This window comes from Sorghum bicolor, chromosome 8 (assembly GCF_000003195.3).
Source record: "Sorghum bicolor cultivar BTx623 chromosome 8, Sorghum_bicolor_NCBIv3, whole genome shotgun sequence".
In the NCBI taxonomy this organism is placed as follows: Eukaryota; Viridiplantae; Streptophyta; class Magnoliopsida; order Poales; family Poaceae; genus Sorghum; species Sorghum bicolor.
In genome coordinates this window covers 1,895,441-2,037,925 of record NC_012877.2, presented here as the reverse complement: position 1 = coordinate 2,037,925, position 142,485 = coordinate 1,895,441, and the positions used below count along the sequence as shown (strand labels likewise).

At 42.4% G+C, this 142,485-nt stretch overlaps 10 protein-coding genes and 1 pseudogene across 16 annotated transcripts; 6 read left to right on the top strand and 5 right to left on the bottom strand.

Annotated features, from left to right (window-relative positions):
- Nucleotides 35,747-37,477, bottom strand: LOC8071461 (annotated as a pseudogene).
- On the bottom strand, nt 41,810-46,912 carry LOC8071459 (putative pentatricopeptide repeat-containing protein At2g02150). 3 transcript variants are annotated; one of them, XM_021445750.1, is made up of 5 exons: nt 44,740-46,912; nt 44,514-44,587; nt 42,903-43,122; nt 42,306-42,380; nt 41,813-41,946 (listed from the first exon to the last, which is right to left on the bottom strand). In XM_021445750.1, exon 1 carries the CDS (start codon nt 46,860-46,862, stop codon nt 44,757-44,759), a length of 2,106 nt encoding a protein of 701 aa, XP_021301425.1. In that variant the 5' UTR covers nt 46,863-46,912; the 3' UTR covers nt 41,813-41,946; nt 42,306-42,380; nt 42,903-43,122; nt 44,514-44,587; nt 44,740-44,756. The 3 variants fall into 3 exon arrangements, with proteins under 3 accessions (XP_021301424.1, XP_002441764.2, XP_021301425.1); XM_021445749.1 differs by lacking the exon at nt 42,306-42,380 and having other exon boundaries at nt 41,810-41,946; nt 42,903-43,325; XM_002441719.2 differs by lacking the exon at nt 42,306-42,380 and having other exon boundaries at nt 41,810-41,946.
- Nucleotides 51,657-53,868, top strand: LOC8071458 (calcium uniporter protein 6, mitochondrial). The gene is made up of 2 exons (XM_021445752.1): nt 51,657-52,196; nt 53,177-53,868. Exons 1-2 carry the CDS (start codon nt 51,777-51,779, stop codon nt 53,630-53,632), a joined length of 876 nt encoding a protein of 291 aa, XP_021301427.1. The 5' UTR covers nt 51,657-51,776; the 3' UTR covers nt 53,633-53,868.
- LOC8071457 (probable galacturonosyltransferase 7) lies at nt 53,962-59,443 on the bottom strand. 2 transcript variants are annotated; one of them, XM_002441718.2, is made up of 9 exons: nt 58,950-59,443; nt 58,797-58,840; nt 58,577-58,651; nt 57,489-57,642; nt 57,360-57,412; nt 56,471-56,766; nt 55,838-56,195; nt 55,204-55,755; nt 53,962-55,043 (listed from the first exon to the last, which is right to left on the bottom strand). In XM_002441718.2, exons 1-9 carry the CDS (start codon nt 59,101-59,103, stop codon nt 54,765-54,767), a joined length of 1,965 nt encoding a protein of 654 aa, XP_002441763.1. In that variant the 5' UTR covers nt 59,104-59,443; the 3' UTR covers nt 53,962-54,764. The 2 variants fall into 2 exon arrangements, with proteins under 2 accessions (XP_002441763.1, XP_021301426.1); XM_021445751.1 differs by having other exon boundaries at nt 58,797-58,837.
- Nucleotides 64,625-68,200, bottom strand: LOC8067146 (pentatricopeptide repeat-containing protein At4g18975, chloroplastic). The gene is made up of 9 exons (XM_002441717.2): nt 67,852-68,200; nt 67,458-67,479; nt 67,252-67,365; nt 66,808-66,918; nt 65,996-66,139; nt 65,703-65,915; nt 65,384-65,588; nt 65,060-65,163; nt 64,625-64,962 (listed from the first exon to the last, which is right to left on the bottom strand). The coding sequence occupies exons 1-8, from the start codon at nt 67,938-67,940 to the stop codon at nt 65,066-65,068; spliced, it is 996 nt and encodes a 331-aa protein (XP_002441762.2). The 5' UTR covers nt 67,941-68,200; the 3' UTR covers nt 64,625-64,962; nt 65,060-65,065.
- Nucleotides 69,088-73,028, top strand: LOC8071456 (wall-associated receptor kinase 4). Of its 3 annotated transcripts, none has more exons than XM_021446571.1 (3): nt 69,088-69,299; nt 69,418-69,538; nt 70,695-73,028. In XM_021446571.1, the coding sequence occupies exons 2-3, from the start codon at nt 69,504-69,506 to the stop codon at nt 72,751-72,753; spliced, it is 2,094 nt and encodes a 697-aa protein (XP_021302246.1). In that variant the 5' UTR covers nt 69,088-69,299; nt 69,418-69,503; the 3' UTR covers nt 72,754-73,028. The 3 variants fall into 3 exon arrangements, with proteins under 3 accessions (XP_021302246.1, XP_002442737.1, XP_021302247.1); XM_021446572.1 differs by having other exon boundaries at nt 69,287-69,299; nt 69,418-69,528; XM_002442692.2 differs by lacking the exon at nt 69,418-69,538 and having other exon boundaries at nt 69,089-69,299.
- LOC8067145 (zinc finger CCCH domain-containing protein 23) lies at nt 77,468-82,031 on the bottom strand. 2 transcript variants are annotated; one of them, XM_021466269.1, is made up of 9 exons: nt 80,940-82,031; nt 80,633-80,824; nt 80,263-80,448; nt 80,025-80,125; nt 79,654-79,902; nt 79,340-79,562; nt 78,495-78,689; nt 78,281-78,353; nt 77,468-78,186 (listed from the first exon to the last, which is right to left on the bottom strand). In XM_021466269.1, exons 1-8 carry the CDS (start codon nt 81,953-81,955, stop codon nt 78,320-78,322), a joined length of 2,196 nt encoding a protein of 731 aa, XP_021321944.1. In that variant the 5' UTR covers nt 81,956-82,031; the 3' UTR covers nt 77,468-78,186; nt 78,281-78,319. The 2 variants fall into 2 exon arrangements, with proteins under 2 accessions (XP_021321944.1, XP_002441761.2); XM_002441716.2 differs by having other exon boundaries at nt 79,340-79,559.
- LOC8067144 (probable apyrase 3) lies at nt 101,675-105,189 on the top strand. The gene is made up of 9 exons (XM_002442691.2): nt 101,675-102,143; nt 102,364-102,492; nt 102,693-102,749; nt 102,882-102,974; nt 103,081-103,286; nt 103,867-103,958; nt 104,111-104,325; nt 104,461-104,650; nt 104,759-105,189. The coding sequence occupies exons 1-9, from the start codon at nt 101,850-101,852 to the stop codon at nt 104,887-104,889; spliced, it is 1,407 nt and encodes a 468-aa protein (XP_002442736.1). The 5' UTR covers nt 101,675-101,849; the 3' UTR covers nt 104,890-105,189.
- LOC8067143 (probable tocopherol O-methyltransferase, chloroplastic) lies at nt 107,314-109,379 on the top strand. Its single transcript, XM_002442690.2, has 6 exons — nt 107,314-107,628; nt 107,731-107,897; nt 107,998-108,102; nt 108,303-108,506; nt 108,712-108,814; nt 108,940-109,379. Exons 1-6 carry the CDS (start codon nt 107,382-107,384, stop codon nt 109,047-109,049), a joined length of 936 nt encoding a protein of 311 aa, XP_002442735.1. The 5' UTR covers nt 107,314-107,381; the 3' UTR covers nt 109,050-109,379.
- Nucleotides 113,508-116,642, top strand: LOC8067142 (probable apyrase 3). The gene is made up of 9 exons (XM_021446321.1): nt 113,508-113,888; nt 114,339-114,467; nt 114,636-114,692; nt 114,784-114,876; nt 115,010-115,215; nt 115,476-115,567; nt 115,681-115,895; nt 115,974-116,157; nt 116,287-116,642. Exons 1-9 carry the CDS (start codon nt 113,610-113,612, stop codon nt 116,415-116,417), a joined length of 1,386 nt encoding a protein of 461 aa, XP_021301996.1. The 5' UTR covers nt 113,508-113,609; the 3' UTR covers nt 116,418-116,642.
- LOC8067141 (NAC transcription factor 25) lies at nt 128,397-130,564 on the top strand. Its single transcript, XM_002442688.2, has 3 exons — nt 128,397-128,778; nt 128,925-129,241; nt 129,387-130,564. Exons 1-3 carry the CDS (start codon nt 128,580-128,582, stop codon nt 130,158-130,160), a joined length of 1,290 nt encoding a protein of 429 aa, XP_002442733.1. The 5' UTR covers nt 128,397-128,579; the 3' UTR covers nt 130,161-130,564.

Below are 142,485 nucleotides of genomic sequence, written 5' to 3'. Positions count from 1 at the left end.
AGCGGCGCTGGATTTTGAACCGGAGTTGCTTCTGGGCCGTATCAAGTTAACATAATGTTGGTTGGAGAACCTGACTTTACAGAGCAGCAAGCAACACATCTTGATGCTGCAACCCCTCGGGTCGATGACGGATCTTCTGATGACCAACCTCAGACCGACCTGGGACGGAGTCAGCCAGCAGCAGCCCAGAGCTTCCTCAGCCACTTCAAGAAGCCACTGCCTAAACCGATACTCGCAACGCCGCTACTCCGGGTGACCAGGCAATCAAGGACGAGGGACGACTCCGAGGTAGTTCCAAAACGGAGCGCCAGGCTTGCCGCCAAAAGCGGCTACAGGGAACCAAAGCCAGAAGCGCAAGCAAGGAGGGTCATGATGAGGCGACTTGGCTATGACACGCACACGAACAAGCCTGATGAAGCCTCCTTTGATGAATTCCAAGAGCTCTTCGTGCTCCTCCTGAGCCCGTCGAAGCGGGAGGCCATGGACCTACTCTTCCCGCAGCGACGAAGCATGGCGATCAACACCGTGGATGCTTAGGCCTCTGGCTTCGTTTTTGGTAGCTTTTGCTCTGTTTTATCATGTTGCCAACTAATGTAATCTTCTGGAACGTACGTGGACTAAATATGAGAGCCCGTCGTTCGGTCGTCCGCGAGCTTCTTCTAAGGGAGCGAGCAGCTGTAATTGGCATGGTTGAGACTAAGATCGCTGATCTGTCTCCTGCCAGGACATGTGAACTAATGCCAGCCATGTTTGACTATGTGTTGTTGCCGTCCGCTGGGGCATCAGGGGGTATTCTTGTCGCTTGGGACACCGGGGCCTGGTCCTCGGCCAACCAATCCACGGGACAGTTCACGGCCTCCGTGCGCCTCGAGCCGGTGGACACGGCTTTGGTGCCTTGGTCGCTCACCGTTGTCTACGGTCCGGTCGACGATTCTCGGAAACACGATTTCCTCCTGGAACTGAGGACCGTCCGGGATGCTGCCCTGGAGCCCCTCCTGATATGTGGTGATTTTAACATGATTTACCAAGCTCGGGACAAAAGCAACAATCGTCTAAACCTTCGAGCTATGCGTGACTTCCGTCGCGCCCTCGACGCTATGCAAGTGGATGAGCTGGTTCTCCATGGTCGCTTATACACCTGGAGCAATGAGAGGAGATAGCCCACGCTCGAACGGATCGACCGAGCTTTCACGACGACATCGTGGCTTGAGGCGTTCCCCTGCCATCACCTACGCTCGCTCTCCTCCCAGTGCTCTGATCACGCGCCTCTGCTACTCAATCTGCATCATAGCTCTTGGGCCAAGCCCAGGTTCCGCTTTGAAGGCTTCTGGGCGCGGCTAACTGGGTTCCAAGAGATAGTCGCGCAAGCCTGGGCTGTGCCGGTTGGGGGGGTTGATGCTTGCAGGGCCCTAGACATCAAATTCAGGCTAACCGCTAAAGCCCTCAAGAACTGGAGCCGGGAGCACATTGGGAGTGTAAGACTGCAACTCTTTATGGCAAAAGAGCTCATCGCTCAGTTGGACGTTGTGCAGGAGCGCCGTCTCCTGTCCGATGATGAATGCTCAATGCGGCGAGACCTAAAGCGCAGGTGCCTGGGCCTGGCGTCAATGGCACGCACAATTGCGCGTCACAGATCGTGTATTCGATTTCTGGAAGAAGGGGACGCCAACACAAAAAATTTTTCATCTCCAGGCATGTCACAGAGCAAGGAAAAATTACATTGCGGCTGTGCAACACAATGGGGTTTGGTTCTCTGATGATGAAGCAAAGTCCGACCTCATTTTTGACTATTACAACAACATTCTGGGCACACCCTTTCTCCGTGAACATACGCTCAACCTAGACGATCTGTTACCCAATCTGGACCTTTCGGGGTTGGATGCCTGCTTCACTGAGGATGAAATCTGGGCAACTATTAAAGACCTCCCCTCTGACCGTGCTCCGGGGCCCGATGGCTTCACTAGATTATTCTACAAGGTCGCATGGGAAACGATCAAGGTGGATATAATTCATGCATTCAATGCATTATGGTTGCTTGATGCTAGAAGCTTTTATCTTCTCAATGATGCTCTCATGGTCCTCATCCGTAAAACAAACTCTTCGGCCGGTCTCAAGGACTATAGGCCAATCAGCCTGATGCATAGCTTCAGTAAGTTGTTTGCCAAATGCTTAGCACGGAGACTGGCGCCGAAGCTGGAACTCATGGTTGCAGTTAACCAGAGTGCATTCATCAAGAACAGATCCATACATGACAATTTCAGAAGTGTGCAGCTGGCATGTCGGTGGCTAAACGCAAAGCATTTCCCATCGGTTCTAATCAAAGTCGACATTGCAAAGGCCTTCGACTCGGTCGCCTGGCCTTTCCTCTTGGAAGTTCTGCAACACATCGGGTTCCCCAGGAGATGGACAGATTGGATATCAATGCTCTTGTCAACAGCAAGCACGAAGGTACTTGTCAACGGAAGACCTAGAAGAAGGATTGCACATGCTAGAGGGCTCAGGCAAGGGGATCCTATCTCCCCGATGCTGTTTGTTATTGTAATGGAAGCCCTCAACTCTCTTCTACGTGAGGCTGATCGTCAAAGGATCCTCGCCCCACTGCCCGGGAATTCAATTATGCATCGCGCTTCTCTTTATGCCGATGACCTAGTCGTGTTGGTATCGCCGTCAGCTGAGGACCTCACAACTTTACAACACATCCTCACTCTCTTCGCTGGAGCTTCAGGCTTAGTCACCAACGTAGACAAATGTGCAGCCACCCCAATCCGTTGCTCTGAGGATGAGATTGCCCAACTCATGCAGGTCTTCCCATGCGTCCTGGCACCCTTCCCCTGCAAGTACCTGGGCGTCCCGCTTTCGCTAGGGAGGCTGCGGCGCGCTGACGAACAGGCACTGATTGATAGTGTCGCGGCAAGAATTCCGACATGGAAGTCCGGGCTCCTCACGAATGCCGGAAGGGCTCTGCTCACCAAAGTGACCCTGTCAGCCATTCCTGTGCATATAAGCATCACATGCTGCCTCTCCAGCTGGGCCATTTCACAGATAGATAAGCGACGCCGTGTGTTTCTTTGGTCCGGCAATGACACAGTTTCCGGTGGAAAATGTCGCCTTGTCTGGGAGACGGTATGTAGACCAACTTCCCTCGGAGGGCTAGGAATCCTGGACCTGCGCTACTTCGGTTACGCCCTACGGCTCCGATGGGAATGGTTGCGCCGAGCTGAGCCGCAACGCTGCTGGGTCAACTTACCTGCGCGCCTGGAGAAATCGGTCTCGGCAATGGCTGCTGTGAGCATGGTCGTGCGCCTTGGGGATGGTGGAACTGGCACCTTATTTGGTCTGACAGCTGGCTACCAGATGGACCCTTGTGCCGCCAAGCTCCACTCTTGTTCCGAGCAATCTCCAGGACCGGTCGTAAAAGATCCATTAAGGAGGCACTGACGCAGAACGTTGGGTACATGACATTAAGGGAGCTCTAACAACACAGGTTCTATGTCAATATTTGCAGGTCTGGGAGATGTTGCGAGGGGTCACTCTTGACCCCCTACAATCTGATCGTTTCGTTTGGAGATGGTCTGCGGATGGCACATACTCGGCGTCATCGGCTTACAGGGCGTTCTTCGTTGGTTCCTCTGCCCTGTTGGGCGCCCGGGAGCTCTGGAAGGCGCGGGCTCCGCCGCGCATTCAATTCTTCGCATGGCTGGCGCTGCACAACAGACTCTGGACAGCCGATCGTCGAAGGAGACATGGCTTGCAAACGTCCGATACCTGCACCCTTTGCGACCAAGCACCTGAGACTGCGCAGCATCTTCTGCTTGGCTGTGTTACCACTAGGTCGCTTTGGGCAGCAATGCTTCACCCTCTGGGATTGCAGTCTTGCATTCCAGAACTTAGTGAGTCCGTGGCTGCCTGGTGGCTGCGACAGCACGCTGGGTTGGACAGCTCTGCCAGGCCTATGTTCGACTCTATTTTTCTGTTATTGTCCTGGATCGTTTGGAAGGAAAGAAACGAGATCACCTTCGGCAGAGGACTACCCAGAAGCACCACACAGCTATTCATGGCTGTGGCGGTTGAGGCGGAGGATTGGGTCTCGGCAGGCTACCAAACCTTGGCGGTGCCATCGGCTCTCTGGTCGCTGCAAAATGCTGTTTTGTAACGCTTCTTTGTTCCCCAATAGCGTAGGTTTGCTTGCCTGCCTGTCTTGGCTTCTCGCCGCTGCAGCAGGTCTCTTGTAACACTTGGTTACTCCACTTCTTAATGAAATACGGGCTAATCACCCGATCTAGAAAAAAAGTGAGTGAGTGAGTGGGTAGCGTGTATATGGTGTGTGTTGGTGCGTAAGTTCAGATACTACAACTTGTACTAGAAGGTTGAGGCAATCAAAAAAAATTACACATGAAGGCTCCCATTTTTTTATGAAAAATGCATATCACTCCCTTGTTTTAAGGTTGGTAACTATCGGCCCATTCAGTTCCTAACTTATTTTGTTAGCTAAATTTTATTTTTAGGTTGATCGCTTTGATGGAACGGCTCTTTCTTTTAATTTAGAGGTTCTTTTCACCGAATTGATCAAGGAGAGGCTCAAATTTGAAGGTTTCACATTTTTCAACTTATTTCTACCCACTTATTTAATTCCTACCTTGTTGAATAGGTGGCCATCACTGCCGGCCCATGAAACAAACATCAAACATGCGGTGATGGTGGTGGGGTGAGGTTGCCAGGTTGGGGGGCGAGGGAGAGGGGTGAACTATTAGCTTATTCTGAATGAAATTTAATTTTGGCACGATTGGTTAAAATTGATTTAATGGTTGGTTTCAAACAAGTAAGGAGAAAAGCAACAAATAAGTTAATTTCGAAGAAAGCTCCAAAAGAAAGTTGTACTCATTTGTTATCCACGCACGCGCACCTTTGGGCCCACATCTAGCAATCCATATAAGCAAAAAAATGTTGAAGAAAAATCTCATAATTTTTAAACTAAGTATCTAGGAATCCTTTTTGATGATATCTTCAAAACATGACTGCATTTAGATATATTTGGATAATTTTCTGTGCAGGATATTTTTCCTTGATGCAGAACAATTTTATTATTAAATCGAAACAAATTGTTCCAGGGTAACAAAAAGACATAATATTCAAAAGTTCCTTCAAAACAAGGGTCAAGTGTGGTATTACTTTGAAAATATCAATAAAAATTCTAATGGTGCAATTGAAAATTAATTTGAATATCTTATTTGAAAACTATATATACATATATATTGCTTTTAATCACGGTGAGATTTATATACTTTTAGGCCATGTTCAGTTGCTACGGGATGATCTACTAGATAGATTTCTAGCCGGATTGCTTTGTTTAATTTGAATAACTATCATCAGCACAAACGCTTTTCTAGGCTCACTCCGAACAACCGAACATGCCCTTAGGCCTTTTAGACCAAAAAAATACATGAAAACAAAGGGCGGGGCAGCGGAAGCCGGAAGCCATAGATTTTGCAGCGGATAATACTTGCAGCAGCCAGAAGAAGAAAAACAGTGGTGGGTGGGACCGGGGCCGTATCCGAGAAGAACACGTCAAAAGCTTGGGGGATTCCGAGTCTGATCGGTGGGCAGGCAGCACGCGGTCCCTATAAATCCCAACCCTGTCCGCGCGCGGCGAGACACATACACATTGCTACGCACGCGGCTGCAGCGGTGATCTGATCCGATGGCCGCCGGCCGGCCGCTTCTGGTGGTGCACGACGAGGAGGAGGGCCACCTCGTGTACGACCTGCTGGTTGACGAGGAGGAGATGGTGGTGGCGGCGGCCTGCTCCCCGCGGCCCGTCGCGCGCTTCCCCTCGCAGTCCGGCTGCCCCGCCTTCGCCGCTTCGGGCGGCGCCGTCCTGGGCGCCTTCTACGACTTCTGGAGCGACACCGTGTTCCACGACACGGTGATGCAGGTCGGCGGCTACGGTTTCTGGGAGCGGCAGGCGAGCCCGCGGCGGATGCGCGACGCCGACGGCCGCCTCGTCCAGTGGTGGCCCAAGGGCCGCCGCTTCAGCACGCCACGCTCCGTCGGCACCTACAGGGACGCTCCCGCCATGCTCCCCCTGTCGTCGGTGCCGCCGGGACCGGGAGGCGCCGGTGCCGTCGTCGTCAGGATGGACACCATCCTCTTCGACGGCATCTACGTCTTCGAGAAGCTCCGGCTACTCCCCGTCCCCGGCGGGTGCGGCAGCAGCTGGCACGCCGTCCCGCTCCCGAAGCCTCCCGTGGGGCGGCTGGCCGAGAACGAGCTCGCGTTCGTCACGGCGTACTGCGCGGTGGGCACGCGCGTGTGGATCTCCGTCGCCGGCAAGGGCACATTCTCCCTGGACGCCGCCGCCGACGACGAGCACAGCGCGACGTGGCGGACGGAGGGGACGTGGCAGCTGCCATTCCAGGGCCGCGGGCTCCACGTCCCGGAGCTCGGCTCGTCGGTCATCATCGGCCTCACCGCCGCCGACGACGAGGGCAGAGGCGGCTTCCTGTGCGCGTGCGACGTCAGGACCGGGGCGGTGCAGCACGTGTGGCTGGAGACGTTCCCTCGGCCATGGGAGGAGTGCGTCATCAGCAGCAGCGGCGGCCGAGTCTCGAGGCCTCGGGACATGCACAGCCTGGCGTACCTGGGCGACGGCAGGTTCTGCATCTGCAGGCCGATGAGCACCATGAAGCCGACCATGTACGGGCCCCCCATGACCTACGATGCCTGCTGCTTCTTGGTGGTGGAGCTCAAGCGCTTGTCGTCGTCGTCGTCGTCTCGTCTGGAGCTTGTCAAGCGTGGGAAGATGACCTACATGTGGCCGCCGCGAGGCCGGCAATCCCCCTACATGGGCTTTATCCACACTGCCACCTGATGATCGTTTTGTATATTTTGTCATGCACCTACTTGCATTGTATATGTATACACATGATCCGCCCGGGGTTGAGACAAAAGGAAATACAAATATGTGTCTTTTACAATTTGATATGATGCTGCTGCTCTATCAGAGGGTCATCAGGAGAAGCGAGCCGGTTGTTCTTCCCTAGGGGAAGGGACCTTACAGTAGAGATAACTCCTCTTGTGTGATTCACAAAATTAACATATCTATATGCATATGCCCTTGCTGTTTGGTGTCACAGCTTGGGTAATTAAGCCCATTCCCCTAAAGCTGCTACCCACTTAGGGTTTGTTTGATAGAGATCCACGTACACCAACTCCAGATTCATCAAAAGCAGATTTTGATCCAACTTTTGTAGCCAAATGCTTTTGGATCCAGTAGCTCTACCGTGGACCAAAATGGTGGATCTGCCCATAGATTGATCAAATTGGTGGAGCACCAAATCCAAGTTTGGAGTTGGAAGAAATTGCCCACCACTGCCACTCGCTACACAAAAATAATGATTTGTTTGCCTCTTTTTTTCGAAAGACCCGGCCTTAGCCGACTTTGATTAAATAAGAGGGTGGGCAGAAACTTCAAGTTTACAAGCGCGAGTTGCGCTCCCCAGCACAGCCTAGGATGTCTGGGTGTTTTTACAAAACTAACTCGCTAGAGTTGTGCACAACAAAAAGCGGCTTCAGAGCCACGCAACCCGCTAGTGACACCATTGTTGCGCCATGTCTTGTATTTCCATGAAAACCACTTGTACTAATGTTTGGCGATCTCTGAAGATGATAGCGTTTCACCAATTCCAGATAGTCCACAAGGTTAGAATCAGCAAGGTGTGTCCTTTCTTCTCGCCATCCCCTAGTGCTTGGCTGAATGACTCTTCCAAGTCAAGGTCAATTCTCCAGCCTCTCGGATCAAGGCTGCCACAGGAACTCCAGGAGGCTGCGAGCTGCCATACTGATCGGCGAAGGGTCACTCAAAGAAAAGATGGTGCGCCGTCTCTAAGTTCCTTACACAAAGAGCACAGAAATAATTGTTTTCTCATCCGCGTGCCTGCAAGCGTGCAGCTGTCCACAACCTATTTTGCAGTAGCAGCCAAGTGAAGAACTTGCATTTCGGTGGCGCCCAGGCCTTCCAAATCAAAACCCGGCTGTTGGACAGAATTTGGCCTGCAAACTGGATAGCATATGTCGATCGCGCCGAGTATTCTCCTGAGCTCTCAAGCGTCCAGGTAATAGTGTCCTCACTGGTATCCTCCAGGTTAAGGCCGACCATCTCGATTGCTATCCACAACCTAAAAAACTCATTTAGGAGATCATGGTTTAAATTGTGGGCAATGTCTCTAATCCAGTTGCTATTCAAGACTGCATCTCTTACAGTTCTATTTTTTCGCCTATTGTGCTAGTACAACATGGGGCACAGGCTTGCTGGAGGTCTTCCTTCAATCCAACTTGAGTGCCAAAAGGAGGCTTTGAGTCTGTTCCTTACTGTGACCACTGTAGCCGCGTTGAAAAGGGCTAAGTCCGCTGCATCAATTGGCAGTTCAGTGTCGTTCCATGGGCGTTCAGGGTTGGACTATTGGAACCAAAGCCATCTGACCCGCAACGCTCGACTGAAAGCCTGTAGTTCAATGATTCCCAGACCCCCATACTCTATTGGTTTGGCCACCGTAGTCCATGCCACTTTGCATACCACAAAAAGATGAGTGTGAGCCATTCCCTTCATCGATTACTGAATCCCCTATGCTCCAGCAGCTCTAGCAAGTATTCCCAAGAGACAGTGTCGAAGGCTTTGGAAATGTCTAGTTTGAAAAGGAGGGCTGGTATTTTCTTTCTGTGGTATGCTTGGGCAAGGTTCCTCACAAGCACGAAGTTGTCTTGAATGCAGCGCTTTTTGATGAAGGCACTCTACGCAGTAGAGATTAGTTGATTCATCAGGGGCCGCAGACGAAGGGCCAAAGTTTTTGTGATGAGCTTCCCGAATGAGTGTATCAAGCTGATTGGTCTATAGTCCTTTGGCTGTTCAGCCATATCCAATTTTGGGATGAGAATTATATTAGCACCGTTCATCTTGTGGAGGGGTCCGGCTCTGAGATCATGGAAGGAGTTCATAGCAGCCAGCACGTCAAATTTGATTATGTCCCAACACTTCTTATAAAACAGGCCAGAGAACCCATCTGGTCCTGGCGCCTTTTCAGCCGGCATCTCATCCACAGTATGCTTGAGTTCCTCTAGCGTGAAAGGTCGATCAAGGTCCTGACTATCGATCCTGCTCAGGTTCAAGCTGTCCCAGTTAATCGTATGACTCCTGCTGGATGTTTTGCCCAGAACACAGAGGAAATACTTGTGTAGTATGCTTGCCTTGTCATCATGCTTCCAGATCAGTTCACCCACCTCATTTTTCAGGTAGGTGATCAAATTGTGTCTGCGGCGCCCCTTGGCTCGCTGGTGGAAAAATTTTGTACAGGCATCGCCTTCCCTGATTTGTATCAATCTTGAACATTGCCTTCGTCTTGATCTTTCTATCGTAGCCCAGCCTAGCAGGTGGAGCTTCAGTTGCTTATGCAGGGCAGATTCAGCGTCAGAGAGGGGTCTAGTCTCCTGAGCAATGTCCAGTTTCCTAATCACTTCATTCGCCATCTCCATCTGTAGTCGTGCCTGACTGAAAAGCGATTTACTCCAACTCCTTAGCGCTAGTGCTGTGCTCTGTAGGCGGTTGTGGAGGATCATGAGCGGATTGCTGCCTCGAGCAGGCACCAACCAAGCACTCTACACAGTCTGTAAGAAGTCCGGCACCCGTGTCCAAAAACTTTCGAATTTAAAGGTTGCTCTTCTATAGGGTTGCTGTTGGTTACAGAGGAACAGTGGGCAATGATCAGAAAGCGAACTGCTTAGCGCCATCAGACCCGTATCTGGGAGGATGTTGTCCCATACATGATTACAAAAAACTTTGTCAAGTTTCACAAGTGTTGGGTTCCTTCTTCCATTGCTCCACGTAAACCTTCTGTTCTAGAGCTTGATTTCCATCAACTCGCTCGCATCTAACACCTATCTAAATCTTCTCATTAGTCCTCTATTAATGCTGTTGTTATTCTTGTCCTGAGCTTCACAAATTAGATTGAAATCGCCCAGGCAGAGCCATGGCGTGTTCCCTCCTGGCCGAGTATTTATCAGTTCATCCAAAAATCAGATTTGTCAACGCTATTTGTCGGACCATAAACAGTGGTGAGCATAAATTGACTATTGGTGAGCTTCAAGGTAACTAGCATCGAGAGACATAACTTCCCTTTGAGTACTGGACCTCCAAGAACGTAATCCTGGTGGCAGGCAATCAGTATACCTCCTCGCGTTTCTTCGGCAGGCAGATAGTCGAAACAACAATTGAAGTCCTGCCCCATAGACTCCATTGCATGTTCCATCGATGGAATCCAGCTTAGTCTCATGTTAACATATAATATATATGGTCTCTCCTTTTGTACAATTAGCTTAACTGCTTCCCTTCTCGCTGCACTGTTAAGCCCACGCACATTCCAGTTCAACATCTTTGAATCATTTTCAGTCATTGGAAAGGTAGATCACAACAATAGGGGACAGGAGCTGGCCAGCAACCTTGAAATTCTATTAGGAAACAACAGAACAAAGTACACCTGCCCACAGACTGCAGCTCGATGGCTTCCACCTACAACAAAACCACTCTGGCTGCACAGCAGCCCAGCTTGCACAAGCCCATCACTCACTGACGGAGCCACCCTAGGGGCGTGGTGGGGCGGCCGCCCCAGCTACTGGCGGTGCCACTCTAGACCCCCAGACCCATTCTTGCTTACCCTCGGTTGTCGAGTCCCTATGCAGGCCATCATCCAAGCGTCTACGACCGCGAGCCTGCAAGGCTGCGATATGGCAATGAGCAGCGAGTCGACGCCTGTGCCAAGTTTTGGTTGAGTCCAGCAAGCAGCATCGGCCCATTGAAGGCACGTGCCGCACTGCCGTGTTGGCCGTTGGCCATCAACGTCTCGGTGACTCAGCCGTTCAGAGCTCCGCGTCTCACCCAAGACTAATGCCAGGTTCAGCCGTTCAGGTATTGCTCATCAGCCTATTTGATTATCGTCCTCCCGAAAGACCAAACTCAAATATAAAAATGAAATATTACTGGGCAAACCGCCAAGGACATACTCCCTCCGTCCCACTTAAAATGTCATTTTTGACTTTCAAATTTCCTATTGGACTGCTTGTCTTATTTAATTTTGTTATACAAATAGTAAAATAAATAAATCATTGTTAAAGATTTTTATTGACAAAACAAGTCATAGCAAAATAAATAATATATATAATTTTTTAATAAAATAAACGGTTAAATAAAAAGTCTGAAAATTAAAAACGACATTTTCAATGGGATGGAGGCAGAATATAAAGAGAAAGGAATCAAAGAATGGAGGCTTGATTTAAATAGGCTTGACCCATAATTTACTCAAATCCTAGGACCAATATTAACCCGGAGTTGTGATTTGTGAGCGGCGATAGAATTCGCCCCACCTATATTTTTTTTCTGGCTCCGTCATTGCCATCACTGACATCACAGCAAACAGCTAACCCTAACTTAACCGATTGCAAATCGGCTGGTGCTGACACTTGGACTAACATTTGACACGAGCAAACACTACCAAGGAAAAAGAAGCAGAAACACAAGCAGTGACAGCACTAGGCCTCCATCTCCACCGCATCAGCCTCCTGGACAATTGCCTCCAGGACCTTGATCATCTTCTTGCTGCCCAGACGGGTGGCCTTCCTGATGGCCTCCACTGCCTTCGCTTCTTTCTCTCTTGTTGCGAGCGCAACGTCCCTTCCTAGCCATGGCCCCTTTGTGGCCGTGCTCTCCAGGTCCTCTCTGCGGCCACACACCTCCCCAGCCATGACCCCTCCCGGTCGTGCCCCTCCTCGCCACAATAGCCATGCATGGCCCCTCCACAGTCGCGCCCCTTCCCCACCTTGGCAACCGTGGCTAGCCCTGGTCTTGCCCCTCCCGCAGCCCGCGAGCGCCCATGCCCCTCTCACCATCGTGTACCGGCACCCGCCTTGACGCCGAGCTCTAGCTATTGTTGCTATTGTATGTAACTAAATTCTGTAGACGGCTCGCCCAACAGTCCCGCCTCTGGTTTTTTTTCTCCTTCTTTTAGTGTCTTTAATACTTCTTTCCCGTCATAACAAGCAAGGTGATAGGCACAGATGATACCAACCTAGTGCCCAGGTGGACACTAAGCCAAGCTGATTTTTTAGAAATGTGAAGCGTGTTTGTTAAATATTTAGTCATTTTACGGCATGCTTTAATCCAGAAACAAGACATCACATACATCTTGATGCATATTAACATCAGTAGTCCGTTAATTGCATATGCTGATCTGCTACCAAACCATATAGCAGATCCTAACCACATATTCACAGCACACTCAAGACTGCGGAGTGAAGCTCGGTTTCAATGCTACGGAGAGTAGTATAGCCATACTCAGAAACTGCTGGAAAGGAGCCCTCGGTCTAGGTGAAGGCTCTGCATGTGCATCCTTACACCTTCTTCTTTAGAGCAACTATAAGAGTCCATCCAAATGTAGATGTCATTTTTCATGATTTAGCCATTTTGTAAAATAGCTTTCAGAAGGAAAGGACGGTCTTGGGCTTGTGATTTTGAGGTGCAAACCATATATTAAATTGAGGAGACCATGTGCGGATGACAAGTCACAGTAAAATAAAATCCTCTGTGCGCGGGAAGAGCGACAACACACAGATAGCGAGCACGAGTGGCTGGCTTTATGTAGCGAGCGAAAAGTTAGAAATAGACAACTTGTTATTCTAGAACACCAGATAGAAGAGCTGTTGGATCCATGTTTCTTTCAAAAATATTCTAAATTGGACTTTATAATACAAAACTACTCAAGCGCTTGTCGTCTTCTTCGTCTCGTCTTGAGCTTGTCAAACGTGGGAAGATGACATACATGTGGCCGCCGCGAGGCCGGCAATCCCCCTACATCGGCTTTATCCAGCCTGCCACCTGATGATCGATTATATTGTTGCATTTATTTTAGGCTAGGCCTAATTTAAATTTAATAAATTAAATAAACTCTATAATATATAATTATGGATAATATAAGTTATATCGGATTAGAATTCCAAGAGCCCTTGACGCCGTCGCCGCTGGACGGGCCGAGCGTGGCGTGGCGTGGGCATGGCGAGGCGAGGGGAGCCATGCAGGCAGGCATGCGGTGTAGTGGTGTGGTGTGTTAAGTTTTAGCACTCACTAATTACAGGAGTTTCAACTCCATGTTAAACTCATCAATTGTAGTCTCTTCGGCTGCTATCCCTTACTCTCCTCCCTCTCCTGCCGCAAGGCTATAAAGAGGACATGAGCCTTTGGTCTTGGACACACATAACACACAACTTAGAACACAATCCTGCTGCAAAGAAGGAATCTCCATCTCGTAACTCCACGCGCACGGAGGAGCGAGAGGGCAGGTGCCTCTAAAGCTCTTGCCGTTCGAGACTTTGCACGAGGGATCGGTAATTAGGTTTTTAGGGAGCGTCTATGCGACTACCCAATCCACCGCCGTTGTTCGTCTTCCTCAAGCTGGTTCGGGCGGATTTCTTCTTCTCGGTGGGAGGATCGTCTTCATCCTCTACATCATGGAAATTGGTCAAGGATCGGGATTATCGGAGCGTATGGGAGGGTATGATCTGTTCATCTTCCTGCTGTGATTCGTCTTCTTATCTATATTGTTGCGCATACTATTCTGGATATGTTTCTTATGTTCTACCATGTCTTTTCTGTTTTTATCTTATATATGTTTCTGTTGTAAGATCTATGTCATATCTGCTTGTTTTGCTAGTTAAGTTAAAACATTTCATATGCTGCTGTCTCTATGTTCTAGTAGTGGTTCAGTCACGTCGTTTGATATACTGTTTCTCATATGTTTGTTTCAATAGTTCTGTTTCGTTGTTTAACACGCAGTCTCTTGTTTATTGCTATTTTAAGATATATGTCTTGCCTTGTTATTATATTTCATATATTATGCTTTTATATTTTTAATAATCACATGTTCTACATGTTCATGGATCACATGTTCTATATTCTTATGAACATGTTTAATATCATGATTTCTATGGTTAATTATATTATATATGTCATCATCATAATATTGATTTATGAAATTAAAATGATATGAAAATTGCCTAAATATCTAACAATCCAAAAACCTAATTATAGGCATTTTTCTGTCAGAGGTTTTGCTGTCGTGTTGAAACCTGATCCTTTTGATGGTAAAAACTTCTTGATCTGGAAAGCTAAGATGGAATTATGCCTAAATGCTATGTCATGTTATCATGCCGTTGAGGGCAAGCCTGCCAACTTATCTCCTGAGGATGAGGCTAAGTTTAAGGGTGATGACATCCTCTTTCGAGGTGCAGTGATTAGCGCACTTGACATAAAGTTCTAGAAAAGCTATATCATCCTCCCTATAGGGAAAGAACTGTGGGATGCATTTGTTGAAAAGTTTGGAGTTACTGATGCTGGCAGCGAGCTGTATTTCATGGAACAGTTGTATGACTACAAGATGGTTGAGAACCGATTTGTAGTGGAACAGGCTCATGAGTTTCAGTCACTAGCTAAGGAACTTGATCTTTTTCTTTGTCCTTTGCCTGAAAAGTTTGTGGCTGGCAGTATAATCGCCAAGGTACCACCCTTTTGGAAGGACTTTGCCACCTCTATGTCTTTCTTTCATCCATGCATAAAGCTGTTGATGAAACTGTTTTGTCAAACAATTTTTTTTAAAAAAAAGTAACTTTATTAGTGAAGCTGAGCTATGCCAAAGTTTTACCTCATCCATGTGAGCACACAAACCTAAAAGGTCAATGTGATGCACAAACCTAAAAAGTCACCGTGAGGCCTAAGTCCATGACTTTCTTCCATGATTCCATCGCTCCTTGCCCTTGGCATGGGCGGATTTAGGGTATTCCCCTGTATTTTTTGGAATACCCAACTATTTTGGTATATTTTTATGTAAATATATATATATATATACTTATATATATAAATGTATAATGCTATAATATATAGTATTTTTGCACTTTTGAACTCAAAACATGTAAAAAACTGGCATTTCAATTAGAAATCTATATTCTAGAAAGCTTAAAGTTGCTGACTTGTAGTACAATTAGGGCCTTGTTTAGTTCCGAAAATTTTTGAGAAATAGACACGGTAGCATTTTTGTTTGTATTTGACAAATATTGTCCAATCATAGACTAACTAGGCTCAAAAGATTCGTCTCGTCAATTTCGACCAAACTGTGCAATTAGTTTTTATTTTCGTCTATATTTAATACTCCATGCATGCGTCTAAAGATTCGATGTGACGGGAAATGTGAAAATTTTTGCAAAATTTTGTGGGAAGTAAACAAGGCCTAGCTATATTTTAAGTCTATGGATTCGACTTTATGAAAGTGGGAATACCCAAGTTTCAAATTCTGGCTCCGCCACTGGCCCTTGGGCTCTCGGGTCTAGAACAGATATAAATAGAATAAAGTATTGTCTTTTTTTTTGAGTTCGAATAAAGTATTGTCAATAAGACCTGAGCTCACATAGTGTGGTCGGGATGAAACCCCTGAGGCCGTTCACCGTTAGAGCAGTGGCAGAAATTTTTACCTCTTTGCTTATTTTCTTCCACCTGCTCGGAATGTGGCTGGAGTGGGCCACGTGGGCCGCGAGCGAGTGGGCACTGAGGTGGGCCGCGAGTGTACTGTTAGAGTAGTGGCAGAAATTTGACATCTTTACATGACGTTTCATTTTGTCATAGACAGTCAAAAACACGTTATGGTACGATCGAGGAATCTGTTATGTATCTCGCGTCATATATTTGCTAGATCAGTTAGAGTCATTACAGATTAGCAAGTTTTTCCGTCATGGAATCATTGGCTAGAACCAAAGCAATAGGCTATAGTGATGAATTGAATCGTCATAAAATTGGTACACGTCATCACTAGCCTTCTATGGCCCATTATTCAGGAGGCCCATTTATTTTTCAGATTTTTGACCCATGTGTTCTGAAGTTTTTTATTTAGTTACGCCCAAATTACTGGGCTAGCCCAAGTGCAAAGAAGAATAGTCCATTAAAATTTAAATTTAATGGACAAATTTAAATTTAAATTCTCACACGGATTAATTTTTTTGTCAAAGCATTGAAATTCGAAATTAAATTGACCACATTCAAATCATCAAAAATCGTCATTGATACATCATAGATCATCACATATATCACAAATTAGCTATAGAGAGAGAGGGAAGTCCACTGTTATAACATAACACAGTACAAGCTCCCTAAGATCACTTGATGTAAGATTCTTCACCAGTTCAACAACATTTATCTTGTCCTCCATTTCAATCGAGCAGTGGTAAATTTAGAGAAAATTTTGAATCTGAGATGAAATTCAGCTCTGATTGATGAACCCATAAGCCTTTGTTTTGAGAATGGACAGGGAATGCAACTGCCATGCGAATGAATCACTACTATGCTCAGGATTTGTAGGGGCAGGCCAGCCGTCCCTACCAAACCGTTGCAACAAGTGGTTGGTTTATAGGGGGCGTTGACCAGCCGCGGGTGGCAAGTGGTTGGTTTATAGGGGCCGTTGACCAGCCGCGGGTGGCTTGTAACACGAGCCACCCCTATAATTGTCATTTGTATGGGCGGTTAAATCTAAAACAGCTCTTACAAGCCGTTTTCCCTCAAAAAATTAAATTTGAAAATTCAAATCTGATCTGAACACATATACATATGTAATTCACAAGCACATTATATCAACAGCTAATTCATAAGATATATACACAAAAACATTGTATCCAATCAAATTACAAGTCCAATTCACACTAACAAACATGTATAATTCATTATTATATTCACATAATTCACAAGTCCGCCTGTTCCATAAGTCTGATAACATTACCAATGTCACATTATACGAGCTCCGAAAGCCACCGCACAATGCGTTCGGACTGCCATCCACGACCAACTCCGTGACAACGAGCTCCACTGTGCCCCATGTACCTAGAGGCCAAGTTCCGTAACCTTGTCCACGGCGACATGGACATCACCCAATACACCGGCAAGCTCGCTCTCACCAACACTCTTCGCAACGTCGGGCAGCACATGTCTTCCAACCCTGGTAATCTCTCTTCTCCTCAACCTCTCCTCAATTCCGCCCTGATCACTGACGGCAACGGGGCCACCTTGCCTGTCACGCATCATGCTTCCCCCACAATTGCCACTGCTCAGTCACCACTTCACCTCAACAATGTTCTTGTGTTTCCATCTTTAGTTAAAAATCTCATTTTAGTTCGCACCTTAACTCAAGACAACAATGTTAGTGTTGAATTTAACCCTTTCATTTTTTTTTCAATTAAGGACCTTCACACCCACACGGTGCTCCTCCAATGTAACAGCACTAGCGAGCTGTACCCTCTGGCCACCTTGTCGCCAGAGGCCCTCGTCGCCACCATGCCCACTGTCGAGCTCTGTGGCATCAATGGTTGGGCCATCTGGGGCATCACACATTTTGGCAGACACTACCAAGTCTCGAGTTCACCTCCAGTAAGCAGTCCTCTTCTTGTGAAGCCTGTCAGCTCAGCAAGCGTGTTCGCCTGGCGTTTTCTTCGTCTAGTTCAGTTAGCTATATGTTCCATTCCAAATTGTGAACGCTAATGTTTGGACTTCTCCGGTGCCTAGTTTCTCATGGTTTAAGTACTATCTTGTATTGATCAATGATCTTACTCACTATGTCTGGAAGTTTCCTTTACGTGCCAAATCTGATGTTTTACAATGCTATTAGCGTTTCATGCCTATGTTCATACCCATTTTGAAATTCCCCTCATTGCTCTCAGTGACGAAGCTAGGTTCATGGTTGTGGATGCACATGCACCCATAAAATTTTGAAGACCTATTACAATCAAATTTTTCATCATTGTTACACCTTAAAATTTTATATCTACTAGAGAACTAGACCACCCTCTAATTTGATCTAGCTTCGTCACCGATTTGCTCTCCAGTCCAACAATGGGAAACAATTTGATAATAACGCTCTACGCCGGCATCTTGAGTGTCATCGTGTCGCGCTCCGCCTCTCCTATCCTTACACCTCTTCTCTGAATGGGGAGGCTGAGTGCATCATCCAAACGCTGAATGACTGCGTCCGCAATCTCCTGCTCCACGCTGGCATGCCCAGCAACCTTATATAAAAAATTACCAAAATAAAAGTTGTAGATCTCGAAAAGTTATGAAACTTTGTAGTTAATAATATTTCATTTGAAATCATCTTTTCATCGAAAGCTATGTTCGAATTTGTCAAATTTGAAATTCAAATTTTGTAAATAACCTCAGATAGAGAAACTACCAATATAAAAGTTGTAGATCTTGAAAAGTTATAAAACTTTATAGTTAATAACTTTTTATTTGAAATTGTTTATGACCTCAATCAATCAATATATGCTCGGTTTAGAATAATATGTGGGGAACCAAACTCTAATATAGACACAAATGAGTGATGGATGGAGTGATAGAGGAGCCTACGCGTGAGGGAGAGGTCACGTGTTTGAATCCTGCCAGCCACGTAGCACGTGATTTTATGTGAAAAAATATGTAACTTGCCAGTGGGCCTCCCCTGAATTATTATTTTTTCTTTTAAAACTCGATTTCCACTGGCTGCCTATAAAAATTCTTGATAATTAATAAATTGTTTAAAACCATATTAGTAATCACAACATAATTTATATATATTGTTACTTTAGATATATTTATGTATTTTAACTAAAATATTTGATATGTCTATAGTGATAGTATAACCATAACTGCAAATATAATTCCTTGATAGTAAAATTCAATCGTCTTGAAAAGTGTGCAAGACCACTAATGGTCATATTTTTCTAGGCCTTTAAGAATACTTTAGAGTAAAAAATCTATCATTATAAGTTTTAAGTATATATTAAAATTCTCTTAAGGTTAGCGTTGCTACCCCTGTCTGAGATCTCACTTCAAGCTCCATGACTTAAGAGATATGGTGCATGTTTTAAATAATGGCTAAAGCTATTTAGTACTTAAGACCATACTTCATGAACTAAAATTCATTTTTTAAGAAGTGCAAAATGAGAGTTAATGAAATATACAATAAGTACAAGAGTTTCAGCTTAACTTGAGGAGAGAAAAAACTGTATCAGTCGATAAGAATAAAATTTGAAACATTAAAATTTACATTCATGACTTCAAAAGCTACATGATGCAATAAGAGCCACCATGATTAATGGTAAGGTTTTAAAGTAACTACATATTATACATATATATAAGAGTGCATGTAAAAATGAATATATATGAATAAAAAATATATTGCTTAGTTTCTTGAAAAAATAGTAATTAATAAGTTTACGATAACTAGATATAGACTATAAAGTATCTACTATATTTGTTATGTTAGAAAATAAACAAAGAGAAAAATATATAATTTAATATGAATAATTCTTTATTAGTCAGATGTACTCTCTTCATTCTAAATTATAAGATATTTTGAGTTCTCTAAATACATAACTTTTGCAGTTTTGCTATACATGCAGATGTATTGTTCAGATATATAGTAAAAATAACATATCTAGAAAAGTCAAAATGTCTTATAATTTAGAATGAATGGATTATTAAATAGTATCTAATACTTATGTCTTTTTTAATTTAAAGCTCTAGCCTGTGCGAGAGCACGAGTTGATGGACTTGTTATACTAAGGCCTTGTTTAGTTCTCAAAAAGTTTTCCAAAAATTTTTAGATTCCCTGTCACATCGAATCTTGTGGTGTATACATGGAGCGTTAAATATAGATAAAAATAATAACTAATTGCACAGTTTGCCTGTAATTTATGTGACAAATCTTTTGAGTATAGTTAGTCCATGATTGGATAATATTTGTCAAATACAAACTAAACTGCTATAATGTGCATTTTGTAAATTTTTTTTGAACTAAACAAGGCCCACGAGAAGAAATTTACTTTTTTTTCCCAGGATGTGTTTGAGGCATTCACCGTTTCGCTTTGGTACCACGTAACCACAAGACCAGTGCAAACAGTGCAAGTAGCTTGTTTTTTTTCATTACAAATTTTGTGTCCTTATTACATTTTTTTTTTGAGAGGATTGTGTCCTTATTACATGCTCAAACAGCCAAGTGCGCCACATGTATGAGCCCAACCCTTAGGCCATAGCCCATATTGGTCTTTTGGACCAGCCCATTACCAGGCTATTCGAAGCCCCAACATCCCGCTTATAAAATACAGAAGACAGAGCCGATGCCTGATCCCTCCCGCCTGATCAACTCTGACGAACAAACAAGAAGGGCGAGGCGGACGGCTGTCGGCGAGCATCGTCCAAGAAGCTCAGGCCGGCAGGCAAGAAGAAGCTGAGCCTGGCGCGGAGGACTCCCAAGGGCATCGGCGGCGCCAGCACCGATCCCTATTCTGTATGTTGTCGTTGGTTCTTCTTCTTCGTACTCTTCCCTCTTTTCTTGGATAGCCATAGCCAGAGTCCTTTCTTGGCTCGCCGGAGCCCTTTCTTATGTCGCCGGAGTTTTCGCGGGCTGTGCGTTGTCGTGGCTGTGCGTTGCCGTGGGTTACTCTTCTTCCCTTTCCGTGGGTTCTTCTTGTTCATCTTCTTCCCTCTTTTCTTGGAGTCCTTTCTTGGCTCGCCGGAGCATGTCTCGCCGGAATTTTTGCCGGAGTCCTTTGTTGTCTCGCCGGAGTTTTCGCGGGCTGTGCGTTGTCGTGGCTGTGTGTTGCCGTGGCTTACTCTTCTTCCCTTTCCGTGGGTTCTTCTTGTTCATCTTCTTCCCTCTTTTCTTGGAGTCCTTTCTTGGCTCGCCGGAGCATGTCTCGCCGGAATTTTTGCCGGAGTCCTTTGTTGTCTCGCCGGAGTTTTCGCGGGCTGTGCGTTGTCGTGGCTGTGTGTTGCCGTGGCTTACTCTTCTTCCCTTTCCGTGGGTTCTTCTTGTTCATCTTCTTCCCTCTTTTCTTGGAGTCCTTTCTTGGCTCGCCGGGATTTTTTGCTGGAATCCTTTGTTGTCTCGCCGGAGTCCGAGGAGACTATTCCAATACCCTTTATTTCGATCCTTGTCTTTCGCGATGGATCCTGTAGCTGTTTCTGAACCACAGTTGCTGCTGCTGGCTCTGTTCTTGATTTTCTTGATTTCTGCAATGCAGAGCTTTCCCGCCGGTGAGGCAGTGGCGGGCGGCCGCCGTGCGCACTCCAGGTAAGCCCAGGCTTGGTTTCTTTCGATTCGCTGGTGTTTTTTCCGTGTACAGGGCAGAGGCTCGGGTGGGATCAGCGCCGGCAGCGGACAAGGGCGGCGACTAGGATCGCGGCGGCGGCGGAAGGAACGGCGGGCGACTCGGCTCCGGTGGCGTCAGGAGCACAAGGGCACGGCGACTAGGATCGCGGCGGCGGCGGAAGGAACGGCGGGCGACTCGGCTCCGGTGGCGTCAGGAGCACAAGGGCGCGGCGACTAGGATCGCGGCGGCGGCGGAAGGAACGGCGGGCGACTCGGCTCCGGCGGAGGCAACAGAGGAGCACGAAGCTGCTATCGAACAAGCGTGGAGGACCGGGATGAACCTCAATCTGGTCGAGCTGCCCACCTACTGCAGCATGATTGTGGTGGTGGAGCACCTGGTCGTCCCAGGAAGACGAAGACGAGGAGCAGGAGCACTGCAGATTGGCCCCCCTCCAACGGAGGCCGTGCTGTCCCTGGCTGCGCAGAGGACAATTCACAACATGTTGGAAGCAGCCGACGGAGTGTTCAGTTCGTGGTCAGCATTCACCGCTATGAACGCAGGCAGGCAGCGCTTCTCTCTCTCTTTTTCTGTCTCTTGTTTGTATGTGTGATGTTGAGAGCTTAGCAATTTGAAAGCATCGATCGGTCATGTGCAATGCAATGCAATGCAGGGACCTTCCTGGCAGAACAGGGCACTGGAATGGTGGTGGTCAGCGCCCAGGGGTACAAGGAAACTGTGCGGTTCTACGATCTGCATCAATGGGCGGCCCAGATGGACCTCAACATTCGCTGGATGGCTTCCTGCATCCGACGCTGGATGTTCCGAGACCAGCAGCCAGTGCCCGTGATTGAGGTGGAGCAGGGGCTGCTGTATATGATGGAAAATGAAGGGTTCCGGATGTGGGATGCCATCAGATACCATTCCTCTCTTGTACCACTGGTGAACAGAGCTGACCTCCTTCTAAGGTTTCACGACCATCTCGTCAACGTGGTGGTGTGTACCAACCTCAACGGCTACTGGGCGGTCCTGGGCATGTTGCAAGTCAGCGTTCAGTGGCATGCCGCCGTCAACAATAACATGTAAGTTATTAGTCTCCGGCCGGTTTCAGTTTCTCCACTAATTGTAAAGGCAATGCAGTGATTGATAATAACTGACTGACTGACACTGATTCTTGTGCATCTGATTTCCCATCCCCTCCCGCAGCTACTTGGCGGCCTTCTACCACTCCAGCTACTACAACATCATCGACCAGACGCCCCAAGTTCAGGGCTTCCACTTGCTGCGGTACCACCGGAACCCGTCAACGCACGGGCTGGAACAGTCAGTCCCACCGGGCTGCGCCGACGCCAGCACGGTGCCACCGGCGCCTCTGCCAGCCGCCGCTATGCCCCGAGGCTTCGTGCCGCGGCTGGCCGCGCAGCAGGGGGACACTCCGGTGCAGCCGAGCTTTGTGCGTTGGCAAATCAGTCTGATGTACTATGCTGAATGGCCGATGTTCATGCACAACCTTCAACGAGGTATGCATATGATAGGTGAGCTGAGATGCCTAGGCATCCAGTTTCTCTTCGTTTATCCGAGGCGATAGGAAAAACTGTGTGTGTGTGTGTCACCAATGGGTGGCCATGAAGCCGCGCTATGATCTTGGGCTTCTCACATTAGTTTGTAGGGGCTTGTAAATCAGCCTATGTGCTGTAACATTTGCGTTTTCTACTCTTTGATTATAACTCGCTGTGAGGGTGGATGGGCGGTCAACAAAACTGAAAACCAAATTCCCCTTTATTAGTAGTACTAGTAGTAACTGCTAATTACATCGGTGATTTGATACATGTGCAATTGTTGGTTGTTTTGCAAGTTACAACTGATGATGAGGGTGCGTACCAGTTTGAGTCAGAGTCAGTTAGAGGCGGCCAGCTTTTGTTATTTTCCCCTTTTCGCCTGCTCTGCAAAGAATCCCCCATGCTCAGTTTGTCGTCAGCGTTTTCTTTTGTGGTGCTACTGTCCTAGTACGCTAGTAGTAGTAGCGGCACTAGTAGTGCCTGCTGGAAGCATAAGTTCGTTGATGCATCATCCTCCATATACATACATCCAGCGTTCCTCTGCCTCGCCTTTCCCCCTCTTCAAATCCACCCCTGCATTCCACCAGAGCAGCCACTCCACTCTAGAGACAGAGAGAGGTCTTTCAGGAACCCCTTGGTGGCACATTTTTGAACACAGCAAGAAAGCGATTACATCTTTAGATGAACTGATGTTGGAAATGTTTTGCCTTGCTACTAGTATTTGCTGACACCTCTCCAGATGGATTATGAATCCTATGCCTCGGAATTTGTGTCAAAGATGGGAAATCAGGCAAAAACACTGTGCCATTGTAACCTTTCTTTTCCAGAGGAAACAAGGATTTCATCTGTTCATTGCAAAAATTTCTAGTCTGAGTTGTGCTGTCTCAGTATGTGCACTGTCCAACGAAAAGCATAACTGATATAGCTTCTAATCCGAATAATGATTTGGATCGCCCCATTGCTACTCCTTACATTACTAGTGTTCAACACGTTTATTTAGCATTGCCATTTATCAAGAAACTTGACGTCTGACAAGAAACTGAAAATGTGGCTGTTCATGCTGTACAGCACAGCCATCAAGTAGTTGTTCGGGGGTGTTGTCGGCAAGTTGCCACCATGCTGATGTTTGTTTGACGGCATGGAACTATGATTTCATCGATATTTAGCTAATTCCTCGTCTGACTAATGTTGTCAATTGCGGCACAACATCGTCTGACAAAAGAAAATGAACTTGACTCATGCAGTCAATCTGGAGATGAAGAGCAGCAGACAGGACAGCGAAGGAGAAGGTCCACCGCCGCTGCGCCCAAAGCCTGTTCGATGGTTTGACGCAGCGACGGCGCGGCTCCCAGGCGGCGCGGCAGGCGACCGGCAACGTCGCACTCCCCTCACCTCCCTCCCCGCGCCCCCACCTCGCCGCTCGGGTTGCTGGGAACCGCGCGGGCGGCTGGGCGTTGCGTGGGCTCGCTGCGGTCCGCCCAAGGCGGCCGGTGACTGGCGGCTGGGCCTCCGATGCCGCCGCGGCCCCGACGCCCTCCTTTGGCCAGCGGCGTCGGCGATCGTCCTCCCCTGGCCGGCGGCTCCCCCACCATCCACTTCGGCGGCAGCAGCAGTGACCTCCTAGACGTGGCTGACCGTTTGAAGTTGGTTCTTGTTGGTGGAAAGACATCCCTAGGCTTAGCATCCTGTTTTGTGGAATTAATTGCACACTGCACAATTGAGGATGGTTCCACTGTTCTTTTCTAGGACAATATTTGGATGGATCATATTCTATCAGAACAATACCCAAGGCTGCTTTTGTTTGCAAAGAACACTAGAGCTTCAATCCAAAGATATGTTGCAGGTAGATGAATTGGAAAATCAATTCACCTCCCTCTATCACAAGATGCATTTGAAGAATTGGAAGCTCTACAACAGCAGTTGACACCCTTGCAACCTGCACAGTGAGAGGATGACGTCTGGAACTATGTGTGGGGAAATGGATCCTACTCCTCTAAGCGAATCTATAAATTAGCCTTTAGTAATGCTGAATCTCATTTGGTCTTTAGATGGATCTGGAAGGCTAGTTGCATTCCTAGAATAAAGTACTTCTCATGGCTCATCTTGGTTGATCGTCTAAACACCAAAGATATGCTCCAAAGGCGTCACTGCAACGTACAAGACGATGATCGCTATGTTCTCTGTCCTTTGGGTGTAACAGAGGATCTATAGCACCTCTTCTTCTCCTGCAACTTTGCACGTCAATGCTGGCAGACACTACAAATTCAGTGGGATGAGCAAATTGGACTCTTCTAGCGCCTTGCCCAAGCACAAGCGGACTCCAATCTGCCCTTCTTCATGAAGCTGGTACTAATTGTGTCCTAGGAAATTTGGAGGATCAGGAATGATAAAATTTTCCGTGGCAACTTTATTACATGGTTAGCATATTTTAAATTCTAATGTAATCTTCAGTCTATTAGGCTCAAAGGTGACCTGAGGTCATCCTTTTGTGCGTGGCTAGATGCCTTCAGTTAATCCTCTTTTTAAGAACTCTCTTTTCATTCTAAATTTATAAAATTTTGGTAGTGTGGGGATCTTCCCCACAGTCTTTCCAGTCGAAAAAAGATGGTGAAGAAGAACCTGTTGAGCCGGAGCACGCCGCAGCTAAAAGCAGTGTGATGAGATGGATATCATAGACACGCGCAGCAGCAATACGAGAAGAATGTAGGATGCACACACATCTTTGCCCTGATTCCATGATAGAGTTACTGTAGCAACAACCTTCGATCTCCCTAGACGTGGCAGACAGAGGGGACGTGGCAGGCAGCTGCAGTTCCAGGGCCGCAGGCTCCACATCCGAAGCTCAGCTCGGTCATCAGCCTCACCGCCGACGACAGAGGCTTCCTTGTGCGCGTGCGACGTCAGGCCCGGGCCACCCGCCTGTACCCATTACTAGATGGGCTCACTGATGTTGATGCCCTTGCCCCAAACAACTACCAATTTGTAGCTTAAACTATCGGTGAAGGGGGATTTTTAGTTTTTCCACAGCTAGTTGAAGAATTGAAGATGATTAATCGGCGGAACCGCTGGATTCAAAAGAGTTTAGCTATAAAAGTTGGTTCAAAATCTATCTTTGATGAATCTAAATTTGGTGGAGCTCTGTCAAGTGGCCCCTAAGTGGTTAGTAGCTCGGGAATGGGCTGAATTACCCAAGCTAGTGACACCAAACAGCAAGGGCATACGAAGAGATATGTTAATTTTGTGAGTCACAAGAGGAGTAGCAGCAGCATCATATGAAATTGTAAAAGACACAGGTTGGTTTTTCTTTAATTTGTATTTCCTTTTGTCTCAACCCCGGGCGGATCATGTGTATACATATACAATGCAAGTAGGTGCATGATCGAGAAAGTATAAAACGATCATCAGGTGGCAGTGTGGATAAAGCCCATGTAGGGGGATTGCCGGCCTCGCGGCGGCCACATGTAGGTCATCTTCCCACGCTTGACAAGCTCCAGACGAGACGACGACGACGACGACAAGCGCTTGAGCTCCACCACCAAGAAGCAGCAGGCATCGTAGGTCATGGGGGGCCCGTACATGGTCGGCTTCATGGTGCTCATCGGCCTGCAGATGCAGAACCTGCCGTCGCCCAGGTACGCCAGGCTGTGCATGTCCCGAGGCCTCGAGACTCGGCCGCCGCTGCTGCTGATGACGCACTCCTCCCATGGCCGAGGGAACGTCTCCAGCCACACGTGCCGCACCGCCCCGGTCCTGACGTCGCACGCGCACAGGAAGCCGCCTCTGCCCTCGTCGTCGGCGGCGGTGAGGCCGATGATGACCGACGAGCCGAGCTCCGGGACGTGGAGCCCGCGGCCCTGGAATGGCAGCTGCCACGTCCCCTCCGTCCGCCACGTCGCGCTGTGCTCGTCGTCGGCGGCGGCGTCCAGGGAGAATGTGCCCTTGCCGGCGACGGAGATCCACACGCGCGTGCCCACCGCGCAGTACGCCGTGACGAACGCGAGCTCGTTCTCGGCCAGCCGCCCCACGGGAGGCTTCGGGAGCGGGACGGCGTGCCAGCTGCTGCCGCACCCGCCGGGGACGGGGAGTAGCCGGAGCTTCTCGAAGACGTAGATGCCGTCGAAGAGGATGGTGTCCATCCTGACGACGACGGCACCGGCGCCTCCCGGTCCCGGCGGCACCGACGACAGGGGGAGCATGGCGGGAGCGTCCCTGTAGGTGCCGACGGAGCGTGGCGTGCTGAAGCGGCGGCCCTTGGGCCACCACTGGACGAGGCGGCCGTCGGCGTCGCGCATCCGCCGCGGGCTCGCCTGCCGCTCCCAGAAACCGTAGCCGCCGACCTGCATCACCGTGTCGTGGAACACGGTGTCGCTCCAGAAGTCGTAGAAGGCGCCCAGGACGGCGCCGCCCGAAGCGGCGAAGGCGGGGCAGCCGGACTGCGAGGGGAAGCGCGCGACGGGCCGCGGGGAGCAGGCCGCCGCCACCACCATCTCCTCCTCGTCAACCAGCAGGTCGTACACGAGGTGGCCCTCCTCCTCGTCGTGCACCACCAGAAGCGGCCGGCCGGCGGCCATCGGATCAGATCACCGCTGCAGCCGCGTGCGTAGCAATGTGTATGTGTCTCGCCGCGCGCGGACAGGGTTGGGATTTATAGGGACCGCGTGCTGCCTGCCCACCGATCAGACTCGGAATCCCCCAAGCTTTTGACGTGTTCTTCTCGGATACGGCCCCGGTCCCACCCACCACTGTTTTTCTTCTTCTGGCTGCTGCAAGTATTATCCGCTGCAAAATCTATGGCTTCCGGCTTCCGCTGCCCCGCCCTTTGTTTTCATGTATTTTTTGGCCTAAAAAAAGCCTTAAAGTATATAAATCTCACCGTATGATTAAAAGCAACGTATACATATACATATACATATACATATACATATACATTTCAAATAAGATGTCAAACGAAAATTCGATTGGCCCATTAGATTTTTCGAGATCTTCAAAATAATACCACACTTGACCATGTTTGCAAGAAACTTTAATGAATACTATTTTTTAATTGTTAGGATATTTTTTTTGTGAAACATAGCATTTGCTGAGCGTCAAATGCTTTGTCGAGTACTAAATATCGAACACTCGGCAAACTTGAGCACTCAACAAAGACCAACTTTGCCCGACCCTTGGCAAAGATGGCGGTCACCCAGTCTTTGCCGAGTGCTCATCGCTGGACACTCGACAAAGTTTTTTTTTCTTTTATTTTTAAATAATTTTTTTGTCGAGTGCCCCTTTCCTAGTACTCGGGAAAGACACTCTTTGCCGAGTGTCAAGCTCGGCATTCGGCAAAGTTTTTCAAAAAAAAAATTGTCTTTGTCGAGTGCCCCCTAGTGCAGACACTCGGCAAAGAATTTCAAAAAAAAATTCTTTGCTGAGTGCCTCACAGGTAAGCACTCGGCAAAGAATTTTTTTACAAAAAATCTTTGCTGAGTGCCCATAAGGTTGGCATTCGGCAAAGCAATCTTAACGTCATGGGTGTCGTAATGGTGTCTTTTCTTTACCGAGTGTCGTGACAGTAGAGTGCCTGACAAATGGTTTGCCAAATATATCCAAATGTACACTCGACAGTAGAGTTTCAATTTAATACTAGTAATAAAAATTGTTTCGCCTCCGGGAAAAAATGTGCTGCATAGAAAATTATCCGAATATATCCAAATGTGGGAGTGTTTTGAAAGATCTCGTCATAAGTGTTATAATAGTGCGATCAAAAATTGATTTAGACACTTAGTTTAAAAATTATGTGATTTTTCTTCAATATATTATTTTGTTTATGGGAGTCCTAGATGTGGGCCCAAGGGTGGGTGAGTGGATAAGGGCACTCCTAATACAAAAATCATTATAGTTTTTATGAACATCAATTGTACTGTTGATGTGACAAATTTAGTTATAAAAGAGAGAGCAAAAATCATAGAAACTAGGGCTAAGTTAGAAACCATATCTACACGAAGACTAAGACATGAAGAAATGTGATTGGTAGAGAATGAAGAGACAATGTATATGATTGGATAAAGAAATTATTCTATAGAAACTCTATTGTGACCGTGATTTCTATATATAGTGTAAATAAAAATTAATAGGTATAGAAACTATACGTATTTTTTATTTTTTATTTTTTTTTGCATTGGGACTGCTCTAACAAATGAGTACAACTTTCACCGTATGTAGGAGGCTTGTATCGGGTGAATTAGATCTAGATCGAGCAAGTAGAAGCTATTATGGCCGTTACTGTACTAATCACTTTGCTCTAGTGTGTTTCAACCCTGGAACTGAATAGTCTGGTTGATGAAGAAGGGGATCAGGATGTGAGAAAAGAGGGAGATATGGGATCAGTAGAGGAAGATTTCATGGATAACATTTTTAATCTGAGTAAAGACTCTGATATGTCTAATGAAGACCAAGGGTGGCAGCTGTCTCGCCCTAAAAAAAGGAACAAGACCAAAAAAAGACAGGTTATTGGGGCGACTCGAATGAGCTCAAGATTGGCAAGAGATGGTGTGCCAATAGTTACCAAGGCAATTAATAGAGCGCAGGAAAGGGACAATATCTCAGGTATTATCTCTCAAAATCCTTTTGCTGTTTTTAATTCTATTTCTTCTGGAACCATTCATTCTGTTATGTTAGATCTAGACATTGAGTGCCATGATATAGTGGAGCAAGTAGGGGCGTTTAGAGCGGAAGAATTAGCTCGAGCAGCGATTGCCGAGGCCCAATATAAAATTTACTTGGAAAAACAGAAGGATAAAACCGCTCCTCAAACTAATGATGAGTTACAAGATTTATCTTTGGGGGTGATAGCAAATATTAATAGATTAGGGAATACTAGTTCCTCGATGGGTGATGAGGATTGCAGTATGCTGGAACTTGGGATAGAGGGGTCTGGGGGTCAAGGTACATCATGAAGATCATGTTTTGGAATGTGAGGGGGTTGGGAAAGGCTTATAGAAGGTCCTTGGTGAAAAATCATCTGATTCAAGAGGAGTTGGATGTTGTTGCTGTGCAAGAAACTATTAAGTCAGAGTTTGTGGATTGGGAGTTGAAAGAAATGTCTGGTAATAAAGATTTTGTTTGGACTTGGATCCCTGCCAAGGGACACTCAGGGGGCTTATTGACAGGTGTGAAAGGGGAGACTTTTGAAGTTGAGGAGTCAGTGCTTGAAGAGTTCTACATAGCTATCTTGGTAAGACACAGATCTACTAATGTTAGGTACTGGATTGTGAATGTTTATGGCCCTGCTCAACATGAATATTCCTTTGACTTTATCCAGGAAATTTCTACTTTTTGCAGTAGGGAAACTTTACCTATTTTAATGGGAGGTGACTTTAATTTGATTAGGAGCAATAGAGACAGAAACCAAGGTCAGGGGGATCAGAGGTTGATGGATCTTTTCAATGAGTTTATTGGTAAATTTCATTTGAGGGAGATCTTCACTAGTGGTTCTCGTTTTACCTGGTCCAACAAACAGAAAAACCCGGTAATGGTCAAATTGGACAGAATTCTTGCTTCAGAAGAGTGGGAATCTAAGTTTCCTACCTGTTTTTCTTGGACAAAAGCTAGGATTGGTTCAGACCACTGTCCAATTATACTGAATTCTAGGGAGAATGGTCAGTTTCGACCGAGATACTTCTTTTTTGAGGATATGTGGTTTCAGGGAGAATCTTTCTATCAGATGCTTCAAGAGAAGTGGAATCTCTTCAAAAACAATTATAGGGAGACAACTTATTCAATGGATGTCTGGCATGGCTGCTTGCAGAATTTGAGAAAATACTTAAGAGGCTGGAATCTTAAGTTGATGGGGGATCAAAGAAACATTAAAGCGAACTTGTCAAAAAGGATTCAGGATTTAGACACCATAGCAGAGACAAGACTACTTTCTGTCTTAGAATGGGAAGAAAGAATTGAGTTAGAGGATAAACTGGAAAAGATCATGATTAATGATGATATATACTGGAGACAGCGAGTGGGGACTAAATGGGTGCTTCAGGGAGATACTAATTCTCATTTTTATCATCAGTTTGCTAATGGGAGAAGAAGGAAAAACACAATTGCTGTTCTAAACTCTGATGATGGGGAGATAAGAGGTCAACAGGAGATTACTGCTCATATTGTGGACTTTTACAAGAGGCTTTTTGGACCTAGCAATGTGGGTACTTTGGTTTTGGGAGAAAATTTTTGGCCTGATTGTTATAAGTTGTCTGAGAATATGAAGAGAGATTTAGTGAAACAGTTTGAATATGAGGAAGTTAAGCAGGTGATTATGAGCTTCAAAGAGAACTCAGCTCCTGGACCAAATGGTTTTGGACCAGGTTTCTTTAAAAAGAGTTGGGACATATATGGTCAAGATTTATACTCTATGTTCCAAGATTTTCATAAGGGGGTTCTGGATATTAAAAGGTTAAATTTTGGGGTGATTACTCTTGTTCCTAAACTTAAAGAAGCAAATACCATAAAGCAGTACAGACCTATATGTCTTTTGAATGTGGATTATAAATGCTTTACTAAGCTGTTAACTAACAGACTAGTGCCAGTGGCTCAGAACATCATTGGTGAGAATCAAACTGGTTTTGTCAAAGGAAGGAACATTCTGGATGGGGTTCTAGTACTCCATGAAGTTCTACATGAACTTAGGACTTCTAGAAAACAGGGTTTGGTGTTAAAGATAGATTTTGAAAAAGCCTACGATAGGGTAAATTGGAATTTTCTGGAACAAGTTATGAAAGGGAGAGGTTTTCCAGATCAGTGGATTGCTTGGACTATGAGTACTGTAAAAGGGGGTAAAGTTTGTATTAATGTAAATGGGGAGAGAAGTAATTTCTTTAGTACCCATAGAGGTTTGAGACAGGGGGATCCCCTTTCCCCCTTGCTCTTTAACCTGGTTGCTTATGCTTTGGGGGTCATGTTACATAAAGCAAATAGCAAAGGCCACATTAAAGGGATTTTGGATGATCTGATTCCAGGGGGCATAACACATATTCAATATGCTGATGATACGGTTATTATGATTGATGGTTCTGATAGATCTATTATCAACCTGAAACTGGTTCTGTATTGCTTTGAGTGGCTCACTGGTCTCAAGATTAACTTTCATAAAAGTGAAGTCTTTGTGTTTGGGGTCGAACAAAGGGAGAGAGAAAAGAAAGCTAACATGCTAAATTGTGTCTTGGGAGATTTACCACTTAAATACTTGGGTATTCCTATCAGTGATAAACATCTATATATGAGGGCCTTTTATCCTATTCCTGAGAAGATGATAAGGAGATTAGATCCCTGGAGAGGCAAGCATTTAACTTCAGGGGGGAGACAAATTCTGACTAATACTTGTCTTTCTAGCATTCCTCTTTATTGTATGGGGTTTTATTGGCTGCATGATGGTATTCATAAGAAAATGGATAGTATTAGAGCAATTTTTCTTTGGCAAGGAACTGAGCAGAAATTCAAATACCATATGGCCAAATGGGAAATGGTGAGTAGACCTAAGGATCTGGGGGGCTTGGGTATTATTAACACTAGACTCATGAATGATTGTCTACTAGTTAAATGGATTTGGAAGATCTTCCAGGAACCTGATACTCTCTGGTTCAGAATCTTAAAAGCTAAATACTTGGATGGGTGTTCTTTTTTTTCTTCGAAGATTAAAGGGAGCTCCCAGTTTTGGCAAGGGTTGCATAAAATCAAAAATGTTTTTAAATGGGGGGCTGCTTTCAAAGTGGGAAATGGAGAGAATTGTAGGTTTTGGGAGGATTGTTGGCTTCTGAATGTACCTTTAAAGATTGCTTATGATGATTTGTATAAGATGGCTAGGGAGCCATATGTTTCGGTAGCAGATTGTTTTGATGGGGGAGATTGGTTTGTAGACTTTAAGAGACCGTTATCTGTGAGCGAGTTTGGAAACTGGAATATTCTCTTGAACCATCTACAAACTACTATTTTAAACGATTCCAGGGATTCTGTAAAATGGGAATTAGACCAAAAAGGTCTGTTTAATACCAAATCGCTCTACAGATTTCTTTCTAATGGTGGCTTCCCTAATCGGATGGCTGGTTACATCTGGAAATGCAAAGTTCCCTTGAAAATTAAGTTCTTTTTGTGGCAGATGTTTAGCAACAAGCTCCCAGTGGGAGGGAGTCTGATTAAACGAGGTTGGAAAGGCAGTGGAAGATGTATCTTGAGTGATGAGTTAGAGACTGTCGATCATATTTTCTTCCACTGTTTTTTAGCTCGCCTGTGCTGGAACTTTCTTTGGGAGATCTTTAACTGGAACTTCATGCCGAAATCGCTGAAGTCATTATCTGAGACTTGGCTATGGGGGAAAGGGCCTTTGCCGAAGAGGTTAATCATGTTCATATTTGCAGGTTTCTCGTGGGCTCTGTGGACTACCAGGAACAAGATGGCAATTGAACACAAGTTCCCAAAGTCGCCTTCTGATATTATGTATCTTGCCTTATCATATCTGCAGAAGTGGGCTGTGCTGTTGAAGGAGGAAGACCGGGAGCGCATGGAAGCAGTCCGTAGGGTGATTATGGACTGGATGAAGATGTTCAAGCCTAATGCAATTCCCATTTCAGATGTTATGGAAATCTAGTGTCCTCTAGTTGGATTAGGCTTGTTATCTTGGTTGTTCTTTCTTGTGGAACCTGTTACCAGGCGTGTATCGTTCTGTTTTGCTTTCTAAAAAGCAGAGGGCAAACCTCTTTTCAAAAAAAAAACTTTGCTCTAGTGTTTGTGACTTTGTAGAAGAATTTTTATAGGCTTTTCAACCCTCTCCTTCTAGCCATCTAGATACTATCAGAGGGAGGACGGAGAGGGTACTTGTTGTAGTTGTCGGGGGATGAAGAAGGCCAGAGGCGAGCGACGCGTGTCAGAGGGGGAGGTATTTGCAGGAGATGAGGGAATGAGCACTACTCCCTCCGTCCCAAAATAAGTGTCGTTTTCGCTTCCCGAGAAATAACTTTAACTAAATATATAGTAAAAAAATATTAATATTTATAATACATAATTAATATCATTGGAAAGATCTTTAAGTCTAGTTTTTTAACAAATTTATTTAGAGATATAAATATTGCACGTATTTCCTACAAATCGAGTCAAACTTATGGCACGAAAACCTAAAACGACACTCTTTTTAGGACGGAGGGAGTACTATACAAAACATTTTTGCAACATCATCTTCACCATCAGTTTTCTAGAAACCATTAGCTCATAAACGGAACCAGGGTTGAAAATATATGCCGTTCTTCATGCTACGAACCAGAAGTGAAACATTTCACCGGTGGTTCCATTATGATTTGGCACTACTTAGCATTCGGAGCTATATTATCCTTGGTCCTCTCTCTCTCTGTTACTCTGGTGCCAGGAGAGATCGATCGGTCTTTAGTGTTTAGGAGTTTATAGGCTTTGGGCGTTGCTGAAAAATGTGCAGATCTCCAGGTGGGACTAGGGGCTCGGGTGGGCTCTCGAACCGGTCTACTACAAAACAAAGAAAAAGTCAATATTACCTCACTCAACTTTCATAAAAATCTATTTTTCCTTTCTAAACTTTAAAATCGGGCAAAACACCCCCTCAACCTTTGAAACCGTTCATCTTACCTCCCTGGCTCCATTATAAGCAGTTTTAAAGACGATTTTGTCTTTTACTTCTTATTTATTTTAACTGGATCTTTGAAAAAATCATAGTAAATCACATAAAAATCATAAAATAGAAAATGCAATTTTGTTGGACTCCATGTGAGTAGATTAATTTATACAGTGAATATATAATATGGTATACTTTAGTATAAAGTTTTTGTTCTAGTTTAGATCCATGCTTTTCGATGATTTACTATAATTTTTCAAAGATTCAACCAAAATAAATAAAAAATAAAAATATAAAATTGCCTTCAAAACTACTCATAATAGGGCCAGGGAGATAAGATGAATGTTTTAAGAATTAAGGGAGGTGTTTTGTCCAGTTTTAGATCTTAAGGAGGAAAAGCGGATTTTTACAAAAGTTGAGGTAATGTGGACTTTTTCCACAAAACAAAGCAACTGCTATTCTTACTTTTTTCTGCCTTAATAGCCCATGAAAAAAAATCTTTGGCCTACGAGGTCCAGCTCCATCGGGCTGAGCCGTAACTTGTGTTCTTTGTTACTTCTATTGTGTCATCTAGTTTATCCCTAATTTATGCTTAGAGCCTTCAATTTTTTAGTTCTCCTCTTGTCTCGTTTCTTCATACACAGGACAGACCAATTAAGAGGAAAAGTGGGATTTCTTGTTGGGTTCCCCCTACAACTGATGTTCTAAAGATTAATTTTGACGGAGCCTTTTTAAAGGCTGAGAAGAAAGGTGCTTGGGGTTTTATTGTGAGGGATCACACAGGTGCTTCAGTGGTGGCTGGAGCAGGTAGAATCAATGTGGTACATGATGCATTGAGTGCTGAGTCCCAGGCTTGTCTTGCTGCCTTGTATGTAGCAATAGATCATGGTTTGTCCCAGATCATCTTGGAGACTGATTCGACAACTCTTGTTGATGCTCTACAATCCCGCTCTTATGATTTTTCAGCTTGTGGTGTGTTGTTTAGAGAAGCAAAGTTTCTGATGTCTATGAATTTTATTCGAGCTGATGTTGTTCATGTGCCACGCTCTAGCAATAGGTGTGCACATGAGCTTGCTCGAATTGGGTTGAATTGGGACCCGGATCGGTCGCATGTTTGGATTGATCCCCTCCAAGAGTTTGTACAAGAACTGGTGTCTCATGATGTAAATGATTCTCTCCAGATATAATAAAGTGCAGACTTTTCAAAAAAAAAAAGATCCACCGTTGATTAATTGAAGACAAAGATTACACACGTAAGAAACTTGATATATCGTATCCAGTTCCTCACTGAACAACTAAAAATGTCATGTACAATAATAGCTGTTTATTACTTCTCATCTGTTTTCAACGAGACTGGACTGAAATTAACGGCACATCCAGTTTTTCAGCACAGAGAGCCCTCCTTGCATGGTAGAACCCCTACCGAGGCAGTGATCGCTGCCACAGAAGAGGACGGCTTGGCAAACCCCGGGGCCTTAACTTCAGGTCCAGGAGTACCAGATGAAGTGAAGAATGCGCCGTTGAGCATCGTATCATCTTCAGATATCCAGGTCCACTTACTCCACTCACTGTCTGGTGCTCCCTCGCGCTTGGTCACCTGAAGAAATTTTCACAGTTCACAGTAACTTGCTTTCTAAAAATTGTGCTGTAACATACTGTACTCATTTTGACAGAAAACAGGGTTTCTTTTTTGTTGAATTTATAGTTACTAGAGTAGCTGAATAATTAATGAATTCTTCAGGAAAGATCATGGACAGATCGAATCGAAACACAGCTTTGCAAGAAAACAAAAATAACAGAAGTTACTGGAGGGGACAGAAAATAAAGCACAAACCTCTTTGGCCTTGTCAGCAAGGAATCGATTGCCATGGCTCAGAATTGTTGGCGAAGCACTGCCCACCAATGGCATATATTTCCCAGTTTATGTAGTCGTTTTTGATGACGTGAAACAGTCCAAACCGGCACCTATATATATATATATATATATATATATATATATATATCAAGTTCAGTACATACAATCATTTCTTCATGATCAAATTACTTAAACAAAATAAAATGCATGGCTTCTTGATCATGCATGCATATATGCACCTTGGCATTCTCTGGATAAGACCTGGTCCGAAGCGGTTGAACGCAACAGTGACCTTCATGTTCTTGTCATCAGTGAAATCGTCGCTGTGTCCAAGCAGCATCGTCTTGTTATGGTTCCTGAGAACGTTGTTGGACAGGGTCACGTTCGTGGAGCCGTCTGTGACGTCGATGAGGCCGTCGGCGCAGGCCTCGAGCGTGCAGTGATCGACCCACACGTCGGTGGAGCTGAACACGGTGATGCCGTCACCCTGCGACTCCGACGACGACGATGTCGCCTGTGCAGGCCTACAGTCGCGTATGGTGAGCCCATGGATGATGACGTTGCTCACGTTGCGCAGCACGAAGCAGGCGCCGCCGTCGCCGACCACCACGCCGGCGCCGCGGCCGTCGACGGTCTTGTCGGAGGCGACGACCAGGTCCTGCTTCGGCCTGATGGTCATGTCGCGCGCGAACGTGATCCACAGCGGCTCCTGCTGGATGACGCCGTAGCGGAGCGTGCCCGGCGCCGGGCTCGCCGCGTCGGCGTCGTCGCTGGGGTCGGTCACCACGTAGGACTTGCCGTTCTTGCCGCCGGTGGAGCCGCGGCCGAAGCCGACCGCGCAGTCCGCCAGGCGCTGCCGGTTGTCGGACCAGCTGGGGTCGCAGCGCCAGCAGTCGTCCACCGGATTGCCGCTGCTGCATTCGCCTACCATCCGTCGCCGGTGCAGCGACGGCATGTTCACGCTGCTTCTGTATTGTCAAGGGGACACGATCAAAGGATTAAGGCTCATTATATTCTGTATTTTGATCGTGTTAAAATTTAAGCAAAAGAATGAAAGATAAAAAGAATTAGTAAGTACGCAACAAACAAAAATGTCAGAATGAATGTGTGCAGCATTGCTTGAATCTGATTTAGTTACCTGACTACATCTTGCACGACCTGTTCAGGGTCTTGCGCAGATGTCGTCACGGCGTCGATTTGCAATGGAGAAGCAATGGGTAGGTGCAAAAAGGATGTGAAACATAACATAAGAAAGGCCATTGTTGTTGATGGCACAATATAAGAAGTCCTCGAGTTGAAGACATGAATTCCAGTAGTTGTTCATCTGTGAACTTTATATAGATAGATAGTGAAAAAGAAGGCCACCATCAGTTTTTTTTTCTTTTTTGTTCATAACTAACTGGGACAGAATGTATTTATTAAGGGTATAACTATTTACTTGAATTACCTGATTCACTTTTAATTAAGGTTTCTATATCGAAGAACTATTAATACATGGCATTTCTTATAGTGAAACTGTACTAAACTGTTGCCAATTTGGTTGTAAGAAATGTCAATCTCAATAATACTGACCAGACAGTAGATAGATATTAAGCAAGAGAACAACTAGGCTTGAGATCCTGCCATAATTCCAAAGATGGCTTGTCTTGCCACCAAAAAAGGTATGGCATAATGTAAGAATTATTTGATACAAATATTAACGGCTAATATTTTAAAAATTAGAAAAGAATGATGTGAAATGGGTATCTTGACTGTGGACCGACAAAATTTTTGAGTTCCACGTACAGGTCCATTCAATCCAAAAGCTTAAACTGATAGAAAGAGGATAAACAATTCACTTATACTTCAACGCTCCCACTCATGTGAAAGCTTCTTTAAGCCTTAGAAACGAAATAGGAGCGAGCAATGATTATTTTATTTAATTATGATGGTCAAGATTTGAATTCAAGACCTCTGGCTCCGATACATCATTGAATAACAATAAGCTTTTGATCGGAGGTGATTACATATACATCACAGGAGTCACAGAGTAGGCAACAAACAAAAGATTTGATACTAGCAAAATACACAGGGACAGCACACCGTGCCGGACAGGGAATAGTGCCTAACTAACAGAACCATACTCTTTCAATAATAATAGCATATCATCTTATGACCTATTTATATCAGTCCAACTACAATATCCATAAACTATTTACAGTTTATATGATAAAAATGAAAGTGGCTCGCTCGAATCCTGACTCCGCAGTCAATGGAGCAACAATCCACTGTGGCTCCACTGCGCGAATAGAAAATTCTGTTCTATGCTTAACGCTGAGTTACTACTAATATTCATGAATTGTTTTGGTAATTTGAATAATAGATTCAAATACTCAGGGTTATTTATTTATATTCAAATACTCAGGGTTATTTAGATTCAAATACTCTGACTAATTAGAAAAGTGTATATAGAAGTATTTTTTGGATTCTTTTATATATAATATAATTTAGGTTCAGGAATCTCATTTGTAACAATAGTGGAGGTGCTTAATTTAGATACTTAGTTAGGGAGATACTTTATATTATTTTCCATAATGACATATGTGAGTAGTTTAGAGGTTAATTTTGGTTATTTATTTTATTTGGAAATAAAATACTTTCATAAAGCATAACTTATTATTCTGAAAACAACAAATACTTTTACATAGTACTTGTCATCAACTCATGATCCTACGTGAGCAAGAAATTACAAGGATACAAGTATTCAAAGTCTATGGATAAATTTAAGACCCACATAATTGATTAATTACTTACCTTGGCTTCCCCTCTTAAACCTTTGATTAGTTTAAGAAATATTCTAGTACTTATTTCTCTTATAAAATTGGTAGCCCATGCATCACCACAGTTGACGGATTAGTAAATGGGTAATTTAGATGTATATATTTTTGGGCTATATTATGGTATATATATAAGTGGGTAATTTAGAAGCAAAAAGATCTTTGCCTTTTCTATGAACATTTCTAGGTTTTCTCTAGTTCTTTAGCATGCCTTGCTGAAATTTGTGAGAAGACGATAGGATGAGTCAAAGCTAATACAATGCGCAGACATTCGTGATTAGAGAAGCACTCTCTATAACATCACTGTTAGTACCCCTCTCTGGGTGGGCCCACCATTCCTGTTACATACTGTCACAGTCTGGCTTTATATATAGAGATCGACACGCTGAGGCAAATCGAGCAGGTTCAGTGACTAACATCAACCGCAATCTTGCTTGGACGTCGGAGGCTTTCATTGGTCAAAGCAAATTTTGGAGTAGGGCTAATTACTTCCTAGTCCGTTCATTTGTAAATGTGCAACGTTTTGGACAACAAAAACTATCTCCTATATGCAAATTTTACTACTACCTAATGTATTTATTAAGACGATAACTAATAAAGCTTATAAAATAAAACTGCTAAGAAATGCCATTTAGCAGAGACAATCATTTGTTATGTCGCCAATGGGCTATCAACATCTAACAGTAACAAATGCAAGCCTTGCTGCTAATAATTACAAGCATCATTTGCTGTTTCCTGTACTGTACATGCTGTGCCGCACTCAACATTGGACTCCCTCAGTATTGCTCTTGCACAGTGAGCAAAAAGAATAGCACCAAAGATTTTATACCAAAAATGAGCAGCAAGTAACTGCATTTTTGCAGTGCCAAGCTGCATATGGAAAAAATCATCAAACCGTAATGAACAGTGTGAAATAATCTATATTACGTCTTGGTAAAAAAAATCATAACTTCGGACATTGTTATGGCTACTTTTGTCAGTTTGTGCAGAAAGCATTTCAACCTTCTCCTTTTGGTATTTGAGCACTGCCTCAACTGGGGTGTGTTTGAGTCATCATAGAAACTGCAGGCCAGGAGCAATTCTGTTTATTTTCACGACAACCTCATCATTTAAGCAAAACCCATGAAATCTGTGGTTCAAATGCCCAAACATGAGTGTTTGGTGCATTTCATGTCCTATTAATTAGTGAATATTGCATTCGGTCATGAACTTCTCTCCATTAGTCATGTACCTCCGCCAGTAGCTCTTATAAGTAATCAAGCAGCCCCAAGTCAAGCCAAGGTACACCATTATGCTGCAGAGTAGCAGCCTTTTCTATATTGACATAACTGATTCCACAATCATGTCCAAGGCCTGATTGAACCCATGAATCTTCCAAAGGATATACTAGAACTTGAAAGGCAAGTAAACTTGCAACCAGTGCTTGTGTTCGCTGTGATTTCAGGCTGTTCTTTCTCAACTGCAAAGAAACGAAGTTAATAGATCACATGGCAGCTGCCTTTTAGACATAAGACAAGGAAATTATAGCAAAAGCATAGGACTAGAGGATACTACATGGAAACCAAAGATTTTCATGAGACAGCAATTGACAATTCAATGTGAATGGTGAGTTCAACTGACCTTTTGGAGCGATTAATCATACAAACTCGTGATGCCGGTGTCCCTCCATTTATCCAATTCAATGACATTCAGGCCAGACAACCACACACATGAATTAGCATTGACATTATGGTCTGCTATGGTTTTTTTTTTTTTTTTGACAACATGTCTGCTATGGTTTCAACTGCCCTAATCTCACTTCACCAGAACTGGACAGCACCGATCACTTTACTACCCATATCAAGGTTCAACAAAGATAACAAATCTTTCTGCACAATCAAATCATCGTCCAGAACAACTACTCTGTTCAAGGTAGGAAGGTCAGGCAAGAGGAAACTTGAATGGCTGAAAATACATATGAACTCAGTTTTCATCTGCCTCTGGGAAGGTTCAGAAAGATGAAGAATTGTGACATGAAATTCCTCTGCAGGCCATAATTGTTGCATCTCAAGGGAATCTACATCCTTAGAGAGCTTCTGATTGTCCTCAATGTAAGTTACACGAACAGTTGCCTCCAAGTATGAATATTCTACTGCCAATCTCATGTTCAAGCAATGGTGAGTTTTCGGTGTAGTCTGGACCCCAACTCTGCCTTGTATGGAAATAAGCTTCATCTTCGGTTATATCAAGTAGCTACGAGCTGCCTAAGTTTCCATTCAACATTCGGGAATCCTACTTCACAAGACTCAGCTCGCTCAATTGTGTGCTCCATCTTTTCCAGCTTCTCCGCAAAACTGAAAAGTGTAACCATTCATTGCCACCAGAAATATTTTGAGAATAGAATTAAAAAAAAAAAAGACATTGCAGTGCATTATTTTATCACAATTAAGTCACAAGCATCATAATTGTGTATACTCATCCTTTATTGCTTGAAGAATGCAGACACAAAACTAAGACAAGAAACAAAGCCATGTTAATGGATTGCACTAGCCACATGTAATTCATTTATTTAGTGCAAAAGGTTATATGAAAAACAAAGAAGAAACACATATGATTTTAAAGCTAAGACGAGACTAACAATGGTGGAAGATCAGCATCTGTGATGGTGTCACTCAGCATGCGTTCAAGTTCTTGGATGTTTTGCTTCAGTTCACATGTAACTCTTTCCTGTTGCTTCAATTTTGCAACACTAGGATAATGAGCTATTGCCATAAAAAGTTGATCTTTAAGCCTCTTGACAATGGCATCCTTCAGTACTTCCCTATGTTCAGTACACCAGAGGCAGTAACTTCCATATTTATGATCACAGGACTTGGTATTCTCCTCATGCACTGCCTCTTGACCATGGTTCTCTTTCCCATTGACAGCAGGATCCTGCACATACAAATTAAGTTTCCTATGATAGAAAACCAAAAAGAACTGAAGATGACACTGTTCTGAAAGCACAGATCCTCTCAAGAGCACAGGAGACATATCCTGCACCAACTTCGAAAAATGTGTGGCAAAACTTGAACTAATTAAGACTGGCCTTCACAACAAGAGGTTTTCTAAATAACTAAACTAACAATGAATACATATACATACATCGTTATGTCTAACTGATAAGGGCCTGTTTGGAACGCAAGAATTTCAAAGGTGTTCATTTTCACATGAAAAATGCAGGAATAGGGAAAAATCCCCACGTTCCAAACAGGGCAAATATTGTAAAACATTATATGCAACAATAATTTTACCACTAAGGAATACTTTATCAATACGTCCTTAAATGTCTGAGTGGTACTATGACCTCCTTGTACATCTCCCAGGACCTAAAAAGCTCAGAGTCAATACACAATTGTTCACTAACTTCTTTACCATGGAATCATAGGTAAATCTTATAGAAGGTGAAAAAAAAACATGCAGTATGTTTAAGGTTTGCATTGCACCACAACATGCATTATTACCTGATTTAAAGTATTTATTTACTACTTGGAAAGAAAACTATCTTGCTAGCAGATGTGAATGTGCGAAATGTAGCCTATCAACTCTATTTGTAAAATCTCACTGGAAGTTCAACCCATAGAAGCAACGCACAAGATTATTACTGATGCCAAACTGACGGACACAAATGTTCCTATCATCACATTTGTGTTTACTACATTCATGAAAATTATTGACAGCCAAGCCCCAGTGATTAAATGGTCACGTCAATAGAAGCGCAACAAACTGAGCTCGCCATTTTGGGCACCACAAGCCCTTGAGGCTACTCGACTAATTTTTCAAATATGAAAAATGAAGTCCTGCAGACTGCCGAATCCTAAAATGTAGGAAAAATAAGAGGTTGCATTTACCTTTGATCTCCAGGACATGTCCTTCAATTGATACCTTTTGGGAGTACGAGGTCCTGAAACATGACTGAAGCTTACATTTACTTTTGAAGGTGTCATTGTTTAGTCCAATAAAAGAGAAAGCACCCTTAAGCTTTGCTTTTGATTTCATAGATCCTTATTTCACTTTGATCTATCTCTCAGCCGAAATCCCATTAGATCCAGACACCTTGTTGGAAACATCCTGTATACACAGTCAGAAAAGAGAGGAGGTTAGTCAATATTGAAAAGAAACCATAAGAAATTTCAGTACATCAGGCTCCTGATCATGGTTTTAGCCTTTTAGGTGAGCCAGGTAACGTCAATGTGACAAAGTGATCCGTCTAGCTAGATAGTTGTGCACAGTTTGCAGACTTGAGCAAAGTTTCATCACCAGCATTGGCCACACTGCACCAAAACCAATTGATCTATTTTGATATCACTACTTAATACTGAAACAATATATTGTGTGAAACACTGTTAACTCAGAGGATATGTAAAGAGTATCTGGTGTCCACTCTTTAGTTCAACTATGGATTGACACAAAGGTGGCTACAGAAAATAGATAACAAGGCAAACCAAATTGTCTCAAAAAAAAAAGAGAAGGTACAGCAACATGGTTATTAAGGCGGTAAGGCGAGGCGTGGCAACGGACTACCGCCTTACTTTAGGTGACTAAAGCGTGAGGCGAGGCAACGCCTTAAGAATTTAAGAAAAAATTAAAGCATCAGCTTAGAGCATTAGTTGATAAAGAAAAAAGAAAAGGAAAAAAGGAAAAGAAAGGAGTAACAAATGGACTGGCCCAGCCCACCAGGCAGCCCATGTGCCCCTCCATCTTCCTGGCGTGGTGGCTCCCCTCTCTCTCTCTCTCGTTCCCAAATCTCCCGAGTCCTGACTCGCTCAAGTGTCGTCGAGCAGGCCAGCAACAGAATCGACGAGAAGACGGCGGAATCGCATCAAAATCGACGAGTGGACGGCAGAATCAAGGGGGCGTCAGCTGCGTATAAGGCGACAAGGTGCTGCCTTACCCCTGAGGTGAGCCTGGAGCGCCCCGACGCCTAAGCGACGCCTTAAAAACACTGACAGCAAGAGGGCATCTTGTCAGCAACAGCAATTTTGTGTACATTTCATCAGAGGAATGGCATGTCAACTTGTCAAGGCATGATGAAAGAAACAATTTTGGGTTGCCACCTACTCCAAGAATAGCAAACTGAGGCATGGCAGTCAAGGCATGATGAGAAACAATTTTGGGTTGCCACCTCCGCCCACTCCAAGAATAGTGACTTGAGAATGGAGACGGAAGCGGTAGGTTGTTAAGTGTCACAGCACACACACAGCAGCAGACGTCCGCACAACACACGCTCACGCGAGGTGCACAAACGCACTAAATCAGCAGAGGCTACAGGCTAGTAGCTTAATTTTTCTCCGAAAGCTGCCACCAAGAAAGGATTCAACTTGATTGCTGTCTTTCTCTGACATACTGTATAGAACACAAACAAAAATAATCCATACTGCCGCAAAATTACGGTTTCTGCCAGGACTAGCTAGAGCATGGAATGTCAACACATAAGCAGTGTAGCAGGCAGGGATTGTAACCTTGAGCAGCTTGTGTTCATGGCACTCCCATTCTCCAGATGTTGCTTGCCATGCGCCCCAAGGACGGACAGCTCCTAGTAAGCAAAGCAACCCCAAGCACAGGGCAGGATTCAGGATTGTAATCCAAGAGTATATGTAATTAATTACTTGCAATAAATTTCTGCACGGGGAGAGTGCCGAAATGTTGATACTATATCAAAAGAAAAGAAAAACTGACTCTTTATACCTTGTACAACCACAAGATCAGGTTTCACAACCAGAACCAGAAGCAGTATCATCTTCTGTGCAAGAGCTTAAAACACTTTCCATTTCATTCTGAAGACTTGACGCTTCCTCCATGTTTCCCAATTTCTGGTATTTTCTTATCAGACAGTTGTAAACTGTCTTATCAGGTGTAATGCCAGTCCCAATCATTTCTGAAAGAACCCCTCTAGCTTCTTGCATCATATTCATATTACAGAAGCCCGAGATAAAACAAGTGTAGCAATAAAGATCAAGTTGCAAACCACTTTCGATCATCTTGGTCTTGAGTGCAAAGGCATCCTGGAGATTTGCCTGCTTCATGTACCCATCAATAAGAGATGTGTACACAACTTTGTCAAGAGACATACCCTTGTCAATCATTTCATTCATCAAGTGCATAGCCTTATTCAAGGAACCGATCTTGCAAAAACCATCAATTAAGGCAGTGTAAGCTTGTACATTTGGATCCAAGCCTAACTCTCTCATTTTATTAAAATGGGAGATGGCCTCAGAGATTGATCCTGCTTTGCACAATCCATCAATTAATGCACAATAGGTAACAACATTAGGTTGGAACCCAGAATCCAGAATCTTGTGGAGTAAGGCAACGGCCTCTGATTCTTTTCCTGCTTTAAATAAGGCATCCATTATTGTCGTATAAATGACAGTATTAGGTCTCAAACCACAGCCAGCCATTTTATGTAACAGACTCTTAGCTTCATCCACCTTTTGATCTTTACAGAGACCCCAAATGAGAGTGCCATAGAGAGAGACATCCAGTTCCATTCCTTTATTCTTCATCTGATTCAACAAATCCAGAGCCCTCTCACTGTTGTTATTCATGAAGTGCCCATGGATCAGTGTAGTGTAGAGCAACTCGTTGGCTTTAACACCACCTCTCTCCATCAGACTCAAAACATTATCTGCTTCAGCAACCTTACCCTCTTTGCAAAGGCCATCGACCATAACAGTGTACGTCACCACATTTGGCACCAACCCCTGATGCACCATTTCATCAAGCAATACAATGGCGTCATCTAGCCTCCCTGCCTTGCAAGTGCCATCGACCAATGAAGTATAAGTGAACTCATTTGGCATCATCCCCCTGACCCTCATCTGTGCAAACAGCTTCATTGCCTCCTGGACCAACCCTTCTTTGCAAAATGCATCAACAAAAGTGCTGAATGTAACCACATTTGCCACCACTCCCTGCCTCTTCATCTCCCCAAAGTAGCTGTACGCCTTCTCCATCCTCCCGAATTTGGAAAAGCAATTGATCAATGCATTGTACGTCACAACATCAGCTGCACATCCAGACTTCCTCATCTCTGACACCAACTGCTCCACCTCCTCCAGGTCCCCGCACTTGCCGTACCCATCAATCAAAGAATTGTAAGTGACCACGTCCGGCGAGCAGCCCATCGCCTTCATCCTCACGAACAGTGCTCTCGCTTCCACAAGCTCTCCCTCCTTGCACAGAAAATCAATCACGATATTGAACGTGAACACGTTGGGCACGGGCAGCAGGTCGAAGAGCCGCCTGACGAGCCCGCCCTGGCGGTTGCGGGCGAGGCGCAGGAGAATGTGATTGCAGGTACGGGTGTTCGGTGGCACCCGCAGCTGCCGCACGCGGGCAAGGGCGCGGACGGCGTCGTCGAGGAGGCCGTGGTCGGCGAGCAGGGAGAGGAGGGTGTCGACGACGGACGGCAGCGCGCTGCGGCGGGGCCCCAGCGCGAGGGCCGCGCGGTGGAGGAGGTCGACGAGGGAGGCGGCGAGGTGGGGCCGGTGGCCAGCACCAAGCAGGCGGGAGAGGAGGCGGCGGGAGTGCGCGAAGAGGCGGGCGCGGGCGGCGAGGTGGGCGGCGAGGCAGACGTGGGCGGAGGAGGGGAGCGGGTGGGAGAGGAGGTGGTCAGGGGCGACGGCGTGGAGGGAGCGGAGGACGCGTAGGCGGTCGGAAATGGGAGTGGCGGCGGCGGCGGAGGCGACGGTAGGGGCGGTGGAGAGGGCGGCGGCGGAGGCGGCGATGGAGAGGCGCAGGAAGGTAGGGTTCCGGCGAGCGCAGAGGCGGAGGAGGAGGTGGCGGCGGCGTAGGGGGAGGGATAGCATCGTTTGACCGCCTCCCTCCGGCGGCGGCGAGGGGGAGGGAATCAAGCCATGGAGAGTGTAGGGTTTTGAGTTGAGGGGTTTTGTTTCCCCATTTTTTAAAAAATGAAAAAAAAAAAAGAAAATACATTTAAGGTGTGTTCACTACAAAATACCAACTAATTTGGAATAATGAAGCCAAATAACCAAAATTTTCATGATTCTATTTAGCTTCATCCAAAATATAAAACTTATTGCGCTCATTATGGCCTCTTGAGGCTCTTTTGGGTTTTTTTTTACCTTTTAATGCCAAAATCCAAAATAGAGAATGATAATCATTTTGTCAAAAATTTTACATGGTGTTTAGTTTCATTATGCAAAATGATGAATCAAAACCCATGGGATAGAAGTGGAATTAAACACCCCCTAATGTGTATTTTTTGAAAGAAAATTACATTTGGTCTGTCTTAGATCTAAGGAACAAAATGTTAATGCTGATACTACTATAAAATACTAATACTAATTGTGTTTTTTACAATTAAAGTATTAATTGTGTTAACTTATCTATTTTGAAACGTATAGAGGCTTGTTTGTCGTAGCTCCAACTACAATTAATACACGATTTAGAGTTTATGTGATATAAAAGAAAGTGACTATCCTGATCCTGCATTCACTGGAGCAACAATACCGCGTGGCTCCGCTACACGAATAGAGACGCATAATCTTTCATAATTTAGATTCAAATTTAGGAGCATTATTTATTATACATAAGTTAGTTCTTTCAAAGACAAAAGTGTATATAGAAGTATTTTTTATTCTTTTATAATGACTAGCAAAAGTGCTCGTACATTGCAACGGGATTATTGTTGATTTCTAACTTTGTCCGTCTCATTGATTACATTTAGCAGTGGTGGCCTTGACCTTATCGTACGGTAGGTAGAGACAACCATCCCTGAATGTAGATACTTTCTTCCTTAAGAATCATATCCTAATCTAAATATATTCCTCTTCTCTAAGTACTCTAAATAAGAATCCAAGTATAAAATGATAAGATATAAATGTAAAAGAGTTGAGGAACCTCTTGTATTTGGATCTGAAAAGAGTAGATAAACATGCCTTGTATTTGGATTGAAAGCACTTGTGGTTAGTTAGTTAAAATAAAAGACAAATTATTGGGCACAAGAAGATACTACGATCGTGAGCCATGATAATAGACCTATATATACTTGTTTTTTTTTCAAAAGACAAGATAACCATTAATTAAGTTCTTAATAATATATGATGTATCTGAAGTATTTCTAGCTATTAGTCTATGTAATATATGTATGCGCCGCCACTTCGCCACCACATATAAATATCTATTTAAATAAAATATTAAAAAATGATATATGTATACTTTTATAAAAGTATTTTTTAAGATAAATCTATTCATATAATTTTTACATTTACAAACTCAACAATTTAAAAGTTATTGACGATTTTATATTCTCAAACCAAATCTTGTCCAAAACGACTTCTAAATCCTATACAGAGAGAGTAGTGCTTTGAAATTCTAGAATACATTTTAAAAAATACAATAGATCGAGAATTTTTAAATTTAGGTGGATACTTAAGAAACCTAACCAGTGCATCTACGATGAGTTCGCATCGGGCCTTGTTTTTGTTAACAGAGATATGTATTTGTTGTTAAAAATATTGTTGGAGGCGTTGATTCCAATGCGATTATGACTGAGATCCGCGTGGTATATATACAGGACTAAAAAAACATGCTAGGATAAAAAAAAGGTCTGGCTGCGCGAATGAAAGAGGAAAACCGAAAACGCAAGGCGACCCGGCCCACCCAACGCAGAAAGACGGCCCGAACCGAGGAGGACTTGCTGCGGCGCTGCCAATCCCACTCCAATCTCAAGTGAATTGGCCAAAACCGAGTCAATTTATAATTATAGGTTGGATGAAAATCTAAGGTGGACTGAATTTTTGCCTCTTTATCATTAGGTATAGATATAGAATATGTTAGGTAATAATTTAGGTTTAGGAATCTTATTTGTAATAATAATGGAGGTAGTGGACTCAGGAGATATTTCATTTTATTTTTCATAATGACATACATGAGTAGTTGGATGAAGATTAGGGGTTACTTTTGGTTATTTATTTTATTCAACAATAAAGTACTTCCATAAAAGATCACTTGTTCTTTTGAAAATAATATATATACTTTTACATGTTACTTGTCATCATTCATCAAAGCACAAAATTGCAAAGGACACTTTTTTTTTTGCGAAAGAAGGACACAAATATTCAAAGTCTATGGATAAATTTGAGACCCGCATAACTAATTAAACTACCTATATTGGTTTCCCTCTTAATTCATCCATGTACTTTTCCTAATACTTGTCTCTTATTACAAAATTGGTAGCCCATGCATCACCACGGTTGGCAGATTAGCAAATGCGTAATTTAGATGTATATTTATTTTAATTGTGGTATATATATAAGTGGGATTTTTTTAAGCAAGATGTTTGCCTTTTCTATGGACACTTCTAGGATTTCTCTAATTTTATAGCGAGCCATATTGAACTTAGTGTGAAGACAATCGGATTAGTTAAAGCAAATACAATGGGTTTAGAGTAACTCCAACAGATATCGTATCCATATTATCTAGGCTACTTTTAGTTTTCTAAAGTAAAAGTTAAAGTCTAACATGTGTGCTATCTAGTTTGCTAAAATAGCAAATTTGCTATCCCTAAACTTTCGCTTACCATAGATAACACGCCGTCCTCACTAGCAATCCCATACAAAAATTGTTGTGGAACTCTACGCTTTGGATGAATTTTTTATTTTACACAATGGCTAAATCTTATAGTTTATAATATAATTTTACCTAGCCTCTTGGAGATGCTCTTATATTCAAGAAAGAAGCATTTTCCATAACCTATTCGCTTAAACTTATCTGCCAAATATGTAAGCCATATAATAATATTTTCTCTAACAATAAATCAGCGAACAATACTTTTAGTCATGATTTTTTTAACCAAGCGAATAGGATGACGCAATCTAGGCTTGGACGTTGGAGGCTTTCATTGGTCAAAGCAAATTTTGGAGTAGGGCTAATTACTTCTCCGTTCATTTGTAAATATATACAACGTTTTAGACATAAAAAGCGATCTCCTTTATGCAAATTTTGCCACTACCTGTTCTATGACGACGGTAACTAATAAAATAAACCATATTATATAAAATATAAAATTGTTAGCAAGGCCAATGCGATGCACCGCAAGAAGTCGAGCATGTTTTGCTTAGCTAATAAGTCATAAAAATACTGTTCGTTGATTTTTTATAAGAAAAAAACACTGTTAAAAGGTTGACGAACAGATTACTTATAGCTATGTCAAGCAAGCAGACCACACACCTTTCACCCAATCAACACAGCACAAATGGTGCTAACAACTTCGTGCTGTTGAAATAAAATTCGTTAAAAAAAAGAGTCAAACCATCATCTGGTGTTCAACTCGGAAACCAGAGCACGCATGAAATCAAACAGAGTTGCAATGGCCTTGTTTAGTTCCCAGAAAATTTTGCAAAATTTTTCACATTCTTCGTCACATCGAATCTTTAGACGCATGCATGGAGTATTAAATATAGACGAAAATAAAAACTAATTGCACAGTTTGGTCGAAATTGACGAGACGAATCTTTTGAGCCTAGTTAGTCCATAATTGGACAATATTTGTCAAATACAAATGAAAGTGCTACAGTGTCGATTTCCCAAAAATTTTCGGAACTAAACAAGGCCTTAGTTCACCCTGAAACCAAAAAGTTTTCAAGACTCTCCGTCACATCGAATCTTGTAGCATATGCATGAAACATTAAATATAGACGAAAACAAAAACTAGTTACACAGTTTAGCTGTAAATTACGAGACGAATCTTTTGATCCTAGTTAGTCTATGATTGGATAATATTTGTCACAAACAAACGAAAGTGCTACAGTACCGAAAGCTTTTTACTTTTGGGAACTAAACAAGGCCAAAGTGTGCAGCCTCAGCCTCACGTGGCCCTTGCAAGTTACAACAATGTGTGCCCATTGCCCAAAGCATCTCTCATTGACAACATCAAATAGCTCCACATAAGGCCTTGTTTAGTCCCAGAAAATTTTACAAAAAAAAGTTAAATTGTTGCCACATCAAATTTTACGACGTATGCATGAAGCATTAAATATCAATAAAAATAATAACTAATTACACAGTTTGCCTGTAATTTGTGAGACAAATCTTTTGAACCTAGTTAGTCTATGATTGAACAATATTTGTCGAATACAAACGAAAGCGCTATAGTGTCTATTTTGCAAAACTTTTTGTTTACTTTCAGTTTTTTTTTTTTTGCAAAATGAGTAATGTAGCACTTTCGTTTGTATTTGACAAATATTGTCCAACTAGGCTCAAAAGATTCGTCTCACAAATTATAGATGAACTGTGTAACTATTTTTATTTTTGTCTATATTTAATGCCTCATGCATGTGTAAAGATTCGATGTGACCAGGAATGTGGAAATTTTTTGAGAACCCTTGTTTAGTTCGTAAAAATTTTGGTTTTTGGCTACTGTAGCACTTCGTTTTTATTTGACAACATTGTCCAATCACGGAGTAACTAGGCTCAAAAGATTTATCTCACAAATTATAGGTAAACTGTGCAATTAGTTTTTATTTTCGTCTATATTTAATGCTCAATACATACGACCAAAGATTTAACGTGATTAGAAATCTTGAAAAATTTTGTGAACTAAAACAAGGTCTAAACAAGCCCCTGGCTTCGTACTTGAGCAAAACCCAGTCACACGACAGCAGGAAGAAACTATTTGCTAGAGTAGAAGTAACTGCTAAGCAAAGCAAGGCCTCACCGGCTCACCGCCATCCCACTGCCGCCGGTCCTCCTCCACCACCATGTCCATATGGCGCGCAGCCGCCTCCCGCCTCCTCCTCACCCGCCGCTGGCCTTCCCCGTCCCCGTCCCCGTCCACTCCCTCCGCCGCCACCGCCACTGCCGCTCTCCTCCTCCACGCGCGCCGCTTCTCCCCGCCGCCGCCGCCGCCTCTGCCGCGGCCGGCGCAGGCGGAGCCCGAGCCGGCGGAGGTGACGCCGGCCGAGGCGCGGCGCCTGGTGCGCCTCGTCGGCGTCGAGGCGCTGAAGCGGCGCCTGCGGGACGGCCGGGACGAGGTGGTCGGGTACGGCCAGCTCCTCGACGCCTGCGTCGAGGCCGGCGCCGCGCGCACGCACGCCGAGGCCGAGGAGCTCGCGCGGGCCTTGGACCACGCCGGCGTCGTCCTGCTCTTCCGCGACAAGGCCTACCTCCACCCCGAGAAGGTCGCATTTCTTGAGCGTTACATCACTTTTGGTTCGTATCGAAATTCGAAACTGCTTTGCTGCTCTCGTAACGGCTTATTCCGGATTCCGATTCGGGTGAACCCTTTTTGCTATCCTGTTTCAAATTGGGTCTACATCCTTGCTAATCAGTTAAAAATCTGAACTCATTTCATAGAAATCCCTCTTTCATGAAAAGAAACCCCATCAAATTTCCAGAGTAATGCCCTGTTTCAGTCCTCCTATATTATTGGAGACTAACTGGCTGGCAAAAATCCTCATTTTTTTAAAGTTCTGTTCATGACATGAAATGGGATTTTAGCATCAGTTACCAGATGGCTCAGGAAAGTAGTAACATTGGGAATAGTCAAGGGGTCGTAAGTCAAGATGCACTTATGGAATCCTCAGTAACGTAAGGATGCAGTTAGGAATCCTCAGTAACGTGAGGGTGCAGTTAGCTGAAAAGCATCAAGATGTACATGGAATTGGAGCCATGTACAGATTCACATTACTGCTAGATCACATATTCTTTGATTTGGTAACCTCCGGTCCTCCACAACTACTGTCTGTTCTTTACCTACCCTTGTCGGAACATAGTATGCGCTAAATTTTTTCTTTCCACCAAAGCATGTAAGCATCCACCTGGAATTAAGGTACTAATTTATTCTTTGACGCGTGGGCAGCACATTGACAAAGGCTAAAATATTTATTATCTGAAAAAGATTGCCTCATCAGGATGATATTTTTTCTTTCCCGTTGCTTTCAGCTGTTGCCTGTAGGAAGGTCTCGATTTCACTATTATTGACAGCGAAAATAATGAATATCTACTAGATATTCATTATGAACCACCCCCATTATGAATATCTAGCCAATCTGCTTACAGTCAAAGGTTTTTCTTACGTTACGTGCAAGACGAGCAAAAGGAGCCATGATGTAATCTCTCTGACTGAATCTTACATTGACTCATTATTGACCGCTTTCAGGTGGTGGACTTGGTTAGAAGGGCTGTGCCACTTGCGCTAGCACCCGAGAATGACCCAAGAAAAGAAGAGTTCGAGCAGCTCCAGGCAAAGAAGGAAGAGATCGACAAGCTGGTGCACAAGCAAGTGCGGCGCATCCTGTGGTCTGGCTTAGGGTTCTTCATGTGCCAAGTCGGGCTCTTCTTCCGCCTCACGTTCTGGGAGTTCTCGTGGGACGTGATGGAGCCGATCGCCTTCTTCACCACCGCGTCTGGCCTGCTCGTCGGCTACGCCTATTTCCTCATCACCTCAAGAGATCCGACGTATCAGGACTTCATGGAGAGGCTGTTCTTGTCAAGGCAGAAGAAGCTTTGTGCAGCGAAGAAGTTTGATATGGAGAGGTACCTGGAGTTGCAGAAGCACTGTAGGTGTCCCCTGGAAGGCCATCGCCCTCATGGTCCTAAGCTTCATGACTTGTAACACCGCAGGAGCTAAACTTTCTCATCTGTTACCTGCTGCATTACAGTGCACCCTCTAGGTTGCAGGATACTAGGATAGCCACTACTTATTTACATGCCCTGCAGTTGAGACTATCGTTCCAGGCAGAAATGTGATCCTGACAGACACGGATCATATAGGAGTTACCTTTTGGCTGCATATCAAAAGGCGAACTGAATGTTCGAACCTTGCTAATATAACCTATGTGTGTTTTGACAGATTGTTTTGAGGACCCTGACATGCTGAACTATGCCGGAATATGTTCCATGCATAGCCTCAATACTAGATGACCATGTGCCAAACTATGCAAGTATCAAAGAACACAGTTCCTTCTTTTTTTCATTTGCTGTGCTTGGTCGCAGGACCGACATCCAAATTATGCTAGAAACCTATCTGAATTCCCATTCCTTCTGGGATTTGCACTACAAAAACATCCTATACTTTTCCTAAAAAGAAACAAAAAGATCCTATAAAGCCAAAGAATGACATTGAGCAGAACAAATAACCATTTGTTATGTCGTCAACGGGATATCAACATCTAACAATAACAAATGCAAGCCTTGCTGCAAAGAATCACAAGAAAAATACTTGCTAATTCAGGCATCATTTGTTGTTCCCTGTACATGCTGTGCTGCAGTTAACATTGGACTCCCTCAGTAGTATTGCTCTTACATAATGACTTAATGAGCAAAAAGAATAGCACCAAAGATTTTACACTAAAAATGAGCAGCAAGGAACTGCACTTTTGCAATGTCCAGCTGCATATGAAAAAAGAAAAAACTCATCAAATCATAACAAACAGTGTGAAATAATCTACATTATATCTTGGTATTCTGCAATATAACTCAGGCTTCATGCTGGAGTCCTTCAGACATCGTAGATGCTGTTATGGCAACATTGGCAGTTTTATGCAGAAAGCTTTTCATCCTATTCTCCTTTTGGTATTTGATTGAGAACCGCCTCGTCAGGGGTGGATTTGAGTCATCATAGATACTGCAGGCCAGGAGCGATTCTGTTTATTTTCATGATAACCTCATCATTTAAACAAAGCCCTTGAAGTCTGTGGTTCAAATGATCAAAAATGAGTGTTGGTGCATTTCATGTCCAATATTAATCAGTGAATATTGCATTCCGTCATGAACTTCTCTCCATTAGTCATGTACTCCCTCCAGTAGCTCTTATAATCATGTATCCCCAAGTCAAGCCAAGGTTTCATCACACCATTATAGTGCAGAGTAGCAGCCTTTTCTATATCGACGTGACTAATTCCATAATCATGTCCAAGGCCTGATTGAACCCATGAATCTTCCAAAGGATATACCAGATCTTGAAAGGCAAGTAAACTTGCAGGGAGTGCCTGAAATCGCTGTGATTTCAGGCGGTCCTTTCGCAACTGCAAGAAAGCAAACTTAATATATCATATGGCAACTGCCTTCTAGACACATGAGAAGGAAGTTATGGCAAAAGGATAGGACTAGAGCTACCACATGTAAACCACAAATTTTCGTGAGATAACAATTGATAATTTAATGTGAATGGTGAGTTCTACTGACCTTTTGGAACGATTGATCATACAAACTTGTAATGCCCATGTCCCTCCATTTATCCAATTCAACGACATTCAAGCCAGATAACCACACACATGAATTAGCATTGACATTATGGTCTGCCATATAAGGTTTCAACTGGCCTAATCTCACTTCACAGAACTGGACAGCACCAATCACTTTACCACCCATATCGAGGTTCCACAGAGATGACAAGTCTTTCTGGACAATCAAATCATCATCCAGAACAACTACTCTATTCAAGCTAGGAAGAAGGTCAGGCAAGAGGAAATGTGAATGGCCGAAAATAGATATGTACTCAGTTTTCATCTGCCTCTGGGAAGGTTCAGAATGATTACGAATTGTGACACGAAATTCCTCTGCGGGCCATAACTGTTGCATCTCAAGGGAATGCATATCCTTAGAGAGGTTCTGGTTGTCCTCAATGTTAGTTACATGAACAGTTGCCTCCAAGTATGAATTTCTATCAAACCAATGCTTCATCGCATAAAAGTTTTGTGCATCAGTGAACAAATGGAAAACAATGTGGTCCGAGTTCTGAAATGTGTTATTGGGCATAAGTTAGTGATCAAGATGAATTCCACACAACATTTTATATTATTTGAAAATAACGGTATACCTGGGAGTTCATAACTGCTGAATTGATAGTGGTGGAAGCTGCAAGTACATTCTTGGAAAATATTACATAGTGATGGAAGGTAGGACTTTCAAGCTCCTGCTCATTTAACTGATCCATATGACTTGATCTGGATTTGAAATATTCTACTGTCAATCTCATGTTCAAGCAATGGTGAGTTTTCGGCGTAGTCTGGACCCCAAGATGATATAGAAATGCACTCTGCCTTGTATGGAAATAAGCTTCATCTTCAGTTATATCAAGTAGCTGCCTAAGTTTTCGCTCAACATTCGAGCATCCTACTTCACAAGACTTGGCTCTCTCAATTGTATGCTCCATCTTCTCCAGCTTCTTTGCAAAACTGAAAAGAGTAACCAGTCATTGCCACCAGAAATATTTTGAGAATAGAATTAAAAAAACGCATTGCAGTGCATTATTTTATCAGAATTAAGTCACCAGCATCATAATTGTGTATGCTCATCCTTTATTTCTTAAAGAAATGCAGACACAGAACTAAGACAAGAAGCAAGGCCATGTTAATGGATTGCACTTGCCACATATAATTCATTTATTTAGTGCAAACGGTTATATTAAAAATAAAGAAACACATGATTTCAAAGCTAAAGTGAGACTAACAATGGTGGAAGATCAGCATCTGTGATGGTGTCACTCAGCATGCGTTCATGCTCTTGGATGTTTTGCTTCAGTTCACGTGTAAATCTTTCCTGTTGCTTCAATTTTGCAATGCTAGGATAATGAGCTCTCGCCAAAAAAAGTTGATCTTTAAGCCTCTTGACAATGGCATCCTTCATTACTTCCCTATGTTCAGTAGACCAGAGGCAGTAACTCCCATATTCATGTTCACAGGACTTGGTATACTCCTCATGCACTGCCTCTTGACCATAGTTCTCTTTCCCATTAACAGTTGTATCCTGTCACAGAACAAATTAAGTTTCCTATGGTAGAAAAGTAAAAAAAAAACAAAAAAAACAAAAACAAAAACAAAACTGAAGGATTCACTGGTCAAAAGAAAATTAATGACCCTGTTCTTAAAGCACATGAGCCGTATCCTGTACCAAGTTACCAACAGCTTGAAAACCGTACAGTATGTTTAAGGGAACACAATTGTATTACCTGATCTAACGTACTTATTGCTTAGAAAGAAAACCATCTTACATTCTTACTAGCAGATGTGAATGTGCAAAATGTGTCCTATCAACTTTATTTGTAAAATCTCACTGAAAGTTTAACCCTCAGAAACATATACAAGACTATACTGATGCCAAACTAATGTTCAACAATGTTCCTATCATCACATTTGTGTTTACTGTATATATTCATTTAAAATATTGACTGTCAAGCTCCAGTGATCAAATGGTCATGTCAATAGAAGCACAGCAAACTGAGCTCACCATTTTTGTCATGGTAAGCCCTTGCGGCTACTCAACTATTTTTCAAATATGAAAAATGAAGAGATGCAGACTACCGAATCCTAAAATTTTGGGAAATAAGAGATTGCAGTTACCTTTGATCTCCAGGACAAGTCCTTCAATTGATACCTTTTGGGGGTACGAGGTCCTGAAACACAACTGAATACAGTAAGATGGATACTAGCAAGCAACATCTTCCTGTTTGTACTCTCCTAATGCTTTACCTTTACTTTTGAAGGTGTCATTATTTAGTCCAATTAAAGAGAAAGCACCCTTGAGCTTTGCTTTTGATTTGATAGCATGATCCTTGTTAGACTTTGATCTAGTAGATCTCTCAGCCGGAATCCCATTAGATCCAGACACCTTTTTGGAAACATCCTGGGTACACATTCAGAAAAGAGAGGTCAGTCAAGATTGAAAAGAAAACATCAGACATTTCAGTACAGCAGTCTCTTGATGATGGTTTTAGGTAAGCCAGGAAACGTCAATGTGGCAAAGCGATCCATCTAGCTAGATAGTTGTGCACCAGTTTGCAGGTTTGGCAGTGTTTCATCACCAGCATTGGGCCACATTGCATACAACCAATTGATCTATTTTGATGAGTAGTAACTACTGAAACAATATAGTCGATCAGTGCAACACTGTTAACTCAGAGGATATATGAGAATAATAAATATTTGGTGTCCACTCTTCAAATGCAGTTATGGATTGACACAAAGGTGGTTACAGTCTTACAGAAAATATGTAACAAGGCAAATCAAATTGTTTCAAAATGAAGAAGTAGAAAAAGATAGGAAGGTACAGCAAGAGGGCATCTTGCCAGCGACAGCAGTTTTGTGTACATATATATTTTATCAGAGGCATAGGCATGGCATGGCATGTCAAGGCATGATGAAAGAAACAATTTTGGGTTGCCACCAACCCTCCAAGAATAGCAAACTGAGGCATGGGCATGTCAAGGCGTGACGAGAGAAACAATTTCGAGTTGCCACCTCCTCATATTCTAAGAAAGCAACTTGAGAATGGAGGCAGATGCGGTAGGTTGTTCAGCGTCACAGCACCGGCAGCACGCACGCACGCACGCAGCGGCGGATGTCCGCACGACACGCGCGCGCGCGCACGCGAGGCGCATGAACGCACTAAACAATTAGCAGAGGTGAAGGCTGAGTAGCTTAATTTCCCCTCCCCCCGAATGCGGGCCGGCAAAAAAAAGAATTCAGCTTGATCACTGTATCTCTCTGACATATATAAAATACAAACAAAATGCTCCGTCACTGTCTCTTGAGCAGTGTAGCAGGCTGGGATTGTTAACCTTGAGCAGCTTGTGCTTCATGGCGCCCCCATTCTCCAGATGCCGCTTGCCACGCGCCCCAACGCCGGCCAGCTCCTAGAGCAACCCCAAGCACAAACAAACAAAAGGCGTCAGGATTTCAGAAGCTGGGGACTCTGCTAAACTTCTTTGAGGAGGATGTACTGTAATAATTAATAAAAAAAATTAAGAATTTCTGCACGGGGAGAGTGGAGAAGCTTACGGTGCTGATGACCACGGCGGCGCGGTCGTCCGATCCATACCCTGCTGCAAGCAGCAACACAACACCGGAGCACGCGACGCGCACGGTTGGTTAGAGAATCAGCAAGGGAAAAAAAAAGGAAGGGGAGACAACAGATCCGAGGCGCGGACGCACCGGCGGGGCGGTGGAGGACGAGGAGGTAGACGAGCGGGAGCAGCGTGGAGCAGACGACGAGCGCCGGCACGGCCGCCGCCAGCCCGCTGCAGCGGCGCTTGCTCGGCGGCGGCGTCGGCAGCAGCGGAGAGGACGAATGCTGGTGCCCCTTCATGCCGTCGCCGTCGCGGTGCTAGTGTGTGCCACCTGCTCTGCTCTCCTCCACTGCTCCTCACCGGAGCGCTGCCGCCAGCCGGTCAGTGGTGGTGGTGGTGGGTCTGGTGGTGAGGTAGTAATGTAGTTGCTTCCCGCATTAAGCTGCAAGAAACAAGCTAAGCGTCCTCGGGCGTCGCGCGTTTAAGCCCAGCGGCGTTGTCTGCAACCAACCAGCCAGCCGCGCCGCATCAGTGGAGTGGAGACTGGAGGACTGGTGGGGGGGAGACTGCCGTGGAGAGGGAGAGGGAGAGGGAGAGGAGCGGCCGGAGTGGAGCCCGCCGGCCGACCGTCCAGGGCCCGCGCTCTGCCTTTGCAGTTTTGCTTTGGACGCGTCCCTCTTTATCACCCCCAATCTCTGCCGTCCTTTTTCATCTTTTTCGTACCCACGGGAAAAAGAAATACAGAGGCAGGCAGCTCGTCAAACTCCTCGTTTAAACTTTATTCTCATTCTTTTGTGTTTATTATTATTATTATTATTATTATTATTATTATTACTCCCTTTTTTCTGAAAAAATTAATTTTTAGAGCTATGATAAGTTAAACAATTTCAAAAACCAATTAAAATTTACAGAAGAAAACATTAAGATTTATGGCATCAAGATAATACATTAGATAGACTATAGAAATATTTTTTTATGATATGTTCATTTAGTGCTATTAGTATTTTGCTCTTTCTTATAAGTTTAATCATGCATGAGAAATTAACTTGGAACAAATATTTTGAATGCAAAGTTAAGACAAATATATAGATTGATTTATTTAGGTAGGAAAGTTGAATCTGACCCTCGTCAAAGATGATGGTCTTTGTTAAGTTCTTTAGCAACGTTGAGAACTCCCTCCGCGCCAAAATATATGATCTTATCATATTTCAATTTTGTTTTAAAATAGTTTACCTTCTTATTTTTTCCAAATCATAGAGGTATTTTAGTCTTTTGGCTTCAACATTGATTTTTCATGAGAGGTTTTAAAACGTCATCTAATATCGGCCAAACGGAGAGGCATGATTGAGCAAGTAATAAAAATTCAAAAGGGCCAAGTATAATTCTCTATTCATTGTTATATACTCCCTCTATCTCTAAATAAATCAATTTCTAAAATCAGTACGAGACAAACTTTTTAAAGTTTAACTAACTTTAAAGAAAAGAGTAACAACATCATATAACATAAAATAAGCACCTTATGAAAATGTAAATCTAAAGATATTAATTTGATATTATAAATCTTAACTTTTTTAAAAAAAAGTCAAATTTGACTTAAAATAACTTTAAATCTATTTATTCAGCCACAATAGCCCAGGTTTAAGAGTTGGTTGATTTTCTTGTTCGCTTGAGTTTATCAGCCGAATCTGCCAGCCATTCGGTAGTGTTTTTCTCTCATAATAAATCAACCAACAGTACTTTCTGTCATGGCTTATCAACCAAACGGTGGCAGGCGCTTAGTCTCTCCATCCTTGGATTAATTAAGTTCAACTAACAGAAACGTGTCATTTCCCCCATAATTTTTTTTCTCTTATTACAAACAATAAATTGATTCTTGTGTACACGAGTTTTATGAAAATCCTGCATTTCATCAATGCTCAAAAGTCTAAAAATCCATGAGAGGACATCTCCATCCAAACTACTAGCCTGCTCCGGTTTTACTGCGTCTATTTGAGGTTTGATACTGTGATCTTTTTTTGGCAGCATTTGTGGGATCTACTTGACCTGATTTTGCCATTGGATGGTCCTTGTTCACGTGCACATGCCGTCGTGCCAGTGTACAGTAGGTGTAGCCGTCTCTCTCAAACTCTCTCCCATGCAATGCATACGCATTTCCCCATCTACCAACCGTCGACGACCGTGGTCCGTGGTTCCTTTCACTACTGCACCTACTCTACTCACAGCACGGAACGGCGTTTACAAATCGCTGGCTGACGCGAAGACTAAAAACAATTGAAAAAAAAAAATAAAAGGTCAGATAGTGGCAAGCATGTCAAAGAGTTAAACCTTTTTTTCGATTAGAAACGTATGAGCTAAGGCCTTGTTTAGTTACAAAAAAATTTTTGCAAAAATTTTCAAATTCTCTGTCACATCGAATCTTTAGACGCATGCATGAAGTATTAAATATAGACGAAAATAAAAACTAATTGCACAGTTTGGTCGAAATTGATGAGACGAATCTTTTGAGCCTAGTTAGTATATAATTGGACAATATTTGTCAAATACAAACGAAAGTGCTACAGTGTCGATTTCCCAAAAAATTTTAGAACTAAACAAGACCTAAGCTCTTGCATGCTTGATAGCGCGGTAAGTTTTCTCATTTTCTCTCTTTCTGGCTCAGGAATCTGAAATGGCCAATGGACAATTGGCACTGAAATGTCTTTGCATGTCATCCATTTTTTTTACTTAATTATATTTATATCCTACTCACTATCCAAACACCATTTAGGTAACCTTACCAATTCAGAGAAGAGGTAAATGTATTAAAAAACAGGTAATAACCAAACGCAGTCTGAGGCTAGCCAGGATAACATAGTACAAACAACCAAACCGCTAGAGGTTAGCTTAATGAGAGCAAGCTAAGTCTACCTAAGCTAGAATCCTAGCCAGGCTAAGGCCTTGTTTTAGGGCCTGTTAGATACACTCAAAACCCTAAAATTTTACAAGATTCTCCATCACATCGATCTTGCGACACATACATGGAGCATTAAATATAAATAAAAAGAATAACTAATTACATAGTTTACCTATAAATCGCGAGACGAATCTTTTAAGTCTAGTTACTTCATGATTGGACAATATTTGTCAAATAAAAACAAAAGTGCTACAATGTCAAAATCCAAAACCTTTTTGGATCTAAACAAGGCCTAAAAGTTGGCCATGAAACCAAACACATGAAGCATTAAATATAGACGAAAATAAAAACTAATTGCATAATTTATCTATAAATCGCGAGATAAATCTTTTAAGCCTAGTTAATCCATGATTAGACAATAATTATCAAATAAAAATAAAATTGCTACAGTACTCAAAACGAATCCAACAAAGCCTAAAAGTTGGCCATAAAACCAAACACACCGCCAGTAGAAGCTCTGGACGCAGGCACGCACGCATATCATCGTGAACAAAGATTCATCAGCTTGCCAACACGCTTGATTCGAGGCCAGTGGCCAGTGTCTGTCCGTCTGCCGTGTCGATGCATCAGACACGAGAACGTCTAAATATTGTATATCCTAATACTAATTGTTATTAGTACCATGTCTGGAACCATCAGCAATCTAATTTAGTAGTGTAATCTTCTGCTGCTGCATCCATGACAGTAGTGTCGGTTAGGTAGTTGCATTGTATAATGGTCCGTAATACGGGCCGGTACGCGTTCGTGGCATGTGCCTGAGGCCTTGTCCGAAATTTTTTTTGATTTAGCTATTATCGTGTTTTTATTTTATTTAGTAATTAGTGTTTAATCATACACTAATTAGATTTAAAAGATTTATCTTCTAATTTATATGCAAATTATGTAATTTATTTTTGTTTTTTGTCTATATTTAATACTTTATATATATGTGTGAAAAAAATTTAGATATGGAACTAAGCAAAGACCTGAACCAACATCCGTTTGCGCTTCAACCACGTGCGTATTTATATATCCATTCTTATATTAATTCATGGAAGGTGGAGGCCATTTGTTTTATGTACCTGATGCAACTCTGCATATTCGATGTGACGGAAAATCTTGAAAAGTTTTTGGTTCTTGGAGGAACTAAACAAGGCCTAGCATTGTAGTATTGGCCGCAAATACAGGCCTTGTTTAGATGTAAAAAATTTTTGGATTTCACTATTGTAGCACTTTCGTTTGTTTGTGGTAAATATTGTCCAATCATAGACTAACTAAGGTCAAAATATTCGTCTCACGATTTACAGTTAAACTATGTGATTAGTTTTTATTTTCGTCTATATTTAATATTTCATGCATGTGACGCAAGATTCGATGTGACAGAAAATCTTAAAAACTTTTTGAATTTCGGTGTAAACTAAACAAGGCCACAGTGTCCAAAGATCGCACTGTACTAGTGCTCCAGTGGAAAGCTGGGCCTGGGATCATGTTTCATGTGGGGGCATGCAGCAACACCCCCCCCCCCCCCCCCTCCTCTTCCCTTTCTTTTTTTGGCCGCCCGGCCTCTAGTGTTCTTGCTATCTCAAGATCAAGATGGGCGTGGTTGGTTGGAGGTTGGTGCTGGTGCCAGGACATTCAGAATCAACGAGCGGATCACCTCACTACCAGTACTGTATGTATCTACTGCCTCAATTCAATTCTCACCCCCACCGGAACTGCGTTGCATTGCACGCCTCCCTGTTTACGGTAGGCCGCATTTGGAACGCAAGGATTTCTCGCATGAATCAAGTTGTGATTTTACATGGATCAGGTAGTAATTCCACGCGAACCAGTTCATATTATAAAAGGAAAATACACGAAGCAGGGTGAAAAAGTCCCATGTTCAAATAGAGCCAGAGCCTTAAAAAACAGAGCAGAACGCACTTTGGCTTGGGATTCAAGTGCACACAAACATAATCAGGGAACCTGTCATCGTGTTCATGCAGTATACGAATACAATAATTCTAGCATAAACAATTCTGTGGCGAGCAACGCGGCCACGGCATTGCAAGCATGTCTTGTCTGTCTGTACGTCCACATCCAAATCCAAATTATAGAAACGCAAGATCAGATTCGAAACGCTTGCTTTACAGAGGAATCGAATTTGCAGTTGCAGGCCCTCCACACTACCACTATATATTTCTATATATGTATATATATATATATATGTACTTACGGAGCAGGTGGAATGCACATTCCAGATTACAAAACATGCACATCATGTAGCAACAAAGTCACTCACACATAAACATAGCTGGCAACATGAATCGCATTGGTACGAATCCACTGTATATGCATGCATGTATGCACGGTGGTGATCAAGTGAAGTGAGCGTGCAAACCACTTCAACTCCTCCCACTACATATGCATGCATGCATGCATCAATGCATGACAACTTGGGTTCCACTTCCACCACCATCATCCAAGTGCCAACAGCCCAAAACTGCTAGCTAGAGGGAATCATACACACATCCAGAGGCCTTCCTTTGAAAGGAAAAAAAAGGAGCACCATGTCGCAGTATCCAAAGCTCTTCTTCATCAGGCCGGCCTGGGCCCAACAAGAATGCTGCCTTCAAAGTTTCCAAAGCACATAAGGAGGGAAAATGCAGGCAAAAGCACCATCAAAGCAAAGATATGGGCACCTGCTTCCTGCTTTAGCTTCCCACTTCAGTTGTCATCATACTATCATAGCTATCTACATTCTCCATTTGACACCGGGAATACTTTTCTTCCATCTTCAGACTTGCAGCAAACATGATCAGTTATTAAATTCGATTCCCTGTGCACATTAAATCGAATATTGGTGCCAGGAATGAACTTTGCACATTGTACATAGCCAGAGGGCTAGATTATGCCAAACACTCGTTTAGGATCTCCCAATATTTTCAGTGAAAATACAAATGCCCTTGTACCATGTCTATAAAAAAAATATGAATTCATGACAGTGGATAGATATGTTTGGCCTAACCAAGCCAAGAAAAAAGAAATATCAGAGTAGTGTCAACTATAAACAACTCATCAGAAAAAAAAATAAACATGTTTCTAATTAGGGGAGCACACACTATTTGCTCCTTCGGCTAGACATCTACTAGAAGCAAACGTGTTCTGAGAGCATGAAGATCGCTAATGCTGCCATCAACATGTTTCGGTCAAATCTTATGGCCACATCAGTGGATCAGTGATGAATCTGGAAGGAAAATAAATAAGGGAGACGTAATGTCCAACCAGCAGTTGTAAACACATAACTGTAAACTAAAAGTCATGGACTGCCTAGTTTACATTACCTCTTATCATGACTCAGCAGAGGCATCTGATTTCTCAACTGAAGAGGAACAGTGATCTTCAAGATTTTCAGATGTTTCCATATTGCTTTCCTTACTGCCATCAGCTGAGAACAGAATAACAATGTTGTAAATTCTAGTGTCCGAACAAATTAATTGATCTCATGAAACTGGGGGAATACTCTAGAGCTTAGAGATTAAACAACGCTAGTCATATATCCTCGTAAAAGAACTAAGTTCAGCATCTGAAGCAAACAGGAATTTTACAGGCATATAGATAGTACATGATGTCTGAAGGAACTTTTCACAGGATGAATAGGAACTAACCAGATGTTTTATCAGTCTCAATCTTTTTGGATTTGGAGCTTTTCTTTCGATCATTTCGAGATGGCTTGTTGTATAAATCCTTGTATTTATCAAGCAACACCTTTTTCTCTTCTAGTAATCCAAGCATTTCGTATGCATCTTCAACTTTCCGTATAATATCTTTGCTTGGAGGTTTACGACCACAGGCTTCTAGTTCTTTAAAGAGCTAAGTCATCAGAAGAGGCAGGTAAGTAATTCATATAAGCCGTGTTATCAAATGACAAATATGTAAAAATAAAATATAAACTACATCACAAAGTTACAAAGTTTAGGCCCAAACCTTCATGAGCCTGTCTAGTCTATTGTTTCGGTAGTAGATAGCCAACATAAGTCGGCAGAAACGCCAAGGAACCGAATGCAGATCATGGCCTATTTTCTTCTGCCAGATTCTGTGTGCTTCCTCAGCTCTGTTATCCTTCTCAAGTGCACACACTAATAGCTCATATGTTCTCATTGTATTTCCTTGCCCTTTGCTCAGCATCCACTTGACCACCTGAGTATGTAGTCACAGACATTTACTTCACAATGTATTGATGACAAATACAAATGAAAGCAGCTGACACTATACAATACCTGGACAATTCTATGCCATTGTTCCTCCTTCTCAAGAACTGAAAGCGCTTGCTTCAGTGAAGCCAAAGGAAAATCCTGCTCAAAGGCAACCCAGGCATCAAGGGTGCCATAAACAGCTTCTCTTGAATCTTCGAGGCTAAGAAGCTGCAGTTAGAGAATGCAGTATTTGGTAATTTTGTTGCACTAGGCAAAAGCAGCTAAATGACTGCATTTAAATTGACAAATTTCAATATGCACAAGTGGTGCAATTTTATCCACACTGAACAAGAATGAAGGTTATAATTTGTGAACTCAGGTGGCCAGCGGCCGGCCAGGTCAATACCAGAAGATTAATGGAATGTTTTGTTATTTTTATACATATATTAATCATTCAAAGAAGAACCGGCAGGTGCTCACATAATCTACTTTCCTAAGGTCAACAATTCATCATACAAAGAATTAGTTGTTATCAATCTTGTACCAAAATCAAGAAAATCATGTGAAATGTGAACTCACTAATATCTATTATCATGCCGGAGAAATGAAACTGTCTATAAAATGTCTTGCACAATTTGTATCTGGTGCAAGCGGTAGAGTACTACCGACTGTGACCGGAAGGTCCCGGGTTCGAGCCGCAGCCTCCTTGCATTTGCACATCACAAGGGTAAGGCTTGCTGCTAATACCCTTCCCCAGACCCCGCACAGTGCAGGATGCTCTCAGCACTGGGTACGTCCTTTACATTATTAGTATGTGTATCATCATCATTTGAAACATACTAGAATATTTTCCGTACAGGGTAAACAAATTATATATCAATACTATCTGTACATACAGTGTTGACAAGAAATTTCCTTTTCTCCGCTGAAGACAGATTTTTTCCAACAGGGCCTTCCTCCAATTTTCCTGTGCTCTTTCGTATGCGATCAATTATTACGTCAGTACCCTGTTTATAAGAAAAAAATAAACTCTTTTATACCCACCTTATATAATGCCATGGTTCGGAAGCTAAACAAATCAACAAAACTAAAGAATCATAAATGCTTGTACGGAAGCAACCCAGAAATGTGCAAGAAACTATTCAATGCAATCAGTGCATCCGAAGAATGGCGTGTATTTTGAATATTGACTAGGCTATTCGACATGCTGAGCATCTAAAAATAATATAGGATTTCTAAATAGTGATCAACCAGAAAGGAAAGAATGGCAACACAAAGTAGCAACAAAGATAAACAGAAATATTTCAGTAGAAAGCAAAGTGTGATAGTGTTGTGGATACCTTCACAGGCGTAGTTGGTTCTAACTCATTCTGCTGATATATTGAGTCTCTTGTAACTCTTTTGGAAGTAGAGAAATCTCTGATAGCATGCTTGTTACACGAACCAGATACGGGCTAAACAGATGAGCCAGAGGTGCAACTAGTTTAGGACTAATAAACAGAATTAAGGAAGAGGAACTTCTTGCTTAGGATGCAGACGCGTGTACCTCTATATGTGAATCCCAGAACCTGCACAATGTAATAAGTAAAAAGGAAGTTTATTAAACAGTGTCTCCTTAAGGGACTATAAACTATGATGAAGCTAATAAAATTAAGTGCAAGAGTTAGCAGCATTGCAATTTATAGTTCGAAAATCAAATTATTCAGAAATTCAATTTCCACCATCACAATTCACAGATTGAGACGTTTGCCAACGGAGAAAAAAAAAGAACTAGTTTTTATCTATAATAACCAGAAATACTTTAGTCTCAGAGTCAGTGTTTAGAAAACATAGCTCCGTTTCCTCAAATCCACGAAAAGAAGGAAAGGGAAACACGGTGATTTGAAGGGATATAAAGACTAATAGATAGGGGACTGGGTAACGGAAGAGAAGGAACTCACCGGTGGAGGGGGACGGGGTAGCAGGCAGCGTGGCCGGTGGCGGGTAGGCAGTGAATGGCGCGGAGGGATCGCTGGAGATGCCGCAGCATGATGGCGGCGGGCGGGCGGCGGCTGAAAGCTCCTCAAGGCCGCCGCCGCCTCCCGGTCTCGGATTGGGAGCGGCGGTGGCGCGGAGAATAGGCGCGGGCCGGTTCCAGCGGCGGCGCTGGACGGCTGGGCAACTCAGGATCGAGATGGCTCCGTGGAGGCTGCGTCGGGGTTGAGAATCGGGCGGGCACGCGGCTGGCGGTGCTGTGGCGCCGTCGCGGCGAGTGCAGAGGCGGCCGGGCGGGAAAGGGTCAGGTGGCCGCCGCCCCGGTCGAGTAGCCAAGACGGGCAGATGGGGAACGGCGATGGGCCAGCTTGATCGAGCAGGCCTCCACTGGGCCGTGTCGCAGATAGATGTCCCAGGTTCCCAGCCCATACAATATCCACAGCCGTGTTGCTGTTGATGACCGTGAACTAGTAGCTTATACAGTTCGATTTTTTTTTTTTTTTTTTGCTCAGGTTTTGTTTAGTTCCACCTAAAATCTAAAAAATTTCAAGTTTTCCCATCATATTAAGGCCTTGTTTAGTTTGAGAAAAATTTTGGATTTCGCTACCGTAGCACTTTTGTTTGTTTGTGGCAAATATTATCCAATCATAGACTAACTAGGATCAAAAGATTCGTCTCGCGATTTACAGGTAAACTGTGTAATTAGTTTTTGTTTTCATCTATATTTAATGCTTCATGCATGTGCCGCAAGATTCGATGTGACGGGAAATTTTGAAAAATTTTGGGAACTAAACAAGGCCTTGTTTAGTTTTTAAATTTTTTTAGTTTTGGGTACTATAACACTTTCGTTTTTATCTAGCAATTATTGTACAATTATAGACTAACTATACTCAAAAGATTCGTTTCGCGATTTACAGGTAAACTGTGTAATTTTTTTTATTTTCGTCTATATTTAGTGCTTTATACATGTGCCGCAAGATTCGATGTGACGGAAAATCTTAAAAAAATTTTGATTTTTGGGGTGAACTAAACAAGGCCTGATTCTTATGACACATGCATAGAGCATTAAGGCCTTGTTTAGATAAAAAAAGTTTTTGGATTTTAACACTGTAACACTTTTATTTTTATTTGACAAACATTATCTAATCATGAAGTAACTAGGCTTAAAATAGTTTATTTGACAATATCCACAACAACTCAGCCCAACCGTTGACCGAGAGGTCCGAGTCTCCGACCGTCGTCTTCCTCTGTTCCTCACCCACCACAATCCACAATCCACAATCCACAAAGGGCAGTCCTGAACCGGAGCTATGCATCTCATTTTTGGAGTTGCCGGATCTCAAAATCTCTAGCCACTGTTAGTGTTACTTCCTCGCAGGATCAGTCTGCTCTACCCATCGATTGCCGTGACACGGTACGTGTGTGCTTAGCTTCCTTCTTCTTCTTCTTCTTCTTCTTCTTTTTTCCCCCTCCTCCACTAGCCAGGCCAGCTATTGTTACTAGTTTTCTTAGCTGGATCCTTTTCTTGGCAGTCGATACCGACGGCCTCAAATTGATGTCGTTGGAGCTGCAGGAAGCTTGTTGTCTCGGCTTATTTACTGTTTTATTTTAGGGATCCATGTTTGTTATAAGGCAGCAAGAAGGTACCTACCTGTAAGCCAAGCTTCTGCTCCTGAACTATTCCAATCCGACTCAAATCAGGACAGAAAACTAGGCATCTGATATTCCGCCGAAGTTTTTATTATTATTATTATTTGATAAAAAGACATATTACTAGCGTGCCCACGATTATCGTTATAAGCATCTCAGACTGTTAGTATCATCAGAGATAGGTAGCTTGGTAGGCAACGTATCATATGCAACCTAGCTTCGTGTGCAACCTATGCAACCACCAATTAAGGCCACAGGATCTAACCCTCCACTTGTGGGTTTAAATCTAACCCGTGTGTATCTAGATGGGAGGGTTTAAGTGAAAAAAACCTCAGATGTTGGATCTAGATCCTGTGGCTTTAATTGGTGGTTACATAGGTTGCACATGAAGCTGGGTTGCACAGGGTTATGTTGATTAGATTAGAAACTGAAAATATGGCAATTTCGAAGTGTGTAAACGCAATACCTGTATTAGTATCACCAGAGACGGGTAATTTGGGTGCAAAATTACAGTGGGTTTGAGTTAGGGCTGCTGTGATTCACTAACGATGGCTCCTCGCTACCGCCGTGGATCGCTTGTGTAACTTGGGCACTTTGGCCTTGTTTAGTTCACCCCAAAAAGCAAAAAGTTTTCAAGATTCTCCGTCACATCGAATCTTGCGGCACATGCATGAAGCATTAAATATAGACGAAAGCAAAAACTAATTACACAGTTTAGCTGGAAATCGCGAGACGAATCTTTTGATCCTAGTTAGTCCATAATTGGATAATATTTGTCACAAACAAACGAAAGTGCTACAGTACCGAAATCCGAAAACTTTTTGGAACTAAACAAGGCCTTTGTTTACTTCCTCTTAATGAAAAATGGGTTAAACACCCGATCGATAAAAAAAAGACTGGTAATTTTGAGAATAGTCCATTAATTTGTGTTGATTACATCAGGGACTTTGAAAATATGGCAAGTTCAAAGTGTACAACAGAAATACTTTTTTCCCACAAAGATTAAATATATATTGATGCCACGGTTACTTGTATAGTATGGTTATAAAACTCCAATTATTCAATGTCTAACTTTACAAAGAAAAAAGAAACGAAAGCTTCAGTGTCTTCACTAGAGTTTCGTACACAAATTGACTCACTTGTTCGTTTACACTGGCAGGTTCAAGAGACTTTTCTGCTATAAAATCCTATTCTTTACCCCTGTCCTAATGGATCTCCCTGAAAAGAAGCTTACTGACTTCATCAAAGGCAGTGAAAAGGCAAAATGGATACCAGTCAACAATCATAATGTAAACAACTTCACAGAAGATGAGATTAAAAGGATAACTAACAATTACAGCACTCCCATTGGCCAAGGTGGCTTTGGACAAGTTTACCGAGGTTCTCTTGATGATGGTACTACTGTTGCAGTAAAGAAATACATCTGCCAGAATGTGAAAGATGGATTTGCTAAAGAGTTAATCGTCCATTGCCAAATCAACCACAAGAACGTAGTCAGGCTCTTGGGCTATTGTTCTGAGGATGATGCGTTAATGATTGTAACTGAGTATGTTCCTGGGGGAAATCTCAAAGATCTCCTTCATGGCAGTGATGCTCCCATTTCTCTGGATGCAAGGTTGTGTATTGCTATAGAATGTGCAGATGCTTTAGGATACATGCATTCATCCATGTACCAACCGATGATTCACGGTGATATCAAACCTGATAACATACTTCTCGACAATAATTTGGGTGCAAAATTGTCTGACTTTGGATTATCGAGGTTACTTTCCATGCACCAATCTCAATACACCAAGAATGTAATAGGCAGCAGAGGTTACATGGATCCAGAATATTTGGAGACTGGGCTCCTTGATCCAAAGAGTGATGTTTACAGTTTTGGGATTGTTCTCTTGGAACTAATTACCAGAGCCAAGGCAAGCGAAAATGGGTTTGGTACTCGCCTGAAAAGGAACTTCACTGATGCTCTTGGAAAAGGAAAGCAGGAGGCACGGAAGATGTTTGACAATAAGATAGCAAACGAGAGAGACATTGAGATTCTTGACGAAATCGGAAATCTGGCAGCACAGTGCTTCACAAAAGATATCATGGAACGCCCTGAAATGAAAGAGGTTCTGGTGAGCCTGCATATGCTTAGAAGATCCCTTCGCAGTGGGAAAGCTCAAGAAAAAATAGGTCAACACCAATCGTCGGGAACGCAGGCGATAACACAAAAGGTCGACAATCATGGCTCAAGTATTCCCAGATCCAGCTCCAACTCAAGTGTAACCTACAAGTTCAGCAACCTAGACATCTTCAATAGGAAATCACGCATGTCCAAGAGTTTTGGTGGTTCAATACTGGAAGCTGTTGGCATAACTATTTTCACCTTAAAAGAACTCGAAAGGATTACCCGCGGCTATTCGCATTGTATTTCCAAGGATCATACTGGTTTCGTCTACAAGGGATGTATCAAGAACCAAGATGTTGCAGTGAAGAGGTTGTTGTTATTTTGGGACATAACATTTGAGAAAAATGGTTTTGTTGACACCATGTCATTTGCATTTAAGGTTCGCCATAAGAATATCATCAGTCTAGTGGGCTGTTGCTTGGAGATGGAACGTCCTCTGTTGGTATACGAGTTTCCCCCCAGTAAGAGCCTGCACGAGGTTCTGCATTGTTATAATGGTACTCTCTCACTTGATCTACGCCTACGTATTGCAATTGGATCCGCAGAGGCATTGGCGTATTTGTGCTCCTTCCAAAAGTTCCATGGCAATGTCACATCTACATGTATAATGCTAGATCACGATCTTCTGCCAAAGGTTGATATTATTTGTGGACCCCTGATAAGCCACAGTATAGGTTTGAAATTCGATACCATATTAGCATACCTTGACCCAGTTTACTTGAAGACTGGGTGCTTAACATCAAAGACTGATGTTTACTCTTTCGGAATTGTGCTCTTGGAACTAATCACCAGAAAGCAGCCAAGACACAGCCCCCTGATTGAATATATTGGAGCTTGCGGGGATGAAAATGGGAGTTGGATAGCCATGGTTGACGCGGAGATTATTGTAGTCGAAGGGAACTTGCTTATCCTGGAAGAGATGGGCAAGTTGGCAGTGCAGTGTTTCAGGGAAGATGCAGACGAACGACCAGAAATGGTGGAGGTGGTGCGACGCCTTGAGAACCTAAGATACAGGCTGCAGGACGCCACGGCCCTCTCATGCCGATGAGTAGATAACAGTTAGCAGGAGAGGCTACTAATTGATGCAGCAAATATTTCTCTATAGTATTATTGTGAATGGTGAAAGAAATTTCCTCTGTTGGTATATGAGTTCGATCTGGATGTTTTCTCGTCACAATGTGCTTTCTTGTTTCACTGCTGTACTTTTAAATAAAGATGAATCTGAAACTACAGATTATTCTCACTGCAATTCTCAAGTGAACATTTGTAAGCGAAACGACAGATCGCTGGAATTCTATTATCAAGACTGCCAGTACCCCAGTAATTCGTCGCCCACCTTTTTTTTCTTCTTTTTTCTGCCGCGAGTGATTTTGTACCGTGCAAATTTACAAAACCTAAGATTTCTGCGATTGCTTGCTAGTTTACCCGTTGGTACTTTTTTTTTTGGATCGGGTACACGTTGGTACAGTTAGTTGCAGTACATATGCCATACCTGAGTATAGTGGTCCGGGCTGGATTGGGCCACAGTGGAATAGAGTGGGGCCCCAGGCCCATTAATATGGCTGTGCCTGCCCTCTGTTGCGCAAGAAACGTTTGTTGACCACATTTTCACCGACACCAGTGTCCAGGACTGTAGTAAAAAGAGATGGAGAACTGGTTAGGTTTGACAGCCAGGCGATGACAAGGACTCACTCTGGTACCAGCACAGCACATGTGCCTGTGACGATGTTACCATCACAAGTAATTTAGCAGATCAACCATGTTTAGCCCTTGTGTGTTTATCAGATGAACCAAGGTCCAAGGGTGTGCACCCAATGCAACGACAAGACACCTTGCACTGTTTTTTCTCACTGATGTCTGATGTCCCTGATGGCGTGCCCGGATGCCCCCATCAACATGCAGTTTGGTTCCGGCTACAATGTGCCGACGCTCAAGCCACGGTAGAAAATAGTGTTGCCTGATTTGTTGAGAGAAAAACACTACTGAATCGCTCACAGATTTAGCTGATAAGCTCAAACGAATCGAGGACATCACAAAACCCACTACTACATGCACGTACTCCTCTATCTATCTGCATTGCACTGCAGCTGTAACTCAATTAAGTCCATGCTGCGTGCACGAAGCCCCATCGGAATCGGAAGACCAAAGAAAGAAACAAGTGCGTGCGTGCGTGCTGTGCTGCTGCGTGCAAACAAGTTGGCGACGATGGCCGTCCCATCGTAGCGAAAGGGCGCGCGAGCTGTTTCCCCTTTCCCCGTCAGGCCATCCACACTCGCAGGCACATCACTCTCACTGCACCGGATTCTCCCTTTTCTCCCGTGCCCTGTCTTTTCTGTTTTTCCCCCTAAAATTCGGCAAATGGGGACAAACATTTTTCACAACCATCGTCCGTTGAATGAAATGAAATGAAATGTATCGTAAAATTACCCCAAGCCCTTGTGTTGTCTAATAAACGAGGATGTAGCCATCTAGGCCAACATCACATCCACCATGGCCAAAACTCTTTTCTCTTAAAATATAATTGAATTGTCTATCTCTCTCAATCAGCTTAAGTTTTTAGGTTAAACTAATCGATGCATGCAACTCAATATGGTATTAGAGCCAAATGTCTCGAGTTTGAGTATTGGCTAGCGTAACTAAATGAAATAATTGATGCTCGCTCCTATTCCACGTCTGAGGCCACATGAGGGGAAGTGTTGGAATATAAGTGAATTATATCTACTTCTCCTTATCAGATTAAGCTTTTGGGTTGAACTAGTCGATGCATGCAACTCAATAACCTCTGCTATATTATTGCCTGCTCGCCGCGTCTTTCTTCCATCTTCAGCCTCTTCGCCTCCTCTCTCTCCATAGTCTCTAGTAGCATTCACGAATATTTCGATGACGCAGACTGAATGTAACTTAGTGGGTTAGGTTTCTTATGTTGTAACATGTCCATCTATGTTTAGGTTCTCGAATTTGATATGGATGCTCATATTTTTCTAAATTTAATGATGTATTTTTTGCGACACAACCCAATTTCAATACTCTATTTTTGCGAAAAATAGTAAGGCCTTGTTTAGTTGCACCTAAAATCTAAAAACTTTTCAAAATTTATCAAATCTTGCGGCACATACATTAAGCATTAAATATAATAAAAGAATAGTTAATTTGCGAGACGAATCTTTTGAGTCTAGTTAGCTCATAATTAAACAATAATTATAAAATACAAACAAAAATACTATGGTGCTCAAATTAAAAAAATGGATTTAAACAAGACCTAAACCTTCTTGGAGTGCTCCCCTATTCTTCACTTATTACTAACTAGCATCGAGTGGTTACTGCGGTCTTCAAGTTTTTGTGTACCGAGGGCGTTTTGCAGACATATCTTTTCCTTTCTGTCTTCTTATACCAGTTTCAATAGACAGTATCACTATACGGTTTCATATAACAACACGTCATCAAGATTGAAATGAAACCGTCTATGAAATAACCCCAGCAATAAAGCATTTTATTTTGTTGTTTCCAAGGCTAAGCAAAGCATTTAATTGCTGCAAAATGATTGGATCATATGCAAGATGGTGAAACGATCTAGCCCTCAGTGAGAATTTTATCCTGTTTCACCGCGTGGGAAACAACGCCCGCGGAGTTTCACCATGGTGAAACTACTTCCTCTCTCTCCTCTTGGTTTCATGCAAAAAGTGTAGTTTTACTGACATGACGCTCTAATAAATGTCTTAAGTGATAAACCTTAGTGTAATCTTAAGTGCCAACAAGTGATAAACAATCGAAGGAAGAAGATGATCAAAAAAGATCTTTGTGTAGTTTTACTTTTTAGATGTTGTTTGCGGCCTTGTTTAGTTCCCACCCAAAAATATTTTACCATGTTCTCTTGAATGTTCGTACATATACATAGAGCATTAAATATAAATAAAAAATAACTAATTGCACAGTTTACATATATTTTGTGAGACGAAACTTTTGAGTCTAATTAGTCCATAATTAGACACTAATTGCTATAGTTATAAATGTGCTACAATACCAAAAAACTTTTCTTTCGAAAGCTAAACATCATATATGATTCATGTCTTGTTTAGTTCACTCTAAAAATTTAAAACTTTTCAAGATTCTTCATCACATCGAATCTTGCAGCACATGCATAAAGCACTAAATATAGACGAAAAAAACTAATTGCACAATTTACTTGTAAATCGCGAGATGAATCTTTTGAGTCTAGTTAGTCCATGATTGAACAATAATTACCAAATAAAAATGAAAGTGCAACAGACCCAAAAACGAAAAAAAATTCGGAACTAAAGGAGGGCTCATGTTTAGTATCTTTCTAAAAAATGATGCTTTGGACGTCAAAGACGTTTCCATAAAACAACGCAATAGTACATATCACAAAATACTTGCAAGACGTAATAAAATAGTACTATCATAAAACCAGATTTTCATACAAACATACTTTGTGTTGTTCTTATACTAAACAGGTGAAAATAATTTATAACTAAAGATTAAAGGAGAAAATATGCTATGAAAATTACCAAGGTGGAAACATGGAAAGTAGTTTAAAAATACACTTGTGTAACTTGAAATTTTTTGAAACTTGACATATATGTAGTTCATCCATACATGAACCCACACCAAAAAAGTTGAGATGCATAATCATTTTTAAAAAAATCATATGAAAATAACCAAGTTCATGTGCAAGCATACTAGAAGACAAAATCCAAAATTTTTGTCTTGCAGTGCACATACAAGTGAAATTTGTGATTTTAGTATATCTTTTAAAAAATATATATGTTTACATCCCGACTTTTGCATGTCGGTAGATATATAGGAGTAGATGCACCATATATGTTTTCAAATTATAAAAGTATTTTTTTAAAACTGGTTTCCATGTTTCTATTTGTATAGCTTGTTCGCTTAGCTTATCGGCCAAATCTATCAGTCATTCAGCAGTACTTTTCTCTCATACCAAATCAGTGACCAGTATTTTCTGTCATAACTTTTCACCCTATATTTTTTCCCAGATTAAAACGGTTGACTTTAGAGAAACACGAGACATCACTTCTTTGTAACCAGAGCCAGCATTCTGAAGATGTTCTTGCATTCTTTACTGCCTTACCAGCTTGCAAGATTACAGGTACACTGATATTACAAGATTACACTCATCTTGCAATGTACACTCATGAGGTCAAATAAAAATCATATAGCGTTGCAGGAACACTTCCGGATCTTGTGTACCCTTGGTTGTGAATCAAAGCAGATTTCAACCATGAGCGCCATCAGTATCTTAGATTCGACCAACTTTTTATAGAAAAAGACAACATGCATGCCACCAAATAAGTACAATAGTAAAAAGTTAAAAACAGATTTCATTATGTATCTAATAATACTACTTGATATAATTAAATTTTAGTGTTCCTTTCTATGAAGTTGGGCCTTGTTTAGTTTCGAAAAGTTTTTGGATTTCGGTACTGTAGCACTTTCGTTTGTTTGTGGCAAATATTGTTCAATTATGGACTAACTAGAATCAAAAGATTCGTCTCATGATTTACAGATAAACTGTGCAATTAGTTTTTTTTTGTCTATATTTAATATTTCATGCATATGTTGAAAGATTTGATGTGACGGAAAATCTTAAAAACTTTTTTATTTTCAGGGCGAACTAAACGAGACCTTAGTTATGCGAACTTAAAATAGTTTTGAGTTATGAAACTCTAAAAGCTAATTTAATTTGGAACAAAGAGAGTAAGAACCAAGCAAAATATAAAGCATGGACCAAGATAAATGACTGATAATTACTTTTCCATTTCTTTGTCTACTACTACCTCCTGCTGTTTTTCTACTACAAGGGTGAAAAGTAGAGCAAAAGGTGGATGCACAGACCCAACGACAAGGAGTACTGCATGGGCAAAATAGTACATCCACAGATGAGAGGCCTGGTCTCTGCTGAAATTGCTCATGGAGAAGGGGATTCTCTGCGCCCGTGAGTGCTCTGGTCCCAGCAGTACACCCCCTCTCGTCTCGTCTCATCACTTTTCCTTGTGCAGCTGCAAGCAGCAGCACCATGTCCGTCTGGCCTGGCTTTTGTCCACTACCTCTCGACCCTCTTCTGTTTCCTTTGGATGTCTGTATGCAGCCATGTCACTTCACTACAACTGGCTGCCAGGACTAGTTGTCTAGTTACTAGTACTACACCATCATCTACGGTTTAATTACCTGTAATCATACTGAGATCCATACTACCACAAATGAGCAAACGGGATGGACCAGTGATTTGATCTTGTTCTTGATGAATCTTGATACTGGCAGGAGCTACTAAACGACTACTATTATTATTTATAGGACTACTATCATATCATATACTTAGGCCCAGCTAAAACAACCTAGACTTGTCTTTTTTTTGTTGCTGTCCCTCTCTGAAGATACACCTAGTATTTGTTAATTAAAGCTTTCTACTCTTTCCTCCACTTGATGGGGTCATTGATAGTCCCTGCAGGTAACAACATAAATAAACAATGACACAACCATCAGGTGGGGAGGCTAATTTTATATGCAGCATGATTGAGCAGCTGATTGATACTTACTCCCAGATTAGAGGAAAGGAGACCCCTTTTGCTCTGTATTCACAGCCCAATGGCTTCATGCCCAGGAGAAAACCTGAAGAAAAACAACTTTCTTACTATCTACTGTAAACAACTGTGCCATTACACACAAAAATAATGTGAACAACAGTGCTGCTGCCAACAATACATATATCCTACTGTAAACAGATATGGAGAGAAGTGGCTGAATTTCTACCTGGGCGCCTGAAAGAAGCAGGAGTTGTATGGGGGCAGCTCAATGGTGGATGCAGGTGGGAAGAGGGATGAAGCCACATGGTGAGGGCTGCCATTGCTGATGTTTCCATTTTGAGCTGCTGGAGCTGTATCAGTGGAGGTGGCCTTGGTGGGGGATGCAAAGGGGCTGTCAGGCAAAATGTGCTCCACCAGGCCACTGCAAAACCAAGCAAACAAGGAACATATCAATCCTGGACTGGAAAGATCAAGACCAAAACCCAAAAGAAAGGGAACAAGTTGCACCAAGATACAGCTTAACAATAGCCATTAGCTGGGGCAGCCACTTGTTTCTTTTTCTCCTTTCCACTACCTTTTGCCATTGCATTCCTTTTTCCCCCTTTTTGTTGGTTCAATCAAAGATTCAAATCTACCAATGCACGATCAGCACAGCCTATGTACCTAACTCACACTTATACAATTGCTTATCAAGGCAAATTAGGTCTAAAGCCCGGACGATAACTTATAGCATATTGACAACAAACTTGCTGGATTTGCCATCCTATCATCACACGTCTTTGCCAAACTATACATAAACCAATTACCTAACCATGCATAAGGTGCTGCAACAATTTTGTTCAGCAGGGCATTTTTTGAATGTCAAGATGCCTAACATTGTTTCTATATGATGGACCAGCAAAACATGCCCAAAGAAAGGAAGGGGAAGTAATGCAGTCTGCTTTGTTTACCTATACTACTGCCTTCCCTCCCATTCCTTTCCCCAAAAGAAACACACTACTAGCCTGTGACCTCCTCAGTGCCCAACAACAATGGCTAGATATTTTAAATCCTCCACAACAACAATCTTACCTTTCTTGGAATCCACAAGCAACAATGGGTGTAGTAGCAGCAGTGACAGGACCAGATTCCGTCTTCTCCTCTTCCCCAGGGTTGACTGCCTGCTTGGGACTGCCACCCCCATCCCCATCCCCATCCTCTTCTCCCTGCTGCTCCTCGTGCTCGCCTCCTGCATCGGCTGCAGGCGCACTCATTGCAAGGCTGTTACTGTTCATCGTCTTGGTAGGAGTATCTGCTACAGCCACAAACCATGGATTCGATTCGATGTCACAACCTATGAACCATGGATTCAATTCCATTCAAAGCACCTCAAGAAAGAAACGTACCTTGGATGTTGGCATCCTCTTGCTGGACGGCATTGCCATTGCCTTTGCCGCCCTCGCCTTGCCCCATGGCGGCCGTGGAGGAGCCGAGGTGGTGGCCCCTGCTCTTGAGGTCGAGGAGGTGCAGCCCCATGAAGCGGCGCCCCTCCAGCTCGATGGCCTGCTGCAGCTCCGCCGCCTGGTGCTGCTCCTCCAGCTTCCTCCTCAGAAACGCCTCGTGGTTGGCAATGTTCCCGTACATCATCCTTGGTCCTATCACAGTTGCCAAACAAACATGTCAAGCAACACAAGAAATGCTGCAAGAAAACAAAAATGGAACGCGTGCATGCAATGCAATGCAATGCAATGCAGAGATTGCAGCCGTTACTACTCACCAATCTGCGGCTGCTGCAGGTCGAAGGGGTCTCTGGAATCCAGCAATCCGGTGGGCGACGTGCAGCCGGCGAAGTCGCCATGGTGCGGGTGCTGCAGCTTCCTGCGCAACCGAACAAAACAAAACAAAAGATGATGCTTCCGTTTGATGATTACTACCAACAGAAACTGTCAAGACGAGCAATGTGCAATGCCAAAGCATGAGTGCCGATGCCGGAGGATGAGAAGGAAGCGACGGACCTGAACCTGTCGGGGACCTTGCCCTTCTCCTTGTAAGGCTTGACGAGGACGCGCGCGTCGCACACGAAGTGCGGGTTGCCCTTGCTGAGGATGATCTTCACCGTCTCGGCGTAGACGAAGGTGACGAAGCCGAACATGCGCTTCTGCTGGTACGGGATGCGCACGTCCTGCACCGGCCCGTACATGCTGCCAAACAGACGACGAGGGCGCGCGTCGCCATCGATGATGGATCAATCAGCCGAGGTGGTTTCTTTCGTTCGCCCATTATTGGACTACTAGGAGAGAGAGAGAGAGGATGGGGGGAGGCAAGAGAGACAGTGGTCGAAACAAAACAGGACCCCCCAATAATGGCGGCGTGCGTGCCCGGTACCTGAAGTAGTTGGAGACGTCCTCCTCGCTGAAGGTGGAGTCGGCCGGGAAGGTGAGGTAGATCTGCCGAGCGGCGGGGCTGGACATGAGCTCGCCGCGGTCCATCCGGGGCGACCGCACCGGGAACCTGCCGTGCATGTCGTCGCCGCCGCCGCCCTGAAGCAGCATGGCCGCCGCCGCCGCAGCCGCCGCCCTGAAGCATGGAGCGAGATCACTTGCCAGATTAGCGAGGGGCGGCCGGCACAAGAGACTGGAACAAAAATGCAAGCAAACTGTGGTGGTGACGAGGAGGGGAATAAAAATGGCACCTTTGGGGCTCGTTCTGCTGCTGCTGCTGGTTGTGGTGGTGGAGGAGGAAGTTGAGGTTGACGCCCTTGGGCGGCGACGGCGACGGCGAGAAGGGAAACGCGGACGCCATGAGCTGCTGCTGCTGCTGCTGGGAGCGCGCGGCGGCGAGGGCTTTGGCGCGCATGACGACCATCTCGCGCTCCGCGGTGGCGGCGTCGTCGTCCTCGGGCAAGCCGTGGAGGAAGCGGCAGGAGGAGCCGTTCTTGCAGAACCCACGCGCGAAGTACATGCAGGGCCTCCAGGCGCCGGCGCCGGCGGCGCCGGCGACCTCGGCGTCACTGAGCGAGAAGCTGCGGCGGTGGGCGGTTGCGCCGCCTGCCGGGGACCAGCAGTCGTAGTCGTCGGGGAAGAAGGCGTCTGCGGAGGCGGGGGCGGCAGCGGCAGCGGCGCCGTCGTAGTCGTACCCGAGCGCGTGGTCGGCGGCGGAGAAGGGGGACTGGTGCTGGTGGTGGTGGTCGGATGGCGGTGGGCCCCAGGGCGAGGCGGGCTGGTGGAGCGGGCCGAGCACGGGCGAGGGCGGGGAGGCCGGCTTGGATGAGGCGGCGAGGTCGGCGCGCGCGGCGGCGACGAAGGCGTGGAGGAGGTGGTCGGGGCCGAAGGCGAGGCGGATGAGCTCCTTGTCGCTGTTGTCCTGGATGAGCAGCAGGCCCATGATCTTGGACGCGTTGTCCGGGTCCAGCGCGCGCACCCGGTCGAACACCGCCTTGGTGGCCTCCCAGGCGTCCATGGCGTCGCGGCGGGGCGGGGTGGGGTGGTGTGGTGTGGTGTGGTGGTTTCCCTTCTCCCTCCTTGGCTTCTTGAAAGAAAGAAAGAAAGCAAGAAGGCTGCCTGGGAAGGAAGGGAAGGTGAAAGAAAAGGGGAGAGGAGCGGAGCGGAGCGGGGGCAGGCCACGGTTGGAGTAAAAAAAGCAAAGAAGAGTGTGGTGAATTAAATAGGGTTGGACACCAAAAAACCGGGCCGTTCCAGTTCCCTCCATCAATGTTTTGGGGGAAATTTCGGTGGGGCTGATTTGAATTCGGCGTTTGTTTTGGCTTTCCTTGCTCGCAAAGGACCCCTCCCCAAGACCCAAGAAGTGATACTACTATTGCTACTTTCTTCTGATTCCAATTTCGAAGGTCTTGATTTTTATCGAGGCTATGCTACTCGATTTTAGAAGGTAAAGTCGCCGAACATGAAGATTAAACCCGCTCATAGAGCATAGAGTCATCGAACATGAACATGCTACTCATTTTAGAACGTAAAGATTTGGTTAGAATATCAGAGAGATAGGCAACTCATAGATGTCTATCTCTACTCTAAGCATCTAAAATATACTCCCTCCGGTTCGGTATATCTGGTGTGAGGAGGCTAATTGCAGTGACCAAGACGTGAATTAAATCTGTGTCTAACACAGTCATACCGCCCAGCCACGTGGTCAGCCGAAACGTCCAAAGAAGTTGTGTCCTCCGTATTTTTCTCAACTTAAACGACGGAATAGGCCAGCGTCATCTACACATGCATGGAACAATGGACTGCATGGGGGCAACGAGGAACGCTTTGTTTAACTAGTTCTATAATTAATTAACTCTCGATAGTTGATACAAACAGGTGTGCGCCAGATATTACGGCCAAATAAAAAACGAGTGTACGTTAGATATAGAGGACCAGAGGGAGTAGTACCTTTGGATTGTTGCTTGGGCCATCTTTTGACAGTTGCAAACCAAACAATTTTGAGGTGTTTGAAATTTAATCTCATGACAAAAAAAAAATCTAAGGCGCAATATGTTCATTCATCTAGATTTGACAATCATAATTACCTAACATTACCCATGTTTCGCATATATAGTTTGGCTACGAGCAATATAAAGCCTTTATGTCGTTGGTGTATATGAATAATATACTAATTAGACAGCTAGCGCTAGCGGACTAATATATGAAGTAGGGAAAACATAGATGCTTTTAGTTTGTTGGATTTAGGTTGATTGGCACTTGTGTGCATTGTTGTTCTTAGACATGTAGGTATTGCATTAAGTAGCTTATAGCTTTCCTTGTGCAGCCATAAATGGTATCCCACGAAACAATGCAATAATTAGATAACTGGCGAACTGGAATATGAGGTAGGAAAAACAAACATAGCTGGTTCTAGTTTGTTGAGTTTATGTTGAGTGACACTGTGTGCATTACTATTCTTTGGCGTATGCGACTAGGTGCCCTGATTCATTTGTCCAGACTCCACAAAAATGCTTTGGCTCGGTGCAGGTACAAGGAGGATGGTTGAGGAAGCAGGCTATGGAGCTCGGGGCTACAGCGCGAACAACAGTGTTGAGGTGAACAACGACGGAGCTCAAGGTGGAGCTTAGGTGTTGGAGCTTAGGAGCGGGGCAAGGATGATGGCATCTGTGCGGACAAACATGCAAGGTTCCAAGGTGGGGCGTGCGCATGGAGCTCGGTGGCAAGGCGCTAATGGTGGCATTGGGGGTGGATGATGACAGAGGGGGTGATACATGTGGTTGCCCAAGCGAATTGCTGAATATGGGGAGAATAAATAAATATAGGAGGGAAAAATAATGAAAGATATATGGTCATTTTTATTATTTTATTGTTTTACCAAACATTTTATCCGACAAAATTAACTCTAATAATAAAGTTGTTCAAGGAGCAGAAGTTAAAAAAATGCTTCATTGGTGAAGTAGAGTTGTACCAAACAACCACTTAAAATCTGTTCTATTCTGAATTGTAAATCATTTTGTCTTTTTTTCTAGACTTAGTGTAGATCCAGATGTATAGAAAAAAAAGTTATATGTACCTGAAAAAGACTAAAACTACTTTTTTTTGCGACAAGACTAAAACTACTTATAATTAAGAAAGGAGAGTTATTATATCCTTAGAATCCGGTTGGATCGGTGACTTGAGTTCATGTGCTGAGTGAGGCCTTGTTCATTTGGCTTTTTTCCGTATCGTGGCACTTTCGTTTGTATTTGATAAATAATGTCCAATTATAAACTAATTAGACTTAAAAGATTCGTTTCATAAATTACAAACAAACTATATAAATAGTTTTTGTTTTCGTTTATATTTAATGCATTACGCATGTGCCATAAGATTCGATGTAACGAGTAATCATATAATTTTTTTGGTACTTTTTAAAAACTAAACAAGGTCTGAATGAAAGTAAAAGTGTCAAAAATGGGGCCGGGGGTAACTAAAGGTAGATCGACTACCCTAGGATTGATCAAGGACTGTCAAGTGACTGCTCCTGAGTCCGAGCTAGCTAGTACAGCCACGCTTTTGAGTGATTGCCCCCATGTTTGTTCTTTCTCTTCTCCCTCCCCTTGTAGGATTATGGGCCTGTTTGGATCATGGCCATACAAAGCTACGCCATGCATCGGCAAAGTGCGGCTCGCCACAGGTTGCGGTGGAGAAATTGGCCGCCACGCTCGCCACAAGTTTACCACAGTCTACATGCATTAAACGACATGCGATGGGAAGAAAACGACATGGCAGAATTCAATGGCTGCCTAAGGTTAAAAATAGAACCAAACAAGGTTAGTATGGCTGCCAAACTTTACTCATGGCGAGTTGTGGCCGTGATCCAAACAGGCCCTATATATTTTGCTATCATGGATTATTACTGCCTTTGTGCGAAAGCAAGGCCTTGTTTAGTTGACTCCGAAAACCAAAAAGTTTTCAAGATTCTCTATCACATCGAATCTTTCGTCATATGCATGAAGCATTAAATATATATGAAAATAAAAACTAACTGCACAGTTTATCTGTAAATCACGAGACGAATCTTTTGATCCTAGTTAGTTCATAATTGGACAATATTTACCGCAAACAAACAAAATTGCTACAGTAGCGAAATCCAAAATCTTTTCACATCTAAACAAGGCCCAAGCGTGCATCGCCAACATCTTTGCTGACCTCTACTACAGTCCACACGACTGCTGGTAGTCTGGTACCACAGCAGCAATTGATTTGCGATGGAGTACGAGTAGTAAGTACGTAGTCTAGTACGTACTGCCTCCTATCATGAAAACTCAAGCGCGAATGTGCCATATGCCAGCACGTCGTCGTAGGAGGAGTATAACATGGCCGGCCGGCGTTGAGTTCTTCCTGGTTTCTCACCAGCAGCTCATCATCTTGAAGACTCTGTACATACGCCTCCTACTCCACAAGGTCTTTGAACTTGTTCGCTGGTCCGAAAAAACCATGACTGAAAGTACCGTTCGCTGATTTATCGTGAGAGACAAGCGAACGGGCTTAGTAGTAAGGCCCTGTTTAGTTTCGAAAACTTTTTGGTTTTCGGAGCTGTAGCATTTTCGTTTTTATTTGACAAACATTATCTAATCATGAAGTAACTAGGCTTAAAAGATCCATCTCGTGATTTATAGGTAAACTGTGCAATTAGTTTTAATTTTCATCTATATTTAGTGCTCCATACATGTGCCGCAAGATTCGATGTGATAGAGAATCTTGAAAAGTTTTTGATTTTTAGGGTGAACTAAACAAAGTCTAAATAAACGCAATAAGATTTCTATTAGTGTCACTACTAAACACTAAAAGCAAGCAGTAGTGATCACTGATCGATCATCAGTGACAAACGGAATGGAGCAGTGCAAAGGAAATGGTATACGTGATGTGCTTGACTGCTTGCTTTCAGTTTGTCCTCAGCTTGGACCGTCATGCGATTCACTGGTGCCAGTCCAACACACAGTGCAGTGAGTGAGTGAGTGAGTGAGTGAGTGAGTGAGTGAGTGAGTGACACGGCTGCTGAGCTCACACGAAACGGCCCCTTGTGTGCGTCACCGCACAGCTTTATGACTGTGTGTGTGGATCGGCTCAACCAGCAGCGACGCCGGCCGTTCCTATGTAGTACACGCATCGCGCCCGGGCGGGCACGGCCCGACGCACCGGGCCGTGCCTGGACCGCCACCGTGGCCCGTGGCACGGCTCAGGCACGGCCCGACGGCCCGATGTTTAATATCCCAATAAAAAATATAGCTTTTTAATTCTAAAAAAATAAAAATATAGGTCTGTTGGCTCATCCATCCATCCTAATTGGCCTGTTAAGAAATGTGGCTTGCTAATTCTAAACAAAAAAAAATATAGATCTGCTACTGGCCTGGCACGACCTTGGCCCGGTGGCCCGCCGTGCCTTCGGGCCGGCCCGACGGCCCGCGGGCCGTGCCTTGGGCCTTACCCCCGGCACGAGGCACGGTGGTGGCACGGCCCGGCCGGCACGACGGCACGGCACGGCCCGGGGCAGGCACGGCACGGCACGGGACGCCGGGCCGGACCGGCACGGCCGATGGCCATCTATACCTATGTAGTACACGCATCGCGTCCGTGCATGCGTCCAAGTGCAGAGAGACGGAGACACAAAAAAAAAAAAAGCCTGAAACACAGACGGAGACGACGAAAAATAGACCAGCAGCAGCACCTGGCGATGTTGCGCGACACACGGTTCATGCATGCGTGCCACTGCCGAGCAGGGTCCGTCGGTCTCGCGGTATAGGAATTGTCACGTTTGACCTGTTGAGATGTACTCAAAAATGCCCAAAAGTTTATACGGCAGTCCCAATTTTGGCCTTGTTTAGTTACGAAAACGTTTTGGATTTCGTTAATGTATCACTTTTGTTTGTATTTAATAAATATTATTTAATTATATATTTAATAAATATTATTTAATTATATACTAACTATGCTTAAAATATTTGTCTCGTAATTTACAGATAACCTGTGCAATTAGTTATTTTTTCACCTACATTTAGTGATCCATGCATGTGCCGCAAGATTCGATGTGACAGAGAATTTTGAAAACTACTTAGATTTTGGTGGAAACTAAACAAAGCCAAAATTTTATGGAAGGTTTCATGCATATTTAAGATAGTACCACATCAACAATTATGGACTAACTAGGTTTAAAAAGTTTATCTCGCAAATTACAGGTAAAATATGCATTTAGTTTTTTTAGTTTTCATCTATATTTAATACTTCATATATGTGTCATAACATTCGATATGACGAGAAATCTTGATTTTTTTAAAAATTAAACAAGGCCTAGCTTTGGAGGTTGAGGGACGGAGATAAAGCCATGTTGATGTTGCAGGCCTCGCGAGTTTCGACTCAGCCCTAATCAGCACTTGGTAGGCCTTGTTTAATTCACCTCAAAACTAAAAACTTTTCAAGATTTTCCGTTATATCGAATCTAGATTCTCCGTTATATCGAATCTTGCGGCACATACATTGAGTATTAAATATAAATAAAAATAAAACTAATTGTACAGTTTACCTGTAAATTGTAAGACAAATCTTTTAAGTCTAGTTACTCTATAATTAAATAATATTTATCAAATAAAAACAAAAGTGCTAGTCAAAATCCAAAAACTTTTTTAAATTCAAACAAAGCCTTAGTTTCAAAAAAAGAATCAACACTTGTTTTTCTCTCCTAACCACCCAGCCAAGCAAGCAACGCATTCATACCGCAGGTGCAGCAGCGCCTTGCATTGCATCAATTTTTTTTTTGCCTTGCCGAGGCCTTGTTTACTTCCACCCAAGATTTTTCGTCACATTGAATCTTTAGACACACACATAGAGTATTAAATATAGACGAAAATAAAAAATAATTGCACAATTTGATCGAAATTGACGAGACGAATCTTTTGAGTCTAGTTAGTCGATAGTTAGACAATAATTACCACAAACAAACGAAAATACTACAGTGTCGTCAAATTTTGTCCTTCAGGACCTAAACAAGGCCCCAGTCTGGTTTGGTGTGAGCTTGTCTTGCATCAATGCAACTAGTACCTTGCTTGCCCTTTTCTCCTACATCTACATGAATAGTAATCCACAATCCGATCCGATCCGATCCAAACCTCGATCTCTCGAATTTGTGATCCATGGATGGATCGGAGAACCGTACGTGTTTTGTTGCTTGCCATAATGCTATTGTGGTCCTCATAAAATGTTTTGCATCCATCGTCGTGGAGTACTAGGATGATGACTATGGTATCAGCAAAACAAGTCCTGCCATGAGCTACCCTCCAACACTTGTCATGACCTTTCTCGCGAGCGCACTGATAGTGTCGTGGGTCTGCTGTTTTGTTCGCGCCTAGGCGTGCATGTACCAGCGTCGGGGCGCAGGCTCGTGTCATGCCACACTTTCTTAATTTGTAACCATTGACCATGTACTCTTTTCGTATAGGTTTTAGATGTCGTTTTAGATAAAGTTTAGATCAAAAATTAAAAATATAAACCATTAATACTTTTAAATTATTGAATTTATAAATATAAAAATTATATGTATACATTTGTCTTGAACAAAAATACTTTCATAAAAATATACAAATATTATTTTTCCTAAATTACAAAAATAAGAGGTTAAAGTTGTGTTTTGGAGACCATATCGTTGTCCTAAACAACATCTAAATCCTATACGGATTGAGTATATATATACATGATGTTGTGTGCTACGGCGGAAACCGTCGTCGAAAGAGGTGTGCTCGCTACGAGGAGAGAGAGATAGAGAGAGGAATATATATGCTTGAGGTATTAAATATAAACTATGTATGGAACTAAATGTCAATGAAGACCAATTTACGAGGTGAATTTATTAAAACTAATTAGTCTATGATTTGATAATGCGGTGCTCTAGTAAACATGTGTTAATTACAGATGAATTAGGCTTAATAAATTTGTCTTGCGGATTACCGAGAACTTCTGTCATTTGGTCTAGTTAATGGATTCTAGGAGATCATACTTGATTTGCTAGGTTGTCTCTTGGAATAAAACTTTGTCCCTAAAAATACTCCCTCCATACCCAATTTTGTTAACGTTTAGGACATGATTATGCTTACCAAGGAGTGATTAAATAGGAGTAAATTTTTCATCTTTGCACCTGATAGATATGGTTGCGGGTGTATTTCTTCCCAGAAGCAACCAAAGGCTAATTGGCTAGCTCAGCCCAGGCAAGGGCAGCCTCCAGGAGCAAACACGTTAACAGTATACCACGAGGGAAATACAACGTCAACTTTTGTGAAAACAGATCTAGAGTCCAAAATGTTAAGAAATTTAGGTACAGAGGGAGTAGAATGGTATAATTTTTCTAGAGACACGTGCTATTTCAGTCCGTCTCCATTAATCCTGAGGTCTTGTCTCCTAAAATCTTTCAATGCTATAAGTAGTAAGGGTGTGTTTGGGACCGCTTTGCTCCACGTTTTTCAGCTCCGCTCCATGTTTTTTAGCCAAACGGTTTCAGCACTACGCACTCAGTTCGAAAGAAAATGGTGGAGTTGTGAGAGCACCTAAAGAGATACTCCACGAACTCTTGTTTTTTGTGGAGCTGCTCCATAATGGAGTTTAGGAAGCAGAGTTCATGGAGCAGTGCCAAACACTTCCTAAATCACTAGCGTAACTAGGAGTGCGCATGCTTATTGGTACATATACTAGCTAGCCCTTGTTTAGATGCGAAAATATTTTGGATTTTGCTACTGTAGCACCTTCGTTTGTTTGTGGTAAATATTGTCCAACCATAGACTAACTAGCGTCAAAAAATTCGTCTCGTGATTTACAGTCAAACTGTATAATTAATTTTTGTTTTTGTATATATTCAATACTTCATGCATGTGCCGTAAGATTCTATGTGACGGAGAATTATAAAAATTTTTTGGTTTTCGGGTGAACTAAACCACTGGCGGAGCCACCGCCCGGCCACCCTTGGCGGCCGGCTGGGCTCCTCGCTAAAATGCAAAAGGAATCTTCTTTATATTTATATAAAATTCTGTGATTTTATAGTTAAATATTTTTGCTTAATGAGAATTGCGCGGGCTTCTGAAATCTTAAGGCACTGAACTAAACAAAGCCTTTAGTGTTATCGGAATTGCATGTAGTGATTTTTTTTGTTATAGGTTAATTTTTGATGAGGTGGTTTTGCACCGCCTAGCTTTGGCCCACCCGGCCGTTCCCGACGGAAGCCCCGGTGTCGGTAGGCTGCCAGAGCTCACGCACGGAAACAGGTCCGATGGACGTGCACGTCGTCCATTCATCACTGTTGCATGCATCACGGTACAGGTGATGATGCCATGCGTGCCAAAAGCCCAAAACTTCCATCCAAAAACTCAAAAATTTTCAAAATTTACATTAAATCTTTAGACACATGCATTAAACTTCCATCCAAAAACTCAAAAATTTTCAAAATTTACATTGAATCTTTAGACACATGCATTGAGTATTAAATATAGACGAAAAAACTAATTGCACAGTTTGGTTAAAATTTACGACATAAATTTTTTAAGCCTAGTTAGTTCATAATTGGATAATAATTATCACAAACAAACGAAAGTGTCACGGTGTCACAAAATTTTTCAATTTACGAACTAAACACGGCCTAAGGCCTTGTTTTCTTCCAAAATCTTTTGCAAAATAGGAATAGTAGCACTTTCGTTTGTATTTGATAAATATTATTCAATTATAGACTAACTATGCTCAAAAGATTCGTCTCACCAATTCCGACCAAACTGTACAATTAGTTTTTATTTTTATCTATATTTAATACTTCATGCATACGTCTAAAGATTCGATGTGACGAAAAATCTGAAAAATTTTATAAAATTGTTTGGAACTAAACAAGGCCTAAAAAAAGAGAAACCATTTAGTAGACTGATCCGACCTTTATGCCTTTTGGTTTACTTAGAATTCAATTTTTTTAAAAGTTATTCGTCACATCAAATTTTAGGCACGTAGAAGATAATTATAAGATTAGTTAGTTCATTAAACAATAATTATTAAATACAAATAAAAATCATATAATATTAAAATCCAAAAACTTTTTAATCTAAATCTATACCTACTACTAAATTGTAAAAATTTCAGTCTGCCCAAAACTTTCTTCTGCCACCAGGTATCTGTCCGCACGAGTATGTCTATTCTTTATTTCCTTCCAAGGCCACCGCAACGTTTCCTTCCCACGCCATCATCGCTCCTGTCTCGCGGTGCCATACCGCGCTGGCGCTGCACGCGAGACATCCCCTTACCATCCGCCCACAGCGCCGCCACTCCTCCCGTCCGCGCATAGGGGCGAGGTCGCCGCTCCTCCTATTCACGTGCACGTGCAGGACCGAGGCCGTCGCTCCTCCTGTCCGTGCGGAGCCTCACCGCTCCTCTCATTTGCGCACAGGGCCGAGGAGCTCCAAGCAAAGAAAGAACGGACGACCGCCGACAGCCGTGGAGGAAGAACCATCGTTTGGGGCTTCCAGTTGCGGGCAACATGCAGGCCACAGGAGTCATATTCTCATGCATCGGACGGCTGGGTGTACTACTCGACGTCAAATCGTCAGAGCGGCAGCTTAACCATGGCAACATCGACAACGCCGGAGCCAGCGAGTACTCAGAGAGAGACCATGTTTTGGCCTTACTGTACAGGATAAAGGAAGTCGATGTCTGGTTTGTTCATAGGGATTGTCTCGTCCTAGCAGTGACAAATAGGTAGGTATGTTTTCTGTAATGCCCTTTTTATATTTTGTAGTTTATCATTTTCCCCCCACATGAATAGCAGTTTTGGCCTCATTTTCTCACATGGATAACTCTACTGGCAGGAAAGTCCCTTTGTTTTTAGATCCTAGCTACACTAACAACAAAGATCATGGTGGTCATATCACCCTTGATTAGTTAATGCATGTTTAGTACCTGAAACTTGCAAATCATGGGATACCTGCATGCTTCCATGGATCAGGACAACCTGATAGCCACGTTGAGGGTTTCATGCAGGAGGTGATATCAAGCCTTGGTCTAGAGCTTGTGGACAATGATGAGTCCAATAAATCTGGTCGTGATGTTTCTAATGGGTTGTTTCATATCCTAATTTTCAGTTTAATGAACGATACAAGATCTTAAATGTACCTTTTATGATTACTACTGAAAATAGAGTTCCTGATATGACCAAACTAACTCATAAACTATATATTATGGAACACCCCTTAGTCATTTATGCTGCAATCAGTATTTGTAAAATGTAATATTCCTTAAATTAATCTAAAATGTAATATTCCTTACTAGATGATCATGTATTTGTAAATTCTAGGTCTAATATGCATATTGTTTTGCGAGTGTGCACGTGCTTGGCTATTTATTTTGGACAAGTCAGATAAGGGAGGTGAAACTTATTATGTACTCTAATGGCTGACGTACCAAACATAATTGTATAAGCAAGAATGATTGTATATTTTGTGAAGCATCTTAAAGTGGAATAAAAAGATATTTAAGCTTGATTAATTTCGTGTCTTTGGTTGTGATAATTAGCATGAGTACGGATCAATAAATTGTATATCTCCCGTTGCAACGCACGGGCATTTTTGCTAGTAAAACCTATATGCTACACTCCGTCTCGAAAAAAAAGCAATTATAAGAAACATGCTGATCATAGCTCAATTTGTTTGACTGTTTAAGACTTGACTTGATAATTAATTGTTTTTTGGACAGGAGTACGGGCCGAACCTAAACTTTTTGTAAAGATTTCTTGTCAAATCAAATTTTACGGTACAAAAATCAAATATTAGATATAAATAAAAAAATAACTAATTATACAGTTTATCTATAATTAGGTAACAAATCTTCTAAGTCTATTTAGTTAATGATTAAATAATATTTATTAAATATACATAAAAGTGCTACAGTATTTATTCTATAAATAAGGTTTCAGTATTTTTTTTACAAGGAACAAGGCCCCAGTGTGTTGACTCTTGAAAGAGCTTTGAAAAATACGACAGGCATTCGTGCATGCAAACATTGGGCAGACTGCCGCCGCACACTATTCTAGTGTACTGTAGCTAGCTTTCAGCAGTAGTATCGTATAGGCCTTGTTTAAAAACAAAATCAAAAATTTTTTAAGATTATACGTTATATCAAATCTTATAACATATGTATGAAATATTTAATATAAATAAAAATAAAAATAAATTATATAGTTTGTCTGTATATAACAAGACAAATTTTTTAAATCTAATTATTTTATAATTGAACAATGTTTATCAAATAAAAACAAAAATACTACGATAATAAAATTTAAAAAAATTTCACAACTAAACAAGGCCACAGTAGTCCTCCACGTAACGAGTTGTACTCTGGTGTAAGCCTTTGTTTAGTTTCTAAAAAAATTACAACAAAATTAGATCTTGTAAAAAATTTTAGTATTAAATATAGATAAAAAATAATAATTAATTACATATTTTGTCTATAATTTACGAGAAATGATCGTTTAGAATAGGTATAACAATGAGCATATAGTTAGGTTAATGCTAATATAGAGGAGAGAAGTTACACGAGAGATAATAGCTTGGCTCTTATATAAACATCAAACTGAGCATAGATGTGTAGGTAGTGGTGGGTCGAATAGAAAGTGTTGTGAGGAGTAATAAGAAAGATAAGATGTCTTAGAGACAAGTATGAGACAATTTACTGTATAATTTGACTTTAATCACTTGACTTGTAGTTAAGCACTTAACTCTATTATTGAACTTGCTCTTAGCTCTTAGGCCAGTCTTGATGTATAGTTTCATAATACAGTTACCAAGACTATAAACTAGGTGACCGAGCCACATGAGTTTCATGGGGACGAAACTCCTCTCTCATCTGATGAAACTCCTTCATTTAATGACCCCGCCAAGTCAACAGTTTTGTTTGTGCATGACATTATCATGAAAAATGCATTTAGACTCACCTTATAAAAGCATCAAGGTAGGCACATATGCATAACCATGTTTAGTTCGGAAAAATTTTAGATTTCGCTACTGTAGTACTTTTGTTTTTATTTGACAATTATTGTCCGATCATAAACTAACTAGGCTTGAAAGATTCGTCTCACAAATTACAGGTAAACTATATAATTAGTTATTTTTTATCTATATTAATTGTTTTATGTATGTGTCATGATATTCGGTGTGACGGTAAATTTTGAATTTTTTTTAGAAACCTTCCTCGTAGGCGTGTACCCGTAACGTAACAGAGCTGCGGCGGCTCTTTTTTATATTTTTATCGTGCGCGCGTGGGGACGCGGGTACGTAACACGGCAGCATGTCAGTCCGCCTCACATGCAGGGTCGCCCGCTCCTCCAGGCCCACGCGATGAACAGCACGTACCGGTCCAGCGCCCGACCACCGCCACTGACGTCCGGGCCCCACGGACCCAATAACCCCAGTCCGCAGCAACTGCAACCCCCGCGCGCCTCGGGCCCCGGTCACATGGCTCTCGGCGGGCCCCACGCAGCAGCGGCGGCGGCCGCAGCGCGTCCCCCAGATTGACTGCCGCTGGGGTGGCTGACAGATCAGAGATCAGAGACGGGAGCCGATCGCGGTCACTGACAGGCCGGCCTGCGCTGGGGCCAGGGGGACGTGGCCCTGGCCCCCGCCCCGGGATGCCGGTTGGGCCCCGCGTGTCAGTGGGACGGACAAGGACAGGAGCTGTTGGTTCCTCCTGTTGGGGAGCAGGAGGGAGCCGTCGTCGAGAGCAACTGCTGCCTCCTCCATGCAGCAGAAATCGCATCGCAGGAATGTGTATTCTTCTATTCATACCCCCAAGTAATTTACCATTGTGATGATTAGCATTAGTTAATGAATATGGCCCCAAGTAATTTACCATTGTGCTGATTACCATTAATTAATGAATATAGAAACTGAAAAAAACGACTATTCCACATCTCTAAAATATACTCAAATAAACTAGAACAGTTATCATGCCGTTGACAATTGTACGGCCACTACGGCCTTGTTTAGTTACCCAAAATGAAAAAAAAGTTTTCAAGATTCTCCGTCATATCGAAATTTACGACACATATATGAAACATTAAATATAGATAAATAAATAAATAAATAAATAAATAATTACATAGTTTATATGTAATTTGTGAGACAAATCTTTTAAGCCTAGTTAGTCTATAGTTGGACAATATTTATCACAAACAAACGAAAATACTACACACACCTCATCTTCTTATCTTTGGTCTGAGTCCCAAGCAAGCCTGTAGACCCAGTACAACATTTAACTCAATTATTCAAAACTTTTAAAATTATGAGGTGTTTACCCTAGAATCTACGTCCTAGAAGAAACATAAACGTCTTACACTCCGTAATTTAGAGCGTAAGAGCTGGTAACTCATCAGCGTAAATGGCTCATGAGCCAAACGTGACCACCTGAATTCCGCCTCGTATTCCAATTCCAGGTTCTAAGCAAGTTACCTGCACCGACAAGCTAGTAAATTTAATTTCTTCTTGCTTGTTGCACTTGTTCAGCTTAAAGTTGAAGCATCTATACTATATATGCACTCTCTCTGCATCCGAGCAACAATAGTTAGCTGGACCTGGCGAGATTAGTAAATGTTCATTGATTGATTTTCTGTTTGGTGCACCAACACAGTTTTGTTTTACTACGGCATCTGCATGCATGCTAGTGGTTGAGTGACAAATTCGGTGACCCAATTTGATGGACCAGAGATCATTTGCAACTTGCTCCTTTGGGTACCTAGCTAGCGACAATTATATTGCCTATTAATTTCTCTTTCTTAGTTGCAGACTGTTACGTCGCGCTCAGGATTATTGTTTGCAAGAAACAAAAGTACGTACGTACAATCTCTATAGCTATAAAGGAGTGGTTAGTGTCAAAGCATTGGGGGCATGTCATAATCATATACTATGGTCCATGTATCTTCTTTAAGGATAATAGATCAATGAGTCTCCTAATGCAGCATTAGTTGCTACATATATATGAAGTTTAAATAGTTTGATCATTACTACTTGTTTGGACAGTACACATAAAACATCCCAAAATGGCATGGATCAACGTGGTGACCTAGTTGGTTGTTTTACTGTCCATCAATGTGATGAAACATTGTTACTACTTGTCAAGGATAAGGTGGTGATACTGATCATGCTGTTCCTTACAACAATCACTTTAGCTTGCGTTTGGTAGGATTCCGGATTCTCATAGAAAAGAAACGACACAAATTTTCTATGGGAACGTTACTCTTCTGATTCAAAATATACATCTTTGCAAAAAATGTTTAGCTAGCTGGATGGTTTCTTTGAAACTTGAACTAGAATCAGGTTGAAACCAGGGTCATGCTCTGTTCCTCTTTGCTAGTATACTGTACAAAAATGAGAATCGGTTCTAACCATTTGTCACTGATAATCTGAAACGTCTCATGCTGGTTGATAGTGGTACGTTCAGAATTCAGATGATTCCGCATGCGGAGCGAAATGTTTCATGGTACTAATTAAACGCGCCATTAGTTGCTGTCTGAATTGGACAATGATATTTTCATAAACAATCGTATGATTCTGCTCCATCCAAAACAGCTGGCAAAGTGTAAGAAACGACCAAAGTGGGGCAGTATCTGAACTATTAAAATACTTCAGATAAGCCCCCTGACTGCTTGTTATATTATATACCTTATTAAGATTATTTGGGGCCCGGTTACTTTATATTATGCACTGATAAACAATGTTCAGAATCTGTGCCCATACATTATTGTCCATATAATATATTCTTCAGAGAAAAATAAAACTATTATCCATATCGTACTAGCATCTAACAACACTTTATCAAACTATAATGGGCCCTGCAGGCGTGCTGTATGCAAGCCCTGAATGATAACAGAGATAGACTGCTCAACAGCTAAAGGACCCATCTGTCCAGTGGCTAATTGTTAGTGACTTTTGAGTGAGATGCTTAAAATGGGGAGTTCAGTAGTCAAAGGTGCTACCACAGCCGCCAATGGGCATTTAAATATTGATTGAAGCTACAAACAAAGTTGCATGCATGCAATCTTTGTCTGGACATGATGCTAATGACAATCATTCTGCAGTGGTTGGTGCCCACTTAATTCATTTAAGCCCAGATTAGACCAGGGCGTTCTTATCCTAATTCAGCTAGCAAAGTAATCGGGATGTGAGTGTGACCCGGCCCCAGCTCCACAATGTGTTGTCGTCGTTGGCAAAAAAAAGCTGGGATTATGTGATGTGAACTGCAGGTTGTTTATATCATGACAAGGTTTCATTAAGCTGCTGTCCTTGTTGTTCCTGTTTCATATCTGGCTAATGATTGGTATTAGATGCCCAGACCAGGGTATCTCTATCTGGGCCTAACTGCTGTCGCTGTCAGGTTGCATCAAGTTTGCTGGACGGTGTTGCTCACGCTACAGAAACAGAAGAATTCGTATCTTCAGTACCTGCATTTATTTGTCATTAGCACTACTGCAAAACACTAGGAAGAATCCATTCATTCAGAGAAAGAGGATTCAGCAAATTCAGTATTACAGTAACTGAATTTACAGTTTCTGCTGATATTTGTTGTGCTGTAATATAACTGAATGAACAGTTCACCATTCCTGAATTTGCCGCTAATAAATAAACGTTTACGAGTTGTGATGTGGCCACCTGAAGTTTTCTTCTGAACATGATTGCATTGCACAGCGAATGCAGCTGTCTGCGCCGTTCCGTCCAGCGCGTCCAACTTGTGTTGTCATGATGATTGCATGGAAATAAACGGGGAGATTTGGGTGGATGCATGCAATCTGTAAAGAAAGGCTGCTGCATGCACGGTCAGGCTAACCTACTTCATTGAGGCCTTGTTTAGATCAAAAAACTTTTTGGATTTTGACACTGTAACACTTTCGTTTTTATTTGACAAACATTATCTAATCATAGAGCATCTAGGCTTAAAAGATTCGTCTCGTGATTTACAGGTAAACTGTGCAATTAGTTATCTTTTTTATCTATATTTAATGTTTCATGCATGTGCCGCAAGATTTGATGTGATGGGGAATTTTGTAAAGTTTTGAGTTTTTGGGTGTATCTAAACAAGGCCTGAATGAATAAAGAGGAATCAGCCGCCGCTTTTTCTCTGAAAAAAAAGGGGTCAAGTTGCTCAATGATCATGAACAAACAGCTGCTCTGGCCCTCGCCTTTCTGGTGAAGACCAGGAGATGGGCGCAGGCAACATATGTAAACTGCCACTTTAGGCATATACTGCTGCAAAGGGGAGTTAACAGTTACAAAGTAATTATATTATTGCTTGTTAATCAGCATGCATTCAGGTCTCTGTCTAGTTCTGAACTTGTGGTGTGGAACTCTTGAAAGAGTGGCTGGCCGTTGAGCTTGAGGAGCAGCCAGGGAAAAGTGGCCCTTGCAACGCCATGTGCGTTGGTGGAAATGATCAAAGGCAGATGAAGAGCTTTTATTTGGTCTTGGATTCTTGGTTTAGATACAGTATATGCAGATGATCATAGGAAGAAGATGATGGTGGTACAGACTGACAGACCATGGATTTTGCGAGCACATGGAGAATGATGCTGTCGAGTGTGGTGGCTTTGGACAGGGAGATCAGTTGATGGACGTGGACTGAAGAAGATATGTCCATGACCTGCTCGGCTGATCGACGCGCGCATTCGGAGAAACATGGGCGGGCCCGGCCCATTTTTCGGATTTTTGCACTTTGGGCCGGGCCTTGAACCTCACACGATGCAATTGGCCATGCTCTCTGCTGTCGGGTCGCGCATTGGGGAGAGGGAAGCATGGGCGGGCCTGGCCCGTCAGGTTAATTCTAGCCCGTGCCTCGCCCTGCGGAACAAGGAAATCGGCCCACTATAGTTATTGGGTATTAGTTCTGGGCTTGTTTTTTTCCTCAGTGCGCTGTTAAGTTCCACTTACTTAGTTAGGTGCTTTTGGTAGGCCCAATACTTGGGTAAAACTATACTGGTAGAGCTCTACAATTTTGATACAATATATCTGTTTTAATTTGGATTAATATATCAAATTTATATACGTGTCATTTTAAATTAGTGTTTTAAATAGATTTGAGAACTTTAATGATATTTTTGAACATAAATAATTTATACGAAAAAAATTTAAACTACAAATATACACATCTACAACTTTGATGACCATATTTCTTGTGGGCTTAGTGTATATAACAATGACTTAGACACAAAATTTGGACTCGTTATTAGTTCCTTATATTAGGAACGATAATACCATTTCCAAGAGTTCCCTATACCCTTCTTAATCCTTGGTTTTTAGCAAAATATGATAAAAATTCCTCTCCAACAACTCCTAATTCATCCTCCTAATCTTTTAGAACTCGGGAAAAGTTACCCTATTCCACGTAAAGTTACTCTCTCTCTCTCTCTCTTGTTTTGCCGGCTAATCTAAAGGTGGAAGGGTGTGGAAAGAATAAAGAGCAAAAAAGGTTCCTTATACAAATGTAACAGATAGAAAAAGAAATATAAAAGTGATTAGGATAATTTAGAAATAGTATAGGATTTCTGATGTAAAATTGTCCTTTATATTTTTAGGAATGGGTTATTAGAAACTCTTGGATATGTCCTTCTTTATTCTTTTCAATATTTTTTAAGAGTTATAAAACTTTATGTTACTAGAAAAATATATTGGATACTTTCTAATGACGTTCGAGCCATACCACGGTGTGTATGGTTCGATGAGCTCAATCAATACTCCTCATGCCCGCCTTGCCTACTACATACTGGGAGTACGTACAAACAAATTTATTTGGTCGATCGACCTTGCTTTGCCAATCCCTATTTGATTAAGATTTCTTCCTTAATGAAAGATAAGGATAGGATACCGGGCAGCTCATCTCTTTTTTGCTTACCGTGTAAGCAACTAAGTATATGTAATAATCAAAGCATATAACGACACAATTTGAGATTTTAAGGGGATTTACACATCGTTCTTTTTTGTTTCTTCTTTTTACAAAGAACTCAGGTCACTTCCATCCATCCATCCATCCTTTCTTTAAGCTGGACTAGAAAACACAAATAAATAAGAGCCTAAACGTGCTGCACGCGCGAGGACTCTGAAATCCTTTGCATTGTGGATTTGTGGTGCAAGCGTGCAGCTCATCTTGGTCGTCGTCATCCGTCTTCGAATACAAATCACTGAAAAGCTTGTGATTTCACTCAAAAAAAGGAGTTTGAATTAGCAGGGTCCTGTCCACATTGCCTGCTGGAACAAGCTAGGGAATTTCTTAGCAGCCAAATAGTGAGTCACCGACACGATGATCCACTATTTGATTTACTTTAGATAAGTTTGAAACGCTATGAATATTTATATTCATAGTATAGTTGTAACTATTTTTTATATAAAAATAACACTAAATATACAGTTGTTGATAAGAAAATTCAACATATTAAGTATAGTAAATACAGATTATTAGAGTTATTAAACATTAATATCCTCTTGCATTTATCCCAATGGCCCCTCCTAGTTCTCCAATCTTCATCTCCAGTTTTGAGGGCTCTGGTGCAGGCTTAGAGCATCTCCAAGAGATTAGCCAAAAATACTAGCCAAATTTACTGATTTAGCTACTCTCTAAAATAGATTTGACAAAAAGATATTAGAGTACTCCAACAGACTCTATAAAGGATGACTAGTGAGGTGGGATATCCAAAAGTAGAGAGCAAATAAGGTGGGATGGAGAGCTGCTAAATTTAAAGAGTTATTTACAAAGTACATTTTCCCATCAACAATAGCCAAATTTATCTTTAGAAAATGATTTGACTAATCTCTTGGAGATGCTCTTAAACGATCATTTTTGCTGAGTGCTTTTTACATCCTAAGAATTATTTCATACACAAATAAAAAAACATGGTTTTCCATACAAGGTACAATAATAAGCATATGCATTTCAACTTAATTCGAGGATAAAAGTTTAGAGTAACAAATTAGATAAAAATTTGAAGAAAGTATGCACATTTATGTATACTCCATAACAAGTCATGGTTGCAACAAGAGCCACCATAACTTAAGTTAAGGTTTTACTAATAAATGCACACAGTAAGTTTATCATGTCCGGATAGAGATTATAGAGTATCTATACACGCATTATGTTAATAAATGAATAAAGAGAAAAATCATACAAATAATTAATTTTTGTTAGTTGTAGGTATTAATAAGAACTTCTAAAATTCGAATAAAGTAATCTGATTTTCACAATTTACTATTTAAATGTTGTTTAAAGGCCCAAATGAGCATTTAGGGCAATTGTGCCTAAAATTCGACCCCGTGTAGTATGAGCATAGTTTGATGGAATAGTTTGTCAATTTTAGATTTCAAAATGACATAATTGAAAAACCAATACTTTAAATCCTTAGATGTTTTGAGTGACTCCAAATTTTCACAATTTTATTTTGGATATTGAATAAAGTAATCTGATTTTCACAACTCTGGGTTCTTGTTTTAGGACATAGAAGAACTGAAGTTAGAGTTCTGATTTTGACTTTGTTGAAACAACTAAGCTTTGAGATCTGAAAAACATCACTAGATTTCAGGGGAGTAAAGCACCGTGGCCCGTGGAATGAAAGTAAACTCACACAAGGATTATTCGCGTTTCAGTAATATATATGAAGTATACACCATGTAATCTCACATAGAAGATCATAGTGAAGCACAAGGCAAGGTATGTTGAATTTTTTAGTTAATCTAACGATCGAAAGGCCTCCACTTTGTTCTGCAGCACATGATCCTTTTGGTAAAAAGACTCACCATGGAAAGCCAGAAAGACATGCATCCATTTTTTCTTAAAGCAGCTAATAAAGCTGATTTACGATAAGGGAAAAAAAAAATACATAATCAAACATGAACGTGGTATGCATGCATGAGAGATTCGTGAAATGCAGAGCAAGTTGAGAGTAACATTAATTAGCATGAGCACCTAAACTCTTTCGAATTTGAATAGTGAAAACCTCCCATGAACGACAGTTTAAAAGGCCAGGGTACCACCACTTGAATCGATCGACAAGCTACAAGCTAGAGCACACGCAGCATGCAGTCAGTGTAGCTGGTGAGTACAGGAACACGCGCATTGCTAGCAGTAGCAGCCAAGCAATGGCAGCACCACCTGTAGTCGCCATGGCCGTGCTCCTCCTCCTCCTGCAACTGGCCTCCTTGTACCCCAGCGTGGTCCTTGCCGACGCGGTGCTTGGCCGGAAGGCGGGCCTCGTCGTCATGGACGACGACGAGCCGGCAGCGGAGAATAGGCTGGCGCCGGCTGGGCCGCCGCCGGGGAGGTACGCCGTGATCTTCGACGCCGGCAGCACGGGGACAAGGATGCACGTCTTCAGGTTCGACAACAAGATGGACCTCGTCGGGATTGGCCACGGCATTGAGTTCTTCGCCAAGGTATTCACGGCACAACCCGTTTTTTAGCACAAGAACCAGCTGCCAGTACAATAATGCATTTTTTAGAAAACAGTACAATAATGCATTCATGCATGGATACTGTTAGCTGATTTATTGTGAGAGAAAAACACTGATCAATGACTTACGGATTCGACTAATAAGATCAAACAAACAGGCTGTAATTAACATCTCATGTTGTCCTGGACATTGTTTGTTGCAGGTGAAGCCTGGACTAAGCTCATACGCTGAGCGACCCCAAGAGGCCGCAAACTCCATATTACCTCTCGTCAAGAAGGCCAAGAGCATTGTCCCTTCGCAGCTAACGGAGAGAACCCCTCTTAAGCTAGGAGTACGTGAATTTTTGTTTGCTAACTTTTCTTAAGTGTAACACTGTAAATAAATATAATTAACGCGAGACCGAAGAAAAATAATTGAAGCAAAAGTTGTGTGCAACTATATATATTTCCAGAATTAGCAATAGTAGTATCAAAAGGTTCTTTGTATAACCCTAGTGCTTTCTTTTTTTTACTGTACTAATTGAATCTTCAGGCAACTGCTGGGTTGAGACTTATCGGAGATGAACAAGCGGACAAGATTCTTCAAGCGGTAAATTCATGTTAATTATCTAACGGTTTTGTATCCACACTTAGCGCGCGCGCGCACCCCATGATAACAGACATGAATATGATATTACAACCGGAGGACTAAAGGTATATTCAAAATTTCAAATATATACAGGTTAGGGATCTTGTCCACAGCAAGAGCCAATTCCAATACAACCCTGACTGGATCAATGTTATTGAAGGATATCAAGAAGGATCTTATCTATGGGTATGAGTTATCCCTTAGCAGCTAGCCATGCGTACACCAACATACTGTACATTATATATACGCTCTATGTGTGTCTATTGTTACAATCTTGGCATGTGATGTGTAGGTTGCCCTAAACTATCTGTTGGATAAATTGGGAGGGGATTACTCCCAGACGGTAGGTGTAGTTGACATGGGTGGTGGATCGATGCAAATGGCCTATGCCATTTCTGCAAATGATGCTGCAAAGGCTCCTAAAGTACCAGATGGAAAGGATCGCTATGTTACAAAGGAGTATCTTAAAGGAAAAGATTATAACATCTATGCTCACAGGTCTGAATTTATTGCATTATTAGCTTGGATAAAAGTCCAGGTTCTGCAATTTTATTAACTAGGTGAATTCCCCGCGCGTTACTGGCTTGCTGCGGGATTTTCTTAAAAATAAATCATTATATACATAGCATTACTATATGATATTCAGTCTATTATGTATGTATATATATGAATTTGACTTGCATGTATTTTATTGTATTAGATCTAGTAAAAAATTGCTAAGCTAATAGAACAAAAAACTAATATATGGTTACATTATAGAGGAATTAATTGGTGATGAAACAAATAGTGTATGTACATGACTTGTATATTAATAGATTAAAGATTTAAAGTATTTCACATGATATAGATGACATGGTCATTTTTTGTAATTATTATGGGATGACATGGACTTAGTGGGGAATGATGTGGACACCTTGTATGAAGAGATAGAATATTTAGTGGATCACTTAGTGGGGAATGATGTGGACACCTTGCATGAAGAGAGAATTCATCTAGTGGGGTTTAGCTTTATAAGAGTTATAGATTAAGGCTATACTAGGAATGAATGATCAACAGAAACCTTTAATTTTCCACGCAGCTACTTGCACTATGGCGCTTTAGCAGCTCGAGTGAAGATTTTAAATGCAAAGAATGGACAATTTAGTTTGTGCATGCTGCGTGGATTCAGAGGTATGCACATTGCTCATACAAGATCGAATTTCATTTATTAGGCTAAAAAAAGATCGAATTTCATTTCATTTTTATTTCAAGAATTCTACAACAAAAAAAATTTGACGCTCGAATTCTACAAATTTTAAATATAATGTTCCCCTTTTGTTAAGGTAACTACACATACAATGGGCAGCAATACGATGCAACTGCCTCACCTCAAGGAGCAGTGTATGAAAAATGTAGAGAAGAGATAGCTAAGGCATTGAACATGAATGCTCCATGTAACACGAAGAGTTGCACCTTCGATGGTGTGTGGAACGGAGGACGTGGAGCTGGACAGGACAACCTCTACCTTTCATCAAGCTTCCACTATGTGGCCACACGGGTACTAATTCACTACAACTGATAATTCCTCCACTTATGATCTACATACTGCATATACATATGCATATGCATATGCATATATTTAATTGGAATGCGTACAAGCAATGATATGTTATTTTCTTGTCCATATGAAAAGGTTGGGATCATAGATGGAAAATTACCCAGTGCAAGGTCCACTCCTTCCGCATTCAGAGTTGTTGCAAAGAGGGTATGCCAAATGAGTGTTAAAGAAGTAAAAGTTGCATACCCCATGGTTGAGGACATCAGTGTGCCATACCTGTGCTTGGATCTTACTTACCTGTACACGGTGCTCGTGGACGGTTTCGGTTAGTAGAGTTAATTCTGAATATTTACTCCACACTTCTACGTAGTCAAATAGGTTATGTTACCCATCATGCATGTAAACATAATAGGTAACTCATGTGTGCTTGTAGGCCTGAAGTCAATAAAGAAGATCACATTGGTATCCAAGGTGAAACATGGAGAGTACTATGTTGAAGCTGCGTGGCCTCTGGGTACTGCTATTGAGGCCTTGTCTCCCAAAATGGGGCTTGAATATGCATGAGTATAAGAAGGCAGAATAACTTGAACACATGTCAACAAGGGACCAACAACCAAAGTATTATGTTGTATTCAAGTATACTTTGCTATTATATCTTATAGAATATATTATATATTCTCCAACGCCATAATTTCATAATAGATGGGTAGCCACGGTTCATCCTGGGCTAAGTTTCAACCCAACTGGAACAATTTGTAACTTTATTGTGTCGTAATTGTATCAGCTTATGGGGTTAGCCATTCTACCCTATGTAATAATATATGTTTATATGTTGCAATGCTTATGGTCCTAAGGTTTCACTAAGTGCTTATCATTGTTGGCTGCATCACCGCCAGTCTGTTAGAAAAAAGGACATCACGCCAGGTTTATAAACCAACTGTAGTGAATATAGCGACATAATTTGAGATATCATTGGGATTTACATATCGTTTCTTTTTTTTTTCTTTTCACAAAGCACTTAGCCACTTAGGACACTTCCTTTCTTCCTTCCTTCCTTCCTTTAAGCTGGACTAGGAAACACAAAGAGTCTGGGCCTTGACGATAGCATGGATTGGGACGACTTTGTCTTTTGGGCTTCTTGGTCATCATCGTCTCCATGCGTGTGCCACCAGCGTTCCCGTTGCCCTCCTCATCCTTTCTGACAGATGCCCCCTTGGTACCGTGACATTTCTCTCTTCTTGAGAACCGGCTTGACCCAAGCCAGTGCCACCGGAAAAATGAGCTTCAGCACGTGCTCATTCTCCTAGGTTGACGTACACAAGTGCACGGGCCATTCTGACCAATGAACAAGAACTTGATTGAAACAGAAACTTCATCATTGCGTCTACACACTTAGCACAATGATTAGTCCTAAGATTTCATTAATTATTAAAATCAAACTAGGGCTTTCATATGGGTACGTACCCTATGTCTACTTGAAGCAGGCCTTGACACAAGAGTCCAAGAAGGCATATTCCATAGTTCTACGATTGTCGTCGGTGTCCTCTTGGTAACAGCGATTCCCTCCTTGGTCAATCTGCTGGTGATCGCGATGACCCTGTCAATGAGATCGGAGGAGACATCGGGCAACAACCTTCTCTTTAAGACTCGGTCACCTGACCTTTGTTGAGATCATCCCAACACAAACTGCTAAAAATCTCGGTTCACGATTTGATCCATCATCTGAAGCAAGTGCAAACATAATTGCTGATTTTGTGTCAAATGAGAAATATAATGCAATAGTGATGTGAAGTATATACCCTTCTTTTTTTTTAGGAAACGCTAATGGTTTGATGACAATTTTGCTGTGCTTTTTACTTTCTTTTCACATTTATTTTGTACTTCTGATTTTTTAAAGTGTAAAACACAATTACTTTGAAGAATTGGGAAACAATCAGCTCATGACTCCAGCAGTAAAAAAGGTTAAACTCGAAAAAAAGGGGAAAATTATGGTTTCATCCGTGACTTTGAAGATTCATGAATCGGAGTAAAAAAAGAAGAATTGTGAATCACAAACCCTTTGGCTCTTGTATTCGAAAAAGTGGGTCCTGTTACTCCTGTAGGTGTCATATGTGACAAAAATTATCATAGCTCAAAGAAAAAAAACTGTAAACAAAAATGGCTACCCACCTGTTTCGTGACGTGGTGGCTCTTGTACATATATATATATATATATATATATATATATAGGGGGTGTTTGAGATTGCTCTGCTCCAAATTTTTTTAGCTCCGCTTTATGTTTTTTAGTCAAACAGTTTCAGGTCCACGCACTCAGTTTTAAAAAAATGATGGAGTTGTGAGAGCACCTAGAGAGGTACTCTACAAACTCCGGTTTTTTGTGAAGCTGTTTCATGGTGGAGTTTGTGGAGCAGAGTTCGTGAAGCAATGCCAAACACCTAGTAACATGGTGTTGTACGTGGCCGAAACCACCGTAGTTGAAAAAACAAAAACCGTGGAAGCAAAAGCCGCTATACGGTAACTTAATAAGCTCATTAACATACGGTAACACAAACAAAGAAGAAGTTTTCACACGTGTGTGTTATATTTTTCTGTTCAGATTACCCAAGATCGGAGATACGTTTTTGAATTAGGATTCCTTTCGGCGGAGAGACGTTTTTGAATTAGTAAAAATAAAAATATAAAAGATACGCTGCCGATGCGTTTTCGATACATATTGGAGAAGTATCAGAAAACAAAATAAAAATAACACAAAATCTGATAGTCGTGAGGGGATATGTATATCAGCCTGGTCAACTCACGCCGGCCGGTACTACTCTGTGAGGGCTGCCACTACTGCTTATCGGAGAAGTATTCATCAGAAAATAAAAACAAAAAACCTGATACTCGAGGATATGCTACGTATCACAACTCACGCAGATACGACGGCTAGCTGAACAGCCCACACCCACACCCTCTTTATAAATGCATGGCTCATGCGGCGCTGCTCCATATTGCTCCCATTCATCCTCGTCCTCCACGAGCCTGGCTCACAGGCTGTACGTCGTGCGTCGTCGTCGATGGCTGATGATGAGGCGGCTCCCGCTCCAGCTCCGGCTCCGGCTCCGGCGCCGGCGGCGGGGCTGAAGGAGAGCATCGCGGCGCTATACGACGAGTGTTCGGGGCCGTGGGAGCGCTTGTTGAGCGACCACATTCACCACGGCTTCTACGACGTGGGCGAGGACGCGTCGTCCAACGCCGACCACCGCCAAGCCCAGCTCCGCATGATAGAGGAGTCGCTCGCCTTCGCCGCCGTCCCATCTCCAGGTATTATATACTTCGTCTACATATACTTCATCGGGCCATATACGTATATGTATACCTCTTGAATTGATCATTTTGTCTGTGTTTTGCGTAACGATCGAGCAGATGATCCCAAGGCACCAAAAAACATAGTAGATGTTGGATGTGGACTTGGTGGTAGCTCAAGGTACCTGGCCAAGAAATACGGAGCACAGGTCAAGGGGATCACGTTGAGCCCTGTTCAAGCTGAAAGAGGAAATGCTCTCGCTGCAGCGGAGGGGTTGTCCAATCAGGTGAGGTGCCCGCTGCTCCTACTGTATATATACCACTTCTCTTGCAAATTTTTTTTCTATATCAGCTGGTTTCTAATCTGATGGACGACGATCGAAGCAGGTTACTGCTCAAGTAGCTGATGCTCTGCAGCAACCGTTTTGTGATGGGCAGTTCGATCTCGTATGGTCCATGGAATGTGGCGAGCACGTGCCGGACAGGAGAAAGGTAATAACCTATTCTATTCCTACTTTTTTATTGAAAGACAAGGTAGCATGTCTTTTCAAAAAAAAAAGAAAAAAAATCGAGATCTGCAATCAGATGATGTAAAGTTCAGTCCAATTCCTAGATGAATATTTTTGAAGATTTTGATTTTTTCTCTCTCTCTCTCAGCAATACTTACTGTTACTATCTCTCGTATATATCAGTTTGTTAGTGAGATGGCACGCGTCGCGGCTCCTGGAGGGAGAATAATCATCGTGGCATGGTGCCATAGGAACCTCGAACCATCTGAAACCTCGCTGAAACCCGATGAACTGAGCATCCTGAAGAGGATTTGCAATGCATACTACTTCCCGGAGTGGTGCTCAGCTTCAGAATATGTCAACATTGCCAAGTCACTGTCTCTCGAGGTAAAAAACTGATCTGTTTTGAATTCGGAGTGGATTTCAATGATCCTGTTGTGTTTTAGCTTGCATACAAATCTGCATTTTCAAGATATATCTTGACTAATGCTCTTTCCACCTACTATCGGACCACATCAAATTGGCGATTAATTAATTTGCCTATACGTGATATCAATATATATCATAGAAGATTATTTGAATGTGGTGCTAGGATATCAAGACAGCTGATTGGTCGGAGAACATTGTCCCGTTTTGGCCCGCTTGTATGAAATTATTACTAAGTTGGAAGGGCCTCACCTCTCTACTGACGAGTGGTATGCAACTTAATTCTTCCCCATCTTGTTAAGTCTCTATTACTGAGTATATGGACTGCAGCAAAACTCTTAAATCGATCGATTGTGACCTCAATCGGTTTGGTATTGAATTTTTTTGTGTCTAGGATGGAAGACGATCAAAGGGGTGATGGTGATTCCGCTGTTGATCCAGGGCTACAAGAAGGGGGTCGTCAAATTCGCCATCATCACCTGTCGCAAGCCTGGAGCAGCGTAGCAGAGGAACTTACTGTCACAACGCCTCTGCCAAGTCCAATAATGTGGATCCGTGGCCCCATGGCCGTCTACTTATCTATACTGTACTTGAATCAATAATCTCCTTGGACATATTTGCCATGACATGTCAAATAATTTCTACACGACTTTTGATTTATGGATCAAAAAACTGTTGCAACCTTGCTCTTCTTGTTTTACTCTTTTTTTATCTTTTTTTATTTCCTAAGTTGTTGTACTGTGTTTTCCTCTTTTTAATTTCAATAAATCTCCTATAGGGGCTAAGGCCCCTCCAGTTCTTTTTTTAAAAAATAATTTTTACCACTTGTGGAGATATTCTAAATTCACTGTTCATAGGCTTCCATTTGTATTGATCGAGACATTGAGTGGAGTGCCCTATCCTTCCACCCCACCCTCTGCTGGTCCTCTTTATTAAGGGATCCGTCTATATTTGACTTGAGTGATGTCCGTGTTTTGTAAACTAAATAGTGAATTTATACGTATCGTGTAGCTTTAGGAAGACGACACTTATAGACACGAGGGTTATACTGGTCAGGCGGCCGCAGCCCTACGTCTAGTCTCAAAGATGGTTTAAGTCTGTGTTTCTCGATTGAATGCTTTGAAGTTCTTACGATAGGTTAAGTAAGCTAAGGAAGAGAGGTAGGAGGGAGGAGTGAGGTGAACGAATGATGAGTACATGCCCGATCTTCTGAGAGGTAACTGGTAAGTTTGATTTGTGGAGATCTCGACGTTGGCGATCCGGCTTCAAACCAGACACGATTCGAACCCTGCAACCGTTACACCACTGATCCGTTGGTTATCAACCAAGCACAACTTGATTGACCTCGCCAAGAAGGCTTTTCCTGCAAGCGAATCGAAGAACACAAGCAAGAAGGTTTAAACATGCAATCTGAAATTGCAAATATGAATGACACGAATATCAATAGAGGGTTCAAGAACTCGGTTTCAAAGGACTAATCGACGCAGTGGAGGAGATTAAGAACGGGAGCACTGGATCATTGTAAAAGGATTTGTCACCACAGTTACAATGAACGATTCAGTTTCTCGATGGAAAACTAAACTCTAAACAAAACCCAAGTCTCGACAGCTTGCGGCTGCGTGGAATATAAAAGAGAGGCGTCCTAGGATTGGAAGGCGACCAGGGATGGTGCCCACAACTTGGGCTTAAGGTCTGACTCATTACATAGCCAAGTTGGCTTAAAATAGATGACGCATCAACTTATCGTAGTCACACAGATTAATCCACGTGTCATCTGGAGCTGGGACAAGATCCAAAACGATGACATCGTCGTCCCCTTTCCAATGAGTCCAAGATCTCCCTATTTCGATGTCGTATGAAGAAGTTATGATCGAAACATTAACGACGTGTCTGCTGAATTCGAGGGTGACGTGACAGCTGAGTTGGAGATGAGTTGCAACTTGGAAAAGACGATAGTGTAGACATGTCTAGCATGGTGATGTCCTCATCAATGAAAGTCCGAATGGAGTTTCTTAGGTTTTTCCCCTTGGAATGAAGGTTTGGCTCTCTCTCAGGAAGGCAGAAATTATGTAGGCTACAACTGCAACATAAGATGCAGAGCACCCAGGACACAAAAGTAACCTTGTTCTTCCCATATAGCCAGCATCAGGGCAAGTGCAAGGCAACAAACCAGCCCTTAGGCTATCTCCAACAAAGAAGACAAAGCGTGACCCAAATGCATAATAGGTAGTCTATAGTGTTTTGAGTCGCAAAATCGGGCTCCAACCGGATAGGCAAAGGAAACACGCATTTTGCGTAGGAGAGGAGCCAGAACGCAAATATGCGTCCTCTCTCTCCCACGACGCAAATCTCACGACCCCTTCTTCCTTGCTTGCTAGCTCATCGCGGCGCCTTCACCACCGTCTCCGGCATGCCTGCCGCGCGTCGTGCCCAGTCAATGGATAGCGAGCTCACCGCCGTCACGCTCTCCGACTCCAACAGCAGCTATGTCAAGGGCGTCGCCATGGTCACCACAGCCGACGCAGCAGATGCTGACCTGCAGGCGCTCCTCTGCCTCTCCGAGAACCTCACGGCGGCACTCACCTGGAGGCATGCGGCGTGGCGTGGCACTCGGCCGAGAGGTGCGGCATGGAGGCATGCGTGTTTCTTCTCTTTTTTGACAAATGCCTAGAGCTGGTTTGGGTGTTAGGCCTCTGTTGGACAAGGATGAATTTTAGGGTTTGATCCATTTACTGCACATAACCTAAATTATATAATAGGTCTTTTGGGTTCTAATGTTGGAGTCAGTCTTATTCACACTCGTGGTGCCGCTGCTATCACGGATCCCGACTGGCCACTAGTCTTCGTCTGCTTGGCACACAACAAAAAACGGCATGGACTCTCGTATCTGTTCACTGCCGGTAAAATCGGATCAGAAAACAAAGACTGGCGGGGCAAGAGTCAAGAGTCAGGCTCAAGATGGGCTCTAGCAGGCCCAGACCCAAAGAGAACCAGTGGGAAATTAATCAAGGAAGGATTTAACCACTTTTTAAGCTTCTTTGAGATTTGTGCAAAATTTTTGAGGAGGTCTACTAGAGAAAAATTGTATATCTATTAGATAAACTAGAGGCCGTACGTTGCCGCGGGTATGAAAGAGGAATCTATATGCATATAGTGTTGGTAATGCAAAATCATGATATAATATATGTATATAGATTTATTAGTATAATCATAGAGATTGTATCCATAGTGGATGATGTGTATCGCAGACGTGGATATTACAAATCTTGTGCTAGTGAACTTTAATTACAAATGATAGTGGACTACACCTTGCATGTCAATAGAAATTATAAGTGACAAATCATAGTGGACCGTTGAGGTAGATACCGAAATTGCTAATGGTAAATGACAGTGGACTGCTGAAGTGGACGTCTTGCATATCAATAAAAACAACTAGTAGTTTTTGTTTTATAAGAGTTATAGATACTCGTGCGTATAACATGCATTTTTTTGTTGACACTTACGTCCACAGACTTCCAAAAAAACAATTAAAATTCATATCGGACGGATCAAGTTTTCGATGACTTGTATAAGGAATTGTGATTCACTTTGGCCTCTTTTTTTAAACTGGCCACCTAGTTTTTTTAATTGACACAAAGAGATAATTTACTAGCCACGTTTTCATTATATTCCGAAGCTTTCATATACTACTCGATATCATGGGTAGATTTCGTGTTAGGCTTTTAGCAGGCCGTGGGGGCAAGGTGAAGCCACTGCCGGTCTGTGTCGTGCCACCCCACGGGCCTAGCAGTCTAGGCACGAGGCTACTACCTAGACCGTGCCAACCCAGGCCCACATACCACCGGGCTGAGCTATGCTTAGGCTGAGCCAAAATTACGGACCTCCGGGCCGCCATACTCAAGGCTATATGGACATTTATACACATGGAGGCACTAGGTGACAAGGCCACCAAGGCGTTTTCGTTAGGGATGAAAACGGTACGGATATTTTAAGACCGTATTCGATACCGAATTCGTTTAGAGGGGTTCAGATCTATCTGTATCCGAGTCCGAATATTCAACATCCGATACCGTATCCGTATCCGAATACTTAAATCGTATATTTATGATGTCGACATCCAATCGTATCTTATCCGACATGATTGATATTATCCGTATTCGAATCCGAATTCGACCAGAAATATGAAAACAAATATGATATCCGTCCGTATCCGATCCGTTTTCATCTCTAGTTTTCGTGGTCTTTTGGTGGACTTGCTGTGTGGGCCGCTTCACGTGTACTTCCTCCGTCCCATAAATAAACGCAATTTTAGCAATGAACCTGTACATGCGTGGTGTTTATATTAATTGCTAGAATTGTGTTTTTTTTTGGGACAGATGGAGTACTTTAATGGTGGCTTGATCCAGGATTCGAGATAAATTCCTTCTTTTCTAAAAAAGATGAGTTTCTTCTCTTTTTTTTCCTTACACAAATACAGATGCTTATACGTTATGCTTGCTGCTAGTCGTATTCGTATTGTTGTACATGTTTGGAGTTCGGAGGCGCGCGCACGAAACGCCGTTGGATGAAAGCCCGGGCACAAGTTTACATATATGTTCAGTGGAACTTATATAATGTGAACCTCTTTTTGAAAGTATATAGTGCGATCTTCAACGGACAAGACTTGTGGTTTATATATGCGCACGTATATTGTTCGAATAAAGAATATGTAATATATGTGTGCTCGTGCTCGAATTGGACAAACAACCGTACCGCCAGCTCTCCGGCCAAAAGTCTGAAGACTCCACTGGCACCGGCAGCACTATATAGCTAGTTATTCGATTAGCACCTCATCAATTGTGAAATTTGTGTCACAGTTGGTTGTAGTTCTTGAGAAAAGAGTGCGCATGAACATATTGTATTTATATGATACTTGGGGTACTAGCCTGCAAAGCTCCTCCCCATCAAGAATAAAGCTACACTGAACTGAGAGCTCAGAGTCCAGTCCAGTGTCGATCCACCAGACACGTACGAGTGAAGTGACCGACCACCTGCTGCCCGGCCGGGCATATTGCAGCAGCGGCAATGGCTTGCCTCGCCGGTAGCGTTGGCGTTGCTGCAATTCTTCTCGTCTTCCACCTCGCCTCCGCTGGTGGAAGCAGCAGCGTCGATCTTGGGCGAAAGGCCGGCAGCATCGCCGCCGCCGCCGACGAGCAGTCGCCGGCAGTGGAGGAGGCGGCCTCGAGGGGGAGGTACGCCGTCATCTTCGACGCCGGGAGCACGGGCAGCCGTGTTCACGTCTTCAAATTCGACAAGAAGCTCGACCTCGTCCCGATCGGCGACGACATCGAGTTCTTCACCAAGGTACCATCAGTTAGCTAGATAGTTACATCTATCGGCAATTCATCTCAGAAAGGAAATATATAGACTGATCAACCAGTGACAATAACGCATCATCGGAAGAACACGAACGTACAGTGCACGATGACCGTATGTGGCATCCCGAAAACGAGCCAACACCATCACAGTAAAAGCTTGTAACTGGCCGGTTTAATTTGGTGTTGGACCTTATCCTGCACACGGATATACAATGCAAGGGGCTCACACAGCATGTGACCTGTTGGGGTCCACAAATTTGGATGCTAGTGTACACTTTAGCAATAACAAAAGAAGAAGAAGAAAAGCCGGAAAATAAATTTGAAATTAACAAATCATTTTTTTCATCTGCCCTCCTCTTTATATGCAAAGCAAAGTTACTGAGTGGATTGTTGATGAATTATTATGTATGCATGTTTGTGACTTGTTGATGATCAGATAAAGCCCGGGCTGAGCTCATTTGCGGGGAAACCTCAAGAGGCCGCAAACTCTATACTGCCCCTTCTTGAGCAGGCTAAGGAGATTGTCCCTCTCCGGCTTCAGAAAGATACTCCGCTCAAACTTGGGGTAATAAATTGTTTTCTTCATCTAAGTTCATCATCTAATGATGAAAGACCCCCTCCCATATACATCTGTAGCTGTATGTTCACGTTTCAATGCATCTCAAGTACTAGTGATTAGTGGATAAAGCTTAATATCATCTTACACATATCCTGTGTTTCTATCAAATTGCAGGCAACAGCTGGTCTAAGATTAATCGGAGATGAGAAGGCAGAGGAGATTCTTGAAGCGGTAGCATACCATCTTACTAACCAAATCATGCCTTGTTGTATTCTAGATACAAAGTTTTCTTTCTTAATTGTTTGTTTGTTTCTCAATGCAGGTTAGAGATCTTGTCCACACCAAGAGCAAATTTCAGTACAACCCCAAATGGATCACTGTTCTCGAGGGAACGCAAGAAGGATCTTACCTATGGGTATGTAAATTATTCCTAACTTCTGTGTTACATAATTTATTTATTTATTATTTTTTGCCAAAAAACATGTGCAATACATCTTGTGTTCTCAGTTAGTAAACTGTGATGTATGTGGCACCTACTTGTGTTGTAGGTTGCTCTGAATTATCTGTTAGGTAAGTTGGGAGGGGACTACTCGAAGACGGTTGGAGTGATAGATTTGGGAGGTGGATCAGTGCAAATGGCATATGCCGTTTCTGGGAATGCTGCTGCAAATGCCCCAGCTGTACCTGATGGGAAGGATCCATACATTACAAAGGAGTACCTGAAGGGAAAATATTATAACCTCTATGTTCACAGGTTTAGCAAACATTATGTTTAAACTTTAACTTACTTAGCCTGTCATTGACTTTTACATTATGTTGGAAAGAGTAAACTATGATGGTACTTACTACATCGTTTAGTGTTTGCAGTTTTTTTACATTACAGTAATAATCATTGAACCATGATGATTCAGTAAAAGAATTATTAAACCATGATGAATGTTTTCTATATCAAATCATGAACTAATGTTCTAGTTTGTGACTAATGCAAGTAACCTTCCTTGTTTACCTCTGCAGCTACTTGTACTATGGCCTGTCTGCTGTTCGAGTAGAGATTCTGAAGGCAAAGAATGGGCCATTTAGCCACTGCGTATTGCGTGGGTTCAGTGGTATGCTGGCATACATGCATAATCAACCTCCTTCTTGCTTATCAATTCGTCGTATTTCCAGTAACTAGCACACAAATGCTTAGTCCTGAATTGCTATCATATCATTCATTAAGGTACATACAGCTACAATGGGAAGGACTATGATGCAACGGCGTCACCTGAAGGCGCAGTGTATGACAAGTGCAGAGAAGAGATAATAAAGGCACTAAACCAGAGTGCACCATGTAATGCAAAGAACTGCACCTTTAATGGCGTCTGGAATGGAGGCGGTGGAGCTGGCCAGGACAATCTCTACGTTGCATCCTTCTTCTTTGACAAGGCTTCACAGGTATATATAATATAACTTAGCAACTCCTGATCATGTATATACAGACCTAATGATTCACATGAATCACTTAATTGGCAGGTTGGCTTCATTGACAGTGAGGCACCCAGCGTGAAGTCCACCCCATCGGCATTCAAAGCTGCTGCAGAGAAAGTTTGTTTGCTGAGCGCCGATGAAGCCAAAGCAGGGTACCCTGATCTCTATGATGTGCCATACATATGCATGGATCTCATCTACCAGTACACATTGCTTGTAGATGGCTTCGGTAAGTGCAGATAAAATGCATATCTAGATATCAAGAAAGTCTCCTTGTCGGATGGTCGATATTCGATCAACAACTAACATTCAGGTGTTTGAATTGAACAGACCAATTAATTAAATGTGGTTTATACAGGTTTGGCTCCAACGAAGGAGATTACTTTGGTGTCCAGAGTGAAGTATGGAGAGTTTGACGTTGAGGCAGCATGGCCTCTGGGCACTGCCATTGAAGCTGTTGCACCCAAGAAGATGAACCAGGATGCATAAGCTAGCTAGTCCTTTGTAATAATCTCTGATGAGAAATCACTCTGTCATGCCGATGTTCTGAAATAATTTCAGTCTAGTTCATGAGGATAAACTTTATCGGATCTAAGACTGATGATGAGAAGCTCTTCTAAGAGAGAATAATGTAGATCATTTAGTGTCCTTGCAAAACAAGTCAACAAGTCCCCATTCATCTTGAGTTTCATGATTCAGTTTACATGGTTTTGACATTGGCTGAACAATTCGTTGCAAAAAAGACATTGGTTGTGTCCTTGCATTGCAGAACAAGTTGGTTGTGCCCTCTGCGATCTCCTAGAGAACGTCCAGCTTTCGGACGCGCCAGATACCTTATTCTGGAGATTCTCCAAGGATTACACCTACTCCGCGGCTTCGGCCTACGGTGCCATATTCCTTGGATCATCGCCGGTACTCGGAGCCAAGTTGCTGTGGAAGACGGCTGCTCCACATCGCGTTCGTTTCTTCTTTTGGCTCTGCTTGCACGGTGGGTGCTGGACTGGGGATCGGAGATTTCGACATGGCCTGCAGCTTTCAAATCTTTGCGTCATGTGCAACCAGGAGCCGGAGACCATGGATCACATTCTCCTCGGCTGCAGCTTCAGCAGGGAGGTTTGGCATATTTGGCTCGTAAAGCTGCACCTGCAGGACATCATCATTGTTACTGAGGAGCCTTCGATCCAGTGGTGGCTGCGTGCTCGAAAGCTACTGCCCAAGCTGTTATGGCGGGGATTTGACTCCTTCGTGTTTCTTATAGGTTGGATGATCTGAAAAGAACGGAACGAAAGAACTTTCAACGGTGTTCACTCATCGCCGCAGGAACGGGCTCACGCGATTGCCAGCGAAGGCACCAACTGGGTGTTGGCAGGGTACAGCCTGAGGGTGCCCGCATCCAGACTTGTCGAGCGTTTCCACTCTCATTTTGTAATCTTCCTTTGCCATACTTTGCTTGCTAGTCTTTGCTTTGCGGGGGCTTGGGTAATTTGTCATTATCGCTTCCCTGAGTTCGTCTCTGTCTCAAACTCTTTCCTGCTTAATGAAAAACGCGCCGTTTAGCGTGGTCTCGAAAAAAACTTGTGTTGATTTTGCTTTGGCCATTTGGCGCACGAGTAGAACCTGAACAGCATGGCCTTAGTTATTCAAGTGGAAGATCAGTCACTGGTTTCATGCACTTGCAAAGTACCGATCAATTCTGATAAAAAGTAACTGATCATTATGGCGTTCGTTGTCCTGTCAGTGTTGGTGCTGCTTTGGAACATTATCCCTTTGGGAAACAAGGGACCACGTTCACTTTGTCGTGTCACTGTTGCCGCTGCCTAGAAATATGATTCCTTTGATAAACAAGAGATCACATTCAGGCAACCAATAGTATGGTAAGATAATGAAGTTACCTTAAATTAGTAATAAAAAATTGTTTTAGGAGATAGTCCTTTTTATATTAAGAAAAAAGTCCATATTACTCCCTCCAAGTTTTGCCTATGTCCAAATAACTCCCGAACTAATATTTGATTCAATTTAGTCCCTCTAACTATTTAAGTAGGTCCAACTAACACCTTAAAGAATTTTTTTATTTTTTGTTTCTCTATGTACAAATTATATTTTAGTTTCAAATTTTGTGAGGTGATAGAGGACATTATATTTTGTGTTGAAAATGCACTATGAATTTTTCATCATTATTTTTTATATGATATTGTATCTCTACAGGTAATTTATTGTTAAATTCCCTAAGCTATCAAAATTTTGGTAAAAAAGTTAAGGTATTTTTTCTAACATAACTTATGATGTTCTCTTTAATATCACAAAAGTTGACATTAAGACTCAACTAATACATGGAAAAATAGAAATAACAAATCATGTTAAGGGGTAAACTAGACCAACCAAAATAGTTGGAGGAAGTAAATTGAACCAAATTTAAGTTTAGAGGGTAATCTGAACATATGTCAAACTTGAGAGGAGTAATTTGGACTTTTTCCTTGTTATTTATAGAGGTGGTAAAAAAAAGTTTCAGTCTCCAAAAAATACTAGTTGTTGTTTATTACTATTATTATTAGTAGTAGTAATAATAATAATAATAAAATCCCATGTCTAAAAATGACTATTAATAGAGGCGGACCTCTTAGTAGTGCCAAAACCCTTAAAAGACCTACCTCCATAAATAGTTCTCTCAAAAAAGTTCATAGCTTTTGCACACAAAGTCAGATGAAGACGAAATTATATCAAAATTCAATTCTACGGATCTTCATCTTCTTAATATAATGATGCGTAGCTCTCCTGTGTTTTTGAGAAAAAAAAATTTACGGACCTCTCGATTCGTAGATGAATCCAAATGCATGACGTGATTGCTAAAAAAATCTCCTAGCCGCAAGTTATTTAAGTAACCATGTAAAAAAGTTGAATGTTCTCTTACAATTTACGGGTATGTTTGCTAGTATAAATATATAATCATGCTTGATTTCTATGTTAGTGCCAATGGTTTAGTGTTGATGTGTTCTTCCTTACATTTTCTTTGACGTTTATGGATTTGTTGACACTTTATTTGCCGACCGAGAGGGTGTGTTGTTGGCTGGGAGGGACGGGCCTTGTGTTGTCACCAGCTTGAAGCAAGAGTCTATGAATGTTTTTCATTGTTAGGCTGACCCCACCTTTAACATATCCACATCTAAATCCCGGCCGCTCGAATTTACCATGGCCCAGTAGGATTGCGGTGGGGAGAGAGAGGGAATGAGCTTTCGGTGTTGGGAAGAGGAAGGTGTGGGGAGAGGGAGAGAGTGAGAGGCGTCAATGTGAAATGAAGAGGAGGAAGGGCGACATGAGAGAGAGAGATCGATGACCAACATGAGTGTGACAAATGGTCTGAGTATATATGTAAAGTAGCTTATATAGCAGGCCGATTGAATCTTAGCCTCATTTTTAAAGACGAGTTTCATGGAAACCCATCTTTAAAACTAGACCCCATTAAGAGATCTGTCTCTGTTAATTAATTTTGAGAGACATTAGACTTTACTATCTTCATACTGGCTTGACCTCCACCAAAAATAGCCAAATATATATCTTGAAGACTCCGTCACTTTTAGTACGTCTCTATAAATAAAACGAGGTGTATCATAAAATCATTTTTATGAGTGATTTGATTTGCGCGATGTCGTATGCCATTATTATAAGCTTACACGTGAACCTGTCATGGTCATACTGTATATGACTCGTACACACCTTCGTGCCGAACTTACCTGTTCAGTCAGTGTCCACAGGTCGATTCAAACACGCATATGTTCGTTCTAATTTATCTTTTTTTATTCGGGAAATTAAACGCCCGATCGATTATCCTTTTTTGTCGAGATAAAAGCGTATATTTATTTTGCGATTGCGGCGTATATTTATTTGTTGAGTGAAATGAAAGATAAAGGCGTACTTTGGAGTATATATGTTCGCTCGATTTGGTTTCCGGATTTAAGGGTAAAATAGCATCTGAATAGTTGCAACGCTGGGCTGAGGCCTGACGTACAGGCCGGCCCAACTTTTTTTTTATTTTATTTTTGAGTAAGACAGGTCGGCCGAACTACCCCAAAGGCCGCCACCAGCAGCCCACGGGCCAGATTTTACTACACCACGGGCTATAGATGGCCATACAGCCTGCGCCCAATGGCCCGGCCCGAGGGATCAGGCTGTGCTTGGGCTGCTACCCAGGCACGCGGCATACCTAGTAGTCCGGTGAAAATGAACGGTTGTGTTGAAAATCAAAGTTAAGAAATAGTGTATGAACAAAGACTTTGAATGGTGGCCAAATTTAATGAAGAAGGAGGATTTTCAAAGAGTTCAAACACTGTAGAATTTCTGTATGTATTCACTATATCTCTTTATAAATAGGGAGTCACTTTCACCATTGTAAAGAAATCAACCAGAAAGTGAAATACAGAAATAACTTCTTCCTCCCATCTATCTGTGTCTGTGTTTTGAGTGCTGGAGAGCAAACCAGAGAAGTCGATTCCTAACAGGTTGGTGTAGTTATGACTTGTATATATGTGCTATTAATTATTATACTGATGAAAATGATGAATAATTGATGAAAATGAATATTTTAGTATTTGGTAAAAATGTTAATGAAATAAGCTGTCGATGGCTTGATAGGCCATAGGCCGGCACGGGCTTGACACGGTGTGCTTGACGGGCCAGCACGACACGAAAATTGGTCCGAGGGTCGTGCCTTGGGCTGAAGGCCAGACACGAAGCCCGTAGAGGCATGACCTACTAGGCCTAGGCATGACGGCCCGTAGCGGCCCGACGATTTGCGGCACGACACAACACGACGTTGGGCCAGTCCGTCACGGCCCGCTGGACATATATACCACTAGTTGGCCAAGGCCGAACGCACTACAATATCCCTAGTATATTGTATACTCCCTCCGTATTCATAAAGAAAGTTATTTAGGACAACATCATAATGTTCAAAGTCTAATTTTAATTCCTTATTTTCATAAAATATTTATCAGAAAGTGATATATGTTGAAAGTATTTTTCAAGATAAATCTATTCATATATTTTTTATATTTCTAAACTCGCTAACTTAAAAGTTGTTCATGATTTATATTCTCATTGTTTAAGTCAAATTTTATCCAAAATGACTTTTTTTTAGTACAAAGAGAGTATACTTTCCCATCTCTTTTTTTTCGAAAAAAAGATGAACTGTTCGTGTCTTTTGTAGGTGCTAGACGATGCAAAACACAAGGCAACAACAAAGTCTGCAGTCTGGGAAGGCCGCAAACGAAACTTTGCATGTAGTAGTATCTTTTGACCAGAGTGTACGTTCTTGCACCCACACTGTACGTTCAGACACACGTACGGTACGGTACGGGTTTCTGTCCATTTTTTTTTTTTTTAAAAAAAGAGGAAACACAAAACGCACGAACGTGTGTGTGGATGCATGGACATCAATTTGCATCTCACACATAAAAAACAACTAGTAGGCGTCAACATTGAACGTCTGAACTGAAGGAATTCATATGGTAGGCTGATATATGAAGATGCAAAGCGAAGCTCAAAGTACGTAGTGTTTGGCGCCTCCGTTCCTTTTTCCTTCCTTTGGGACCAATAGCTAGATGATGATGCCATGGAGTTGGACCATTGCAAGTTTGCAAGTGGCTAAATAAGTGCGGTGCCTCCTCCATGTAATGGGCACTCTCGATCACTCTCACTTGGACAAAGACAACTATTTATTATAGTGATTATATAGTAGTATTATTCCCTTCGTCTTAAATTATAAGTCAATGCTAACTTTTTTAGAGTTAAAGTATCTTAAGTTTTGTCAAATTTATATAATAAAATAATAACACTATGATATCAACTAAGTATTATTAGAATTTTTATTAATTATAATTTTATATTGTACATATTTGATGTCATAATTTTTTGTGACTCTTTCTGTAATTTTGGTTAAACTTGAGATGTTTTGACTTTAGTTGTAGGTCAAATATTGTGACAAATTCTTTCTATAGTTTTATTCTATCTGAACTTTAGTTGTAGGTCATCCAAATAGGGCCTTATATTAACTATCCTATGGATGGATGCATGAAAACAAAATTCGAATATTCTTCGTCCACATGTAGGTTCCAACAAGAATATTTGACTTTTCATAGGTAGTATATAAGGATTTGTTTAGTTCTAAATTTTTTTGCAAATGGTCACTGTAACATTTTTGTTTGTATTTGACATGTTCGCTGGTCTAAAAAGTCATGACTGAAAATATTGTTTGCTGATTTATCGTGAGAGAAAAACACTGTTGGCTGGCAGAAAAAGTAACTAACTAAGCTTAAAAGATTCGTCTTCAAATAACAAGCAAAATGTGCATTTAGTTAATTTTTTAATCTATATTTAATGTTCTATGATGTGCCGATGTAATAAAAAATCTGAAAAATTTTGTTTTTTTTTAAACTAAACAATGCCTAAGCTAAACTAGCTAGCTAGGAGCGGATAAGACCATGCATGCTGTGATTGCATTGGGAATCTATTTGGAGTGCAAACAATAATGTATGAACAGTTACGCACGTGCAAAAAGCTACCTTTGGCCTTTAGCCCTTTACCTTACCATGCATTGCGTGTTTGAACAAACAGTGCAGAGTACGTACATGTGCTGTTATACATATGTTTGGCTAGTCCCTACGCTGCATATATATATATATATATATATATATATATATATATATATATATATATATATATATATGCTGTCATGTGTGCACACTGCACACTAGCTACCACATGCCAGAAAGAAGGACGCCATGCATTTTTTTTTCTCTTTCGCTGCCCTGAAGAAAGTGACCAAATATAATGCATGGTTGTTGCTAGGGGCCGGGGGTATAGTAGTACGTGTGAACTGAAGTGTGATGAAGTAGTTCAGAAAAAACAAGCAGCAGGAGGATTCCCTCCTCCACATATAAAAAACAAAGGTTGCCAATGTTAGTATACGAGGAACGCAGTGTATGTGTAGGCGTGGAATGCATGATCTCTATATGTGTAGATTCGGAAAGAAAAAAAAACATGATTTTTGTGTGTATATATGCATGTGTTGTCACCCTCGAGATTTACATCTTTGTACGCGGCTATGCATGCGACTTATCATAAAGAAAGGGCGAAAGGCTCATCGATCATGCATCTTTGTGCTTTGCTTTAGTGACACTACTACTGTAGCAGCGCGTGGCATATGCATGCATTTGGCGGTATGCCGATATGCATATATATATATATATATATATATGCATGTCTCTATCGTGGGCGTTGCTTTTTTTTCTTTGCAAAATGGATACCATAACATTTTTATTTATATTCGACAAATATTATCTAACCATATACTAGATTTAAAAAATTTGTCTCATAACTATAGGTAATAAATTGAATAATTAGTAATTTCTATCTATATTTAATGCTTTATTCATGTGTTACAAATAAGATTCGATGTGACAGAGAATTTTGAAAAATTTTATAAAATTTTTAGGAAGTAAACGAGGCCTAGGAATAGGAAAATAAATAATTGGATGCATGTATGTGCGTGGTCTCGTCATCGGTCTCATCTTCCGTCGTCCCTGAAGCACCTATGACTCGATCGCATCCTGCAATGCAATGCAATGCAAGCAGCAGGTAGCCAATAAAACTGTAGCTGACAGTGCACGCAAGATGAGGAAGTTAGCAGCTAGCTACAGTGACGAAATAATAAAAAGGCATTCTCGTTCTGATCTCTTCATGGTTGCATTGTTCATGCACACGGCCGGCCGGCACGCACTTTTCCCTGCTGACCAGAAGTAAAAGCTATCCATCGGCGCCACACACGTACGCATGCATGTTAGGCCGGCCATGGATGCAAATAAAAGCTGCTACAAGAGCACGTGTGTACATGTTAATGCCTTATTTAATTTCGGAGATAAAAAAATTTTAGATATCACGTCTCTTTCGTTTTTATTTAGTAATTATTATCTATTTATAAATTAACTAGATTTAAAAGATTTATCTCACAAATTATATGTAAACTGTACAACTAGTTATTTTTATCTATATTTAATCTATGTATTTGTTATAAGATTTAATGTGACGAAAAATTTTGATTTTTTTTTAATTTTTTAGGATAAACTAAACAAGGCAGCAAACAATGGGCTAGTACTGTGTACTCCCTCCGTCTCTGAAAGCTGTAACTTATAGAGTTGTCCTAAGTCAAACTTTTAAAACTTTGACCAAATTTATAGAAAAAAGCACTAAGATTTATAGTACCAAATTAATACCATTAGATTTATCATTGAATATATTTTCATAAGATACTCATTTTATGTTATACATATTGATGCTCTTTTCTATAAAGTTGATCAAAGTTAAACAAATTTGACTGACACGGTTTCTAGGAATTGAAGCTTTCAGAGACAGAGGGAGTATACTAATTACTGTCTGAATTGCCAGCGACTTCACATGTTGCATCGATCGCTGTCGCTCGCTAATTCGTCAGCGCGAACGCACGTTGTCGTGGACTCGTGGTGCCTCTCTGGAGCCACGCGCACCACACACGCCCTTCCTGCGGCTGCTGCGGCTGTCCAGTTTTATGTGTTTAGAACATCACATAATCTTCAATTTTGTACCGTTGTTCACAAACCTTTTATTATATTAATTATATATAGACTCAATAATTTTTATGAAAATGCAGAAATAATGTTCAAGACAAATATAGCATATGACTTTCTTATAATAAAATAATAAACAAATTTTATTAAAACAATTGATGTGGAGTTTAAAAAGTTTGACATCATTTTGTTGTCCAAAATGTCAAGTATTTTTACTCCATCCGTCCCAAAATAACTCTCGTTCTCACTTTCCAAGAAATAACTTTGATTAAATATATATTAAAAATATTAATGTTTATGTTACATAATTAGTATCTTTACAAAAATCTTTAAATCTAGTTTTTAATAAATTTATTTGGAGATATAAATATTGCAAGTATTTTCTACAAATCGAGTCAAACTTGTGACACAAAAACCGAAACGACACTTAATTTAGGCCAGAGGAAGTATGGTATAAGGAGTCATACATGATTATATAACCTTTTTTGTTTTGATTTGTGTAATTGCATTGACAAGGTGGGAGAGGCATTGTGGAACAAACAACACCCACTTAAGGCCTTGTTTGGATGTTGTCGTATTTACTTCAATCCATGTGTATTGGTGTGGATTGGAGAATTTAGTTTAAGTTCCACTCCAATCCACCTCAACACATGTGGATTGATGTGAATACGACTACATCCAAACAAGGCCTAACGGAGGACATTATAGTGTGGTTATAAATCCTGTTTTTTCTTTGACATACAATTGTGTCAAGTCCAGTTTTGACATTTCAATAAGCTCTTATATTTTTCTAACTTTGGCCACCACGAATAATACTTCATAGATATATACCTCAAACACTAATAACATGTTGTTTTGACCCCAACCTAGTTTCAGTGGTTTTAAAGCGACGTGCCTAGAGTTTTGATGGCAAACTAGAAGTCTTTCTTTTGCCATTTAGACCACCATGTGTGACCGATCTATCTATCATTCATAGCCTAGTTAGCAAAAAAAGGAAAATCAAATGTGGAGGGAAAATGTTGCACATCACTTCTAAACCACCTAAGACGATCCTAGAGAGTCAAAACATTCGTTGATTTACAAGGTACTAGAGTTGAGGGTCAAAATCAGACATGCAAAAGAGTTAAAAATGCCAAAATGGACCTATTCTTGGTTTCATTTGGACCAAGTCCACCTTTGACCTCTCAACTCCTATGTTTATCTAGTTTTGAACACCAGCTCTAATATTGTCTACATATATACCTCATGTACCAATACCATTCCAATTTTGACACCAATCATATTCTTTATAGTTTTCAAGATTTTATTACAGGTTTGTAGTTTTTGGCCACCTAGATCGATCATGACTTCCCTAGGCTTAAATACCATTCATCGCCTAGTTGGTGAAAAAAACATACTAAAACCTAGAGGAAAACGCATTGGCATATCACTTCAAAACCACACAAAAAACAAGCTTAGGGGCCAATATAATAATATACTCATAGTTGTGATGCTAGATTTAAACAGTATTAAGGTTGAGTGTCAAAATCAAACAAATGAGTCCAGGGACCAAAATAGTCTTATCTGATACTTTTCTGTGTGCTGTGCGCATTGCATAATCTTCGGACCATGCCTTTGACAACTTTTGCTTTATACTATGTACATTTCAATAAATATATGATAATACAGATTTAAAATAGTGTTCCATAAGACTTTCTTGTAATAGACTAAAATATTTATTAAAACACCGGCTATTGGACTTTCCAGAGTTTGACATCATTTTTTGCCCAAAATGTCAAGTTTCGGTGGCCGAAGGAAGTATATTTCTTCAAGTGTACAGTACTAGTTTTAATCTGTGGAGTTGCCTTGACAAGGTGGAGATCAGGAGATGTGATGGCAACTGGGAGTTGTGGCCATGTTTAGTTTGCGAAATTTTTTGGATTTGGCTACTGTAATATTTTTATTTTATTTGGCAATTAGTATCCAATTATAGACTAATTAATTAGGCACAAAAAATTCGTCTCGCAAATTACATGCAAACTGTATAATTAGTTATTTTTTTATCTATATTTAATGTTCCATGCATATGTCCAAAAATTTGATGTGATAGGAAGAAAAGAAAAAAGATTGTGAACTAAACAGGGCGTGACTCAACTAATAAAATGATAGAAACTTTTTATAGTGTAGCTATGAAATCTAGCTAGGCTCACCAAATTGGAGAAATCAAACACAGTTAACAAAGTCAAACACATTTACCAACTCTTCTGTACGGTCCCACTCAAAGGTACGACATGTGTTGTTGCTTAGCTTGACCGGTGGAAGTTGGAATTTGCACCATTGTTAGCATTGTTGTTTTTTCCTTTTGAAAGGAAATAGAGCTGCACAATTGCATCTTTTAGAATTATACGGTACAATGCACACACTCACAATGCACGCATACTTATCTCCAATGAACACACATACACAAACTCTTACCTCTATGAACACTTTTAAAAAACTGAGCCGGTAGATTATGAGATTCACGAAGTCACTATAGACGTCTCGCTGTGAACGGGGATGTCGCTTACCACTAAAAGCATAACACCGTTAAATTCTAGAATAAATTCACGAAAAATACGAGCACTTGTATCAAGTCAGGGACTTGAACCCATGTTGGTAGGTTCCATCACAAGGAACCCAGAACTTGAACCTAGGTGGATAGGTTCTATCACAAAAAAAACCAACCAACTTTACATTTTTCTTTTCTTAAAGGACATGTGTCTCTGATGACTTTTGTAGCAACTATATACTCCCGCTGTCTTAAAGTACAACGTGTAACTACCTCTAGTTCAAAGACCGATAAACATATTATTTGGAATAGCACTGGTATATTTTTTTGAACGAATATATAGCACTGGTATATGAACGCAAGAGTCTAAAGAAGAGAGAATAAGAGCACATATTAATTACAAAACTTAAATAAAAAATAGTTACATCTTTATATATTAGTTTGAAGAGAATAGTACTAGTATTGCTACTACTACAAACAAACAAACAAGCATAAAACATCAAGAGCAAGATGCATATAGAATTGATGGGGCGCATGGTTTCCACGAGGTGGGCCCACAAATGGACCAACCACATGAAAGGGGCCATGCCGTGCCATGCCAGTCGATCATCAAACACTGCCAAAAGCATGCATGTGTCACATATCATTGGCGGTCATGGCAGGTCGACACGTGGCGGGGTCGCCGCCGTAGAGGGACGTCATCGTCTTAATCCCTATCACACACACACACACACCATCTATCCATCCGTTGCTTTCGTTATCATCATCCCATCCTCGCAGAGACAGGTTCTTCCCCCCTTGCAGAGCAGCTTGCACGCACACACACGTACGTACGGGGTCGTGGGTGCCTTGCGTGGAGCCAGCTCGATAACTACGGTCGCTCAAGGGCAGATTAGGGCCTGTTTAGATGTGAAAAATTTTAGGATTCAGATACGGTAGCATTTGTGTTTGTATTTGACAGCTAATGTGTAATCATAAACTAACTAGGTTCAAAAGATTCGTCTTGCAAATTACAAATAAATTGTACAATTACTTTATTTTTTATCTATATTTAATATTTTATATATACGTCCAAAGATTTGATGTGATAAACTTTTGCAATTTTGAACCCTTAGTCACAAACCGGCCTGGTCGTCACAGTTCATTAATAAAATCTACAGCAGCTTGGAGTACGAAGAATCCCATCATGCACCACCTTGTCATTATACTACTACTTACCACTATACGGTGAACACGTGGTCAAATATATGAGCAATGACTATCGTGCCCTTGGTCGTACGTCATCCTAATCCAAGCTACAACAAGACAAGGGCTTTGTATCTATAAAACGGAGCCCCAGTCCCTCCATCTCAAAAATTTCAAGACTCATGCCTCTCTCTCCCTTGTAACCTATAGTCTCATCTACCTTATAGTCTCATCTACTTACTACAGTAGTCTCAGTAGTCAGTAGGTTGCTAGTAGCTAGAAGGTAGGTAGATCGAGCAGTATAATCCAAGAGGCAGCAGCGACATCTCGCCGGCGGTGGCGGCCATGGCGAGTGGTGGCGGCAGTAGCAGTAGAGTGCCCGGCGGCGGTGGCAACCTGAACCTCCCAGCTGGGTTCCGGTTCCACCCCACTGACGAGGAGCTGATCGTGCACTACCTCATGAACCAGGCCGCCTCCATTCCGTGCCCTGTCCCCATCATCGCCGAGGTCAACATCTACCAGTGCAACCCCTGGGATCTCCCTGGTAATTAATTAATTAATTAATTAATTAATCACATCACGTAACATTTATTTACTTCGTACTTAGTCTGCTAGCTAGTTTCAAATTATTGTTTGTGTGTGTGTGTGTGACTAAATTGCATGAGTTCCTTCTTCAATTCTTCTCCTCAGCAAAAGCATTGTTTGGCGAGAACGAGTGGTACTTCTTCAGCCCACGAGACCGCAAGTACCCCAATGGCGTCCGCCCCAACCGCGCCGCCGGGTCAGGGTACTGGAAGGCCACCGGCACCGACAAGGCCATCCTGTCCACGCCGACGAGCCAGAACATCGGCGTCAAGAAGGCCCTCGTCTTCTACGGCGGCAGGCCTCCCAAGGGCGTCAAGACCGACTGGATCATGCACGAGTACCGCCTCACCGGCGGCACGACCGCCGCAGCGGCCGATGACAAGAACAGCAGCATCAAACGCAGATCAGGGTCCTCCATGAGGGTGAGACGACGATTTCTTTTTTCAGCCTGACTGATCGATGATACGGCTGTTTTTGCAGCTACTTATTAATTGCACGGATGAGCTAGATTTGCTGAAATATATATCCTGTATCTAATTAATGTTGAGTTTTTTTTGGTTTCATCAGCTGGACGACTGGGTGCTGTGCAGGATCCACAAGAAGAGCAACGATTTCCAGTTGTCGGACCAGGAGCAGGAGAAGGAGGGCTCAACCGTGGAGGAATTAGACACTCTTGCCAACACCACCAACACCGACAACAGCATGAACGACTCTACTGAAACAACAACTCTTGGTCATCATGACCAGCTCCGTCATGAAACGGCGGCCATGACGACGATGAGCAAGTCGTGCTCGCTCACCGACCTCCTCAACAGCATCGACTACGCGTCGCTCTCGCAGATGTTCCTTGACATCCCTGCCGAGGCCGAGGAGCCTGCACAACAGCAAAGCACTCCACTAATCTACCCACCAGCAACACAAACAACACACCAAGCAGCACTTACTAGTAATAATAACTATGACAACAACGTGATGAACAACAGCAACTTGCCGATTGCTGCAGTAGACGCAGTGATAGCAGGCTCGGATAACAGCGGTGTGAAGAAGAGGAATAAGAGAGTGATGGCCGTGGACGGCGCCGCCGCTGAATCGTGCTTCGATGATGGCAGCAGCGACAGTTTCAGTAGCAAGAAACTGAAGCTGCCAAGTGATTCGAGGATCGCCGGCCATTTCGGCACCACAGCAAGCAGCTACTACTACTGCAACAACCAGCTGCAGCTTGTGGACAGCGCGATGAGTAGTGGCTTTCATCAGTACAGCAGCCTGTTGCTGAGCAGCAGCAATCCGTTCTTGAGCCAGCAGCAGCAGCTGCTACTCAACAGCCACATCGGGATGCAGTAGAAATGCTGAAGAAGGGACGGATCTGAAGAACCTCTCGCCTGTAGAAAATCTTCGACAGACAGACTGAAGGATTATTATTGGACGGATTGGATTGGATCAGAGCAAATTGATTGGAGTTTTCCTTCCCTCTTTGCATTGCTTTATTTCATTTTCATGTAAAATTAATTAAGATTGTAAATTAGGTCTGGCTGGGGTGTACTGGAAATTCATGTGGCCATCCATCAGTGAGTGAATGAACGATGACCCACGCCGCCACGTTCCTTGTGGATGTGTAGATATGCTGGCTGTGTTTTTTTGCATGTGCGTGCTGTTTGAATCCTTATCCAGACTGACAAAAGTTAGAGATTCTAGTACATTTGCACTCGGGAGAGCTGGAATTGGAAGATACCTAGTTGCTTCCTGCTGATACCTTTTTTTATAGATGGACGGTTCCGTACTTAGTACGTAGACCCAGTTATATATATATATAATACTCGCTTCACCAACGTGTAGCTACTCTACATGTGTGTGTAATAATTTAAGAGATTTATCATTTAAGTGGTACAAACTACAAACGTTCTTGTGGATAAAATTGGGGCTACGGCTAACACGAAATTGTAGGGGCAAAATGATGTTCTTGCCTATATATTGTCAAGACAAATTGTGATTTTATCCATGTTTTTTTTAAGTTTGTGATTTTGTCCATGTTTTTCTAAGCTTGTGATTTTGTCCTTACTTTTAAGTTTGTAACTTTCCTCCTATTTTTAACTCTATTAGTTCTAGTTGAAATAAAGGAATTCAGAAAAGGTAAAAACATCTAGAGAATAGGTAAAATTTTGGGTGACCTTTGTGATTTTCTATTCATGCTCTTTCAGACTTTTCAAATAAAATGTTGTCAAAGTTTTCTCAAATTTGAAATGTATGCAAATTCTGTTCTCAAAATTGTTTTAATATTTGTTAAAAATGCTAAATGTTAAAATCTAGGGGCTAAATGACAAAATACTCATACATGCAGGAGCAATTTCACATGAACAAACTAGTTGTTTTACATCTGAGTTGACACCGTGTCACACCCATATTTTAAGAACAAAATAGGATGCATAAAAGACTCATATGTGCCCCAGAAACAGTCGCACACATAAGTAGACAAATCTTCAAATGTACCATCGCAGTGTTTATTACATAGCGGAATATAAAATATCACATAGTCTCATACAAAAATGATAGCATAAAGTAAACAACGCTCTCGACGGAAGCTCCACACAGGGACACTGTTGACTGGTTGACTCCAAACCTAGTACTCATTACGGTAATCCTCATCCCAGTCATCTTCAATATCATATCCTGGGGTGTTGGGAAATTGCAAGAGTGAGCACATATCGTACTCAACAAGTATAACTAGGGGTTCATGAGGCTCAATAAGCTGACACTGGTTTGACTGCATTTAGCTTTTATATGTAGATAGCATATTTATCATTGGATAGCAAATGTCAAGGTAGCATAGTAAATCCCATAACCACATGATCAATGTATACAAGAATAAAGAATAACACATATAAACAACATAATAAACCATCCTTTATTATCATTAATCATGTTCAACAGTGTTCATCTATTCCGTCAGTTTTCCGGGCCGCCCGTATCCGTGGGCACGGCTAGTATACCAGATTTAACACTCTGCAGAGGTTGTACATCTTTACCCATGAGTCGTGATTTACCCTTTTGCCCGAGGCCCGTCGACCTCTTAGCTCACTTCCAAGGAAAACCGGCAGGGTTCACTATGAAGTCTTTCAAAGGTTCGTCTAACAAGTTAGGGCCGCAAGGTTCCCTTTGCGCGCAGATATAGATACCCCCCTTCCGAATGGCACAATGACGCGCAGCCTATACACATAAGGACAGGGGCTCGCACTATACCCAAAACGGTTCAGCCCCTCCGCCCTTTCGGGGAACCTCTAACAAGCTAGAAAAGCTTACTCATACTTGACTAAAGCCAGAGCCATATAGCCCTCATGGTTGTACGAGTTGTCCCAGCTTTTGCCAAGGGATAAGTCCTTATGGAGGGTCAAGATCAATCCAGCAAAAGCTAGAGTTCTTTCCACCCTTTATATTCAAGTTGCTAGAAAGCTTATTTTATTGTTTATTGTATATTCAAATATTCATGTTACAAGATCATGGATTAATAATCAAGCACTAGCAAGAACTACCAAATGCATATCCAAACAGGTAACAAGGAATTCAGGATAACAATCATCTATGATTTTGCTAAGGTCATCAAGGTGGACACATGCATATGATAAATATTGTATTAATTGTATATAGGTAACAAGGATAGTCCCAAGTTATACTTGCCTTGATCAAAGCTCTCCGGAGCCCGCTGGTCTTCAAAAGCTTGGTCTTGGTCACCAACGTACGGCTCACCGTCTAATCCCAATCATCAATCAACAACACGCATTCCAATGTAGACAATCATACACGAAGCAAACAAGATATAATTAGAGCAATACACCAAACAGTAGTAAAACAAGTGTAAAAGTTTATCAAAATATTCTACGCAGCGCTACGATCACACAAACGTAAAGTTCACGAAAATCGGATTTAAAACGTAGAAGTTATGAATTTTCTAAGATTTCTATAGAGAAATAATTAATTAAATAGAACCAGGAAATTAAAAAGTTTCAAAACAGTAAACTAATATTTCTAACATGTAGATATCGTAAATACGAATCCAACGGAATTTGAATGGACAAAAACGGAGTTAAAATGAGCATTTTATAAGCAAAACAAATCTAGTGGCAAAACTGTAAATAGCAGAAAACGTATTTTGAACTCAGCCGGTTAGAATACGTTTTCTCAGTTGGAAAACGTATTATACTCAGGGCGCCTTGGACTGCGGGTTATATATTTGAATTTTCCAGGGTCTCTTTAGCAAAATATGCCCTGAAAAGGTATCTTTGATTCTCAGCCCTTGATCTCAAATCCGACGGTCCACATCTTCTCCAGGGGGCAGCAGGCGGAGGCCGGCTGGTTCCCAGCTCCGGCACGGTGGATTCCATGGCCGGAGAGCGGAAACTCGCCGGAGCTCCTCGGCTTCTCCTTTCCGAGCACCGTTTTTTGAAAGGAAAATACCGGGAGGGCGAGAAGCTCACCGCGAACGAAGCTGGGGGCTTGGCTCGGGCCGAGAGCTAGCAGAGGGGCGTGTCCACGCGCGGCGGCGGAAAGAGCTCCCGGCGAGATCCAGAACTCGCGAAACAAGGCACGGGGACTCGGTTTTGGCGACCTAGATGCGAAAACATGTCGAGGGAGCGATGCTAGAAGCTTTATAGTGGTCGGATTGCGCGCTTGGCAAGGAAATCGCGGGATCCGCGGATCCGATTCGGTGAGGAATCGTTTCCTGCTCGAGCACGGCAGGGAGGAAGAAGGAAGGTGGGATAGGGGAGACTGACGCGCGGGGCCCGGTTGGCGGTGAGAGAGGAGAGGGAGCGCACCTGCCTGGGCCGTTTGGGCCGCTGCGGTGCGGTGGGGGAAAGGGAAGCGGGCCGGGGGAAAGGGATTAGGCCCAGGGGGTTGGCTGGGTTTTCCCTCTTTTTTTTTTATTATTATTTTCCAAAGCATTTTCACAAGTGAATTTGAATCAAATACATTCAAACCAAAAGCCAAAAGCACAGAATTAAATATGCTCCAGCATGAATGCATAACATGTTTCTGAACTTATGATGACTTTTACTTTTCACAAAATTATTTGTTTGCTAGATTCAAATGCCCACAAAAACACTTAATTAAATTAAATTAAATCCTATAAATTGAAAATCAGTATTTCGGGTGCTACAAACTCTACCCCCCTTAAAAGAATCTCGTCCTCGAGATTGAGCAGAACTTACTCAAACAAATATGAATACGATTTTCTCAGATCATCCTCTCTTTCCCAAGTTGCCTCTGCTTCCGAATGTCGATTCCACTGTACTTTGCACATTCTGATGACCCGACTTCTGGTGACTCTCTCAGCTATCTCCAATATTTTGACCGGATACTCCTCATAAGTGAGATCACCTTTAACAGAAAGTTCTTCCAATGGTAATTGCTCCTCAGGTACACGCAAACACTTCTTGAGCTGTGACACATGGAACACATCGTGCACGCCAGATAAACTTTCAGGCAACTCTAACTGATACGCTACTTCTCCACACCTTTGCAAAACTTTAAACGGACCAACATACCTTGGAGCTAGCTTTCCCTTCATATTAAACCTCTTCACACTCTGCATAGGTGACACCTTTAGATAGACATAGTCACCTTCCTCGAAAGCTAGTTCTCTCCTACGGGTATCTGCATAACTTTTCTGACGAGACTGAGCAACTCTCAGATTATCCCGGATGGTTCGCACTTGTTGTTCTGCATGTCTAAGCACATCCGTACCAAACACCTGAGTTTCTCCTGTCTGATTCCAAAACAAAGGTGTCCTGCACTTCCGACCATATAGTGCCTCGAACGGTGCCATCTTAAGACTTTGTTGATAGCTGTTGTTGTAGGAGAATTCTGCATATGGCAAACTCTTATCCCAACTAGTCCCATACTGCAAGGCACAAGCTCTCAACATATCCTCCAATATCTGATTGATCCTCTCAGTCTGTCCATCTGTCTGTGGATGATACGCGGTGCTGAAATTCAACTTGGTTCCCAATGAGTCATGCACTGCTTTCCAAAAAATAGAGGTAAACTGAGTGCCTCTATCAGATACAATCTTCTTAGGCACTCCATGCAAACAAACTATCCGCTCCATATACAACTCTGCTAGTCGAGCTCCTGAATCAGTGGTTTTGACTGGCAAGAAGTGAGCAACTTTAGTCAATCGATCCACTATTACCCATATTGAATCATATCCCCTCTGTGTACGTGGTAAACCCACTATGAAATCCATGCCTACTTCTTCCCACTTCCACTCAGGAATCTTCATTGGTTGCAACAGTCCAGCTGGCCTCTGGTGTTCAGCCTTCACTCGCTGACAAGTATCACACAAAGCAACATATTCGGCCACATCTCTCTTTAAGCCATACCACCAGTACTTCTGTTTCAGATCTAGATACATCTTAGTACTACCAGGATGAATGGAATATGCTGACTCATGAGCCTCTCTCAGAATCATATCACGAATAGCCTTCACTTCTGGAACGCATATCCTTTTTCCAAACCATAGTACACCATTGTCATCTATTCTGAATCCTGGTGCTTTTCCTAGTACCACATTCTGTGCTATCTCCTTCAGTTTCTCATCTTCCAACTGTCCTTTCAATATCTCTTCCTCTAGAGTAGGAGTGACCTCAATCTCCATAGCATTTACTACGATTCCCAAGTTCAAATATGCAAATTCAGCACACAACTCTTCAGATTCAGGTGTCGCCCGAAGCTCATTAGCATGTTTCTTTCTGCTAAGTGCATCGGCTACGACGTTCGCCTTCCCAGGATGATAATGCACTTCCAAATCATAATCCTTTATCAGTTCCAACCATCTTCGTTGCCTCAAGTTCAAGTCGGTCTGGGTGAAGATATACTTCAAACTCTTATGATCAGTATATATGTCACTTTTATGCCCAATCAAATAGTGTCTCCAAATCTTGAGTGCATGAACCACAGCTGCTAACTCCAAATCATGAGTAGGATAATTCAGTTCATGTTTCCTCAACTGTCTGGATGCATAAGCAACAACTCTACCTTCTTGCATAAGAACACAACCCAAACCCAGACGAGAAGCATCACAATAGATAGAGAAACTCTTACTCAGATCTGGCAATACCAACACAGGTGCAGTAGTCAATCTCTTCTTAAACTCCTCAAAACTAGCTTGACACTTATCAGACCATACAAACTTAGCATTCTTCTCTAACAAAGCAGTCATAGGCTTTGCAAGTTTTGAGAACCCTTCAATGAATCTACGATAGTAACCAGCTAGACCAAGAAAACTGCGAATTTCGCTTACATCTGTAGGTGGTTTCCAATTCAACACATCTTTCACCTTACTAGGATCCACTGCAATACCACCATTAGAGACAACATGACCAAGAAAAGAAACTTCCTCCAACCAAAACTCGCATTTACTACGCTTAGCATACAACTTATGTTCTCTAAGTTTTTGTAAGACCAATCTCAGATGTTCAGCATGTTCTTCCTTGGTTTTAGAGAATACCAGAATGTCATCAATAAAGACCACCACAAACTTATCAAGATACTCCATAAATACTTTATTCATCATGTACATAAAGTAAGCTGGTGCATTGGTCAAACCAAAAGACATAACTGTATACTCATATAACCCATACCTTGTTGTGAAAGCTGTCTTTGGTATGTCTGAATTCCGAATCTTCAATTGATGATAACCAGAACGCAGATCAATCTTAGAGAACACACAAGCACCTCTTAGCTGATCAAATAAGTCATCAATCCTAGGCAATGGATATTTATTCTTGATAGTGACCTCATTAAGTGACCGATAATCAACACACATCCTCTGACTACCATCCTTCTTATCAACAAAGATAACTGGTGCACCCCATGGTGATGAACTAGGACGAATGAACCCTTTATCTTGCAATTCCTTAATTTGTTTCTTAAGTTCTTCTAGTTCTTTAACCCCCATTCTATATGGTCTTTTAGCTATGGGTGCAGTACCAGGTAGTAACTCAATAATAAATTCAATGTCTCGGTCAGGTGGCATACCTGGCAATTCATCTGGAAAGACATCCGGAAACTCATCCACTACCAGATTCGGAGGATCAACATCATCAGTCCGTTGGTTCACTTTAGCTGTGAGTGGTGCTTGCATTGTTACATCAACACTGATTCTTTCTCCCTTTGGTGTTGTCAGAGCCACTACTCTCTCTTTGCAATTAATATTTGTCGCATGTTGCTTCATCCAATCCAAACCCAAGATCACATCTATGCCTGAAGTTCTCATAACCATGGGACTGATAGGAAAATCTACCCCCCTTAAAGAAAGACTTGCTGAGGGGCAACATAAAGAAACTGGTATAGTCCCACCCGGTGAATTAACTAGCATAGGAGTTTTCATTGCAACTAGTGGAAGGCTATGAACTCTAACAAATGCTTGTGATATGAATGTATGCGAAGCTCCAGAATCAAATAAAACTGTAGCAGGGATAGAGTTGATGCTGAACGTACCCATCATGATCTCTGGTCCCTCCTGAACTGTCTCTGTAGCCACATTATTCACTGTTGCCGCATAAGCAGCAGTCTTCTGGTTGTTGTTCGGCTTGTTGAGCTTCTCCGGGCAATCATATGACATGTGTCCCTCTTTCCCACAACGGAAACACCTGGTAGGAATGTTAGAAGCACTTCTTTTTGTGGAGTTGGCATTTGAGTTCCCTGAGCGAGGTGTCTGCTGACCATGCTGCTGTTGATTGTAGTTACGTTGTTGGAATGAAGGACGTTGGTTCCCACTCTGCGACTGATTCTGGAAACGCTGGGGTTGCTGGTTACGGTTCCACTGACTAACTGGTCCCTGGAACCTCTGCTGATGGCCTTGATGAGAACTGAAACGCTGACGGTTGTTGCTCCCAGATCCTTGTACCAGCATCCTTCTCTTCTTATCCTGACTCTTCCGCATATTATCAAGCACGATAGCACGATTCACAAGAGCTTGAAAGGTAGGATAAGTGTTTCCTGCCAACTGCAACCTGAGTTCATAGTACAAGCCTTTCATGAACAAGCGCTGCTTATTAGCATCTTCCCTGACTTCATTCGGGGCATAGCGAGCCAACTGTTCAAACGTGTCATGATATTCTGCCACTGTCATGGAGCCCATCCGGAGTGATCTGAATTCTTCCTGTTTGAGCTCCATCATTCCCTCATTTATGTGTCGAGCTCTGAAGTCCCTACAGAATTCCAGCCATGTGACAGGAGGAGCATTGTTGGGACGAGCAGCTTGATACGACTCCCACCATGTCTGAGCTGCACCTTGAAGCTGTCCAGAAGCATACAACACCTTCTCCAAGTCATTGCACTGTGCTATGTTTAGCTGCCTCTCCACAGCACGTAACCAATCATCTGCCTCCATGGGATCAGCTGAGTGTGTAAATACCGGAGGTCTCCCCTTCATAAACTCTCCACGCTTGTCCCTCACATGAACAGGTGGTGGTGTTGGTGGAGGTTGTTGCTGCAGGTGCTGCATGAAAACGTGCATCATCTGATTTTGGGTTTGCATGAGTTCCTCCACGGTGATTGGGGCATTGCCACCATTGCCATTGTCATTGCCATTGCCACGGCCTCTGCCTCTTCCCCTTGCTGCCATCTGCATTCCAAGGTATATAAACACATCTTAGTAATGTCCAACATGACAATTACAAGAGTTAACCGAATCTGAAATTTTCTGGGTAACATCCAACATCAGCAGATCAGAAAATCAGTAATATCTCGAGTTCCAGAATTCAAAAGGATACATGCTATACACCGTTGGAAAGATAAAGAAATTTTCTACAACTTTCATTTAGATCATATTACCAGATTCCAACGTGAGGTTAACCAAAAACTGGGTACAACCGAAACTGTTCCAGAATTCCAGACTGCGCAGAAACCTCAACTTTAAACAGTCATAACTCACAGCTCATAATAGATAATATGGTCATTCTTGCGGCATTGGAAATATATGAAAGTCTACTTTTTCCCAGAAAAATTTGATGAACATTGCACGAGCAGAATTTGATTTATTCCAGAATCATTGCAGACTGCTCCAGAAAACAGCAAAAGACAGAAACAGGATAGGACCCCAACCCACTATTTATTCATGTTCTTACTTAAGGTTCTTAACTAGGGAACTTGTGGACATGCCCACAAAGTCCCAGCACTCATTACAAAAATCCAAATCACACATATTCATAATGACAAATCAGCAAGCACACCAAGTTCACGCCACAATAGCAAAAGACTCGAAATAACTCGTAAACTACTAACGTTCCTATTACATATGGGTTCTTTTCTATTCCTCGGGTGCAGCATCCTTCAAGATGGGTTCAACATGCAGCCTCTTATGAAGTTTGGGGCGGCCTAACTCCGCTCGAAGGTCATCCGCTTCCCTTTGCTCCTTCTCCAGCAGCTTCCTCTCACGGTGTAGTTCATTCTCCAACTCTATCACCTTGAGTGTCAGCTCATAAGTCAACTCCACTTGTGCTTGAAGCTTTGGTTGTGAAGCATCTGCAACTTCTATGGTCCAAGTCATCTTCTCTGGTACAAAGCGAGGATAGTGGTATGTTGCATTATACTGAACATCCTCAAAGCGTCTACCACGGTAAAAGATCAAGGCCTGGTAAGCTGCATCTGCCATGCTCTCTCTCATCGTGTCCCGGCTGATTCGAGCGAGGTGTTTTGATTCCACCTTTCGAATCCCCTTGGTGGCATCCAGTGTCTTGACTATCAGCTCTGCAACCCAAAGTGATCTCTTCAGCGGGTGTTTGTGCTCAGTGCAGTTATACTCCAGTGTGGCTTGCAAATCCGGGTAATGGTGTTTCAAGGTCAGCACCAAATTCTCATGGAAGAAATCCTTGGGATCTGCCTCTGGAATCCACAGCTCAGTAGTCCACCCCATCCTTGCATTAGCAGGCTGTGGTGGAGGTGGATCTTGCATCTCCTCATCTTCAGGCACTTCCTCCTGAGCTTCCACCCTTGATTCCTCATCTTCCAGCTCAGGAACTCCATCCACATGCTGTCCTCCTAGGTTGAACATGGCACGGTACTCCTCAGCAGCCATGCGTGCAGCACTACGGGTACGGGGCGGCATCTACAAAAAAAAGTTTTTAGACATAGATCAGATGGATGCAATAATTTCACAACAGAGCAAGATAGGGAAGCATAAAACGTTTAGCAAATAACAAGGCCGTAGTGGAAAGCAAGAAGTAAGTAAAATAAGGGCCTAAATTTTCAACCATTGCTAACTAGGTTTGCGTCCTACAGTCAACAAAGCTTTGATACCAATTTGTCACACCCATATTTTAAGAACAAAATAGGATGCATAAAAGACTCATATGTGCCCCAGAAACAGTCGCACACATAAGTAGACAAATCTTCAAATGTACCATCGCAGTGTTTATTACATAGCGGAATATAAAATATCACATAGTCTCATACAAAAATGATAGCATAAAGTAAACAACGCTCTCGACGGAAGCTCCACACAGGGACACTGTTGACTGGTTGACTCCAAACCTAGTACTCATTACGGTAATCCTCATCCCAGTCATCTTCAATATCATATCCTGGGGTGTTGGGAAATTGCAAGAGTGAGCACATATCGTACTCAACAAGTATAACTAGGGGTTCATGAGGCTCAATAAGCTGACACTGGTTTGACTGCATTTAGCTTTTATATGTAGATAGCATATTTATCATTGGATAGCAAATGTCAAGGTAGCATAGTAAATCCCATAACCACATGATCAATGTATACAAGAATAAAGAATAACACATATAAACAACATAATAAACCATCCTTTATTATCATTAATCATGTTCAACAGTGTTCATCTATTCCGTCAGTTTTCCGGGCCGCCCGTATCCGTGGGCACGGCTAGTATACCAGATTTAACACTCTGCAGAGGTTGTACATCTTTACCCATGAGTCGTGATTTACCCTTTTGCCCGAGGCCCGTCGACCTCTTAGCTCACTTCCAAGGAAAACCGGCAGGGTTCACTATGAAGTCTTTCAAAGGTTCGTCTAACAAGTTAGGGCCGCAAGGTTCCCTTTGCGCGCAGATATAGATACCCCCCTTCCGAATGGCACAATGACGCGCAGCCTATACACATAAGGACAGGGGCTCGCACTATACCCAAAACGGTTCAGCCCCTCCGCCCTTTCGGGGAACCTCTAACAAGCTAGAAAAGCTTACTCATACTTGACTAAAGCCAGAGCCATATAGCCCTCATGGTTGTACGAGTTGTCCCAGCTTTTGCCAAGGGATAAGTCCTTATGGAGGGTCAAGATCAATCCAGCAAAAGCTAGAGTTCTTTCCACCCTTTATATTCAAGTTGCTAGAAAGCTTATTTTATTGTTTATTGTATATTCAAATATTCATGTTACAAGATCATGGATTAATAATCAAGCACTAGCAAGAACTACCAAATGCATATCCAAACAGGTAACAAGGAATTCAGGATAACAATCATCTATGATTTTGCTAAGGTCATCAAGGTGGACACATGCATATGATAAATATTGTATTAATTGTATATAGGTAACAAGGATAGTCCCAAGTTATACTTGCCTTGATCAAAGCTCTCCGGAGCCCGCTGGTCTTCAAAAGCTTGGTCTTGGTCACCAACGTACGGCTCACCGTCTAATCCCAATCATCAATCAACAACACGCATTCCAATGTAGACAATCATACACGAAGCAAACAAGATATAATTAGAGCAATACACCAAACAGTAGTAAAACAAGTGTAAAAGTTTATCAAAATATTCTACGCAGCGCTACGATCACACAAACGTAAAGTTCACGAAAATCGGATTTAAAACGTAGAAGTTATGAATTTTCTAAGATTTCTATAGAGAAATAATTAATTAAATAGAACCAGGAAATTAAAAAGTTTCAAAACAGTAAACTAATATTTCTAACATGTAGATATCGTAAATACGAATCCAACGGAATTTGAATGGACAAAAACGGAGTTAAAATGAGCATTTTATAAGCAAAACAAATCTAGTGGCAAAACTGTAAATAGCAGAAAACGTATTTTGAACTCAGCCGGTTAGAATACGTTTTCTCAGTTGGAAAACGTATTATACTCAGGGCGCCTTGGACTGCGGGTTATATATTTGAATTTTCCAGGGTCTCTTTAGCAAAATATGCCCTGAAAAGGTATCTTTGATTCTCAGCCCTTGATCTCAAATCCGACGGTCCACATCTTCTCCAGGGGGCAGCAGGCGGAGGCCGGCTGGTTCCCAGCTCCGGCACGGTGGATTCCATGGCCGGAGAGCGGAAACTCGCCGGAGCTCCTCGGCTTCTCCTTTCCGAGCACCGTTTTTTGAAAGGAAAATACCGGGAGGGCGAGAAGCTCACCGCGAACGAAGCTGGGGGCTTGGCTCGGGCCGAGAGCTAGCAGAGGGGCGTGTCCACGCGCGGCGGCGGAAAGAGCTCCCGGCGAGATCCAGAACTCGCGAAACAAGGCACGGGGACTCGGTTTTGGCGACCTAGATGCGAAAACATGTCGAGGGAGCGATGCTAGAAGCTTTATAGTGGTCGGATTGCGCGCTTGGCAAGGAAATCGCGGGATCCGCGGATCCGATTCGGTGAGGAATCGTTTCCTGCTCGAGCACGGCAGGGAGGAAGAAGGAAGGTGGGATAGGG

Bases quoted from the DNA above. Each gene is read 5' to 3' on its own strand.
- LOC8071459 (XM_021445749.1), bottom strand. From the start codon at position 46,862: ATGCTATCCCTCCCCCTACGCCGCCGCCACCTCCTCCTCCGCCTCTGC.
- LOC8071458 (XM_021445752.1), top strand. From the start codon at position 51,777: ATGTCCATATGGCGCGCAGCCGCCTCCCGCCTCCTCCTCACCCGCCGC. The intron at 52,197-53,176 runs GTCGCATTTCTT...GACCGCTTTCAG, and splicing joins CCTACCTCCACCCCGAGAAG to GTGGTGGACTTGGTTAGAAG.
- LOC8071457 (XM_002441718.2), bottom strand. From the start codon at position 59,103: ATGAAGGGGCACCAGCATTCGTCCTCTCCGCTGCTGCCGACGCCGCCG. The intron at 57,643-58,576 runs GTTAACAATCCC...ATGTGTACCCAG, and splicing joins TGAAGCACAAGCTGCTCAAG to GATGTTTCCAAAAAGGTGTC. The intron at 56,767-57,359 runs GTAACTGCAATC...GTTCTGTGACAG, and splicing joins ACTTGTCCTGGAGATCAAAG to GATACAACTGTTAATGGGAA.
- LOC8067146 (XM_002441717.2), bottom strand. From the start codon at position 67,940: ATGCTGCGGCATCTCCAGCGATCCCTCCGCGCCATTCACTGCCTACCC. The intron at 67,480-67,851 runs GTGAGTTCCTTC...TACATTGTGCAG, and splicing joins TACCCCGTCCCCCTCCACCG to GTTCTGGGATTCACATATAG. The intron at 66,140-66,807 runs GTATGTACAGAT...CTCTAACTGCAG, and splicing joins GGAAATTTCTTGTCAACACT to CTTCTTAGCCTCGAAGATTC.
- LOC8071456 (XM_021446571.1), top strand. From the start codon at position 69,504: ATGTTTGTTATAAGGCAGCAAGAAGGTACCTACCT. The intron at 69,539-70,694 runs GTAAGCCAAGCT...TTACACTGGCAG, and splicing joins CAGCAAGAAGGTACCTACCT to GTTCAAGAGACTTTTCTGCT.
- LOC8067145 (XM_021466269.1), bottom strand. From the start codon at position 81,955: ATGGAGGGAACTGGAACGGCCCGGTTTTTTGGTGTCCAACCCTATTTA. The intron at 80,449-80,632 runs GTACCGGGCACG...TCTGTTTGGCAG, and splicing joins GACGTCTCCAACTACTTCAG to CATGTACGGGCCGGTGCAGG. The intron at 78,690-79,339 runs GTAAGATTGTTG...TTGGTTTTGCAG, and splicing joins GCTTGTGGATTCCAAGAAAG to TGGCCTGGTGGAGCACATTT.
- LOC8067144 (XM_002442691.2), top strand. From the start codon at position 101,850: ATGGCAGCACCACCTGTAGTCGCCATGGCCGTGCTCCTCCTCCTCCTG. The intron at 102,144-102,363 runs GTATTCACGGCA...TGTTTGTTGCAG, and splicing joins GCATTGAGTTCTTCGCCAAG to GTGAAGCCTGGACTAAGCTC. The intron at 103,287-103,866 runs GTCTGAATTTAT...TTTTCCACGCAG, and splicing joins TATAACATCTATGCTCACAG to CTACTTGCACTATGGCGCTT.
- LOC8067143 (XM_002442690.2), top strand. From the start codon at position 107,382: ATGGCTGATGATGAGGCGGCTCCCGCTCCAGCTCCGGCTCCGGCTCCG. The intron at 107,629-107,730 runs GTATTATATACT...ACGATCGAGCAG, and splicing joins CGCCGCCGTCCCATCTCCAG to ATGATCCCAAGGCACCAAAA. The intron at 107,898-107,997 runs GTGAGGTGCCCG...CGATCGAAGCAG, and splicing joins CGGAGGGGTTGTCCAATCAG to GTTACTGCTCAAGTAGCTGA.
- LOC8067142 (XM_021446321.1), top strand. From the start codon at position 113,610: ATGGCTTGCCTCGCCGGTAGCGTTGGCGTTGCTGCAATTCTTCTCGTC. The intron at 115,216-115,475 runs GTTTAGCAAACA...TTACCTCTGCAG, and splicing joins TATAACCTCTATGTTCACAG to CTACTTGTACTATGGCCTGT. The intron at 116,158-116,286 runs GTAAGTGCAGAT...TGGTTTATACAG, and splicing joins ATTGCTTGTAGATGGCTTCG to GTTTGGCTCCAACGAAGGAG.
- LOC8067141 (XM_002442688.2), top strand. From the start codon at position 128,580: ATGGCGAGTGGTGGCGGCAGTAGCAGTAGAGTGCCCGGCGGCGGTGGC. The intron at 128,779-128,924 runs GTAATTAATTAA...TCTTCTCCTCAG, and splicing joins CAACCCCTGGGATCTCCCTG to CAAAAGCATTGTTTGGCGAG. The intron at 129,242-129,386 runs GTGAGACGACGA...TGGTTTCATCAG, and splicing joins GATCAGGGTCCTCCATGAGG to CTGGACGACTGGGTGCTGTG.